The sequence below is a fragment of the Primulina huaijiensis genome, chromosome 18 (assembly GCF_012295235.1).
Source record: "Primulina huaijiensis isolate GDHJ02 chromosome 18, ASM1229523v2, whole genome shotgun sequence".
Classification (NCBI taxonomy): Eukaryota; Viridiplantae; Streptophyta; class Magnoliopsida; order Lamiales; family Gesneriaceae; genus Primulina; species Primulina huaijiensis.
Window position 1 is genome coordinate 15,848,428 of NC_133323.1, and position 125,167 is coordinate 15,973,594.

General features: G+C 38.3%; 2 protein-coding genes and 2 non-coding genes across 4 annotated transcripts; all 4 read right to left on the reverse strand.

Moving 5' to 3' along the window:
- Positions 1–798: 798 nt before the first annotated feature.
- Positions 799–873, reverse strand: TRNAW-CCA (transfer RNA tryptophan (anticodon CCA)). The gene has a single exon. It is a non-coding gene; the product is annotated as a tRNA-Trp (tRNA).
- A 143-nt stretch (positions 874–1,016) lies between these two features.
- Positions 1,017–1,090, reverse strand: TRNAP-UGG (transfer RNA proline (anticodon UGG)). Its single transcript has one exon. It is a non-coding gene; the product is annotated as a tRNA-Pro (tRNA).
- Positions 1,091–11,816: 10,726 nt separating this feature from the next.
- LOC140963961 (uncharacterized) lies at positions 11,817–12,683 on the reverse strand. Its single transcript, XM_073423442.1, has 2 exons — positions 12,244–12,683; positions 11,817–12,081 (listed from the first exon to the last, which is right to left on the reverse strand). The coding sequence occupies exons 1-2, from the start codon at positions 12,681–12,683 to the stop codon at positions 11,817–11,819; spliced, it is 705 nt and encodes a 234-aa protein (XP_073279543.1).
- An 18,714-nt stretch (positions 12,684–31,397) lies between these two features.
- On the reverse strand, positions 31,398–102,035 carry LOC140964120 (synaptotagmin-2-like). The gene is made up of 12 exons (XM_073423655.1): positions 101,730–102,035; positions 100,778–100,876; positions 100,652–100,702; positions 100,459–100,582; positions 33,914–34,032; positions 33,708–33,809; positions 33,481–33,555; positions 33,299–33,375; positions 32,955–33,201; positions 32,452–32,802; positions 32,134–32,265; positions 31,398–31,742 (listed from the first exon to the last, which is right to left on the reverse strand). Exons 1-12 carry the CDS (start codon positions 101,838–101,840, stop codon positions 31,611–31,613), a joined length of 1,620 nt encoding a protein of 539 aa, XP_073279756.1. The 5' UTR covers positions 101,841–102,035; the 3' UTR covers positions 31,398–31,610.
- Positions 102,036–125,167: the final 23,132 nt, after the last annotated feature.

Below are 125,167 nucleotides of genomic sequence, written 5' to 3' on the forward strand. Positions count from 1 at the left end.
AAAAAAAAAAGATCAGGAAAAAATATATAATAAGAACAACTAGATTTTGAATTAATAGATTTCCAATCTTTTGATTAGTTTGGCTCGTTTGTCTGTCTGCATTTTGTAAACCATTTCCCTGAGTATTTATCTGTATTCCAACTCCATGAGAGAAATCGTTCCCGTAAATTGAAAAATTTATTAACCCATAAGGATATGGAGTTGAGACTCTTACTAGGAATTTCTGAAGGCCATATACATTTAACTACCTGAAAATAAGCTTTGAATTGATCAGCTCAGATTATTTCATAAATTATAATTATGATAATCTTGATATAATTTTGACAGTTTTCAAATTTAATTTAAACAATTAGATAGTTTTTATTACATTTCTATTTAAATTAATCAATATGTTTTGTATTGCTATTAACGCTTAAATTGCTAGGGACTAGCAATAAGCTGGTTGGGAGGTGTGATAAACATAAAAATTGTACATTAATTAAATGTTTTATAATATAAATATATAGTTTTTGTTTTATTAAATGTTTAAATATTATATGTTTTATACTTTTCAAAAAATTGAGATGATTGAAGTTTTTCTATTTGGAATCGTGTTAGGTCTAATTCCTATTACTGTGGCTGGATTATTCGTAACTGCATATTTACAATACAGACGTGGTGATCAGTTGAACCTTTGATTTATTAACCTTTCTTTTTTTGATTGACCTCCTCCTTTCTTTAATTCAAAGGGGGTCAAATTCAAATTCTGTTTCGCAATTTCATAATCCAACTTTGAGCGACGGCCCTTCCACTCGGCACCGTCGCTCTGTAGGATTTGAACCTACGACATCGGGTTTTGGAGACCCACGTTCTACCGAACTGAACTAAGAGCGCGCTCTTTATCAGGATAGATAAGAGACTGTAAAGAAAAGGATTCTTTTTGTAACCCTTAAATATATAGTTTCATAAAAATGAATGATTCCGTCCAATTTGATCTCAATTGATTCCTCGTTACTACTCCTTTGAGTCGTAAAAGGTAGGGATGACAGGATTTGAACCCGTGACATTTTGTACCCAAAACAAACGCGCTACCAAGCTGCGCCACATCCCTTCAATTGTTCTATAGTGTCATTGTAGAGAATTCCTGTCTTGTTTTCCATATCCATAGTTCTTGCAGTGAGAAACACAAAATTTCTGCCCATTTCGTCTTTTTAGTTTCATTTAACATATAATATAATAATAAGAAAAGGAAAATCTTATGGATCATTGTACATTTCAATTTGAATTAGGGATTTCGTGTACAACTCTAAGTGGCCCTTAACTACATATGCATCTGATATATATGCATTATCTTTATTTTATGTATTACAATAAATAAAAAAGGAGGTTTTTCAATGCGANACCATTTAAATGTTTGTTTGGTTTTACCAGCCATTTAAAGTGGGAACCTTGATTTACTATATATAAATATATCATAATATTAATTTCTTGGTACCATTTAAATGTTAGTTTGGTTTTACCAACCATTTAAAGTGGGAACCTTGATTTAGTGTTTACAAATATATATAGCACAATAAATACTTGACCACATTTATAAGTTTTGGTATATATATTATATACTTATAAGATAATAATTTATAACATAATATAAATATGATTATTTAATATATTGGAACCATTTTATTAAGTGGATTCCAATATTGTTCGTTAATGTTAACTTTATTAAAATACTAAGAGTGGATCCTTTAATCTCAACTACTTAAATTAAAATTGGAACAATTAAAATTTACCCATTAAAGATTCAAATAATTAAAATTAAAAAGAAACAAAAACAAAAATAAAACAAAAAGACATTGTAGTGGACTTGTAATTACCTTAGCTTCCCTGTGGATACGATATCGGACTCACCGAATTATACTACTTGTGGACAACCTGCTCTTGGAAGTGCAACAATCAAAGTGACAACAGTCCTGCAGAAAGCTTTGACACAGTCAGTCTTGTTTTCATACTAAACTTGGTAAGACGTAATAAATAACTTTGTACAGCATTTAATGATGCAATAAATGTTAGTACTCGGTAAAGTGATGGTAACATTCAAAACTAGTTCTGTTTGCAAAAAAGACGTTAAGTTACTCTAGTTTAGACTGAGTTCTTCTTCTGGTTTTCTAGTCCGTTAAAGCTAAGTTCTGCTTCTGGTTTCGTTAGCTGAAGACTACTGCTTTTATATTGCCTACTGATTTTAACTAAAGATCTGCTAGTTTTAAATCCCATCGTCACAATTAGGTTAAGTCTAACAATTTTCTATTTTGTGGGGATGCCAAAACCTGGATGTTAGCAGAGATAAATAATGGCAATCTAAATCATAATTATTTTAAAATAATTTGAACAACGAAAGTTTTAATCATTAGTGCCAATGTCCCTGTAAATGGTTTCTTCATTATGAGCATCTTGATCTCTTCTGGCAGAAGATTCCGCCATGTCTCAAGTTCTTCTCTCTTCTGCTTGTCTTCTTTCTTCTGCTTTTCTTCTTTCTAATTCTGGTTCTGCTTCCCCTTTTTTGGCATCATCGGCTAGAACTCGAGCAATGAAATCATTCATGCGTCCAGAAAGATTTAGAATTCCATTGTTGAGCATTTCTAGATATGGTGCCTGATTGGAGACTCGATCATTGAGAGCAATGAGAGATTGAGATTGGGACTCAATCTTGGCATCCATAGATTCCATGGTGGTGGAGACTGAACGAATAAATTCATCATGATCGGTGAGTCGTTTGAGTATGTCAGTTTGACCGAGCACGATGGAACCTTGACTTCTGGAAACATCTTGACGAAAAACAATGGTCTCAGCATGCATTTTACTCACAGATTCTGTCGTGCGAGAGACTTCTTTAGATACACGGTCAAGGAAAAACTTGGATCCACTTACTTCTCCAGCATATTCACGAGATAGCTGCTTCACTATCTCAAAGAGATTGTTGAGATTCTTTTGCAAAATATCTATCTCAGATTCGATAACAAAATGTTCTGGTTCTGGAGATGGAGTTCTTGTGAGAATACGCTGCTTGATTTCAGTAGTACGAGCAGTACGAGAAGCTGAGTCAGAAATGGACACAACCAATGGAGTAGAAGTTTCAAGTTCTGATGGAGAAGTAGGAGGAATCACATCCATTTGACCAGTAGAAGGGCCAGGTTCAGCAGAGCTTACTTCTGGAGCAGTAGAGACGAGAGGCGCCGTATTAGTTTCCTCAGTAATAGATGGAGCAGTACAAGTACCTTCAAAAATATTAATTGGTTCAGGCGCTGTACTGTCGTCTAAGTGAGCAGCTTCAGTGGTCTCCGGTGGTTGCTCTGAAGGGATAAGTTCAGATGACTTATCCAATAGAGCTTTCATTTCTGCTTGATGTTCAGCAGAAAAGTTCTCAAGATTTGGCAATGGGTTATCATCTGATGCTTCCATGGGTTGAGGTTCGGTTGGAGCTTCGGAGAACACTACTTCATTAGCTTGAATTGATGTAGGTGCTGTAGCAGCAGTAAGAACAATGGACTGAATTACTTCATCCACTGAGGCCAATTCTCGAACAGAAATCAGAGACGAGGATTGAGTAGGCAGTTCTCGTGATGCAGTCAAAACTATCACTCTCCAGATACAATTTTATCTGAATCAGTCAAAACTATCACTCTCTTCCTCTTGATTTTCTTCTGAGGAGCTTGGCCCTCGGCTTGAGCATCCCCAATCTCCTTTTTTATTTTAGCAAATGCAGCCACTGTTGGCTTAGGACGTAGAGCAAGCACGTTATCAGCATCGGCCATAGTCACATAATAAGCATCATGTTCAGTAGTGAACGGAAAACCAGCATCCTTCAGCATTTGACTAATCTGAACAGTAAAACCAGTACTCTTTCGTGACATCATTTCCTTCATGACCTTGAACAGAAACCGACTCCAATCCACTTTAGTATCCGAGGTGATTGCCACCATCACTTGAACCTTCTCCTTGGTTAATCGGTCAAAAGTACCAGCTTTGACGAGGAGTGCCTTCGCCACAATGTCAGCGAGCACTTGGTACTCCATTTTCAGAAGCTTCCTGAAACAAGAAGGAGAGAGTTCCTCTCCAGAAGATGAGAAAGTAATAAGAGCAATAGACATATCTTCCTTCGTAATGTCTGATAGTTCAGAGGTACCTAAGAATGGGAGAAGGAAGGTTGATCCAAGTAGTGCAGCATCAATTGAAATAGATGAATCTCCCTGGGAATGAATTATCTGCCCTTCTTGAACAGTTGCTTTGGCGAAGAAATCCAACAGTGTTGTTTTATAAATAATAACAAGTGCTTCCAAAAACTTTCTAAGACCTGATTTCTCAACAGCTTTAAACATTTGAACAAGTCTTTCATCTTTGATGGTAAGCACTGATGCAAAGCTGACTTGATAGGCATTGAGAGTATAAGCTCCAGCCATTTCTTCTTCTGTAAAAAAGATAATTTCGAAGTAGATTATGTTGAACAAGAGAAAGAAATAGCTAGAGAGCAAGAGTCTGGAATCGTAAAGGTTAAAAGAAATAAGAGGCGGTTAATATTCAAATTGTACAGCCGTCCGTGTAAACACAAGGACACGTGTCAATATGTTTACGGTTGAGTATTTGAGAAGTTATGAAGAGTGTCAGAAAAGTTATTTTTTAAAATCAATGAAAAAGAGCGGGTTGTCCAATGGTTTACTAAAAATAACCAGAAGAGGATTTGTTGTTTTATGATAATATCTACTGGAAGTTATAAGGTATTGAAGTGTTTTCAGCATCTTGACAAAATCCAATAGACACCTTGTCTTATCGAAAAGACAAAATACTCTTCTGCTACTGACAAAGCACGAAAATATAAATCTGAAAAAGATATTCATGTTCCCCCTGAATCAATGCAATAAATATGAAGATACGAAATCTGAGGGAATAATTAATGATTCTTGGTATTCGTGTAGACAGAGAGCCGTCTCTTCTGCTTCTATAAATACCTGCAAGTTTACAAACTGAGTCATTCATAATTTTATAAAATCAAAACAAATGAGTAGTTCAAGCGACTTACTCCGGAGTCTAAATCAGCAGAGGAACTCCAAGGACAACTTCCAGCCTCTCGTAAGCAGAAGTTTGAAGACATTTTTTTTCAAGATATGAAGACTTGGAAGAAATTCCTTGACATATAATCTGAATCATCAGTTAGATTGTTCAAAATTATTAGGTCTAAACTGTGGAATCATCCCTTTCACAAATAATTACCATGCAAAGAGAGGGGATTCCAGCAGTCTTTATTTAGATTCATGTTGAAGTACTCAGTGCTACTGAAGTACCTCAAACTGCTGATATCAACAAATGTAGTAGATAAACGCAATGTAATGTATCTGATTTTATGAATAAAGAATCACATTTTGTCATATTTTGTTTATCTATTGCTTTTATTGAATGATATAGAACAAGGGATACGAAAAACTTAGTCTGGGTAAATCAGAAGAATCAAGAGACGTTTCGTTTGACTTGAGACTCTTCAACTTCTTCAACATTAAATGTCATTTGTCTATAAGTAAGACAACAAAACATGTTAGATAATAACAGTTCGATATGTCTAGTTCAATCAATTCTGATGCTTGTAGCAGTACGCATGTCATTGTTACAGACGAAATGTTTCCTCATCTGGAAAATCTGAAGAAGACTATTGAGGAATATATTTGGGTAAAGGTCATGTCTTCATGGTTCAAGATTCAAGATCTCCAGAATTCGTATCAAAATGGTTTGGCTTTAACTCGCTCACAAAGAGCAGTAGCAAGGAATTACAAACAACAATTTGATGTCAATCAAGTTACAGAGCTAGCCATTGGTCAAGTTCTGCTGCATGCGATGCTGTGGAAGGAATGGCATCAGCTAGAGAAGATCACTACTGCTGAATCCTTCACTAGTCTTCGAATCCATGAACTAAATAATTGGATAACTGAGTGACATGATTCTGTAAGTTCTGAATTGGCTGATGTAACATGACATCGATTATTTCCTCAATAAAATTTCAGTAGATGTAATTTGTCTCCTTATTCTTCTGTAAACAATCCACTGTTAAATTTCTGACAAGTAATTAATAAGAACTATCAATATAAAAATATCAAGTTAAATCAATTAAACCAAGTATATTTCGAAAGTAAGAAAACTTATTCTCGGGCAGAGGTTTTGTAAAGATGTCTGCTGCTTGTTGATCAGTAGGAATGTATTCCAAACGAATATCCTTCTTCTGCACATGATCTCTAATGAAATGATGTCTGATATCAATGTGCTTCGTTCTGTAATGAAGTATTGGATTTTGAGTGATTGCAATAGCACTTGTATTGTCACAGAGGATGGGTGATTCAGAAGCTTGAACTCCATAGTCTTTGAGTTGGTGTTGTATCCACAATATTTGAGAGCAGCAACTTCCAGCAGCAAGGTATTCTGCTTCTGCAGTAGATGTAGCTATGGAAGTCTGCTTTTTACTGAACCAGGAGATCAACCTGTCACCTAGAAATTGACTAAAACCACTGGTGCTTTTTCTATCCAGTTTGCAACCTGCATAATCAGCATATGAATATCCAATAAGATTGAAAGATGAATCCTTGGGATACCATAAGCCGACATTTTGAGTTTCCTTCAAGTATTTTAGAATATGCTTAGCAGTAATATAATGTGATTGCTTAGGGTTAGACTGAAATCTTGCACAAATACAAACAGCAAACATAATATCAGGTCTACTGGAAGTAAGGTATAATAGTGAGCCAATAAGACCCCGATACTGAGTTACCTCTACTGGAAGTCCACTTTCATCCTTATCAAGCTTGGTAGATGAGCTCATTGGAGTGGAAGCAGCAGAGCATGCTTCCATACCAAACTTTTTCAGAAGCTCCTTGATATACTTAGCTTGAGTATCCAGTTGTTTGATCTGTAGTCCTATGAAGAATGTTAATTCTCCCATCATGCTCATTTCAAATTGATCCTGCATCATCTTAGCAAAATTTTCACAAAATTTGGGGTTAGTTGACCCAAAGATAATGTCATCAACATAAATCTGTACCAACAAAATGTGCTTATCTTTAACAAATGTGAATAAAGTCTTATCTACCGTGCCAATGATGAAATCATGATTAACAAGGAATTGAGAGAGTGTGTCATACCAAGCTCTAGGTGTCTGTTTCAAACCATACAATGCTTTATGTAATTTAAAGACGTGATGACGTAAAAAATGATCAATAAAACCTGGAGGTTGTTCGACGTAAACTTCTTCTTGTAGTAGGCCGTTTAGGAAAGCATTATTTACATCCATCTAATAGACTTTAAAATTCTTGATGGCAGCAAAGGCTAAGAATATTCTGATAGCTTCAAGCCTTGCTACTGGTGCAAAGGTCTCATCATAGTCTATTCTTCTTCTTGTCTAAAACCTTCAGTCACTAGTCTTGTTTTATTTCTGACTACATTACCTTCTTCATTTAACTTGTTTATGAATACCCACCGAGTTCCAATGACTGCTTGATGAGTTGGTCTAGGTACAAGAAACCATACTTCATTTCTTTTAAATTGATTTAGCTCTTCTTGCATTGCTTCAATCCAACTAGGATCCAGAAGAGCTTCTTCAATTGTAATGACCATGGGCTATCCCAATCTTTGGCTCTGCTCGCTCAATTGGTACCAGGATTGTGCTAAGTACCTATATATCCATGTGGTCTTAGGTTCGATCCTGGGGAGGTACAAACTCCAGTGCATGGGCTGGAGTAGCTTATGAGTAATGCTGCATGGGAAAGCCCGTGAGGGGGAGAGCCCAGAGTCAGAGGGGCCAAGGCCCACAGAGTTCAGAGCAGAGCCCAAGATCGGGATAGCCCATGGTCATTACAATAAAAGGCACCTTTTATTGTAACGATCCAAGGCTATCCCGGTCTTGGGCTCTTATCTCTGGGCTCTATGGCTCTGGACTCTTTCCCTCACGGGGTTTCCATAGGCATTGTTACTCATAAGCTACTCCAGCCCATGCACTGGAGTTTGTACCTCCTCAGGATCGAACCTAAGACCACATGGATATATAGGTACTCAGCACAACCAGACTTGTGCTGAGTACCTATATATCTATGTGGTTTTAGGTTCGATCCTGGGAGGTACAAACTCCAGTGCATGGGCTGGAGTTGTAACGATCCAAGGCTATCCCGGTCTTGGGCTCTTATCTCTGGGCTCTATGGCTCTGGATTCTTTCCCTCACGGGCTTTCCATAGGCATCGTTACTCATAAGCCACCCCAGCCCATGCACTGGAGTTTGTACCTCCCAGGATCGTACCTAAAACCACATAGATATATAGGTACTCAGCACAAGTCTGGTTGTGCTGTGTACCTATATATCCATGTGGTCTTAGGTTCGATCCTGGGGAGGTACAAACTCCAGTACATGGGCTGGGGTAGCTTATGAGTAACGATGCCTATGGAAAGCCCATGAGGGAAAGAGTCCAGAGCCATAGAGCCCAGAGATAAGAGCCCAAGACCGGGATAGCCTTGGATAGTTACAATAAAAGGCGCTAGCTCAATTGGTACCAGGATTGTGCTAAGTACCTATATATCCATGTTGTCTTAGGTTCGATCCTGGGGAGGTACGAACTCCAGTGCATGGGCTGGAGTAGCTTATGAGTAACGATGCCTATGGAAAGCCCGTGAGGGAAAGAATCCAGAGCCATAGAGCCCAGAGATAAGAGCCCAAGACCGAGATAGCCTTGGATCGTTACAATAAAAGGCGCCTTTTATTGTAACGACCCATTACAGGCCTAGTGGACCGCCCATACGGCCCACTGCCCCAATCGACCCAAGGCTATCCCGATCTTGGGCTCTGCTCTATGGGCCTTGGCCCATCTATGGAACTCTTCCCTCACGGGCTTCCCATAAGCTAGCTCAATTGGTACCAGACTTGTGCTGAGTATCTATATATCCATGTGATCTCAGGTTCGAGTCTGGGAAGGCACAGACTCCAGTGCATGGGCTGGAGAGTTCTATGAGTAACCCATATGACGCCTATGGAAAGCCCGTGAGGGAAGAGTTTCATAGATGGGCCGAGGCCCATAGAGCAGGGCCCAAGATCGGGATAGCCTTGGGTCGATTGGGGCAGTGGGCCGTATGGGTGGTCCACTGGGCCTGTAATGGGTCGTTACATCAATCTTCTTTGGTTCATCCAGAGAAATAAAAGCAGCATGCATATATTCATTAAGCATTTGTCTTCTGGTTCTTAATGGTGCTGCTGGAATTCCAATAACCAGAGATGGAGGATGAGATTTTCTCCAAATAAAAGTGTTTAGAGGGATTTCTTCCTTGTTTGATGGATTAAGATCATGCTCAGGTGAAGCATCAGTAGATTCTGGAATGTCAGCTACTGGTTCTTGTACATCCTGTGTCTGTATTGCTGGCTCTTCTATAGGAATGTCTGGTTCTGGATTTTGAATATCTTTGATATTTAATTCTGCATCGTCTTCACTATCCAGTTCCAGATGAATCATGTCTAACCTGTTACTTAGATTTGAAACGTTAGTAATTTCAGGAGCATTGCTGTCTTCATCGAAGACAACATGAATGGATTCTTCAACATTAAGAGTTCTATTATTGAAGATTCTGAAAACTTTGCTTACTGCTGAATAACCAAGAAATAGTCCGGCATCTGATTTTAAATCAAATGCGGTCAAATAGTTTTTACCGTTATTGTGCACAAAAAATTTGCAACCAAATACATGAAAATAAGATACATTAGGCTTACTCTCTTTCCATATCTCATAAGGACTCTGATTATGTCTCTTGTTGACCATGGTTCTCTTTTGTGTGTAGCATGCGGCGTTGATTGCTTCTGCCCAGAAGCGCTGAGAGATGTTTGCATCTGCTAGCATTGTTCTAGCAGCTTCTTTAAGAGTTTTGTTTCTCCTCTCAGCTACTCCATTTTGTTGAGGTGTTCTGGCAGCTGAATACTCATGATGAATATCCTGTTCATCCAAATATAACTCAAGAACCTTGTTAGTAAACTCAGTACCGCGATCACTTCTGATTTTAATGATGGAAGCAGATTTTTCATTTTGAATATTTTTCAGAAGTTTGATCAGAAGGCCACTGGTTTGGTCTTTTCCAGCAAGAAATATTACCCAAGTAAATCTAGAAAAGTCATCAACAACAACAAGTGTATACTTCATTCCCCCTAAGCTCATGATAGAGATTGGACCAAACAAGTCCATATGTAATAATTCCAAACACTTTGAAGTTGATTTACTGCCTTTATTCTTGAAGCTAGGTCTCACTTGCTTGCCAAGTTGACATGCAGAACAAACATGATTTTTAACAAAGTTAATATCAGGCACACCATCAACTAAGTTCTGCTTCTTCAGATTTTTGATAGACTTGAAGTTCAGGTGATTCAATCTCTTGTGCCATATCCAATGTTTATCACTAATAGAAGCAACTAAACAGGTAGGAACATTAATATGATCAACATTCCAAGAAACTTTATACGTGTTGCCTTCTCTTTTTCCAGTTAGTACAGTAGACTCATCATCATTTTTAACTGTGCATGTGTGCCTCTGAAAAGCTACTGAATAACCATTATCACACAGTTGACTAATGCTAATTAAGTTGTAACAAAGATTTTCAACCAGGAGTACATCAATTATAGTAATTTACCATGGATAATCTTACCCTTACCCACGGTTTTATCTTTTGAGTTGTCCCCAAAGGCTATTCTTGGTCCAATACAACTTATTACTTCTGAAAGTAAGTCTCTTTGTCCAGTCATATGTCTGGAACATTCACTGTCCAGATACCATATAGAGCTGCTGATTTTGGCTTTCTTCTCATGTTCCTGCAGACACAGATTTTAGTAATTGGTACCCAATCTATTTGGGTCCAAGCCTTATCAGTCCCTTAGGAACCCACATTTGTACAATTCTTGGTTATTTTGTACTTCGGGTATCCACAGAGGTGTGTGCGACAAAAGGTTTTTTATTTCTAACAGTATACATTTTAGAATGTTGTTCTTCACTTCTGTTTGTGTTGTCTGGCCTGTATCTCTTCTGAACAGGTCTGGAATTATAGTACTGGTAGTTTTTAACCTTCATAGAGGATTGTCCTCCTGAGTTAAATCCTCTACTGGATTCAGAACTCTGGTGAACTCTCCCCTTAGGTTCAACATAACCCAAACCATAATGCTTCCTTCTGTTCGTCTGATCTACAGTCCTTTCAACTCTAACAGTTGGTACTTCAGGTTCATATACCATAGAGAATTTAACTAAGTGAATGAATTTCCCTTTGCCTTTATCCAGTTCTGGCTTAGTACTTATTTCAAAAGTGCTTTCATTATTGCTGAATCCGAGACCACTTCTGTCACCGGATTGCTTCTGCAATTCTCGCATCATCTCTAAAGAAATAGAAGACTTGTTCCATGCATTTACCAGAAATGATAGCTTCTGATTTTCAGATCTCATTGTCTGGTATTCTGCATTTACTCTTTCATTCTCAGTTTTCAATTTACTTATCTCAACTTTTAGATCACTACAGTTGTTTTCTTGCGAGCAAGTAAGCTTACTGATTTGATCCTTTAAGTTTTTATTTTCAGTCTTAACTTCCTCGAATGATTGAGAAAGTCTTGAGTGCTCTTCCACCATGTCATGCAGTGCGTTAACCAAATCAGTTCGTGTAAATTCATTTGAGTCAAAATCGAATACCTCTCCAGATGTTGAGGTTGATTCAGTGTCTGCCATAAGGCATTTGACTTCTTCCGCATCGCTGTTGCTAGAATGATCATCTGAGTCAGAAGACTCAGAGCTAGAATCTGACTACTAGGATTTGCTTTCCTTAGCAATCATGGCTTTGCTATATCTTCTAGACTTCTTGTCATTCCGTTTGTACTCCTTCTTCTTCTGATCATCCTTCTTGGGTTTTGGGCAATCAGCAATAAAGTGACCAATCCTTCCACAGTTAAAACATGCCATATCACCAGATGGTGAATCTTTCTTGAATTTCCGGTTTGGATTTTGGTAAGCTCGATGATTCTTCTTCATGAATCTGGAAAATTTCTTCACAAATAGAGACATAGCGTCATTGCTGATATTTTCATCAGTCATTTAGGAAGTGCTCTCAATAATGGTAGCAGGTATTGCTTGTGGAACAACTACAGTAGCAGCATGAGTAGTAATAGTTGTGGTAGTAGCAGCAAGAGCCTTAGTAAGTAGATTAGATGAGGACACTTCTCCGCTTCTCACTTACAGTTCGAACTCATAGGATTTTAAGTCAGCAAACAAGTCATGCAGTTCTAACTTGTTCAGATATTTTGATACTCTCATAGCCATGGTTTTTACATCCCATTCTCTGGGTAATGCTCTCATTACTTTGAGAGCTATCTCTCTGTTGCCATAATCTTTACCAAGAGCTGCTAGCTCATTGACCAAGCTGCTAAAACGTTCATCAAACTCATTTAGAGTTTCTTCGGCCTTCATTTTCTGATTTTCAAATTTCTGCATAGCCACAGATAACTTGTTCTCTTTAGTCTGCTCATTTCCTTCACAGATTTGAATGAGCTTCTCCCGTATCTCTTTTGCAGTTGAACACATCTTTATCTTACTGAAGGTGTTCTTATCAAGAGTTTTATAGAGTATGTCCTTCGCGACATTATCCAGATTGGTTTTTTTTTGTCTTCGCTGGTCCATTCACTCCTATGCTTTTCAATCGTCTGAGGAGCACCATCAGTAACAGCTACAGCTGTATTAGGCTTTAAAATCTTCATGGGACCATCTGTGATGACAAACCACATGTCATCATCTTGAGCTGCAAGATGAGCTTGCATCCTGATCTTCCAGTCGTCAAAATCTTCTTTTGTGAACATAGGAACTTTGCTGAAATGTGCCATATCTGTTATAAATTTTCAATACAAAAATAACCTACTCTGATACCACTTGTTGGAAATTGATGTCGAGTTTAGAGGGGGGGGTTAATAAAATCTTTTCTTTTTGAATAGTTTTGAAAAGGGTGCTAGAATCCTGTTAGAGATTTTAGATGTTCTTGTTCAAGCGTAAGTCCAGCAGATCACAATAATAAGTGCGGAAACAATCCTATGTAATAAGGTAAAAATTGGAATAACAGTATGCAGTAGAACAGTAGTTGTTTCTGGAAGTTCGAAGATAAAATCTTCTACGTCTCCCTTTCTTCTGTTTCCAGAAGGTATCAATAAAAGACTTTGGATTTTACAGTACAACACTTGTACACACCCACTTCAGCAGGACTTATCCTTTGCCTACTGAAACTGTTAGTAACTCAACACAATGGTTTAATACAACAAGGTTCTGGAAAAGACTCTTTTCCAGATTACAAACTCTTCTTTGAAAATTATCGTAAGGTGTATAGCTTTGAAGATGAGAAGAAACAGCAGTACAAAATGATCTCTAAGGATCAGATGTAAGATAGGGGCGTGTACTGCTTTTCTTGTAAGTTGAGCTTTTAGTAAAATAAGTCTTTTTAAGTGCTCAAATTGATGTCCGTAAAGAATGCAATCGGTGTTGTATGTTATCGACGTCGTTCTTGTATATTTATAGAAGTCTTGCACCCAACGTCTATATGCAAAACGGCTTCTTGGACTTCTGATAAAATCAGCTTTAATACTTGAAAAGGGTCATGCAGAAAGCTTTGACACAGTCAGTCTTGTTTTCATACTAAACTTGGTAAGACATAATAAATAACTTTGTACAGCATTTAATGATGCAATAAATGCTAGTACTCGGTAAAGTAACGGTAACATTCAAAACTAGTTCTGTTTGCACATAAGACGTTAAGTTACTCTAGTTTAGACTGAGTTCTGCTTCTGGTTTTCTAGTCCGTTAAAGCTAAGTTTTGGTTCTGGTTTCGTTAGCTGAAGGCTACTGCTTTTATATTGCCTACTGATTTTAACTAAAGACCTGCCGGTTTTAAATCTCATCGCCACAATTAGGTTAAGTCTAACAGAAAAAAAATTTCTAGTACTCTTTAAGCAAAAGAAAGGCAGACGTTTCACAGATATTGTCTGACAGACTGCATAGTTAGTGGTCAAGATCTGAGACAGAATAAAGACCGCCCAGAACCGACAGAAGAGTTATGCAAATCAGTGGCACATGGATCCAGACTTTGTAGTGGGCGATCATGTTTTCATGAAGGTTGTACCGATGAAGGGTGTGATGAGATTCGAAAAGAAGGACAAGCTCAGTCCTAGATTTATAGGACCATTCGAGATCCTTGAGAGAGTGAGGGCACTAGCTTATAGTGTTGCGTTACCGCCAAATCTGGTGGGAGTTCATAACGTGTTCCACATCTCGATGCTGCGAAATAACATGTCGAACCCTTAGCATGTGCTGAATTGTGAGCTACTGCAGCTGATGTCGAACCTATCTTTCGAGGAAAGACCCACTCAAATTTTGGATAGAGAGGAAAAGAGGATCCGGAACAAGGTGATCCAGATGGTCAAGGTCAAGTGGCTAAATCATTCTTAGGAGAAGGCTATTTGGGAGACAGAGACCGAGACCGAGATGAGGAGTCGCTACCCGAAGTTATTCGGTACGTCTTAAATTTCGAGGACGAAATTCTTTATAAGGGTGGAGGAATTGTAAGGTCTAGAAAATTCGAACTACGTAACCAAACTACATACAATCTAGGGTTTACAAAATATGTGTTTAATTATTTTATTGCATGATTATTGCATGAATATGTATTTTATTGCATGGTTTACTACTGTTTCATGCATAAAGGCTTTTAGTAGTTTTTCGCAATCGAAAGAGGAACGGAGACCGGGGATAATTAGGAAAAATATTTTTATTAAATAATTAATTTTTATTATTTAATATATAGTGTAATTAAATGAGATTTTCGAAAATGGGCCTTGGTGGGGGATTTTTACCCGTCGGACCATATTTTAAATCGGTACGCAAATTTTTGAGAGTTGGGGGACTTTATTAGGGTTCAGGCAATATTTTCAAAAAACGTACCTAAACGAAATACCTTTCGGGAGTGTTATTGGACTTGGTGAGTTTATTTTATTGCTTAATATTCCCAAAACCCTTTTAATCTCTTTATTTTTAATGAATTGCCCATTAGCATCTTATATTACGACTTAAACCCTACATTATCAAACTCTAATCTCCCAACCGTAGCTTTGCCGCCCCCCTTCACCACTCTCCAGAAACTTTCGAAATATTACCAGTATCCACCTTCGGATTTCTCTTAGGTTTTCAAGAAAAGCTCCTTTCCCGTCTCTCCGGTGCAAATTTTACGCGTTGGTATCGAAGTTTTCGAGCGTATATATGCAAAGCCACATATAATATCCATATAAAATTTTTAAGAGGATTTTGAAATCCATTTTAAATAGCAATTTAAAACACATTTTAAAATATCCGTTTTCAGATGTTCTTCTTAGAACAGCTAGCTCTGATACCAATTGAAGGATCATTTGCTGGGCACCTTGAGGTGCTTCAAACAAAATATTCTCCAAGAGCTGCAATAGCTCGTGTTCTAATAATGTTTACACCGATGAATTAAATCGAGTTTGGTGTACAAACCAAGCAGAAGACACTCGAAGCAATCATTCGTTAAGAAACACTGATATATTTTATATACCGTGCAACTGAATAACTGAGAATAAGGGAATCATTTGTAGCACATATCAGTTCAGTTATGGTGACAACTGAACTGACGGATGCTCTAACTGATTAAATCAGTTGAAAGCAAAAGTTAAACAGTTAAAGGACACATGATATGTTTATGGATGTTTGGAGACTTCAACTGCTTCTACGTCACCCCTTCTATCACCTCGGGTACGATACACTAGAAGACTTTGATTTATACAACACCTTGTACAAGCCCACTCATCTAAGGTTATACTCACTGCCTAACTGAACTCCTAGACTAGAATGAAGGCAGCACCTCCCAGCCAACACTTGTTTTATGTCTGTGTGTCAAAGACTATATACACAAGTTTAATGTCTTTGTGCAAGACTGTATATGAGTGGTGGTGGTGAGTGTGTTTTGTGAGAACTGAACAATGAATACACTGGAAAGGTGTTCTCACACACTGAGAGAAAAAAGCTTCTAAACTAAGTCAAGTTGCATTCTCTCTGGGCTTGATTGCTTCTTATAAGCTGATAAGCAGTAGACATGCCCTCTCTTTATTTTTCTCACTCCTACTTTGGTCTTCACTGATCTTTTATTTATAGGCGGGAAACTGATCGTACACTGAGATTCAATAAATGTATCCGTTGCAGCTTGAACGTGTTCCTTGAAATTTGTGTCTCGACTTTTCCGACAGTCTTCTGGAACATTTTGGCTTTATGTTTTTGCTGCAACGTCCATTATTGTACTATCAATAGTGCATATGCTTTGTATCTTTGTGCGTAGCTTGAATCCATTAGGATAAGCTTGACTAGATCTGCAACTGATTAATTTCTTACTGATGCTTCTAACTTGTCATCTTAACTGATCTTCAGTTGGGCTTGTGAAATCAGTTGACTGGTCAGTTGAACTGATTTAACTCTTTCAGTTGAACTTGTCAGCTGAGCTCTTCATCAGTTCAGCTCTTCATCATCTGGCCGGGCTTCTGAAGTTCTCCTGCTGAACCACCTATCTGCTGGACAATTAGTTGAACTGTAATTTGATATATCAGTTGAGCTGATTCAGTTTGGGCAATCTGATACCAACTGTAACTCCCCAGATTCGACGACTATCCTCACTGTACCAAGACGAGTTTTTCCAGCGTGCTTATGTCCTCACTCACACGCACCCTGGGAAACTTCCCAGGAGGTCACCTATCCCAAAATTGCCCCAAGTCAAGCACGCTTAACTTTGGAGTTCTTATGTGATGAGCTACCGAAAAGAAGATGCACCTTCGTGATATGATTAGTACAAATCAAATCTTTTAAGTCCTCTTCAACTGTACAGTCCATTACATTGAACAGTCTCGGAATCCCTCTCATTCCCGTGTGGGATCGGTTCATTCATGTTCCCTCCACCTAGAAGCCTGCCAGGAACCGCTCATTGTCCGTGTAACTGATGGCACCGGCGATCACCCCCCGCCCTCTTCGGCCCCGGGCCTAACATTTATTATGTATGGGTCACTTGCTTTGAAACATGCCTCTACGCGAAAATGATGAAGTTATGTATGTTCAAGTATGCAAGCATGTTTAAGAAAAGTTTTATGTTGATGGCACGTCTATGTATCTATGTACATATGTTCAAGCTTTTGATATGCAAGTTCAAGTTTCAAGTATGTAAGCTCTATTTTGAAGTTGCATGTGGTTTTATTACGTATTATTCGTTACTTCCAGTTTATACGTGTTGAGTCTTTAGACTCACTAGACTTGATCGATGCAGGCGAGGATGTTTATGAGGAGGCTGGAGGTGGGGACCAAGGAGCAGGCTTGGACTGAGCAGGAGGCTAAACCCGAGGACCGCCATGTTTTAAGTTTTATGAAAACATTTATTTCTTATGTCAAACTTTAAATTTCAAATCTTTTGTTGCAACAACTTGAGAAACGTACAGTTTTACTTCTTTTATCGAATTTTGAATGTTCACTTTTTATTTAAGAAAATTTTAAATTTTTCCGCAAATTTTAAGTAGTAAAAGTACGGTACGTTACAGTTGGTATCAGAGCGGTGTTCTTGTAAAAGGTTACGCCTACTGCCAGTCGCAAGAAGCTCACGAAGTCACACCTCAATTCTGTAAGTTTCAAGGTTTCAAATTTTATGGTATGTAGTAAGCATTAAGTTCTGATTTCAGCATATGCATATTTTAAAGTTGTAGTACGTGCATCTTATGTCATTGATATCATGTTCATGCATATTGGGTTTACGTGTTGGGTAAATCGTTGGAACAATATTCCTCCCAGACGTGTGATTAACCGGGAAGTTAGGGACGAGAACAGAGAGCATCGTGATGAGGAGAGGGTCACTCCTTCTCGTCCACCTCTAGATATGTAGGCGCGGATGCTTGCAGGTATGACGCAGTTTTTCGCGCAGTTTGCCGGGAACCAGACTTCGGTTAATGTAGAGGCGAGGCCCCGACCAGAGGCTATGTACGAAAGGTTTAGGAGGATGGATCCTAAGGAGTTCTCGGGGACTACTGACCCGATGATAGCTGAGGGATGGATTAAGTCCATCGAAGTAATCTTTGATTTCATGGAGCTGGCAGATGCAGACCGAATCAGGTATGCCATATTCCTTCAAGCAGGGGATGCCAGACGGTGGTGGGAGAGTGCATCAGTGTCAGTGAATTTGCGAACACTGACTTGGGATGGTTTTAAGGAGGTTTTCTACTCCAAGTACTTCACTGAGGACGTACGCTCTCGATTGACTAGGGAGTTCATGTCGCTGCGACAGGGAGACAGCAGCGTAGCAGACTTCGTCCGGAAGTTTGAGAGGGGGTGTTACTGTGTGCCCCTGATATCTAATGATGCCCGGGAGAAGTTGAGGTATTTTATGGAGGGATTGCGGCCGGGCTTGCGCCGTGACGTTCGAGTTGCTGGTCCTGCTACTTACTCAGTTGTCGTATCGAGAGCTTTGGCGGCAGACCAAGATCAGCGAGACATTGAGGCTGACAGGCAGGGCAAGAGGCCCTATCAGGCACCACCGCAGCACCAGCAGCACCAGCATCAGCGACCCCAGCATAAGAGGCCTTACCATGGGCCGCCAGGGAAAAAACCTTATCAGGGACCGCCTAAGGGCAAGGGTCCGATTCAGCAGCAGAGGGCGCCTCAGAAGCCCGTTTTTTTCCCAGTGTGTCCTAAGTGCAACCGCCAGCACCCGGGGCAATGTTTATATGGATCGAGCAAGTGTTTCAAATGTGGAGCCAGTGACCACACGCTGAAGGAGTGCCCACAGTGGAAGCAGCCAACTCAAGGAAGAGTGTTCGCCATGCATGCACAAGAAGCAAACCCAGACACGACTTTGCTGACCGGTAAACTTTTCTACCTAAGCTCAGTATTATTTTTGCCTTGCATGTTTTGAATTTTATTTGGGATTGTTAAGGTGCTAGTAATATTTTTGAGTGATTTGGGATGGTAATTTTCTACTATGCTTGAGGTTAATGTTAGAATTTTTGGGGATATAAGTTTGTGTTCTAACGTACCTCAGGAAATATTTTTATTAAGAGAATAGCCACTCAGGCCCTGATAGACTCAGGAGCCATCCATTCTTTCATATCAGAGACGTTCGCCAGTCACTTAGATATCAAGATGATTGGTCTCGATGTGAATTACTCAGTGACAGTCCCATCAGGGGAAGAACTGTTAGCTACCAGTGTGGTTAGAGATATTAATCTAGAACTGCAGGGCCACCTAGTGTATGTCGACTTGATCGTCTTGCCCATGCCGGAATTCGATATTATCTTGGATATGGACTGGTTGACAAAGAACAGAGTCTTGATCGATTTTCAAAAGAGATCATTTTTGGTTAGACCATTGGGCATGGAGCAGTTTCTGTTTGAACCAGCCAGATGGAGAAGTTTCCCTCGTATGATCTCCTGCATGCAGGCTAGGAGACTTATTTCTAAGGGATGTCAGGCTTTCTTGGCCAGCATCGTATCCACACCTGACATGACCACTTAGTCGTTATCAGACGTGCCAGTAGTCAGAGACTTCCCAGACGTCTTTCCCGATGACGTCACAGGTCTTCCACCATAGAGAGAGGTGGAGTTTGCTATCGATCTTATGCTAGGCACAGTGCCAATCTCTAAGGCACCGTACCGACTAGCTCAAGCTGAGATGCTAGAACTTAAACAGCAGATACAGGAGCTTCTAGACAAGGAATTTATTCGCCCTAGTTTCTCTCCATGGGGCGCACAAGTGCTGTTCGTAAAGAAGAAGGATGGGAGCATGAGGCTGTGTATCGATTACCAAGAGCTGAACAAGGTAACGATCAAGAACAAATACTCACTTCCAAGGATCGAGGACTTGTTCGATCAGTTGCAGGGAGCTTTAGTGTTCTCTAAGATAGATCTTCGATCGGGGTATCATCAGCTGAAGGTGAAAGATGCAAATGTACACAAGACAGCCTTTAGAACCAGATATGGGCATTACGAATTCTTAGTGATACCATTTGGACTGACGAATGCCCCAACAATTTTCATGGACCTCATGAACCGAGTATACCGACCTTATCTTGATAAATTCGTCATAGTGTTTATTGACAATATCCTTATTTACTCGAAGAGCCATGAGGAGCACAGTCAACATTTGAGTACGGTTTTACAGACCTTGCAGAGTCGCAAGTTATTTCCGAAGTTCAGTAAGTGTGAGTTTTTGTTAGAGAAGGTAGCGTTTTTGGGGCATATAGTGTCTAGCAGTGGTATTGAGGTAGATCCAGCTAAGGTAGCAGCCGTTAAGGAATGGGTCGAGCCGAAGAAGGCTTCAGAGATCCGCAGTTTTCTAGGCCTAGCAGGCTGTTACAGGAAATTTATTCAGGGATTTTCTTCGATAGCAGTGCCACTCACTTCTCTGACAAAGAAGAATGCAAAATTCGTGTGGAGTGATGAATGTCAGAAGAGCTTTGATACATTGAAGCAGGCTCTTATTTCAGCACCGGTATTAGCCATGACAGCAGGGCAAGGCGACTTTGTGTTGTACATCGATGCATCTAAGCTCGGTTTAGGCGCAGTATTGATGCAGCATGGTCGGGTTATAGCTTATGCTTCCATGCAGTTGAAAATGCACGAGAAGAACTACCCGACTCATGATCTTGAATTAGCCGCAGTAGTCTTTGCGTTAAAGATTTGGAGACACAACTTGTATGGCGAGAAATGCCAGATATTCACAGATCACAAGAGTCTCAAATACTTCTTCACACAGAAAGAACTAAATATGAGGCAGAGGCGATGGATGGAGTTAGTGAAAGACTACGACTGCGAAATTAGCTACCATCCGGGAAAGGCTAACGTTGTGGCAGACGCCCTGAGCAGAAAAGTCCCAGTCATAGCACAGTTGTCAGTGCAGAGACCTCTTCAGTCCGAGATTCAGAAATTTGGTCTAGAGATTTATCGTAAGGGCAGAGCTCCAAGACTATCTAATCTAACAGTCAAGTCTGATTTGCTAGACCGTATCCGTCAAGGACAGTCTTCAGATGAACAGTTACAGAAGAGGAGACTGAAAGATGAAGCCAAGGGCAGTGTGCTCTACTCAGTGTCAGACGGTATTGTGAGATACAGGGGAAGAATGTGGGTGCCTAACGTAGATTCGATCAGAGAAGATATCTTATCAGAGGCACATGCATCTCCGTATTCAATCCACCCAGGAGGTACCAAGATGTACAAAGAGCTGCAGATTTTGTATTGGTGACCAGGGATGAAGAGAGACATCCGCAGATTCGTGTATGAATGCCTCACTTGTCAGCAGGTGAAGGCAGAGCACCAGAGACTAGCAAGATTGGTTAAGCCACTCCCCATCCCAGAGTGGAAATGGGAGAATGTTACAATAGACTTTGTGGTTGGTTTGCCGAGGTCAGTTAGAGGATCGAATTCTATTTGGGTGATAGTGGATCGACTCACTAAGTCGGCACATTTCTTGTCAGTGAAGACGACTTTCTCCATGACGCAGTATGCGGAGCTTTATATCAGGGAGATCATTCGATTGTATGGAATCCCAGTTACTATTGTGTCCGACAGGGACCCGGGGTTTACTTCATCCTTTTGGTAGGGGTTGGATGCAGCCATGGGGACAAAGTTGCTATTCAGTACAGCTTTTCCCCCGCAGACAGATGGCCAGTCTGAGCGAGTGATTCAGATTTTGGAGGACTTATTACGAGCCTGTATGATCGATTTCCAAGGGACTTGGGAAGCTAAGCTACCTCTAGTGGAGTTTACATACAACAACAGTTACCAAGCATCTATAGGTATGGCTCCCTATGAGGCATTGTATGGACGGAAGTGTAGATCACCGATTTATTAGGATGAAGTCGGAGAGAGAGCAGAGCTTGGGCCAGAGATAGTTCAGCAGACTGCAGAAGTGGTGGTCAAGATTCGAGACAGAATGAAGACCGCCCAGAGTCGTCAGAAGAGTTATGCTGATAAAAGGAGGATAGATCTCGAGTTTGCCGTAGGTGACCACGTTTTTATAAAGATAGCACCCATGAAGGGTGTTATGAGATTTGGGAAAAGAGGCAAGCTGAGTCCGAGATTTATTGGACCTTTCGAGATTCTTGACAGAGTTGGGACACTAGCGTATCGTGTTGCCCTTCCGCCGAATTTGGCCGGGGTACATAATGTGTTCCACGTTTCGATGCTGAGGAAGTATCTAGCGAATCCTTCGCATGTTCTACGCTATGAGTCGTTGCAGTTGGCTCCAGACCTGTCTTACGAGGAAAGACCTGTCCAAATCCTAGACAGACAGGAGCGTAGACTTCGGAACAAGGTGACGAAACTAGTCAAAGTCCGGTGGCTGAACCAATCAGTGGAAGAGGCCACTTGAGAGTCTGAGGCAGATATGAGAATTCGCTACCCGGAGTTGTTCGGTAAGATTTAATTTCGAGGACGAAATTTATATAAGTGGGGGAGGAACTGTAGTGCCCAAAATCAGTACACGTAAATCTCATGCATTGTTTAAATTGTTAAATCATTTATTTAAATTTAAAAATGAGCTTTAGCCATGCATGACTTATTTAAAAGTATTATTTTAAATTATTTATGTTTATGTGATGCACGTTAAAATATTTTCTCGAGTTTCATGTTTCAGGCGATTATTCGAGGCGGGATCGAGGAAGAGACCGGCGACGATTTTTGGCAATTTTAAGCATGGTATTTTATTTTAAGTTAAGGATGGGGCATTTTAAATAATTTATTTAGTTTTAGCATTTTAAAAGCTTGATTAATTATTTAGTGATTTTAGAGTTTAAAACTTTTAAAGATTTATTTCATGTGCACTATATTTTTAATTAAATGTTTTGTTAAAGATAGAGGCGGATTAGTCTTTTAATTAGTTGTTAATTACTAATTAAGCAATTTATTTTCCTAATTAACATCCCTAATCCCCTCCCCACTACCCAACTCACGCCACACACACACACTACACGTTTTACACACATCTATATACGTTTCACACAACACACACATACACATTTCATCTCATATCTCTTTTTAGAAGAAAATTTTAGGGTTCTAAGCACCAAGTGCAGCCGCCCCTCTCCCCTATATTTTTGTAGCAAGAATTTCGTTGGTTTTCTTCAAAGAAAATCGAGCCAAGTCGTCCGGGATCGTCTCTCGCATCATCTCCGCTTCGGTATCGCCATATCGTGAGTTTATTATCAAAAAAGCACGTATATTCTGTTTCTTTCTACGTCGATCATGTCATAGTATGCGTTGCAATGTATTTTGTATGAAAATCATGTGAATGTTGTGTAGAAGTTTGAGCAATTATGTTTAGATCACTTTTGAAACCGTTTTTGGATCTAAAATCATATTTTTTATGTTTTTTTAAATACTGCGAATTTTCGGTCGAGCTTTTAAGAAAACTTTCAACACAAAAATCATAGAACTTTTTGATAACTTCGATTTGATATAAAATTCAAAAATTTGGATAAAAATTGAGTGAGTTATGGCTTTTTTTGTGGGACTGCTCAAACTGCATTTTTTAGAAAATTATGTATTGATGTGTTCTTAAAGTTTTATTGTTGCAGGCTTCGTTGGGGATCGACGGGTGATCGCTGCTGCGTATAGGTATATTGTTAATGATGTTGGGATGGTTATTGATGTTTTGTTTCGTGTCGTTAGGCACTTGGGAGAACGAGTAGTCGTGAAAACTATATTGGTGTCAAAGTTTGAGTTTATGGGTTTTATTGCGTTGCGTGTGGTGCGTCATTTCTTTGGGCATGTTTGGGACATTTTATGGAGTCGAGTCAGTTTCATAGTGTCCTAGCATGAGTCTCAATGGATTGGTTCATGAATCGTATTTTTGGTTAAGGGTATTAAGAGGTAAATCGCGAGTTTCAGTACACTCGGCGCCCGAGCGGTAATTTCTTACCGCCCGAGCACCACTCATTCTGTCTAAGAGTAGAGCTTCAGAAAGCTCGACTCCCGAGCGGTAATTTCTTAACGCCCGAGCGCCACTCCTTCTGTCCGAATACTTGGTTTCCCCTTCCTTTCAAGTTCAAATAGTGAGTTCATGTCTTTTGTTGTTGGGAAATGTTCACACAGCACTTTAAGTATTGTTCGGGGTTCGATGTCATGGTTAGTATGATTAAACGAGGTCAAGTCCCGAATGAACTAGAATGTCCTAAGCTACTTATTCACTTTGGGGGTGAGCTTGAGTACCTAAGTCTAAGTTATGCAAGTTAAGTATCTTAAAATCATGTTAGTCTGTGCAGCAGCGGCCCCAAAGCGAGCTCCAACGAATCCTTCGACGCCAAGTAAGTATGTTCGACGTGCAAAGAAAATATTTTCAAGTTTTTGAGATATGCTAAATGTCTTGTGACCAAATTATGTTTAGGATTGGAAAGCGTTAAACTATGAACGGGGACCAATCCGCCCGTTAAATTATGAACGGGTTTAGATCGAGATTGGAAAGCGTTAAATTATGAACGTGGACCAATCAGCCCGTTAAATTATGAACGGGGATCTCATGTATGTGGCAGTGGATACGTCCCTGTCATCCCAGTACTGATCAGGCATTTATTATGTATGGGTCACTTGCTTTGAAACATGCATCTACGCGAAAATGATGAAGTTATGTATGTTCAAGTATTCAAGCATGTTTAAGAAAAGTTTTATGTTGATGACACGTCTATGTATGTATGTACATATGTTCAAGCTTTTGATATGCAAGTTCAAGTTTCAAGTATGTAAGCTCTATTTTGAAGTTGCGTGTGGTTTTATTACGTATTATTCGTTACTTCCAGTTTATACGTGTTGAGTCTTTAGACTCAGTAGACTTGATCGATGCAGGCGAGGATGTTTATGAGGAGGCTGGAGGTGGGGACCAAGGAGCAAGCTTGGACTGAGCGGGACGCTAAACCCGAGGACCGCCATGTTTAGAGTTTTATGAAAACATTTATTTCTTATGTCAAACTTTAAATTTCAAATCTTTTGTTGCAACAACTTGAGAGACGTACAGTTTTACTTCTTTTATCGAATTTTGAATGTTCACTTTTTATTTAATAAAATTTTAAATTTTTCCGCAAATTTTAAGTAGTAAAAGTATGGTACGTTACATATATTATCTAATAATATACATATATGCATACTACTATATATATCACATATATATCATAACATGACAAAAACAATAAATAAATAAAGATGATCGATCATCAACACTATTAGATCCATGTGAGCCAAACATGGATCCAGGTCCAAAACCTAGGTGAATGCAGGGATGCAAATGCAACTTATTACAAAAACTTCCAATATTTTACATGTCTTCATCTTGTGCTCCGGGCCCACCATCTTCCAGTCTTGATCTCCCACTATTTCTAATGATTACATTTAAATAGACATGGCACATAAGGGATACGTCTCATAGGGTGGGAACGGGCCATAAACCAGGCCCACTTTAATAATATCATATATTAACAAAATGAATAAAACAGTAAAATATCCTAACATACACCTAACACATTGGTCAAGGCTTTCGATCATCCTTGAAACATTTAATATCACATATTAGCATCAATTAATTAAACAAATGTAATTAATTGATTAAATCATGCATCTAAAACCCTAAACCCTTAATAAATTAAATAAACACCTTTATTTAATTTCCAGTTAGTTCAATAATAATTGATTTCTTGTAAAACATATTTTTACCATAAATAATTAAAATCATATTCTAATTATTTACACTGCAAGAAAATTAAAAATTTAGCAAAATTTTATTTTAAGGAAAAATTGAACAATTTTCATAAAATATCAATTTTATCCAAAATTTTGTAAAATCAGAAAATCGCACTCTAGGCCCGAACAATTCAAGCCCACGACCCGAAACGGTGCCCGAGACATTCTTGGGCAGCCGTTTACGCTGCCCGACCGCTTCCCGATCGTATCGGGCAGTGGCGGGCACGCTTTACGCACCCAGTGCGCACAGCTTTGCGCCCGCGGCGCGGTCGCTCCATGAAGCTCCAGCGCGCGCGCAGCACGCACGTTGCGCGGACGCTCCGCGCAGCTCGTGTGCTCGTGCTGCACGCAAGGTCTGCCCGGAACGGTTCCGGGCAGATTCGATTTTTTTTTTCCGAAAATCTGATAAAAACAATTTTTATGGTGCATCAATTTTCTGAAATATTTTCTTGTATGGTTAGAAATATTATTCAACGTGATTTAATCCATACGATAAAGAGAACCTGACTCTGATATCACTGTTGGATCTCAGTTTTCTCGTGCCCAAACGCAGCGGAAGTTTTAAAATTTTTATTTTATTTTGACAATCAAAATATTTGTTTGAACATTCGTCTGGTTTTAATATGAATATAAACATTCATAGGATGTTAAAATTTATACCTTTAGTGAAATTTTCACTTGGCTCCAACTACACCGATAATAGCGGAAGTAGCTCTTGTTGTAAATCTCTACGAACTTTCTTCGATCTCTTAATCCGGTCCACGACTGGAATATTTTTTCTTCTTATAAATTGCACTAGAAATTGTAGAAGATATTTTTGCGTTTGAGATCAAGCAAAACAAATTTGGTTCAAAAACCTTTTGAGAGCAAAGGTGGCCGATGGAAGATTTTTGGAGACTTTTACAAAAGCTTCGGTCTTTTTTTTTTCTTCTTTTTTTGGGCTTCGGTGATCTCTTCCAATTAATAATCAAAGTAACACATATATTATTACTTTAATTAACTAATTGTCATTTCCTTAATTAATCATATCAATTAAGTTAATGAATTCAATTGCCATTCCTTATTTCCACCGAAATTGCATGCATTATAAAAATAAAAAAAAAACATTATTATATTTTCTAATCCATCCTTTACTTAATTAATTAGATTAATTAAGTTAACTATGAATTCTAATTGAATGCCATATATTATGGTTCTCGAATCAATACATATATTTTGAGAATATTATGCATCAATTTTATTTTGCTTTGTGTGCAAGTTTTTAAAATTATGATATCATGAATATTTCCATAAATCAATATCATATTTAATAAAAACTCAATGGGCTATATTTTAACTCAATTAAAATATAATTTAATTATTAAAGCACATTAACACTTTAATAAATTAGCATGATGGGCTTATACTCTTACAAACCCATGATCCATGCTCCCATATTATCATAATCACGATCGACGATCCAATATCATCGATGTGACAATTTCAACTTGTTTGTTATTAGGATGCACACTTTAGTTTCGAGATCACCAATGTCTAAATAAGGCAGGTGCACTTCCTTAGACTGTCTTTAGCAGTCATGCTCTCAAAATTTTTATAAGCTTTTATAAACTTTATTTATAAGCTTATAGATTGATCATATCAAACTTATTTCTTATAAATTCAACTCATTGAATTTATTATCTCAACGGGAACAAGTAAACCAGTGCTTGTGTGACCCTCAATGGTTCAGGGATACAGCTAGCCGTGGGTTCACAACTCTATGTGATTCAGGACATAATCCTTTATTCGGGCTTACCCTAATTTGCCCACATTCCATGTACCAACATTTGATCATGAGAATGTCAGAAACCATTTTCTGATTAAACCCATCGAATCATGGTAAGAGCGTCTAGTAGCATCGCCCCACGACTCCCTAGGTATCACTGATAGAGCCTGCAAGAACCAGTCGGTTATGATTAACGTACAATATGATCCCTTCATCTCATATATCTCGATCGAATCTGCAACCATTGGTTCGAGAGTTGCATAATAATTCGATAACTATGTGACACATATGAATAGTGACATCACATGTACTATTGGAGAACTTCTTCTCCAATGTACATCTCATACTCTGTCCAGAGATTTCACGTACTATTATTTCATCAGATCACATAGGATATCCACACCCGTAGGTGAGCGGTGAATCCCCGACTATAATGCACTAGCTCCTACACGTGTCGCAATTGTACCCAATCTCGTCACCTGATGACTCTCGTGGAGTCGGTAAACGAGTCAAAGCATAGACCTAGCATGTAGAGCCTCAGTGTTGTCCCGGGTCGTAAGGACTAATGGTGTACAATCATAACCACGGACTTATCCTCTCGATGAATGATAACCACTTGGAAAGTTTGAGGGAGGGTTGTTCGGTATAATCATCATATGACTACCCATCTGCATGTTTGGACATCTCTATACATTTACCAAGAAACGCAGTACACAACATCACAAATGCTAGTTGTAATGCCCGAGATTTAAATACTGTAATCAGACCTTAATCAATTGACTTATTGATGTGATTATAGAAGACATAGAAAAGAAGTGGAAATACATGAATTGGCATGTGAGGTCAGAACTTTGGGCGCATATGCGCGAAGAGATTGTGTGCAGGACAGAACTTCTCGCGCATATGCGCGAGATTGGGCGTGCATATGCGCGAGGAGGGCAGTAGCCAAACAGCGAGAACAAAACTTTGCGCGCACATGCGCGGGATGAAGTCGCGCATATGCGCGAAAGGCTTTGGACAAAATTCGAGATTGACACGTAGCAAGTTGCATCAGTATATATAAATCAAGTTCATTCCTTGGAGTCTTCAGAAAAAGGAAGAAACGGAATGTAGGGGAAAACTTTGATTCTTGATATTAGAATTCAAGTTACGAGGAATCCGTCCGTCAGAATTTGAATCCGACTTCAGTATTGTATTCTTATCGACGCAGGCTTCAACTGGACGTAAGTTTTGTTACGTTTTGATATGGTTTGAAATTATGATATTGTCAGAATTGGATGTGATTGATATATAATGTTCTTGGGATATTAGACATCGTATAACCGAGAACAGATTATTTATACATTTGTTATGATTTTTCAGAGATGGAATTGAGATTATTCAGATTTCTGAGATTATGGATTATATTGGATATTGGTTATGCTTTGTTGTTGATATCTATTGTTGTCTGAGTTGACGGGGATATCAAGACTATACCGTTATACTGTCGATATTGAATTAGATTAAGTATTAATCAGAACAGATCTGAGTTGAGTTGACTATTGATATTGTGCCTATTAGATATTGTCATTGTCAGATTGAGTATGGACAGATTTGAATTAGAGACTTCGACTTCGTCAGACCAAGAAGACAAAGGTATAAATTGATGTTGATGCCGGATTGCACAACTCGAGTTAGATTCGACTTGAGTTTCCCAAAATCTCATACTTCTTCTTATTGCATTGATATTTGCAATTGAATGAGATTGATATTTTTGTTTTATTGATTCATGCATTGAGTCATAGGCGGATGCGCCTAGTCGTAGACGATTGATCTCGTGACAGGGGTTCCTGATAGTGATGGAATCGTCACTGGGCCATTGCACATTGTCACAGAGCAATGATTGGCGGAAGTGCCAGGGCAGATATTCCTAGTTGGGCGGATGTGCCTAGTCGGCGACGGATAGGTCAAGACACCGGATGTTTGGTCATATCGAATTGGATAGAATTGGAGTTTCTTCTATTACTGATGTTCGATATGGAAAGGGCCAAAGTCCGTGAATAAGAACATACCACCACCCCGATCGGGAGTGTAGGTGGGTGTATGTTCTTATTCCGATCGGGATCCCTAGATTAGGACGAGTCGAGTCAGAGTCTATGAGTCACAGAGAGTGATTCAGAGTTTGCATTTGATTCATGTTTCTGATTTTGATACATGTTATGAATGTTTATTTCATGGTTTTATAACTGTTTATATGAAATGCATGTATACATGATTTATACTGGGAATGTAATTCTCACCGGAGTTATCCGGCTGTTGTCTTGTTTGTATCTGTGCTTGACAACAGGTGGGACAGGATCAGGATCAGGAAGAGGATGAGAGAGTATAGTTAGCGTGGAGATCCGGGCCCAGAAGCAGAGTAGGAGTCAGCCCTTGATGTATAGATGCTGAACCTAGTTGAGATAGATATCTGTAGTACATATGTTGTACTTTTATACTAATATGTATATTAACTAGATTACATTACGTTTCCACATTCATAATTTAAAAAGAAAATTTTTAGTCCCACTTTTCTTAATTGTTATTTGACGTTAATAATAATAAAGACATGGATTAGAGTCCGGATCCCCACACTAGTTTAGAGCTCAAGCGACCTTTATCCATGTTTTAGGTGGCTGAATCGACTAGGAACGAATTTAGAATATACAGTGTTTACAAATGAGTTTCAACATCGAATTACGATTAATTTGTATTAAAGCATAATTAAGGATTTTATCTATGCTGATCGCATGGATATACAGATAAACTAAAACGAAACCATTAAAAGTTAAATTATATTAAAATAAAGATTGTTTATTTCACGAGTCAATAAATTCCTTTAACCTACTGTAGGCTTGCAGGGCATCTGCTCTGACAGTATCAGAGTGACTGTATTGTTCCTTGGCTGGGTTCGAGGAATTCATGTCCAGTGTGTCGGTTTGAGCTGCCTACGGATGACCCCGAGTATGAAGCGGAGAGGAGGAAGAGAATGGTCATGGAGGGCTTGTCGGAAGCTCCCCCGAGTTCTTCTTCTGGTAGCAGTAGTAGCTGTAGTTTTTCCTGTGATTAATTGGACGCAATGAATTTGTATTCGTTATTGTTGTTCTCTTGGTTAAATTGTAGGTTTGTTTCGGTGGTGGGGTTAAGAGATATTTAATTTGGAACTTGGTTTTCATATTAGTACGGGGCCGTAAAATCATAATTTTTGGGTCCAAATACATTAAATTGCCCCTCCTTAGTCTCAATTAAATTCCTGGTCCGTTTCTGTGCGGGGAGCTGAATCTTTGTTATTTTGTTTCTCGTGTGTAAATAATAATCCGAATTCAAAACTTCAGAATAAGTATTATGTGATATAATTGCTATTATTCTGTTGTTACTTATCTTGTTGGGAAAAATGAATTTATTGCCTGTAATGTATTATCTTCAAATTGCCATCTGCTATACGAATATAAATTTACCGGTTGAAGTGCTAGGCACTAGCCTCAACTAGTGCATTTTGCATAGTGATTTCTTAACATTCCGGTGGAAGTTAATTTTTCGAATGCTTACGAAAAAAGACTTTTGTAGAGCTTCTAGAGGCATATTCAGGGGGTGTTTATTGAATCATGGATTTGCAGTTCTCATGGGATTTGAAAGACTGCAGAATATGAGGCAGCGAGATGATTGGGCCATACAGGATAGGTTCAAGCAGTTTTGAGATAGATGGTAGGAGGGCCAACTCTACAATGCTAGGAGTTTAAAATTTCGGAATTATTGGTCTAGGAGAATCTCAGCGGACTTGATAATTCACTAAATATTTATTGTTGTTTGATAAATTCGGAAGCTTTTGACAAAACGAAACTTGTTCGTGTTTTTAAGTTGAGATCACTATGTAGCATGTCAATACTGGCATCCTTGGACACAACATTTTCTACCCAATGAAAACTGCAATGGAAACAAATTACCATCCCTAGAGTTTCTTTGCTGCTCAATTCTTAGTTCTTAACACCACCAAATCATTATTCATAGAACCAATGTTGCAGATTATCAAGATGCAGATCTCCATTGCATCTCAATCTGAATCCTTCCATTCTTTGAGTCAATAAGATGGTATCTCTCATTGATTCGCTTGTTGTTGACAACATCTGATAGGTATATGTTCACGTAACCCAGAGTTTCCTAAGAAACAAAAATTCAATATTGGTTAGTTGTATCGGAGCATTCTGCTTTCTGACTTTAGTGATATAAGTATTATGATCTTAAATAGTCGGCTGGGATGAACATTTTTTTCATTCTACTCCGGACAAGTCTCGCAGAGGGGTGACTTCCCTGTCGCACGCTAAATTTTTTAAATTTGTGTGTAAATTTTCTAATATCTCAAGTTCTGCCCTCCTCAAATCAATTGAGTCATTCCACTTCCCCCTCCCCCAGATTCAGTCTCACTCTTCTTTTGAATTTCCATATCTGCTCCTATTTGTTGTCCATTTGAAAGTATGTTAATCTGCCTAAACAAAGGATGTAGATTTAATGCAGGAGATGTTTATTGGTCACGAGAGCTAATGTAATGTACCTTGGGGTGTAGTAGACCCATTCTTTTAGAAGTACTGATCACTTCAACATGAATCTTGTCATTGGTGGGTGGTTCATCTAGCGTAAACTGAAACTCTTCCTCCCATCTCGGATCTCTGCTTTTCTTTAGGGTCTGCCAAATTCACAGCATAAATAATGACTAAGAATAGACCACTATGATCCAAACATTCAAACACTAGCCTTTGCATATATAATCTTTCATCCTTTATCCTCACCTATTTTATGTGAGCCATTTTAATTGGTTATTCAGATTGTTGGGTGATCGTAGATGATATCCAATCCCATAGATGTAGTTTACCTTAGTTTTTCTCTCCTCTCCTCGAAAGAGCAGACGTGCTGATGGATTTGTATGGTTCTTCCCTTCCAAATCTTGAGCTTCGTGGAATATTATGACCAGCAAACCACCTTCATTCAGCGTTCCTTTTGGAGCCTTCTGCACTGAATTTGAATCTTCAACATTGGTGGGCACCTCGTTATCTTTGAAAGGTTTGTATTCAGCTTCAATTAGAATCTGTCCTCGTGATTTTTCATTCTGAGCATCATTTGGGTTCAGATTTTTAAGAAGATCAAGTGTCAAAACCTTTGGCTCCTCTGGAGTCAAATCTTTCAATGGTATTACATTCAAGCCCATCTTGTCATGAGATCCAACCTAAACATATGCAATCAACCTGGTAAACACATTTCTCTAAAATTAAGGCCCTCTATATGCTACAAGGGAGGCAGATGTACATCAAGCATATTTATCACCATCAAATCATATAAACTTGTTTAAGAATTATGGGGACTAATATGATCCAATACCTGTTCCCAGTCATAGACTGAAAGATGTAAAACTTGAGCTTCAGGGTCCTTAACGACAAAAGTGAATTCTTCATTCCATTCGGGGTTCAAGTTTTTATGTTTCACGGTTGTTATCTTGGACGGAAGCTTGTCGTCGACGAGTTTTAACTTCACATAAGGGTCAGATGCGCCTAAAAGGTCTTTCTTCTTGAGCTTGATTGCTCTGAGAACCTTTACATTAAGTATTCCGACTGGTTTCTTCATTGCTCTGTCAGTCAGCAAAAGCCGAATCTGATTAGAAATCATAGAACTTCAAAGAGTTGGAACACTTTTAGCTTCAAGTTATGAAAAAACGTCGTTCGTACTTTGCGGGATCCATGATCTGAACTTCCAGTCTTTTAGGCCATAGATACATATTTGCAACGTGATCTTTGATAAGTTCCTGAAGCAGCATACTCATATGACATATACATCACAATACCCCTTTACTTTGTCAGAAGAATGGCCAAAGATCTTGAAAAATTGTTTGAGAGAGAAATAACAAGACCTGGACAAATCTGTATAATCCAGGAATAGACATTACATCTACACCAATTAGCTTTACTCCAAAGTCCACATGAGGCTACAAATTCCGAATTTAAGGCAAAGACAAGTTATCATGAACTAGATTCATGTAATTGATAGTTCACTTGTTAGGCGTTAAATCTCGCCAACAATACTCGAATTTTTCAAGAGAATTAGCAGCAACAAGAGATGAAACCTATCATGACACACCTTCTCCATCAGGGAAACATGTATATTTGCAAAACAAGGAAAGCTTGGAACCAGCGGCTTTAACGTGATCCGGGGGTTAGCAAATACTTGCACGTCAATAACCTGAAATGCCCAGAAAGGAAAATAGGATCACTATAGCTGGAAGTCATGTAACATAGAACGAAACGAACAGAAAAATTTTTAGTAGTACGTAGAAGAGACAGTACCTGGACTGTAGCTTTCAACCCGAATGCTTTGGCAGCAACGATGATGTTAGGATTAGCTGCCCATTTGATGCCTAGCTCTATTATCAGTTCTTTCTCTTCTGTATTGTACACTTTCATTCCTGCAGTTTTCAATTTTATATTTGATGGTAATAAATCACATACTCGAACAAAGAACTAACTTATGGCGAAAACCAAAAAAAAATTCAACTAACATGAATCAGATTTGGTAATACAGAAAACATCACATTGTTGACAGTGTTAGAACCCTACATACTGTTTTCATGGATCATAAGCGGACATGGTTGCTCATCGCCTATGAATATGACGTTAGAGTAGATGTTTTGTAATCCAACGATTGATTAAAGAATTTGACTCAAGCATAATAAACAGTCTTTATTTTAATATAATTTACTTTTCATGGTTTCGTTTTAATTTATTTGTATACTCATGCAATAAACATAGATAAAGACCTTGATTATACATTAATATAAATGAATTGTACTTTGATCTTGAAATTCATCTGTAAACAATGTATATTCTAAATTCGTTTTTAGTCGATTCAGCCGCCTAAAAACAAGGATAAAAGCTGTTTGAATTTGAAACTAGTATATGTGATGTTGTGTATCATGTTTCATGGTAAGGACATAGAGATGTTCGATCATGCATATGTGTAATCATATGATGAATGTACCGAACAACCCTCCCTCGGACTTTCCAAATGGTTATCATTCATCGAAAAGAAAAGTTCGTGGTTATGATTGTACATCATTTGTCCTTACTACCCAGGACAATATTGGGGCTCTACATACTAGGATTGTGCTTTGACTCATTTACCAATTCCGTGAGGGTCACGACATGTGTAGGAGCCAGTGCATTGCAGTCGGGAATTCACTGCTCATCTACGGGTGTGAATATCCTATGTGATCTAACGAAATAGTAGTGCATCAAATCTCTGGACGAATAGTTGGAGATTCAATCGAGATATATGACATGAAGGGACCGTACTATACGTTAATCATAACTGATTTGTTCTTGCAGACACTATCAGTGATACCTAGGGAATCATGGGGAAATGCTACTAGACGCTCATACAATGATTCGATGAGTTTAATTAGAAAATTGTTCTGACATTCTCATGATAAAATGTTGGTACATAGAATGAGGCAAATAAAGGTAAGTCCGAATAAAGGAAAATGTCCTCAATCACAAAGAGTCGTGAACCAACGGCTAGCTGTATCCCTGATCCATTGAGAGTCACACAAGTACGAGATCATTTGTTCCCGTTGAGACAATAAATTCAAAGAGTTGAATTTATATAAAATATTGTGATAATAAATTCTAGTATATGAATTTATGATAATTAAATTTTGAAAGAAAAAATTCAAAGAGTTGAATTTATGAAAAGTTAAAAGTTTAAAATATTAAACTCAAATGTTGAGTTTATGAAAGATTAAATAAAATGTAATGAGAGTATGTATAATGGGCTTGTAGGAGTACAAATACAACATGCTAATTAATTAAAGTTCTTAATGGATTTTGAAGTATTAATTAATTAAACTAGTTGGACTAGTCAAATTAATTAACTAAGCTCATTATTAATGTTTAATTAAGAAAGTCTAAACTTATAATTAAGGAAACTAAGTTAAGGACTCAGGATTTAAAAAGGAGACACAAAACTCTAGCCTCCATTGGTTGCAATTTTCGAAAAAGTCTCCTTCAAAACCTCTCAAGTTTTCGGCCACCTAGAAGAAATTTAGGGTTTGAGTCGTCGTCTTGGGCTTCGATCTCAACTTTAAATTTATTTCAAATTTTCTTGTGCAATTTAGAGGATGAACAATTATTCTTGTTGTGAACTTGATTGGAGATAAAATAAATAATATTTCAAGAAGCTCGTTCGTAGGGAAGACTACAAGATCTATCTCCACCAATCTCGGAATAATTGATGCTTAGTGATTCACTCAAGGTATATTCATAAACGCCCTATGAATGTTTATTTTTTTTCAAATCAACGAGTTTTCAAAGACGATATTTGAATGTCAAATAAATTTTTTTTAAAAAACTTCCGCTACGCTTTGGACACGAGAAAACCGATTTTCAACAGTAGTCTTAGAGCCGGGTTCTCTATATTGTATGGTTTAAGTTTCATGTTGCGTATTTTATTTCTGTCTACACAAGAAAATTTTTCAGAAAATTGATGCACTACTGCCCAATCTGATCGGATAGCACGGGTGGGTGTCGGACAACATCTCAGGCACCGTGCTGTGTCATGGGCTTGAATTTTTCGAGCATAAAGTGTGTTTTTTTTTATTTTACAAAATTTTGGATAAAATTGATATTTTAAAAAAATTTCTTCAATTTTTCCTTGAAAATCAAATTTTTGTAAATTAGTAATTTTCTTGTAAAATAAATAATTAGAATATGATTTTAACTTTTTATGGTAAAAATAATTTTACAAGAAATCAATTATTTAATAAATTTCAAATTAAATAAAAGGTGTTTGTTTTATTTGTTAACTTCTTTAATAATTAGGTGGATAATAATAAAATTACTAGATGCATGATCTAATCAGTTAACTAAATTTATTTAATTATTTGATGTTATTATATGATATCAAATGTATGAAAGATGATTGAAAGCCTTGATCAATGTGATAGTTGTGTCTTAGGATATTTTTCTATTTAATTCATTTTGTTAATATATGATATTATTAAAGTTGGTCTGGTTTATGCCTTTTTTCCACCCCTGAGATGTATCCCTTATGTTCCATGACTATTTAAATGTAATTATTTGAAATAGTGGGAGATCAAGATCGGAACATGGTGAGCGCGATGCACAAGATTAGTATATGTAAAATATTAGAAGCTCTTGTAATAAGTTGTATTTGCATCCCTGTATTCACCTAGGTTATGGGTATTGATCCATGTTTAGCTCATACGCATCTAATACTGTTTGTGATCAATCATCCTTATTTATTTATATTATTGAATGTCATATTATGATATATATGCGATATATAGTAGTATGCTTGTATTTATATTATTAAATAATATGTTTTCATAAATCCTGCAAATATACAAATTCGTGGCATGCGATTTTATATTAAAATGATGAGATAAATTTAAAAATTAAAATCCTTTATTTTGAATAAGATTCAAAATTTATATCAGACCGAAAATGTAAAAAATAAAAGATTTTAATTTTTTTATTGCCTTCTATCAACCGTAGTTGCATGATGAATGCTACACGAGGTCAGTGTCTGGCTCATATTATTGGGGAGGCTTGGACGTCCGAAAGTTGTGAATTCCACCATACTTATGATTTGAATTGAGTGGAACTGTCATGACTTCGGCTCATATTCTTAAGGGAACTGTAACGTCCGGAAATCAGTCCACGCAGACCGCATGCGTATGAAAATTATTAAATTGCTAAAATATTTTAATTAAATGATTTTAGATGCATGAATGATATATTTTGATTGATTAAATGATTAATTGTGTAATTTTGTTTGATTCATGATTTAAAGATTTTCAGACGAATATCGGTGGTTGGCCGGAACGGAGACGATTAAGGTGTTAAAATTTTAAAAGCTAAAAGTTTATTTTTAGTTAAGAAAATAGTTATTTTAAATATTTTAAGAATTTTAGCATTTTAAGATCAAATTTAAATTAATTTGTAGGAACAAGGAATTTTATTTGATTTATAAGGGATTTTTTGATTTATATATTTTAAATCTTTTAATTTAAGCCTAATGATTTTATTAATTTTAATGGACCTAAATTATTAATTAAAAAAAAACTAGTGTTGATTAAGCCTATTAATTTAAGAGTTAAAAAGCCTTTTTGTTTTTTCTATTTATACCTAAACCCACACACACACACAACTAATCACCTGCACACACAAACACACCGAACACACACTAAAAGTTACTTAAATTGTAAAGTAAAGAAGGAATCGGCCGAGACTTCAGTTCTTGGGGCAAAGTAGTTTTGAATTTTTTTAATCCTTCGTTCTTCGCTTTCTTTTCTCGTTCTTTTTTCCAACAACGATCACCCGACTCTCGTGCATCCCAAGGTGGGTTTTTGGTGGAGTTTTTTCAAGAGAAAAGGGTAGAAAAAAATAGAAATCGTCCTCCGTTCGTCACCGACTTTCACCGCTACGGTATTCGTATTTCGAGCGTTTTAAACGCAAAGACATGCCATAAATCTCCTTTTTCTCATCTATCACACCATATTACATGTTATAATTATGTTTGCATATAAATAAGTTGGCCTTTTTCTTATTTTCGTTTTTATGTCATAGCATGTCAAAAACTCATGTTTTTAAGTTCTAAAACTTGTGATATTAATGCATAAAGGGGCTGCCATCATAGGGCTATGAGATGGGATGAATTTGAAGGGGTTTAAGGTCCTAGACATGTTGACACAAGGGCTGGACATGGGGTAGGAAGGGGCTGCTCGAAAATATAGTCCTTGTGTGCAAGGACTCTTCGACGAGGACTCTTCAAGGGCCAAGGGTACTAGCTGTTGTTAGGATGTGTTAAGGGGACAAAAATGGGGCTGTAGGATGGTTCGAAGGGGGCTGTGAAGGTCTGGACAGGAGGCTAAAGGTTTGGAGGCGAGGCAAGCCAAGAAACAAACCAAATATGGGATAGGGTTTGTGCAGAAATTTTCAGTAGGTAGCATAGGCTGTCCAGGGGCTTTAATTGGCTTATATTGGCTTGAAAATAGTTTATTTAGGTGTTATTAAGCTTTGGTTCAAATTGTGGAAAGTTTGGTTAAGTTTCGGGTTCATACGAGTCAAAACCGGTGTGTACGTCTAAGTTTAAAAAACGAATTAATTGAAACGCCTTGATTTAAGCTTTATAAAATTATGAAAATTATATTTAAGCTCAAATAATTATTATAAGTCTAAGTTTTTTATTTGGGAATTTTATATTAAGGTTTAGTTTAATTTGGGATTAAAACGTAGTAATACGTATTATTTAAAGATTAATTTAAAAATCCTCGATTTAAGCTAAATAAAAATATTGAAAAATTCATGTAGGCTTAAATAATTATTTGGGACATGTTAGAGTCAATGAATTTAAGAAAATGACAAAAACGTAAAAATTATACGTCCAGGGGTAAAACGGTCTTTTTACACCTCAAAATTAGTAAACGTCACGGCAGTGTCCTGAATGCTATTTTATATGCTAACATGATTGTTTTCAATAATTATGAATGTTTATGAATTTTTATATGTTAATATGTAAATTTTAAATGTTTATGAAATTTTTATGTTTATGGATTTTTATGTTAAAATGTTTATTTTAAACATTTATGATGTTAAAATGTTTATTTTTAAAGGTTTATGGCTTTTTATGATTTTTATATGTTAAAACATTTATTTTAAATGTTTATGGATTTTTATGATTTAAATTGGACGTTAAAAAAATATGTTGCATGCTTGGTTTCAAAAATAAAACGATATGTATATGCATGATCTTTATTAAGTGGTGATAACATGTTGAAGGATGTGAAGGGATTGTGACTACTACATGTTGGAGATATCGTGAGGGTTATGGTCCCAGTGGGAGTCCGACGATCTTGTTTCTTTGGATACGAAAACGAATACAGATACGAATATGTTAATACGTTGGCCAAGGCCAGTTGACCGGTGAGAGTGTCGCTGGTTTCCCCGCCGCCCAGTACTGTGGTTTTTATAGATGGATCCATCGCCCAATATGTTTAAGAATACAAGTCACAATCACGATCTGAATTCAACAAACATGAATATGCATACGAATACGAATTTGAATATGAATATAAATATGGATACGAATATGGATATGGATATGAATATTTTTATGTTGATATGAAAATGTTTATGAAAAAAAGTTTATGAAAATGTTATTGTTTTAAAGGTTATACATCTTCATGAAAACGATATTTTTAGTAAAAGTATTTTCACTGTTGCTTGTGATTTTATATGTATTACTAGTTATCAAGATTATGGTGTGTTGAGTTTTTAGACTCACTAGGTGTGATTGATGCAGGCGCTATTGATTATGAATATGTTAAAGGAGGTCTTGATGGTTGACTTTGCTGAACTGAAGGTGCACATAACCCGAGGACTGACGCTAGTTTTCCGCACTAGTTATGATTTATGATTTTAAGTAAAGTTAAGGATATTTTTACGACTTTTTATTTATGTTTTGAGAGGTTTTTGAGAGGTTACAGTATGGGCTATACTTTTCAAATGTTATTTTTAGGTTTAGTAAAATGTTGGACGATTTTATGCTATTTCTTTTGGTTTTCAAATTATAGTTGGTTGATTTATTTTAAAATGATGTCAAAATATTTTATGATTTGGCCGAATGCTAAGTGAGGTTTGAAAGAAAAAAAAAATTTCTAGTACTTTTTAAGCAAAACGAAATAGCAGACGTTTCAGGAACTCATGGCGACCGTCCACTACAATTTAATATTGATGGATCGGTTTGACATGTGAAAATAAACGACGTCATATTATTGGGTCCTTATTAAACGTGAGGCAAAACATGGAGAGGTTGCATAAGGATGCATTTGGATTCTACCTTTTAAAAATTATAATTGACGGAGATTATTTGGGATAATAATTGTCTAATTGTGCTCTACATGTCCACTAAAGAAATACGATTTTTCTTTTTCATCAGATGATGGTGGAAATATCAAAATAGTGAGAGGAAAGTTTATAAAAATAAAAATCTATATTTTATATCTTAAAATTATTTTAAAATAATCAGTAACCATTATCTGTTTTCATTTTCAGCATATTTACGATGACGTCTCATAACCCGCTTTCAATCATTTTTTATCAAAACAAGTTGACTGACCCTAACTATAATGAATGGTTTCGATATTTAAAGATTGTTTTTAGCTCGGAAAGGATGATGTATGTGCTTGATAAGAAGCCACCGAGGGAAGCAGCTTCGGACGTTCGTGAGACTAAGTTGGCTAAGCTTGATAAATGATGGGACCATGATCTTCAAACTAAAAGCTACATGTTAGCTTCTATGTAGAATGAACTGTAGAGGAGGTTCGAAGAGGCGATGAATGCTGCTGATATTTACCTTCATCTGAAAGAGCTTTATGGTGTAAAAACTCGCTCAGAAAGACATGTTACTATTAAATAATTCATGACTACTCGCCTGCGAGATGGAACTTCGGTCCATGAGCATGGTGTTAGGATGATTGAGCTAATTGAGAAGTTGGTGGCACTCGATGTGGTTATTCTTAGTAAGCTCTCGACTGATATTCTCTTTTGCTGTCACTGCCCCCCTCGTTCGATGGATTCGTAGTAAATTTTAATATGAACGAGCATGAGATTACCTTTGAAGAGTCGGCCAACATGCTTACTACCTATGAGGCCACAATCAAAATAAAAAAACATGTTCTTCTAGTTAGCTCACCGTCTGGTATGGAAAAGAGAGCTTAAAATAAAGAGAAGAAGCATTCTGCCCAACAAAGAAGAACAAGCCTAATAAGAAGCCACACAAGAAACCCACTCTAGGGCCCACAAAGCTCGAGAAGTCAGAACATATCTGTTTCCAATGCAACAAACTTGGACACTGGAGGTGTAGCTGCGCGGATTATCTTGACCAGAAACGTTCTGGCCATGGTATGTTTTACATTAAAGTAAATGTCTCAATTAATTCATCTTCTTGGGTATTGGATACCGGATGTGGTTCTCATCTATGCAATGTTTGCAGGTAATGGCAAGAAGCAGGAGACTTAGAGATGGCGAGACATTTATGAGATTATTGAATAGAGCAAGGGTTGCTACAACTGTTGTATCGTCCCGAAAATTTGAAGGTACACGTGAACCACATGCATACACGTTATTAAATTTTGTTGATATTTTATTAAATTGTTTTAAAGAATTAAATGCATGTTTATTTTATTAATAAGTGTTTTTAAGTCATTGTTTATTTAAAGCTTCATGCATTAGGATTTTAAGTTGCATTTCGCGCTTGAACGAGGAACGGAGACCGGAGATATTCAAGAAAAATATTTTTTTTGAAAGATTAACTTTAATTGATTAATATGAGGTGTTTTTAAGTATGATTTTTAAAAATGGGCCTTGGTTGGGTATTTTTACCCCCGGGTTATATTGTTAAGCGGTATGCAAATTTTAACGATTCGGATGACTTTTTTAGGGCTCGGACGATATTTTCTAAAACTTACCCAAAACTAATTATTTTTCCGGAGTGTTATTGGGCTTGATGAATTTATTTTAGTGCTTAATGGGCCCAAAACCTTTTTAACCATTTAAATTTTAATTAAAGGCTCATTAGTGTATTATTTCATGGCTTAAATTTAATTAACAAAACCCTAAACCTATTTTATATGAGTTGGCCGCCCACCCCTTTAGTCCACAAGCCATTTCCCCACGTCTTCAGCAGCTTTTCCCCCTCCCAGCAGCAGCACACTTCGGCCATGGTGTTTTCTTCAAGAAAAATTCTCCCTACCTCTCTAGTTCACGTCCCGCGGGTAGTTCTTCAAGCTTTTTATCATATAAATGCTAAGGCACGCATGTATCACCCTTTTCTCTTCATACACGCTGATAGTACGCTGAATTCTATACAAATGCATGAGATTATATTGATCTAACTCGGTGTCACGTTTTTATGCAAGAATTTGCCATGTAATGCATCCTTTTGTTAGCAACTCACGTTTTTTGAATGTTTGTGCAAGGGGCTGCCGGTTTTTGTGCTTCTAAGGGCTGTACACGATGTTGAGAGGGTGTCAATAGGATGGAGTCGATGGTTAGATGGGTAAAGTCGAGGGTCGATCGTTTTTTTTGTTGAAGTTTGTCACAAAACCTGTCACCCTCGGTTATTTTGAATTCTGTGACTTATAGGTTGGTTTTCTGGAAATGTGTTCAACATATGATTTGTAGCACTCTGTGTTATCTTTGATTTGATAGCCAATTGGTAATAGTCTGATAAGGAATGAGAGATACATGATTTTTATCGTAAAATCGCACCAGCTGTGAAAATTGTGTGCATACGCTGGATATTTTGCATGCATGCAAAATATTTAATTGACTATTTTCGAAAAGTTGAGCTTTAAAAAATAATAATTATATTTTCGCATTTTAAATTAGTAGATGTTACAACTGCAATTGGAGATGTTACTTTGTTTTTATACAATATTTTTAAGTTACTTTTGAGAGACTTTTTTTTTGGAATTTATAATTTTCAAAGTTTGACTAACCAGTAACCGATCAGAAAACCTGAACTAAACCAATAATAGTTATGAATAAACGTAACTGAATTGAAGGAGACTTATCAATTTAATGGACCAAATAGAACAGAAGTCGTCAGACTAAAGTTCACAAAGGATTTATTGAAGTCTCGAACTGATGAATCGAAGATTGTAGAAATGATACTAGATCTGAAGAACTGGATGTGTTATTCGCAGAACTGGTATAGCTTAACCGAAAACTGAACAGGAACGTTCAAACTGAAAAGACATCAGTTAGAACTGATGTAGTCCAGCTGAACTGATCAGTCGACCAGTTTGAATCCTGATCAGTAAGCCACGTCATCAGTTGCAATTTGAATCTCAGTAGACAAACTAATCGTCCATACCAAAGTAGAACAGTCTGATTCATCATACATCTATCAAAAAAAGTCATCTACATGGAATAAAAGACGATTCAGTGGATATTAATCATTAAATACATTCAATGTGACCGTTGGAATCGAAGACTATATATAGCTGATGAGTTCAGTTGGAGAAAGGTAAACGAACAATCCACGAACAGCTACAACGAGAACAAATCATTCAGTTACGATTCACTTTCGATTTTATTCAGTTTGAAAATTCTAGCTCACACCTCAGTGATTTATTTGTAGCATTCAGGCTACTTATTTGATCTTTTCAGTTATCAACTGATAAGTGAAAATAAAAACTAAGAGTTTCAGTCTGGCATTGTTTAAGTCCAACTGAAGTAGGCTATTACAGTTCATTGTAATCAATCAAAGTTTTTTTAGTAAATTCCTATCTCTTGGATAGAAGGTGTGATATAGGAGCAGTTGAAATGTCTAAACATCCATAAAAATCCTTGTGTTCATCATTTTATTCATTTAGTTATCACAATAATCTAGCCATAGTATTCAATCTATCTTTCAATTTGTTTCTGCACTACTATTATTTAATTGATCAATATTGACATACAATATTTCAGGATCAGTTTCTTAAAGAACTGATTCATATCCGAAAAGATGTCAAAAACCAAAGTGTTTATTCAACCTCGCTTTTCTAAACACATCATCAATATTAACCTATCCTAAAAATGGTATTATAAATGTTAAAATCTTGTATTGAATATTTCCAAACACTCATCTGATAATCATGTTTCATTCAATAAAATTCTTATGTTTTCTAGAGAGAAATTTGATGATTGAAAAATTATAATGCAGACTCTTCTAGTTGCACAAGATGACGATATGTGGTACGTCATAACTGACGGACCAATGATAATAATGAAGGTAAATACTGCATCGAAAAGCCAGACGATGAGTGGACAACTGAAGATAAAAGAAAGGCAAATTTAGATAATGTTCCCAAGTACATTCTTTATAAGACGCTGGATAAGAACATTCAACAAGATCAAAATGTGAAAATTTGTCAAAGAAATTAGGGAGAAGCTGATCCAGCTATGTGAAGACAACGAGCAAACCAATGAGAATAAACTTTCAATTTTCCGTGCGAAAATTCGATAATATCAAAAACAAGGCTGGAGAATCAATGAACGATTTTGATGAAAGAGTGAGAAACATCATAAATGAACTGAATGCACTTGAAAAAGTGCATTCAAACAAAGAAATTGCTCTAAAGGTGATGCTTGGCCTTCCCAAAGAATGGGATGTTAAAAATATGGTCATGCGGGAATCAAAAGACCTCAACAAGGTGGTGGAACTACATGATTTGTTTGCAGACCTAAAAGCTTATGAGTTTGAAATGCAAATAAGAGCACAACTGCCCTCAACGCTCTGATATTGGAGCCAACATTTTCAATTGAGAAGAGAGCTGAACAACTAATCAATAAAATGATGTCATTTTTCGTCAGAAAATTCGGAATATTCATGGACAAAATCAAGGATCATTCCATAGAAATTACCACATGAATGAATCAAAAGAAGAACCAAATGCGTGCTAAAAATGTGGCAAAATTGGTCACTTCATAGCTGACTATCCCAAACCAAAGAAGGACGATAAGAGATTAGTTGAAAAGGGAAATGAGCCATTTGCGCACATGAGAAGATCAAGGGGTGAAAAGAAATCATCTAGGAAGAAGCACGAAGCCCTAATAGCTAAAGAGAGAAAATCAAAATGGGCAGAAATTGACAGCGAAACATCAGAAAATGAGATCAAGCTACTCCAGTTATGAAGAAGAGGTGAAATGCTTCAACGCTGATGTTGCTGAACTGAAATCTAGTAGCGGGCAGGTATTTGATTCAGCTCTACTGATTTTGCATTGGTATGATTTATTGAATATTTAACCAAATGTTATGAATTTAAACTTTCTGCAGTCTAATACGAGATGTACGGCCAAGACGAGAGAACCAGGGATGATTTTGACGAGATGTCTATTTTTAGAAGTTTAGGAATTAGAAACTCGAGATTTAGCGATCCAAAATAGGAAAATGACGAATTTATAAATAGTAAGGGTTGAACTTAATGGTAACAAACCTTTGCTAGAAAATGAGAAGTTTCGCACTTGCGATACCATAAACGAGTGGCAACAAATATTTTTAAATATTTTTTGGACTTCTAGTGGATTAATTTTTGATTTAATTAACTCCTTAATTGGCCTAGATTAGTGGTGAATAATTAAATAATTATAAGGCATTTTATGTAAGCTAGAAGCCCACCTAGCAACTAAATAAAAACCCTAGCCTACCACCCATAATCACAAGCCTCTTACACCTCCGGCACACACCACACACACTCACTCAAACCCTAGGGTGGCCGAAAATTCATAGCTAAGGAAGGAAGGAGGTTTCGTGTCTCATTCGTATCTCGTCGCGCCATCGCTCGTATTTCGTAAGTAGAAACGATCAAGGCATGTTTTCAAACCTTTCTTAATGCACCATTCAATCCATAATATTGCATGTATTTGATTTTGTGTGAAATGTTCATAAGGGTGATGGTTTTAAAGTTTTATGCATGTGTGCCTCATGGTTTCATAAAAATTCTCGTGGTTTGTGGAAATTGTTGAAGGAGGGATGCAAACCAAGAGATTTAAGAGTCGATCTAAACATCTTAGAGTAAGTTTTGAAGGGAATATAGCCTAAGTAAACGCCTCAAGGGCAGCACCACCAGCACACAAATTGTGTACAGACCGAAAGGGGAAAAAGGGGTCGGGTTGGGGCTCCTCGGCCAAGGTGGCTGCATAGGGTCCTAATCGAGGTGTGGAGGGACGTTTTAGAGTACTAGGAAGGTCTAGGAACGGTTCGGTTAGGGCTTAGATGGGCTGGTATAGCGCTGCAACCGAAACTCCAAAATCTGCATGTATTGGGTTGTTTTGGTGTGTCACCATTATATGGGCTAGGGGATGGTGTAAAGGGATGGATCAGGGGCTTGGAACATGCCTTAGGATCCTAGTGAGGGTCTGGGATGAGCCAAGAGTCGAGCCAAAGGCTGCGACAGCCGCTGGAGCGCGAGGGGGCTGCTGCTGTGCAAGGGGTGCACGCGGTGCCTTGCTGTTGCACAAATTTTAGGGCCTAAGGAAGAGGTCTAGGGCCTGGTTCAGGGTCGTTTTGAGCCGTGCTCCGTTTGGAGTCGTAAATTGTCCGAACATGTCAAAATATAGGCGAAATGGACCTAGGTTAAATCCTTTCCTCAAGTTTTTATTTTGGTTTTGGTTTTGGAAGTTCCAGCAGCTTAAATTGGGTCTTAGGATGTTAATAAAGGTATGGTCTTGGGTTGGTTCTAGTCGGAAGGATATTTTGGTCATTTTTTTGAACGAAAACACAAAAACGTGGGCAAAAGAGTTGTTCGATAAGCGAATCTTGTCGTTTTTCGAATTTATGTCCAAAGATGAAATCTCCAGAAAGTTTCTGGACATTGTTAGTATTTTAAAATTGTGGAATCGGGTCATTACCCTTAAGTCAAAGTCCGGGGTCGTCATGGTAAGTACAGAGTTGAATTGTGTGCGGACGGTTCGTGGAAAGTCGAGGACGGTTTGCAACTTCCTAAAAAAATTCCATATAATTTTAAATGCTATTTTTAGAAGTTTTGAAGTATATGCATGATATATGCTATTTTCAGAAGTTTTAACGTATCTGCATTGTTATACTATTTTCAGCAGTATCGACGTATACGAATGATATAAGACATTTTTGGAAGTTTTAAAAAATAAAAAAATTTATGCATATTTTTTTGAAATGATAAAGTAAAGGAAAATATTTTTGAAGAATGTGAATTGATCGTGATGTAAAAAAAGTAAGTGATCAGTTGAAAACGGGAACGATGACCTTGCAATGAAAAGGGAGCGACCGTCAGGAATGGGGGCGGGAATCTGAATAATAATGGATCCGTTGAAGAATTGAATGTTGAAGTTATTTTATGATAGTCGGAGGGATCGTCGAAGAAGTGGACGTTGAACCCGGCGGCCTAGTACTATAGTTTATGGATTGATCAATCGACTGAATGTCGTCACTATCGAGGATCAGACTTTACTTAAAAACGATATTTTTATGGGAAAGTTTATATTTAAGTATTGTTTCAAAAGTTTCATATTTTTGAAGGTTTCGAGTTTGCATGACAAATCTATTTTTAGTCAACATAATTTTTACGCATGTGATTGTATACTTATGCATTTGCTATATCAAGGTTGAGCATGCTGAGCCATTAGAGTCTCCAAGTTTGAATGCTTGTAGATGATGATGATGTTGAATCGGGAGGTGCGGACTATCGAGTAATCCGGGAGGCGAGGGCATACCCGAGGACCTAGAAATTTCGCATATGTTAGAGATTTTAATGATTTTACGGATTGTGACTTTTATTTACAGACATATAGATTGCTAAAATTGATTGAGTTTAAATTTAGATTTTTATTGCTTATTTTACTTATTCCGCATGAATGATCATGGATATTATGGAAATCATTTATTTGACTATTTATGCTGGTTTATTTTTGATGAATTAATTATGCATGTTTTAGGAATTACGAATATTGTTTTGAAAAAAACTAGTGTAAATTAAATGAATTTAGAAGTAGGGTCGTTTCAGTTGGTATCAGAGCGATGGTTTTTGGAAAGGGTTATGCATGCTGCCGTTTCTGAGGAGCTCGAGAAGTCACGCCTCAAGTATGTAAGTTTTATTGCTTTAAAGTTCATAATTGTTTAGGTATATGTGATTATGTGACTATCAGAGATAAAAGTTATAGACGCTTTTTATTTTAAAACTGCATGTTGGTTACGTTTTGGGTTGGATGATTTGTACATACATGCCTCCTAGACGAGTTCTTCGCAAAGATAGAGATGATAGGATGGGAGGAGGAGTCAGGTAGGAGGAAATTCCACCGCCTCCACCTAATCAGGATTCTAGTGCTCGTGTGCAAGGTGGTATGGCTAGACTAATGGAGAAGTATGTTGGGAATCTTGCGAGGAGTGAATCTCACGACGTTGATGTGGGTTGGCTTCAAGCAGGTATTCTTTGAGAAGTATTTCACCGTCGATGTCCGATGGAGGTTGAAGAGAGCGTATATTATGCATGCATAGGAGGCTAAGCCAGAAACTACTCTCATCATAGGTATTTTAATAATCATTTCACTTTGCCGATTTATTTTGGATGTTAGGTGGCATGTTAGTATTGTGGTATAAGGCATGATTGTTGATTAACTTAGCAACTGTTAGAAATTTCTATACTATGAACACTAGGAATTATAAATTTTGGGCATTTAATTATTAAGAAGTTTGTGTCGGGTGTGCTGTCACTGTAATTTCAGAAACAATCCGTCTTGAGGGTGTAGCCACGAATGCTCTGTTAGATTTTGGAGCTACAAATTCCTTTATTTCCAAATCTTTTGCGAGCCGTCTGAAGGTCACACCCGAGCAGTTGCGTTTGGGATTTAGAGTTATGGTGCCATCGGGAGAGGAGATGCTATCGTCTAGTGTGGTTCTTGATGTAGTGCTCGAGATGCAAGGACATATTGTTCGAGCTGATCTTATTGTACTTATTATGACCGAGTTCGACATTATTTCGGGCATGAATTGGTTGGCAGCAAATGGAACTTCGATCAACTTCCGTCGGAGGACAATATATATTAATCCAGTTGGCAGGGAGTCTTTCTTATTTGAGGCAGCTCAGATCAGTCTTGTGCCGCACATTATCTCTTGCTTGTGCTCGAGGAAGTTGATGATTAAGGGATGTCAAGCTTTCTTGGCTAGTGTTATCTCGATTCCTGACATGGCCAGTCGGTCTATGGAGGAGGTGGAGATAGTTAGGGAATTCCCCGATGTTTTTCCCAGTGATGTGACCGGCGTTCCACCAGCGAGAGAGGTGGAGTTTTCTATCGAGCTGATTCCACGTACAATGCCAATCTCTAAGTCACCTTATAGTCTTGCACCTACAGAGATAAAAGAGCTAAAAGATCAGATTCAGGAGTTGTAAGACAAGGGGTTTATTCGTCCGAGTTCAACTCCATGGGGCGCACCAGTTCTCTTTGTGAAGAAGAAGGATGGTAGTATGAGACTCTGTATTGATTAACGGTAGCTGAACAGAGTGACCTTGAAGAATAAGTATTCGTTGCCGAGTATCGAAAACCTATTTGATCAGTTGCAAGGAGCTTCGGTGTTTTCGAAGATAGATCTTCGTTCTTGTTATCATCAGTTGAAATTCAAAGAAGCATATGTTCGTAAGACGGCCTTCAGAACTCGTTATGGGCACTACGAGTTTCTCGTCATGCCATTTGGGTTGACAAATGCCCCAGCGATCTTCACGGATCTCATGAGTCGCGTATTTCAGCTGTATTTAGATCAATTTATTATTTTGTTCGTTGGCAACATTCTGATCTATTCAACAAGTCATTAGGAGCACAATCAACATCTGAGGACAACACATCAGGTGCTTCGAGATCGGAAGCTATTTGCCAAATTCAGCAAGTTTGCGTTCTGGCAGGAAAAGGTGGCATTGTTAGGCCACATTATTTCGTGGGATGGAGTAGAAGTCGACCCGTCTAAGGTCGAAGCTATGAAGGAGGGGTATGTGCCTAGGAATATATCTGAGATTCTTAGTTTCTTACGACAGGCTTGTTATTATCGCAAGTTTATCAAGGGCTTTTCGTCTATTGCAGTGCCATTGACAGCACTGACGAAGAAAAATGTCAAGTTTGTATGGAGTGCGGAGTGTCATAGCAATTTTGAGAAGTTGAAGCAAGCACTTACTGTAGCACCAGTTCTAGTGATGCCTACTAGGCAAGGAGATTACGTGCTTTACACTGATGCTTCGAAGTTCGGCTTGGGTGATCGCCTATGCGCCAAGATAGCTGAAGATTCATGAGAAGAACTTTCCGACGCACGACCTTAAATTAGCTGCAATTGTTTTTGCATTGAAGATCTGGAGACTTTACTTGTACGGTGAGAAATGTAAGATTTTCACCGACCAGAAGAGCCTCAAGTATTTCTTTACTCAGAAAGAGCTGAACATGAGGCAAAGGTGATGGTTGGAGTTGGTTAAGGACTAAGATTGTGACATTAGCTTCCGTACTTGAAAAGTTAATGTGGTGGACGATGCATTGAGAAGAAAAATAGCAGTAATAGGCCATCTAGCAGTACATAAACCTCTCCAGACAGAGATTCAGATTTTTGATCTTCAGATTTTTGCTAGTGGCCATGCACCGAGATTATGTACTTTGACGGTGCAGTCCAATCTTAGAGACCACATTCGTACTGGACAGTCTACTGATAAGCATCTGCAGAAGCGGAAGACGAGGGACAAATCAAAAGGCAGTACATTGTATTCAGTGGAGGATGACATGATCAGATATAAAGGGCGTTTATGGTTGCCTAGTGGTGATTCGTTGAGAGTCGAGATTATGATGGAAGCACATGCTACGCCGTACTCTATTTACCCAGGGAATACAAAGATGTACAAAGAGCTACAATTACTATATCGGTGGCCGGGTATGAAGAGAGATATTCGAAAGTTTGTGTTGGAATGCCTCACTTGTTAGGAGGTGAAGGCAAAGCATCAGAGACCAGCGGGGTTTTTAGGCCGCTCCCGATTCTCGAGTGGAAGTGAAAGAATATTACGATGGACTTCGTGGTCGGTTTACCGAAAACAGTGAAGGACTACAATGCTATTTGGGTGATTGCGGATATTCTGACTAAATCAGCGCATTTCCTGCCAGTGAAGACGACATACTCTATGTCGCAATATGCCAAGCTGTATATTCGAGAGATAGTATAACTGCATGGGATTCCAGTGTCTATTGTATTCGACAGAGATCCGCATTTTACTTCATCATTCATGAAAAGTCTTCATTCCATCATGGGGACCAAGCTGTTGTTTAGTATAGCTTTTCATCCGCAGACTGACGGCCAATCATAAAGGGTGATCCAGATTTTGGAGAACTTTCTATGGGGTTGCGTGATCAACTCCCAGGACTGTTGGGAGCCGAAGCTACCGCTAGTGGAGTTTACCTATAATAATAGCTATCAATCGTCTGTAGGCATGGATTCCTACGAGGCTCTTTATGGAAGGAAGTGTAGGTCACCGATCCATTGGGATGAGGTCGGAGAGAGAGCCGAGATTGGACCAGATATTGTTCAGCAGACTGTGGATTTGGTAGTCAAGATTCGAGATAGGATGGAGATGAAGTAGAGTAGACATAAGAGTTATGTAGACAAGAGGAGGAGAGACCTCGAATTTTTCATTGGTGATCACGTCTCTGTCAAGATAGCACCCATGAAAGGATTTATGCAGTTTGGGAAGAAGGGTAAGCTCAGTCCAAGGTTTATTGGACCGTTTCAGATCTTGGAAAGGATGCGAGCATTGGCATACAAGGTGCCCTTACACTTAATCTAGCTAGAGTTCACAATGTCTTCCACATTTTGATGCTCCGCAAATACATGTAGAACCCATCACATTTACTGAACTATGAGCCATTGCAGCTTACTCCAAACTTGACCTACGAGGAGAAACCAACGCGGATATTAGGCAGGCAGGAGAGGAGACAGTGTAATAAGGTGATCAAGATGGTCAAGATCAAGTGGCTGGATCATTCAGATGCGGAAGCTAGTTGAGAGACTGAGACCGACACGAGGAGCCGCTACCCTGATCTTTTCGGTGAGTACTGATTTCGAGGAAGAAATTCTTTTAAATGGAGGAGGGAGAAATCGTAATGCCCGAAAACCCAAACACTAACCACATGCATGCATGAAAATTAATTAGAAATCTTTTTAAATAAGAGGTCTAGAGGTATGTTTATGCATTGATATGATTTATTGAATATTTAACCAAATGTTATGAATGTGAACTTTCTGCAGTCGAATACGCGATGTATGGACAAGGCGAAAGAACCGGGGACGATTTTAAAGTTTTATGCATGTGTACCTCATGTTTTCATAAATAATTCTTGTCATTTGTGTAAATTGTTGGAGGAGGGATGCAAACCAAGAGATTTAAGAGTCATTATAAATGTCTAAGAGTATGTTTTGAAGGTACTATAGCCGAAGGAGACGCATTTGCGGGCAGGCTGAAAGGGGAAAACGGGGTCGGTTGGGGCTCCTCGGCCATGGGGGCAGCATGGTGTCCAAACCAAGGTATGGAGGGAAGGTTTAGAGTCCTAGGAAGGTCTAGGAATGGTTTGATCAGTGCTTGGATGGGCTGGCATAGCGCTAGGACCGAAACCTCAAAATCTGCACGTGTTGGGCTACTTTTGTGTGTCACGGTTCTATGGGCTAGGAGATGGCGTAAAGGGCAGGACCAGGGGCCTGGGACATGCCTTAGGGTCTTTGTAAGGGGCTGGGATGATATAAGAGTCAAGCCAAAGGCTGCGATAGCCGCTGGAGCGTGAGGAGGCTACTGCTGCGCAAGGGGTGCGAGCGGTGCCTCGCTGTTGCACAAAATCTAGGGTGTAGGGTGCCTGGTCTGTGTCCGAAAGAGCCTGATCATGGTATTAGTTAGAGTCTATGAAAGAGTTTGCCTTGTTTTGGGTCGTTTCGTGCCGTGGTCCGTTCGGAGTCGTAAATTGTCCAAACGTGTCAAAATAGAGACGAAATGGACCTAGGTTAAATCCTTTCTTCAAGTTTCGGTTTTGGCTTTTTTTTTTTTGAAAGTTCCAGCAGCTTAAATTGGGTCTTAAGATGTTAATAAAGGTCTGGTATTGGGTTGGTTCAAGTCAGAAGGGTAGTTTTGTCATTTGTTTTCCAGAAAATGCAAAATCGGGGGTAAAAGAGTCGTTTCAGTAAGCGAATCAAGTCATTTTTGAAACGTTGTTCCTAAGATGAAATCTCCAGCAAGTTTTTGGAAATTTTTGGTATTTTTAAAATTGTGTAATTGAGTCGTTACCCTTAAGTCAAAATCCGGGGTTGTCCGGGTAAGTATAGAGTTGAATTGTGCGCGGACGGTTCGAGGAATGTCGAGAGAGATTTGCAACTTCCTAAAACAAATCCATGTCATGTTAAATGCTATTTTTAGAAGTTTTAAAGTATATGTATGATATATGCTATTTTCAAAAGTTTTAACGTATCAGCATGTTTATGCTATTTTTAGCAGTCTCGATGTGTATGAATGATATAATCCATTTTTGGAAGTTTTAAAGAATATGGAGAGTTATGCAAATTTTTATGAAATGATAAAGTAAAGAATTTTTTTAAGAAATGTGAATTGATCGTGACGTAAAAGTAGTAAGGGATCTGATGAAAACGGGAACGACTACCTGTAATTAAAAGGAAGCGAACAGTCGAAAACGAGGGTGGAAATCTCAATAATAATGGATTCGTTGAAGAAGTGAACGGTGAAATTAGTTTACGATAGTAGGAGGGATCATCGAAGAAGTGGACGTTGAACCCGGCGGCCTAGTACTATAGTTTATAGATTGATCAATCGATTGAATGTTGTCACTATCGAGGATCATACTTCACTTAAAAATGATATTTTTATGGGAAAGTTCATATTTAAGCATGGTTTCAACAATTTCATATTTTTTAAGGTTACGAGTTTGCGTGACAAATATATTTTTGTAAACGTAATTTTTACTGCATGTGATTGTATACTTATGTACTTGCTATATCAGGGTTGAGCATGCTGAGTCATTAGACTCACTAGATTTTAATGGTTGCAGGTGATGATGATGTTAAGTCGTGAGGTGCGGACTATCGACTATCGAGTAATCCGGGAAGAGCAGTGTAAGGTCTAGAAATTCGAGCAACATAACCTGACTGCATGCGAATCTAGGGTATTTATTTATTTTTAAAAACATTTAATGCATGGTTACGACATGATTTCATTATTTCTTGGCATGGTTACTTGATTGCATATCATAGGGCTTTTAGCTGTATTTTGCGATCGAACGAGGAACGGAGAGTGAGCAAAGTTAAGGAAAATATTTTATTAAATAATTATTTTAAATAATTTAATATATGGTGTATTTATTATGTAATTTTTGAAAATGAGCATTTTAAAGATATTTTTACATGTTGAACTATATTTTAAACAAGTAGGCAATTTTTAGCAAAATGAAAGACTTTTGAGGGCTCGGGTAATATTTTTGAAAACATATCAAAACGAAATATTTTATGTTCGCGGTTTTGGGCTTCATGGGCCTGTTTTAGTAGGATTTTTGGGCCTAGATCACTAACCTATTTTATATCAAAACTTGGCCCATTATTTTAATTTATTTTCATTATTTTCTTCACCCTAACCCTAGCCCCCTCACCCTCTCACGGTCAGCAGCTGCTCACGCCCGCACACGCATGGTTTGCAGCAGATTTTGATCGGTTTTTCAAGGTAAAGGTGTACGGAAAATCGTCACGTCTCTCCGGTGTTCGTTATACGTATCGTTCTTGATATTTTTCCAACGTTTAATAGCAAAGGCATGCCCGATTCCTCTCTTCTCTCGTCTTTCACACCATACTATGTACATTCGAATTATCTTGCGTTATAATTTTTAGATCGAAGAAATTGGATCGGTTTTTGCATTGTTTATACATGAATAATTGAGTTTGCTTGTATCATTACTCACATTTTTGTTGTTACAAAGGGGCTGTCAACTTAGGGACCATGTGAGCACAAATCCGAGAAGGTCTAGGAGTCCTAAGAGAGTTCGAACCAAGCTGGTACAGCAGCATGTGAAGGCCGAGCTTTTTTCTTTGCATTCTTGAGGTTGATAGGATGTTTGGGTTCAGTTTGAGTCTCGGAGGGTACAGGCAGGTTCTTCGTCATGGAGACTGTGTCTAGAAGGTATCTAAAGCATGTGTAATGGTACTAGGATGGGTCGGTTTGAGCCTAGTTTGGGCTGGTTGAGTTTGGTGTAGAGTTTGGCTTCGACGTTGTTTGGGGTTTCTTGTCACAGTGGGTGGTGCCGCAATGCTTGAGCTTCGACTCTTGTATCGCCCCAGTGCTGGTTCTTGGTGCCTAAGAGCTCACCAAACGCCGCAACGGTACACAGCCAGTGCCTAGGCGCTAGTCCTGTACTTGACGGTTGGAATTTTTAGTAGACATGGTCCGTATTGGGTATTAATATGTCAATATGTCAAACGTTATTGATCGTTTAATTGGGTCATTCAGGGTTTAGTTAGGAGTTGTTAAACTATGGTTTAAGTTTGTTAAGTTCGGGTTAGCGAGGATCCGGTCAAAGTTTAAGGTAGATTATAGAAGTTAAAGTTTGAGCTCGATTTTATGTCTAAGAAATGATTAAAAATATGTTTTTTTTAAGGCGTTTGGTAAGTTTTAACGAGATATGGTCATTTTGCATAGAGTTAGGTATTCAGTCCTGGCAGCGCCCCGACAATCGATATTGCAAATTTAAAAATGTATATATTAATTACGAATATAAATTTTTATTAAAATGCTAGATAATACGTTGCATGCTTGGTTTTAAGAAAATGCATATATATGCATGAATTTTTCAATTGAAGAATACGATGTCACGTTTTTGAAGGAGGCGAGTTTGTTGTGACTAACACAAACATGAACACGAACATGAATATGTAAGGCCAAAGCTCAGTGGATGGGTAAAACTGTCGCTGATGTCTTCGCCGTCGGGTACCACGGTTATACGTTGATGGATCCATCGACCTAGAACTAATATGAAAGTCACAACGAATGATTTGAATTCAATAAGGAAAAATGAACACGTATATGATAATACGATATGACATGATTTGATATGAAGATCATGAAACTTATTTTAATAACAGTACTTTTCACTGTTTCTTGATATGTTTATGTACTTGTTATTACGGTTCAGGTGCGTTGAGTCTTTAAACTTACTAAGTGTGATTGATACATGTGATCATGAGGATGTGGAGACTGGATGCGCTAAAGACTGAGTATGCGAAGCTGAGGGTGCACTTGATAACCCGAGGAACTTGCATTTCTTCGGCATATTATGATCATGAGCCATGCGTTTAAACATTATTTTTAAATGTTTTCGACAGTTATTATTATTCAGTGGTTGGATGAATTTTTGAAATGCATGGTGTGACTTTTATACACATGATTGTGTATGTGTATTTTCGGCCCTAAAAAGAAAAATATTGAGTATTAGACGTTTCACGCAGGGCATACCCGAGGACCAAGAAATTCCTTCTATGTTAGAGATTTTAATGATTTTATGAATTGTGCCTTTTATTTACAGACGGATAGGATGCTAGAATTGATTTAGTTTAAATTTAGATTTTTTTACTTATTTAACTTATTCTGCATGAATGATTATGGATATTACGGAATTCATTTATTTGATATTTATGCTAGTTTATTTCCGATGAATTAATTATTCATGGTTTAGGAATTAAGAATATTGTTTTGAAAAAAAAAACTAGTGTAAATTAAAAGAATTTAAAAGTAGGGTCGTTTCACTAAAGCTGAGCAAACTGATCCTACAAATGACAAAACTGAAAATTATTGTTCACAATTAGTTGAAAGGTCAAATATCAAAGAGGAGATTGCTAAACTAATAGCAGAAAATGATGAAAATCAATCCTTGATTCAGCAGTTGAAGTTCGAAAACTCTAGAATACTTGACCTCATTCAAGTTTGGAATAAGTCGTCAGTCACGTTGACTGAAATGCAAGGTTTACAGAAACCAGTTGGGGACAAAATTTCTTTAGCTTTAATAACCAAGATAAACCCTCAACAAGTGGTACAAAGCCAAAACTGAATATGTGCAAATAGAAATATATTCACTTTGTTAAATCATTTATGGTACATAAAAAACCTAAGCCTAGTAAGCTGGTTGAACAATGGATTGAGAACATGAAAAGGATAAAAGGCACGGGATTTGATATAGTCATAAGAGTATAATTGATTCAGGCAAATTGTCACCTAAGCGGTCCAGTTATAGCAAACAAAACTCTGTGAAAGGCTATTACAATCACTATTATAATTTCAAGCCTATTCAAAAACGATATCGGATAAACAACAAGGTTAACAAAGCTAAAACATATTTTGTTTCATCTGCACACAACACACCTATCACAAACAAACTAGGTAAAACTATTTCGAACACAACGATTAGAAATTCAGTTAAACAGATTCAAGTCTGGGTTCCTAAATGACTAATAAGTTTAGGACCAAATAGATTTGGGTACCAAATTTATTTATTATTTGCGATTGCAGGTTACATGAAGACTGACCAGAAACTCAGTTTGGTACTTGGACAGTGGATGTTCAAGGCATGCAGAATTAAAATCGCAACTTGTCAAATACTCAGGTCCCAAAATCAGTTTTGGAGACGCCTCTTAAGGTGAAACCGTGGGTAAGGGTAAGTTTATTAATGGTAATAATATTATTGATGATGCCTTATTTGTTGACAATTTGAAATATAATTTGATTAGCATCAGTTAATTATGTAATCATAATCATATAGTTGAATTCAGTAAACACACTTGTACTATAAAGAATACAACTGGTGACATCATTATGACTGGCAATAGATGTGGCAACACTTATAAAATGAGTTGGAGTAATCAACCCAATGAACAGTCTGCTTTGTAGTTTCAAATCAATATAAGAAATGGTCATGACACAAAAGGTTGAACCACCTAACTTTCAAAACCATCGCCCAACTGAGTAACCACGAATTATTAACTGGTTTGCCAAATATTAACTTTTCAAAAGATAAAATCGTGACTTATTGAGGCTTGTTAAGTTATAATTATTCAAATTTTAAATCTGATCCCATTTTGCTTAACTGCTTGATTTCAGTTTCTCAAATAAATGGAAATGGTAGAATGACCTGAATTTATGGTCAAACTACTCATGGACTGACACATGTTCGAAATTTTAAATGCCACGAAACATATTTAGAAACTACATTTCTGAAATTTCACTTTACAGTTTCTAAATTTCCTAACTCTAAAATCTCCAAAGCAAATCACTTTCACTTCCTTTCCTTCCTTGTAGATAAATAAAAATTCAAATGGCATCCCAAACTCTCGCATTTCTCTTGAATGTTGTTGCAATCTACTTCGAATCCAATTCGACTATCAAGGATGATGTAGTTATCAAGGTATTTCAGAACATTGAAGCATCTGGGCTTCGTTATTTCTTGGGGCTGGCTACTCAAGAAATATATTCATCAAAGCTCTTGTAAATCAACGAGTCCAGCTCAGTGTCTGATGATGGGAAGATTCAGATGAATGTCAACAATCACTGGATGATTGTTGATGAAGCATTCTTCAAGAATCTGTTCCAACTACCAGCTGAATGACTCTCAAGCTTTTCAGAATTAGCTGCTTCTGATATCGAAGAGATGCAAACCCTACTCCCAGCTAGTGGGAAATTGTTCAAAGTTTCAGAGGCTAAGAGAGAACTGAAGCCAGAATATCAAATGCTGGCGGATATTGCTGCGAAGGGCATCCTGGCCAAGGATGGTTCTTTTGTCGCCTTGACATTGGAGAAATTTCAAGTGATGACCGCTATAGTCAAATGAAATTAAAATGCACTGGTCATCAATTTGTTTCAACATCTTGAAAAACATGGTGCAATCGACGACGCAATCGAAGGGTTTTGCACCACAGCTGAGCAAACAGATTGAGGATTTTGGGATCCCTCTGGAATCAACCTCAACAGTTACAAAATTCAAGATCTACAATGCCGCAAATGTTCATGAAAAGAAAGCTGGAGACGACCAAGAAAACTGCTAATTCCAAAGCATTTGCTCCCCCCAATCAAAGTGAAAACTTGTTCTGAAAACCAGTGATTCTGAGAAGACTCCCTCTATGCAGCTAATCAAGAAGCAATGGTCTCAGAAGACCAAGCCAGCTACTGCTCCTGAAGCTCTACTTGAGCTAAGACTAATTCCATCTAGAGTTGAAACACCGATCTCTGCCATGCAAATCTAATCAGTCCAACCAGCTGCAGAGTTCCAAACCAAGAGCAAAGAAGTAGTGGACACAACTAGTTCAGGATTAGACCTTTCTCACACCCTAACTAATCCGAAGGGTAAGGGAAAACTGATCGAAGAACCAAGATCGCACGGTTCCATGGAGACTCAGATTGATCTTATTATGGTAAAAATCAATGCATATGTTGAGCTGAAAATGGAACACTTTGATGAATGGTGTAACGCTCGAAATCCACTGACATAAATCACATGAATAAATATTTAGAAGTTGCTAATTTAACTTAGTTAAATGATTTTAAAAGCATGAATGTGATGTTTATTATTATTAAATGTTTATAGGTGTTTTGATGCATGATTTCAGTTTTTAGGATTTTACAGGAGATTATTTGATGTTTGGTCGAAGAAAGGACACTGGGGACGATTGAAGGAAAAAAAATTTTTATATAAATATTTTTGTGCTCTTAAATGTGTTTTAATTAATGTCATTTTTATTAAATTGATAGGAACTGAATTATTTTTCTAATCTAACCTTATTTTATTTTAAAAATCAATTTTCATCAAAACAGAGACTTAGTCATAAATTATTTTGGAGCAAATTTTTAAAACAAATTTTTGATGTAGAATTAATTAGGCCTATTTGGACTTAATTTATTGGTATTAGTGGATTTTTAACAGACAAAATAATTAGCCAAAAAGGCCTAGTCTCCAATTCAACCCTAATTTCGAAAATATTAGACAAAAGCTAGGGTTTAAAAAAGCTGTTGCAGCCATGTTTTACAACAGTACTAGGAGGATATTTTCAAAGGATTTTTGAAGAAGAAATCATAGGAAAGTTGATCGTCTCTATCGTTCCTTCACACTAAATATTTAGTTTTGGGTATTTAAATCATAAAGGCACGTCTTTAACCTATCCTTTATGCACCATTCAGATTTTATTATGCGTGTTGATGTTTTTATGCATGAAAAATTACAGATCTTGATTTGAATATGGATGTTCTAATTTTATTTCTCAGATCAATGTTTTCTTGCATGTTTCGGCTTATATCAGCTGCTTGAATATTGCTGCTGGTAAAGGGCTGTCACGGGATGGATTATGTGATTTCTGAGAGTCCTTCGTACAGATGAATGGTCTGGTTCAGTGGCTGGTGCAAGGAGGCGGTCGATCGGGCCACCCTTGATCATAGATCTAGGGTTCGGCCGAAGGTTTTAGGGCGAGGGGTCGTGCATGGGTCGAGTCATTGCTGTTGGGTGGCACGTGGAGGTCCAGTAGGGTCCTAAAATGGTCTAGTAAGGTCCAGTTGAGGGATAATCAAGCTAGAGGTCATGGTTGCTCGGTTGTTAGCAAAGCCAAGAGTAGGATGTTGGTACAACAAGTTTCCAGCTGGTTTCTTGTGTCTGGATCGAGGCTAGGAAGGTCAAGTAAGGTTTAATCGAGTCAGGGCTCGAATGCCGGAAAGTTTCGATAAGTTTCGAATCAATTCGGGTTAAAACGAGACTTCGATTTAAGTTTTTAAGTCGAATCGTTAAGTTGGGATTAAGGCTCAAGTTGATGAATGGGAAATATTTTAGAGTCAATTTTAAGCGTATATGATAATTTGGGTTAGGCTCGAGTCAAAGTTTAAGATAAAAAGTCAAATGGAAAAGTTAGTTTCAGGGGTAATATGGTCATTTTACGTCTGAGGAGAGTTAGAAGTCTTGTCGTCATCCTGAGAAATTATTTCATTATAAAATTATTATTTTTAACGTTTTAGAAATTTTAATGTTAAATGATAAATTTACGATGCATGCTTGATAAAAGAAAAATGATGGAGAGTGCATGATATATTTTTGTAAGTGATTAAAAGGGAAAATATTTTTTAGGGTTGTGATTTGACTGTGACATAGAGGATACGTGGGAATACCGTGATGGAGAAGGCCACCGAGGGAGCCTGTTTAGGGGAGAAGGCCCAAAGGGAGCCCAAAATCAGATTTCCATTTTAGGCCACGGCCCGGCGATGAAATTTGCTGACGCCCCGCCGCCAAGTACCATTGTTTATAGATTGATCAGTCACACAGAGGATATAAGCTGATAGCTAGTCAAATTCAATGATCAAACTTCACCCAAAGGATTTTTATGATTTATATGATGAGGAAAAAGCTTTATGATGAGGATTTCCTTTATGCTCACGAAAATTTCATATGCGCATGATTTTTAAATGAATTGTATTTGAGTGAAATTATTTTTATAGACGATTGTGCATATATATGTATTACTTGTTATTAAGGTTTGGATGTGTTGAGACATTAGGCTCACTAGATTTGAATGGTTGCAGGTACTGAAAATGAGGATGATGGTGGCTTTGACTCTTGAGGTGGACTGGGCTCGGCAGTGCATCCCGAGGATCTTGCATTTTCCGTATATATGGGAAACATTATTTTTTTGGTATTTGGTTTATGAGGTGTTGTGAAGGAATGTTATATTTTAAATGATTGAGTATTTTGTTGGAATGGTTGAAAGCATGGGTTTCCGATTGGTTTAGCGATTTCTTCATTCCGAAATATTTGGATGTTTGAAGGTTTTTTAGTGCAATTGCATGTGAACTTTTAATTATAGTGTTATTAGTCGAAAATGATTTGTTTGTGTGTGGGTAGGTTTCGCATTTTTTTAAAAAATATCTTGCATATTTTAAAGTATAAAATGAGTTAGAGACGTTTCAAATGGGTACAGTTTAGAACTGTAACCCTTGCAAAAAAGCTGAAAAAGAAATCAGTTCTCAAGTGCTTCATTCATTGGAGTCTGCTGTGATGAAGGCAGTAAAGGCTACTTTAGTCGCCCAGGCTATGGAAAGAAGGACATAATTTTTTGATTTAATGAGAATCAAAGAGCTGACTGAAGTAACTGTTGAACTGGGAAAAAAACTATGATCCAGTTGGACCAACTGCGTATGCCGACAAGGCAGTATTTTTGCAACTGGATTGTGATCTCATTTCCCTCCAACTCAAGGTCATGAATTGGGAGATTGGATAGAAGCTGCACATTCAAGTTGACACCAGCAGTCCAACTAAGAAGTTTATCACAACGGTTGTTGAGTCTGCAACTGAATAAGCTGATGTGGAATCAGTTCGAGAATCATTTGTCAAAGAAACAACAGACATTGCTCTTCCATCAGTATCTGTATCAGCTCAACCTTCCCCCTCCACAACTTTAATCACTATACCAGTTTTTGAACTAGCAGCTCAACTAACCACATACACAGAAGAAGAGCTATCCTTAGCCAATTTGGATGAGCTGTTGTTATCAGTTGCTAAAGAAATTCAGCAAGAGCATAGGGAAGACCAAGCTGCTAATGAAGATATTATCGAACCAGTGGTTGAGGAAGTCAATGGATCGGTACCTGAAGCTGTGGTACCAGCTGGAGGAGTTCAGTTTGGAACTGAACATATTACTATTGTTGAAGCCAAGTCATAAGTCCAGTAACCATCAGTCTTATCAGAACTGATCTCCACTAGTTTCGTGGTTCCTGAGACTTTCTTTATTTCAGAAGCTTCACACAAACTGATCTCCACAAAGAAAACTTCTGAGGCACCAAGTGCTTCATCTGATCATCAGGATCAGTCTCAGAGTTTATCTGTACAAGAAGAGGCATTAAATGAATTATATGAAGACGTGGACCAAGATGATGGCACTTGAGCACTAGTAGTTATAAATATTAGAGGGTAAGGAAAAGGTAAAGCCCCAGCTTTTGCTTAGGAATTCTCCCATGGACAACCAATTGCGAAGTTTTAAAATGAATCGATTAAATTACGATTTTGGGCTCGAGTTTACGTCTAAGAATGCTTTTAAAAATATTTTGGGATAATTTAAAGAGTTTGGTAAGATTCGGGTCAATTTTAGAGGTCCAGGGTTGAAACGATAATTTTCGGGTTTCCAGGGGCAAAATGGTCATTTGCACCCGGGGTGAGATTTTAGTCCTTGCAGCGCCCTGAGCACAAATCATAATATTTTAAATGTTCATGCATCACGTTTACGATTTTTATGCCATTATAAGAATTATGGTGCATGCTTGGTTTAAAGGAATTAAGAGAGAAAAGTAAGAACGTGAAGGGCACTCCGTCTCCGCCGAGCCGCGTCGTTATTTCGTTTGTTTTCTGTCAAAACAAATCGAGGCATGTTTATATCTTCTTTCACTCTTCAATCAAGCCATAGAGGTATTTTTAAATATCGCAAGTACATGATTTTAATGCAAGAAGTTCGTAATTGTTCATATTTAATGATGTTATTTATTTATATTACGTGCAAAAATATTTATTTTGAGATTTATGTGATATTGCTTGTGGTCACTTTACTATCATGGGATTATTACTTCATCCGGTCGTCAGTTACCGGTCAGTTCAGTTGTTTCACCCAGTCTACTGTGGCAGGAGTCTGATCAGACATACATTATTAAACCCGGTCGCCAGTTACTGGTCCAGTCGTCAGTTACCGGTCAGCTCAGTTCAGGGACCACTTGCGTAGACCATAATCTCACCAGAAAATTATTAGAAGTTATTTCATTGCAGGGCTCCAAGGAGCATACATTTTCATTATGATATTTTCAGTTCAGTTATGCACGTACTATAATTACCATTGAAATGATATTTTTCGTTACACCTCATTACAGGAAATTTTCACTTGCATGCGACTTTATTATTTATTTACTTGTTATTTACGATATATGCATGCTGAGTCTTTAGACTCACTAGACTTGATTGTTGTAGGTACTGATGACGTCGGGACCGAGGGCGGGGATCAGTGAGCCAGCTCGAGTCGGCAGTAGTGGGACCCGAGGACCTCAATTTTCAACATTTATTATTGTTATCGCTCAAACATTTTTATCTACCGTTGGATAAATTTTTTTTACAGTTATTTTTACAACATTAACTTCTTCTGCTGTTATTTTTAAACATGATACATTATTTAACAGTTTATTTTATGAACTGGATATTTCATTTATTTTAAAAGAAAATTTTTAATTTTTCCGCAAATTTTCAAGTAAGGATTTCTAGGCCCTTACAAACATAATGCTTGACATCATACTGTCCAGCTTACATGATCTTGGATCTACAGTCTCACAAGTCAAGCCGACAAAACTACTGCATTCCTTAAGTCTTGAAACTCTTAAATACCCTACTATGAAAGACTTAAAGAAGCTGACAAAGTGCGTATCTGCTTCATTCTCAATAGTTATGAAAATAAAAGCAGATACGACACCTAAATTTATTATCTCCCAGGATCTACCTAGCAACGGGATTGATTTTGTGCTTACAAGCCTATCAAAGAAAATTGATTCTGTACAAAATCAGTTAGCTGAAATTTCCGCAGAAGTCAGTTCAGCATTCCTTCTCTTTTCCAGAGTGGTGGGTGTTGACAAAAACGTGGAAGAACAGAAGAAGACAGAAGAGACAAGTAAGAAGAGCAGTGAACCAGACAGTACAACTATCAAAGCACCAGTTGACAAGAAAGTCCAGAAATAATCAAGTGTCCGGCATCAGTTATATAGTCTAAGGAGCGTTTGTATATATGTTATAAATTTTTATTTTGAAATATTTGTACGAATATGTACTTACCTGTTTCAAAATTAATGAAAAATTCTTTCTTATTTTGTAATTTGTACATTTTTGAATATTTAATTTATCTACAATTAGTTTATGAAAATAAGTAAATATCATGAATATCAGATAACCTAGTGAAACAGTTCAGAAGTATAAGTTTTGTCAAACACTGATTTGGAATTTATAAATTTTAGAGTTTGAAAAACCGACAAGTAACTGATCAGAAAACCTGAACTAAACCAATAACTAATCTGAAAGAACGTAACTGAACTGAAGGAGGCTTATCAATTTAATGAACCAAATAGAACTAAAGTAATCAGAATAAACTAATCAAAAGATATATTAAAGTCTCAATCTGCTGAAGAAAGATTGACGAACTGATACAAGATCTCAAGAACTAAATGTGTTATTCGCATAACTGATAAAGCTTAATCGAAGACTGAACTTGTAACGCCCCAGATTCGACGACTGTCCTCACTGTACCAAGACGAGTCTTTCCAGCGTGCTTATGTCCTCACTCACACGCACCCTAAGAAGACTTCCCAGGAGGTCACCCATCCCAGAATTACANCGCACCCTAAGAAGACTTCCCAGGAGGTCACCCATCCCAGAATTACCCTAAGTCAAGCACGCTTAACTTTGGAGTTCTTATGTGATGAGCTACCGAAAAGAAGATGCACCTTCGTGGTATGAGTAGTACATATCAATTCTTTTAAGCCATCTTCAACTGTACAGTCCATTACATTGAACAGTCTCGGAATCCCTCTCCTTCCGGTGTAAGATCGGTTCATTCATGTTCCCTCCGCCTAGAAGCCTGCCAGAAGCCGCTCATTGTCCGTGCAACCTCATGGCACCGGCGATCACCCCCCGCCCTCTTCGGCCCCGGGCCTTACATGCCCACCAGCTTCCGCTTGGTTCGTCCCCGAACCACACCGTACTAGGAGAGGTCGGCTCTGATACCAACTGCAACGCCCCAGATTCGACGACTGTCCTCACTGTACCAAGACGAGTCTTTTCAGTGTGCTTATGTCCTCACTCACATGCACCCTAGGAAGAATTCCCATGAGGTCACCCATCCCAGAATTACCCCAAGTCAAGCACGCTTAACTTTGGAGTTCTTATGTGATGAGCTACCGAAAAGAAGATGCACCTTCGTGGTATGAGTAGTACATATCAATTCTTTTAAGCCATCTTCAACTGTACAGTCCATTACATTGAACAGTCTCGGAATCCCTCTCCTTCCGGTGTAAGCTCGGTTCATTCATGTTCCCTCCGCCTAGAAGCCTGCCAGGAGCCGCTCATTGTCCGTGCAACCTCATGGCACCGGCGATCACCCCCCGCCCTCTTCGGGCCCGGGCCTTACAGAACTGGAACGTTCAAACTGAAAAGATATTAGTTAGAACTGATGTAGTCCAGCTGAACTGATCAGTTGACCAGTTTGACTCCTGATCAGCTAACCACATCATCAGTTGCAATTTGAATCTCGGTAGATAAACTGACAAAGTGTTCCAAAGCAGAACAGATAAAACATAATTCAACGGATATTAATCATTAAATACATTCAATGTGATCGTTGAAAATTAAGACTATATATAACTGACGAGTTCAGTTACAGAAAAGGTTAACGAATAATCGACGAACAACTACAATGAGAACAAATCATTTAGTTGTGATTCACTTTCGATTTTATTCAGTTTGCAAATCGTAAATTCTAACTCACATCTCATTGATTTATTGGTAGCATTCAAACTACTTATTTGAGCTATTCAGTTATCAACTAATAAGCGAAAAGAAAAGCTAAGAGTTTTAGCTTGGCATTGTTTAAGTCCAACTACAGCTCATTGTAATCAATCGAAGTCTTTTAGTGAATTCATATATTTGAGATAGAAGGGGTGAGATAGGAGCAGTTGAAGTCTCTGAACATCCATAAAACTCTTTGTGTACATCATTTTATTCATTCAGTTATCAAAATACTCTATCCATAATATTCAATCTGCGTTTCAATTTGTTTCCACACTTCTATTAGTTAACAGATCGATATTGACATACAAGAATTCAGGATCAGTTCCTTAAAGAGTTGATTCTGTAACGTCCAAATGTCAACCCACGTAATTCGTATGCTTGCAAATTATTTAAATTGCTAAAATGATTTATGAAATTTATTTTTAATGCTTAAATAATACGTAGTATATGATTGAAGGTCTAAGTGCATGATTTCATGAAATTTAAAGATTTTATCCAAATATTCGATAATAGGCTGGGAAAAGAGACCGACGACGACCTAGATAAAAACATTTTTTGATAAATGTTTTTAAGGCTAGATAAAATGATTATGTAATGCCCAAGAAATGTAGGTTGATAAGATGAGATTATGAAGTTTTGCATGGAAAGGACACCGCCCCGCGCCCTATCTTCTACCGCACCCGCGGTTGTAACTCATGAAACGTGAAAAATTACAGTAGGGTCACCGCACCCGCGGTCCAAGACATACCGCACCCGCGGTCGTCGATTTTTAAATATCGAAGGATTGGCGTAGCTTGAGCGCACCCGCGGTGTAGAGGTAGCGCACCCGCGGTGCTTTGTGCGAGAAATCCACCTTTACTTCTCAAGTTGACACATGGCATGATATATATATAGACTTAGTGCTGATTCATTTCTTCCTCATTCAGCAGACCAGCAACGAGAGCTCCAAGCTTTTCCTCTTTTCTTCAACATTTGGTGGTGACAAATCCGTTTAACCAAATTTCGATCCGAGACTAGATTTGTGCTCCTCTCTTCAATAGCTTCGTAAGGATGTAAGTCTTGTTTATTTCCTACCTGAAGTGAAGTTTAGATGTTGGAGGAATTTGATATGATTGAGATTATGTGTTCTTATGATTATGGTGATAGTATATTTGAAACCGGATCGAAGTAATGATACTGTATGCAATTATTACAATTTTCCAGTATATATGTGTATGAAATTATGCAGATTTTCAGAGTTTGAAATGTTTATGATATTGATTATGATTTGTGATTTAGTATCGATTGTTGTTGAGTTGATCGGTATCGCAAGATTAAGCCGTTATGCCGTCGAATTGTATCGAGATTGGATATTGAACCGTACTAGTATTGGTTGGAGTTGGAGATTGATCTTGTGATATTTGACATTGCCATTTCAGATTTATATTGACAAGATTCGACTTCAAGATTTCGATCACGATAAAGACTGAACAACGGAAGGTATAATTCAATGTTGAGTCGGGAAGATACGACTCGAGCTAGATTCGACTTGAATTTCCCTAAATCACATACTAGATGATTCTTACTTTGTTATGCCTTATTTATTTATCTTAAAGCATTGAGATAGGAGAGTCCTTGGTAGATTAGCCAAGCCGGATGTTCGGTTGTGTCGATGGGCGTAGGAGAAGATTCACTCCTATTGTAGACATTCGATACAGAGGACCGAAGTCCGGGAATAAGACGTACCGCCACCACGATTGGGAGAGTAGGTAGGAGACTTGTTACGTCTTATTCACACCGGGATCCCTAGACTTAGATATGAGTCGAGTCAAAGAATAAGAGTCGAAGAATTTTATCTGTATTCACTAATGAGTCATAATTACTGAGTCATGTGTTATGATTTTGTATTTACTTGCATGACATGCATGTATACATGTTTTATACTGGGATTTGTTTTCACCGGACTTTCCGGCTGTTGTTGTGTCTGTATTGTGCATGACAACAGGTGGGACAGGATCGGGGTCACGCAGAGGATGAGAGATCAAAGTTAGAGTGGTGATTACGGGCATAGCAGAGGAACTAGTAGTGTTTAAATTTGAGAAAAAAAAAAGTGTAATAAACTCTAGTTGGTACGATTTGTATGGAACCAGACGTGTATATACTTTTGTTAAAATAAAATAAAGATGTTGTTTGTGTATGATTTATATACAATTGTTTTTTATTTTTAAAAAAAAATTTTGACCCACATTTTCTAGCAAAGATCCACTTAATCCCAAAGATAAGTGAGTTAGAGCCCGGGTCCCCACAACAGGTGGTATCAGAGCAATAGATCCTTTAGACTGAGATAGAATAGAATGAACGGGGTAGATTGAGTCGTCTTCCTTGCTTTTGTTGTACTAGCATGATTTATTTCTTTCCCTATTACATGTTGTGTTTTTATCTGAGTTGATTACAGCATGTAATTGCAAAGACTGAATCAGAACCGATTCTGAATCAGAGGTATATGATCAGAGGAGGGCTAAGACAGATTGTGTAGACTGTATACTAATCCGTTTGATAATCAGATTATGCCTCCTCGAGGAGTACCGCAACCAGTAGCAGGTCGGGCACTAGAACAGGGCAGTACTTCGAATGACCCTATGGATGTTACTGCAACCCCGATGGAGACTCTGCTGGAACGGTTTCAGTCGTTCCGACCGCCGACATTGAAGGGTACGGAAAATTCAGTTGAGTGTGAAAGCTGGTTAGATGACATTGAGATGTTATTTGAGTCCCTTGATTATACTGATGAGCGGCGAGTGAAGTTGATTGGGCACCAATTGCAAGAGGTTGCCAAGAACTGGTGGATTACCACGAAGAGAGCCTTGGAGCATCGTGGTACAGAGGTCACTTGGAAGGTGTTCAAGACAAAGTTCTATCAGCGATTCTTTCCCGTCCCCTACCGAAAAGACAAAGGTGCTGAATTTGCCAACCTGAGACAGGGACAGCTGATCATCGAAGCATATGTCGCTAAGTTCTCCACCTTGCTCCGATTTGCTCCCCACATTGCTGGGAATGACGAGGCCGTTGCGGATCAGTTTATCAATGGCCTGAATCCGGAGATATTCACCTTGGTGAACACGGGACGACCCAACACTTTTTCTGATGCCTTGAACAGGGCGAAGGGAGCAGAAGCCGGGTTGCTTAGGCAACGAAGCACTTCTTATACCACTCAGACTCCTAGACCACCCCAGCCCTCGGGTCAGTATTAGCAACCACCTCCTAGATTCGAGAGTGGTGGTAGCAGCAGCGGGAGGAAAGACAGTTTGAAAGTGAAGGGGAAGCAGTTCAAGAAATCAAGGAGCAGTTCGTCGAGTTCCAGTGGGCCGAGACAAACAGGGTCGGGCCAGAGATCAGAGTATACAGGGGTTTACTGTAGTTCCTGTGGAGGTAGACATGCCACCGAGCAGTGTCAGGACGTGATGGGTCGCTGCAACATTTGCAGACAGCAGGGCCACTTCGCCAAGGTCTGTCCACAGTGAGGTGCACAGCAGACTCAGAGTGTAGGAGCATCTGGCTCTGTAGCTCAGCCAGAGAGGCAGGCGTCATCTGTTCATTCATTCCAGCCAGCCCCTACATCGACACAGCCCAGAGCTAGGGGTAGCCAGACGGTGAGCCAGCCGTCGAGACTGCAGGCTCGAGTGTTTGCGTTGACAGAAGAGCAGGCTCAGGATGCCTCTGATGACGTTATAGCAGGTAACTGTTCTCTTTGCGGTTATCCGGCTTATGTACTGATAGACACAGGTGCATCACATACATTCTTATCTGAGCGTTTTGCATTGACATATGCATTGCCTATTGAGTCGTTGTCTACTGTAGTGTCTATCTCTTCTCCTTTGGGGACAGGGTTGATATCAGTGACATCAGTTAGATCGTGTTTACTACAATATGATGGGCATGAGATAGATTTAGACTGTATTGTACTTGGGTTATCTGATTTTGATTGCATTATTGGTATCGACATGCTAACCAAGTACAGAGCGACAGTAGACTGTTTCCACAAGATTGTTAGATTCAGACCAGAGATGGCTGAAGAGTGGAAGTTCTACGGCAAAGGGTCTAGAGCTAGGATTCCTTTGATTTCAGTATTGTCTATGACTCGATTACTACAGAAAGGAGCAGAAGGGTTCCTTGTCTATTCAGTTGATTTACTGAAATCGAGTCCTACCTTGGCAGATGTGCCAGTGGTTAGCGAGTTTGCAGATGTGTTCCCCGATGAGATTCCGGGATTGCCTCCAGTCAGAGAGGTAGATTTTAGCATCGACCTAGTACCAGGTACGGTTCCTATTTCTCGAGCTCCTTATAGAATGGCACCGATAGAGTTGAAAGAATTGAAAGAACAGCTTGAAGATTTGCTGGCCAAGGGATATATCAGACCGAGTGTATCTCCTTGGGGCGCACCAGTACTATTTGTGCGAAAGAAAGACGGTTCGATGAGATTGTGTATCGATTACCGGCAACTGAACAAGGCAACAGTAAAGAACAAGTACACATTGCCTCGCATCGACGAATTGTTTGATCAGTTGCAGGGATCCTCTGTCTATTCCAAGATCGACTTGCGATCTGGATATCATCAGCTGCGAGTCAAAGATTCAGATATACCGAAGACTGCATTCCGAACCAGGTATGGACATTTCGAGTTTATTGTCATGCCTTTTGGTTTAACGAATGCGCCAGTGGTGTTTATGAGTCTGATGAACCGTGTCTTTCAGAGGTATCTGGATGAGTTTGTGATTGTTTTTATAGATGATATTTTGGTTTACTCGAGAAATGAGACTGATCATGCTGAGCATTTGAGAATTGTTTTGCAGACGTTAAGAAATGAGCAACTGTATGCTAATCTGTCAAAGTGTGAGTTTTGGCTAAGACAGGTTGTCTTCTTGGGTCATATCATATCTGGAGACGGTATTTCTATTGATCCAAGTAAAGTCGAGGCAGTGATTAGTTGGCCTATACCAACTTCTGTGCCAGAGATACGTAGTTTCATGGGTCTAGCAGGGTACTATCGACGATTTATTAAAGATTTCTCCAGTATTGCGAAGCCAATCACTCAGTTGACTCAGAAGAATGCGCCTTTTATCTGGTCAGAAGCATGTGAGTCGAGCTTCGTAGAGTTGAAGAAGAAATTGACTACTACTCCAGTCCTGACGATACCTTCAGGTACGGGTGATTTCATTGTATATTGCGATGCATCGCACAGAGGGTTAGGATGTGTTCTTATGCAGCGACAGCATGTTATTGCCTATGCTTCGAGACAGTTGAAGTCACACGAGACTTGATACCCAATTCATGATCTTGAATTGGCGGCTATCATATTTGCACTGAAGATATGGCGACACTATCTCTATGGTGAGAAATTTGAGATCTACTCTGATCACAAAAGCCTGAAGTATCTTTTTTCTCAGTCAGAGTTGAATATGAGACAGCGACGATGGCTGGATCTGCTGAAAGACTTTGATTGCGAGATCAAGTATTATCCAGGGAAGTCGAATGCAGCAGCAGATGCCTTGAGTCGAAAGGTATGTTCCTTATCCTTGTCGACGATAGGTGTTTCGAATATGATAGAAGATTGTTTCTTTTCTGGATTAGCATTTGATACAGATAGTAGGCCGTTGCGACTTGCCACTATTCAGTGTTAACCAGATTTGATTGTCCGCATCAAAGAGGCACAAAGAACCGATCAGAGTGTTCAGAAGTCAATTGATATGGTCAGATAAAGACATATTTCTGAGTATCACGTACATGATCATGTTCTGTATGTGAATAACCGTCTTGTAGTGCCAAATGTTTCAGATTTAAAACAGCAGATAATGTCAGAAGCGCACTGTAGTCGGTTCAGTATTCATCCTGGTGGCAGGAAGATGTACAATGATCTGAAAACACAATTCTGGTGGAAACAGATGAAGACAGATATTGCAGAGTTTGTGTCTAAGTGCTTGAATTGCCAACAGTTGAAGGCCGAGAGAAAGAAGCCCGGAGGGTTACTTCAGAGTTTAGCTATTCCTGAATGGAAATGGGATCACATTTCCATGGATTTCGTCACGGAGTTACCACGATCATCCCAAGGCTGCGATGCGATTTGGGTTGTGATAGATAGATTGACCAAATCCGCATGCTTCATTCCGTACAAGATGACGTACAGATATGATCAGATGGCCGAGATATATGTCCGGGAAGTGGTCAGATTACATGGTGTGCCGAAGTCGATCGTATCAGATCGTGATCCACGATTCACTTCACACTTTTGGCATAGTCTACAGCAGGCTCTGGGTACGACTTTACACTTGAGTACTGCTTACCATCCCCAGACAGACGGACAGTCAGAGCGGACTATCCAAACTTTAGAAGATATGCTGAGAGCTGTAGTAATAGATATTGGTACTAGTTGGCAAGATTCACTAGCTCTTTGTGAATTTTCGTACAACAACAGCTACAAGACTAGCATCGAGATGGCACCGTTCGAAGCGTTATACGGAAAGAAGTGCAGATCTCCGTTGTACTGGGATGACATCTCAGAGGTACCAGAACTTGGGACTGATATGATTCGTGAAATGACTGAGAAAGTAAAGATAATTCAGAAGCGAATGAAGACGGCACAAGATAGACAGACGAAGTACGCGAACATCAGACGTAGACCGTTAGTGTTTGAGCAGGGAGACAGAGTATTCTTAAAGATTTCTCCTTTCAGAGGCGTAGTCAGATTTGGCAAGCGTGGGAAGTTGGCTCCTCGATACGTCGGTCCGTACGAGATTCTTGAAAAGATTGGCGATCGTGCGTATAGACTTGCTCTTCCTCCTTCTCTATCAGGGATACATGACGTCTTCCATGTATCGATGTTGCGTAGATATATGCCAGATAGTTCTCATGTCATTCAGCCTGAAGAAGCCGAGCTAGATCAAACTTTGAGTTACGTTGAGCAGCCGATTCAGATTCTTGATCGAAAAGAGAAACTGCTCAGAACAAAGAATATTCCATTAGTGAAAGTTCAGTGGAGTCGTCATGGTACTGAAAAGGCGACTTGGGAGACAGAATCAGAAATGAGACAGAGATGTCCCGAGTTATTTTCATGATGTGAGTTTATTCAGCTTTTGACTATATTGCTTCGTTTACATGCTTTGATTGATTGCTTGCGAGTTTGAGGACGAACTCATATCTAAGAGGGGGAGAAATGCAATGCCCAAGAATTGTAGGTTGATAAGATGAGATTATGAAGTTTTGCATGGAAAGGACACCGCCCCGCGCCGTATCTTCTACCGCACCCGCGGTTGTAACTCATGAAACGTGAACAATTACAGTAGGGTCACCGCACCCGCGGTCCAAGACATATAAATATCGAAGGATTGCCGTAGCTTGAGCGCACCCGCGGTGTAGAGGTAGCGCACCCGCGGTGCTCTGTGCGAGAAATCCACCTTTAATTCTCAAGTTGACACATGGCATGATATATATATAGACTTAGTGCTGATTCATTTCTTCCTCATTCAGCAGACCAGCAACGAGAGCTCCAAGCTTTTCCTCTTTTCTTCAACATTTGGTGGTGACCAATCCGTTTAACCAAATTTCGATCCGAGACTAGATTTGTGCTCCTCTCTTCAATAGCTTCGTAAGGATGTAAGTCTTGTTTATTTCCTACCTGAAGTGAAGTTTAGATGTTGGGGGAATTTGATAAGATTGAGATTATGTGTTCTTATGATTATGGTGATAGTATATTTGAAACCGGATCGAAGTAATGATACTGTATGCGATTATTACGATTTTCCAGTATATATGTGTGAAATTATGCAGATTTTCAGAGTCTGAAATGTTTATGATATTGATTATGATTTGTGATTTAGTATCGATTGTAGTTGAGTTGATCGGTATCGCAAGATTACGCCGTTATGCCGTCGAATTGTATCGAGATTGGATATTGAACCGTACTAGTATTGGTTGGAGTTGGAGATTGATCTTGTGATATTTGACATTGCCATTTCAGATTTATATTGACAAGATTCGACTTCAAGATTTCGATCACGATAAAGACTGAACAACGGAAGGTATAATTCAATGTTGAGTCGGGAAGATACAACTCGAGCTAGATTCGACTTGAGTTTCCCTAAATCACATACTAGATGATTCTTACTTTGTTATGCCTTATTTATTTATCTTAAAGCATTGAGATAGGAGAGTCCTTGGTAGATTAGCCAAGCCGGATGTTCGGTTGTGTCGATGGGCGTAGGAGAAGATTCACTCCTATTGTAGACATTCGATACAGAGGACCGAAGTCTGGGAATAAGACGTACCGCCACCACGATTGGGAGAGTAGGTGGGAGACTTGTTACGTCTTATTCACACCGGGATCCCTAGACTTAGATATGAGTCGAGTCAAAGAATAAGAGTCGAAGAATTTTATCTGTATTCACTAATGAGTCATAATTACTGAGTCATGTGTTATGATTTTGTATTTACTTGCATGACATGCATGTATACATGTTTTATACTGGGATTTGTTCTCACCGGAGTTTCCGGCTGTTGTTGTGTCTGTATGTGTGCATGACAACAGGTGGGACAGGATCGGGGTCACGCAGAGGATGAGAGATCGAGGTTAGAGTGGTGATTACGGGCATAGCAGAGGAACTAGTAGTGTTTAAATTTGAGAAAAAAAAAGTGTAATAAACTCTAGTTGGTACGATTTGAATGGAACCAGACGTGTATATACTTTTGTTAAAATAAAATAAAGATGTTGTTTGTGTATGATTTATATACAATTGTTTTTGATATTAAAAGAAAAATTTTGACCCACATTTTCTAGCAAAGATCCACTTAATCCCAAAGATAAGTGAGTTAGAGCCCGGGTCCCCACAGATTAAATATGATTAAGTTTTTCTTAAAATGCTGGAGTCCAAATTATTTACGGGACGAGCAGGATTTTATATGGGAAGCCGGTTTTAGCCAAATGAAAGAACTTTAAAGGCCCAAAAACTATTATGTTTGAAAACAAATTTTGTAAACTTTTAATCTTCAATTAAAAAGGTCTTAATAGGCCTAATTAACCTAAGATTAGTGGGCCTAATTACTCCTAAACCAAAAATCCCAAAACCCTACCCCATTAAACACCTAAATTTCGAAAATAATAAATAAAGAAATATAGGGCTCTTGAACTCATAAGCATCTGAAATACACACAAACTTCACACACAAATTTTCGAAAATTTGGAGAGCAAAATCAAGTAGTTTCGTCGCCCGTTCGTCCGCCTTCGCAACCCACGTAATTTTAAACGTAAAGGCATGCTCCTAATCTTTATTTATGCACCATTCAAACCATATCATGCATGATTGATGTTTGTTAGCATGAAAATTATTTGAGCATAATTCGCTTAATGTTTTGATGATTATTTTCAATGTTTTTATGCTTCTATACATGTATGATATGTATTATGAATCCTAAGGAGTATGCCACCAACACAAGACATTAAAAAGCTAGGAAAAGTTTCGTTTAAGGAACAAAATGAGGGTTGGACGAGCAGGGAAGGATCCGTGCATGGTGAAGGATAGAACCTAGGGTTTTATGGGTTTCGTTTGAGTCTTAGGGCTCGGCTAGGAGGGGTGCTCCTCAGGGCTCCATTAGGCTAGGTCACGGTACCACGTAGGCAGTGTCTAGGAGCTAGGAAGAGTCCTAGCATGGCTAGACTCTTGGGCACGTAAGGAATGGGCCGCGATCAAGGGAGTCATCTACACTAGGTTGCTGCGGACGCGGCTCGACTGGGGACTAGGGCTTGTGCGGTGGCCCATGTGGTCTAGGAGGGTTCGAACGTGGTATGAGTCAGGTCTGGTCCATAGTGGCTCGACGGTGGCTCGGGATTTTGGGGAATAACGTGGCTTGTTGGGAGATTAGGGCTCAGTTTGGGCTAAGGAAGGGAAAGAGGCTCGAACCATGGTTTACCGGGTGTGGTTCATAGCTAACGAGGGCATTTTAGGTATGGAAAGTACATGGTTAAAGTTTGGGAAGAAAATATTAAATTTGGATTTTAAACGCTTCACGGTTAGTAAATAGGGAAATAAATAGAAAGGCTCGGGTTTACGTCTAGAAAAAATACTAGAAGTTAAATTTAAGCTTATACAATGATTTGGGATACGCTCGATTCAATGAAAGTAAGAAAACGTCAAAATCGAGAATTTTAGGGGCCAAGGGTAAAATGGTCATTTTACGTCCCAGGTAATTCAAAAGGTCTGGCAGAGCCGCAAAGAATCATTTTACAAGCTAAATTATATTGTAACACATTTATGATGAAAATATTTAATTTTATGATATACGCTAAAGCTGTACGATTTTTCCTCGAAAGATGTTATTTTACGAATTCTGTAGGACACGATATTTTATGGAAAAAAGGAACGAAAATATTTTGAAGGATGTGAATTGACTGTGACAAATATGATATGATATGATTGGGAGTATCGTAAGGGAGAAGGCCCAGAGGGAGCCCGACGATAGTATTTCCACTTACGACGAGGCCTAGTGCCCTACCCCATGCGCAATGGTGAGCTGAGACTTCAATCGACCACATGATGATACGATTACAGCTAGTTACTTTCAAAAATCAAACTTCACCCAAAAATGATATACGATATTGGAAAGCTTTACGATTTAATAATTTACGATTTATTTATTTTTACAAATATATGCTAGCTATTTTAAATAAAATTATGATTTTTGTGCTTGTGCGTGTATATGTATTATTTTGTTACTCGTGGTTAGAATGTGCTGAGCCACTAAACTCACTAGGTTTGGATGGTTGTAGGTGAGGATGAGATTGAGGGAGACGCTGATGCTTGAGTGGATCGAATCTGGCAGTATACTCCCGAGGGATATTGATTTTTCACATTTACTTATTAGTATTTAAAGTTTTTATGAAAAGATTTTGAGCATTTTCTATTTAGGGTTTCATGCTCTATTTTGAAGTTAATTTTGGATATTTTTAAATGTTGACATATGATTTTGGTGGTTGACGTTTTATGGATTTTTATGCATTTAGGATTTTGGAAATGTTGGGTTATTTTAAATGGCATATTTCGAATTTTATACAAAAAAAAATGATAGTAGGATTTTAAAGTTAAAAAGTCGTGGACGTTTCAGATTCATATCCGAAAAGATCTCAAAAAAGAAGTGTTTGTTCAACCCCATTTTTCTTAACACATCTTCTATATTAACCAATCCTAATAGTTTTATATGTTCTTGAATTGGTTAAAAATATTATTTCTATTTCTATGCTTGATAGGTATGATAATTCTTGTGTTTTTGCTAAAGGCATTTGCAATATTTAAAAGAATGAATGTTTGATATGAACCGACGAATTAATGAACGATCTCCATAAGTTAAAATTAAAAGATATTCCATTGAACAATATCCAAGTACATATGAAATCAACAACAAACAAGAGAAAATTAGATGATCCAAATCCCGTGCAAATATGACACGCTTGACCCATATTTTCCAAAGAAGGATGCACAAACTAGTGGGAAAGGCATTTTTGACTTAATAAACATAAATTTTCTACCTACTTGTACATCCTGTCTAAAAGAAAAAACGACCAAGAGTTCTTTTAATGAAAATGTGTAACGTGCACATGGTCTACTGGATTTGATCCACACAGACGTTTGTGGCCCGTTAAGTGTTAGCACAAAATATGAGCAATCCTACTTTGTTACCTTTACTGATGATTATTCGAGGTATAGGTATGTCTATTTGATTAGACACAATTCTAATGCATTTGATAAGTTCAAAGATTTCATATCAGAAGTGGAAAAACAATTAGAAAGGAGTATTAAGACACTTCAATCTAATCGAGATGGAGAATACTTGAGTACGGAATTCTTGGATTATCTAAAAGAGATTTGGATTCTCTAACAGCAGACTCCACCAGCAACACCGCAATGAATGGTGTTTCTGAACGTCGTAATCGAACTTTGATGGAGACGGTTCAATATATGATGGGATTCACAGAATTTCGTACAAATTTTTGTGGCTTTGCGCTTGAAGCTGCGGCAATATTGTTGAATAATGTCCATACAAAAACAGTGGAGAAAACACCATATGAGATATGGATGGGAAGAAACTCCCAAATATTCTTACTTAAAAATATAGGGATGTCCTTCTTACGTAAAGCAGACAGTTGGAGACAAATTGGATAGTAGATCCATTTTGTGCTACTTTTTGGGATATTAAAAGAATTTTGTTGGAGATTATTTCTATCATCCCAAGGAAGCAAAAATGTTTGTTTCAAGAATGTCACCTTTCTAGAGAAGAAATTTCTATTAGATATAAAAAGTGAGATGATAGAACTTGAAAAATTCAAGATACTCCATCAACTGTAGAAGCTGAACCTAATCCCCAACAGCAATTAGTTGAAGTACATGCACTTGGAAGGTCTGATAGGATTATTAGACCACATGCTAGATATACGCTTCTCATGAACAAGACCATGATGAGCCTTGTGATGGATGTGATCCAATGGACTTCAAAGAAGCGATATCTGATAGTGATTTATCCAAATGGCTTGAAGCCATGCAGTTTGAAATGGACTTTATGTATTCAAACCAAGTCTGAACATTAGTGGATCCACTTAAGGAAATCATTTTCATAAGATGCAAATGGATCTACAAAAGAATGCTTGGAGCGAATGAGAAGGTATTGTCCCTCAAACCAAGACTGTTTACAAAAGATTATTCTCAAAGGCAAGGAATTGACTATAAATAAATTTTTTCATCATTTGCTATGTTTAAGTCCATTAGAATACTACAAGCCATAACAGCATGATATTACTATGAAGTATGGCTAATGGATGTAAAGACAACATTCCTCAATGGAGACATTAAGGAAGATATTTATATGTCACAACCCGAGGGATACACATTTGTAGGAAGTGAGCATAAAGTATGCAAAATTCAGATATCAATATATGGTCTCAAGCAGGCATCAGGAAGTTGGAACCTCCGATTTGACAACACTATCTAGGAATTGGGTTTTGCTAACAATCCTGAGGAACAATGTGTGTAAAAGAAAATTAGTGGGAGTGCAGTGAATTCCTAGTACTTTATGTTGATGATATCCTACTAATTGGGAATGATGTATAATTACTACAATCAACAACAGTATGGTTTGCAAGTAAATTATCCATGAAAGACATGTGTGAAGCATCCTATATATTGGGAATACAAATGTATAGAGATAGATCCAAGAGGATGTTGGGGCTCACCCAAGTCACTTATATCGATACGATTCTGAAAATATTTTCTATGGAAGCACTACACCAAAAACGGCAAACGACAACGGATAAAATCTATTGTCGTAGCCTTCTTAAAACTGTTGTAACTGAGGGTGTTGTGGAAAGTCCGTTCAACGACAACGGTTTTTATCCGTTGTGATAGGTCAAATTTACGACGGTTTAATTCAAAATTAGCGACAGTTCATTAAACCGTCGCTAGTTTAAATGAGCGATGGTTTACTTAACCGTCGCTAATTTGAAATTAGCGACAGTTGTCAATCAAGACCGTCGCTAACATTAGCGACGGTTATTAATCAAAATTTCTATCGCTAATTTGTTTCGAAAAATAAAAAAAATACTTTTAATAATTTAATAAATCTAAGAAAAACTTATAATCGAAACTAAAATCGTGTAAAAGAAAAAAATTTTAAGTGTTGTAAAGTAGTAAAATCGTGTAAGAGAGAAAAAGTTTACGTGTTGTGTGAAATTGTATAAGAGAGAGAAAATTTTGAAGTGTTATGAAGTGGTTAAAAAAATTTTAGGTGTTGTGTGAAATTGTGTAGAAGAAAAAAATTTTAAGTGTTGTGTGAAGAGATAAAATGGTGTAAGAGAGAAAAATTTTAAGTGATGTGTGAAGTGATAAAATGGTGTAAGAGAGAAAAATTTTAAGTGTCGTGCAGTGGTGAGAAAAATTTTAAGTATTGTGTGAAGTGATAAAATAGTGTAAAAGAGAAAAATTTTAAGTATTGTGAAGTGTTGTGGAGGAAAATGGACCGAAAATGTGATATTTATAGACAATTTACGACGGTTGTTGTTTAAACCGTCGCTATTGGCGACGGTAATGTTTAAACCGTCGCATGATTTAAATTTGAATTAGCGACGGTTTCAAAACACTGTCGCTAATTTTAGCGACAGGTTTTGTAAAACTGTCGCTAATTTTAAACATGCGACGGGTTTTTTTAAAATCGTCGCTAAAATTAGCGACGGTTATTTTAAAACCGTCGCTAAATTTAAAATTAGCGACGGTTTTTTAAACACCGTCGCTAAATATTGCAACGTTTTCCAAAACCGTTGTTGTTTGTCCGAAAACCACGCTAATCGACAACGGTTTCTTAAAACCGTTGTTGATTATCCAAAAAAATACGCTAATTGACCCTAAAAAAACGCTCAAAGACAACGGTTTTATAGAACCGTTGTAATTGACCCCAAAAACCGTTGTCTTTAACCCTAAAAAGACAACGGTTTTTAAAAACTGTTGTCTTTGACCCCCCAAAAGACAACGGTTTTTAAAAACCGTTGTCTTTGACACTCAAAAGACAACGGTTTTGGGTTTTGGATAAAACCGTTGTTAAAAACATACAACAACGGTTTTTCACAAAAACCGTTGTCGTATTTGCGTTGTTGTATGCAGAATTTCTTGTAGTGAAGGGTCTAAGAGAGGATACTTATCAATGTGTCATGGTGGTACTCTATCTGAAACAATGTGTCCCAAAACTGATGAAGAGATAGAGATGATGACACGTATTTCATATGCGTCAGCCATTGGTAGTATCATCTATGTTATGATATCAAAACACCCTGATGTTGCTTATGCTTTGAGTGTTACAAGCATATATCAGCCGAACCATGGTTTAAAGCATTGGAAGGCCGTGAATGATATTCTTAAGTACCTAATGAGGACTACAAACTTGTTCATGGTTTATGATGATGGAGATATAACTTTGGAATGATACAAATATTCTAGCTTCAAAGTAATGTAGATGATTCGAAATCGACCTCTGGTTTTGTATTCATGAGCAATGGTGCGGTTGTCTCTTGGAAGAGTTCCAAGCAAGACACCGTGGCGTTTTCCGCCACTGAAGCTGGATATGTTGCTGCATCTTCTGCATCCAAAGAGGCAGCTTGGATGAGGAATTTCATCCAAATGTTGGGAGTTATTCCTAATGGAATTGATCTAGTCCCGGTGTACTGCGACGACACTAGTGCCATGTTACAAGCAAAAGAACCAAGGTCTCATCAGCGATCCAAACATGTACCGAGTAAATTCCACATCGTCCGGGAGATTGTGAGAAGATGAGATATTTCAGTCAAGAGAGTCGCCTCTGCGGATAACGTTGCTCATCCCCTAACAAAGCCCTTGCCAAGACCATTGTTTGAGAAGCATCGTGAAACAATGGTGTTGTAAAATTTCATGTTTGCAATCTTGATTTTGATTTAACAAAACTTGTTATTGTATTTCTAACATATTTACTCACGTGCGAAGTTGCAAACACAAGAAGGAAACTGAAACTGAATTTAGCCAAACTTAATTTCTGGCGAGCTTCGGTTGTTTAATGATATATCTCAACTGGATGATTCAAATGAATATCCGCCAAAAATTCATATTTCACGTCAGTTGGGCAAAATCGGATGTTATCTAGGTCAAACCGATCTCTGAATGACCAAATTGATTGCACGAAAACATCAATCAGTTAGGTATGAGCAGTTGCAGTATTTTGACCATATCTCTCAATTGTGTTATGGGAATGAATCGATTCATTATGCGTTGGAATTATAAGACGATGATCTGCAAATCATCTTCAGAATTCAAAGTCTGAATCGAAGCATAAGATGTTGATAAATAATGATGAAACTACTGGTTTTGAACAAAATGAAATCAGCAGGTCTGGTTTCAACACACTTGCTGAAACTGAACCAGTTGATCAAACTTGTCCAGTTGACCAGCTTAGGCTTGGGAAAATGTCTTGCAAGGCCAATTTGACCATTTTAATTTCCGAAACATTACAGAAACTTTCCAAATGGTCATATTCTTGTATCTAATGTATATATTATTGTTGGGAACTATAAATACAACATCATGAAAAAATATGCTAGTTGAGAGTACAAGTCCTTGTGTGAGGATACATTTGAGATGTACACTGTAAAAGATTAATTTCTCACACATATACAAGAGGGTTGGACTTAAATGATTAGATGAGTGAGTCTTCACACAATGACGTAAAACAATGTGTTTGTAGTCTTTGCATATGAGATATTAAAAAATATGTTGATTGTGAGGTGTTGCCTACAATCTTGAGTGCTAGGAGTTCCGGTTGGGTGCTGCCCTTTTGGATTGGGTTTGTACAAGGTGTTGTATAAATCAAAGTCTTTTAGTGAATCCTTCCCAAGGGCAAGAAAAGATGACGTAGGGGCATTTAAAGTTTTCAAACATGCACAAACAAATTTGTGTCTATTGACTTATTACATCTACTTATCATCTCCATTGTTTTAAAGATGCATTGTTGAAGAATTTACACATAAATTCTTCAAATACCAAAAAATTGCATATCAAATGTTTGATAAAATACTTCAACCAAAATATTTTTACTCATTCAACTTGATTATTTTTTAAATGTTTTACAAAATAATTATTCGGTTTCTACGAAGGATTATTTTGAGTGTATTCCGCTTGGTTTGAAAATCAAACTCGATTTAATTCATCGAAGTTCAATATTTCAATAATCGAGCTATTGTAGCTCAACGATTTTCTCCCAAACCGATCCTATCAAATGGTATCAGAGCAGATTATTCTTGAAAGAACATTGAAACTGATTTTGATGTTTAAAATTCGAATTTCAGATTTTTTTAAACATATATATCCAAACTGAATTTTCGTGCAGCTTGCAGCAATCGTGGAAAAATGGCATATCTCCTTGCTGGAGTGTCCAAATGACAAACTTCATTTTGCGTTGAAAAATCGACTCGTAGAGGATTACAACAGTATAAAATTTACAGACTATTTATGCTCGAGAAAAAGCAATTTATTCGTTGAAAACAGAGCATATGTGCTATAGCATAAAATGAGCCATAGAGAAAATTGGTTAGTCACTCTTCTAATTTTTTAAATTTCGAAATTTTAAAAATATAAGGGGTGAACTCATTATAATTTAAATGGAGATATATTTATATATTGAAGGGGAGAAAATTTAGTGCTTAAAATATAATACGGCTTTTTCATTCACACAAAAAGAGGGAGAAATATGTTCGTTGAATCTATTGTTTATCCAAGTTTTGTGATCATCAAAAGGGAGAGATTGTTGGAACATTTCATATTCGCAATCTTGATTTTGATGTTAACAAAAATTGTTATTGTAGTTTCAACATATCTACTCAAGTGTGAAATTGCAAACACAAGAAGAAAACTGAAACTGAATTTAGCCAAAAAGAATTTCTGGCGAGCTTCGGTGTTTTAATGATATCTCTCAGCTTGATGATTCAAATGACAATCTGCCAACTTGATTGATTAAAAAATTTATTTTGAAACAAGTCGTATTTCAGTCAGTTGGGAAAAATCGCATGTTATCTAGGTCAAATTGATCTCTGAATGACCAAACAGATTTCACAAAAACAGCAATCAGTTGGGTATGAAAAAATGCAGTATTTTGACCATATCGCACAGCTTGGTTATTGGAATGAAGCAATAAAGTACGCGTTGGAAAGCTAAGACACTGATCTACAAATCATTTTCAGAAGTCAAAGTCTGAATCAAAGCATAAGATGCTGATAAAAGACGATGAATTTACTGGTTTTGCACTAGCTGAAACTGAACCGGTTGAGCAGCTGACCAGTTGAGCTGAACCAGTTAACCAGTTGATCAGCTAACCAGTTTAGCCTCAAGAAAATGTCCAGCAAGACGAATTTGATCGTTGCAATTTCAGAAACAGTTCAGAAACTTTCGAAACGGTCATATTCTTGTATCTAATGTATATATCATTGTTCAGGGCCTATAAATACAACATTTTGAAGATCAAACAATAGCTTTTAAAGGGTATTCAAAGCATGGACAATTAGCATGAAGAAATCTGCTAGTTGTGAGCCCAAACCCTTTTGTGAGGATACATTTGAGATGTACACTATAGGGGATTAATTCCTCACACACAATCACGTACACATATACAACAGAGATGGACTCCAAATATTAAATGAGAGAGTCTTCACACAAAGACGTAAAACAATGTGTTTGTAATCTTTGCATATGAGACATTAAACAAGATGATGAATGTGGGTGTTGTCTGCAATCTTGAGTGCTAGGAGTTCTAGTTTTGTGCTGCTCTTCTAGATTGGGTTTGTACAAGTTGTTGTATAAATCAAAGTCTTCAAGTGAATACTTCACAAGGGGAAGAAGGGATGACGTAGGGGCATTTGAAGTCTCCTAACTTCCACAAAAAAATTTGTATCTATTTATTTATTGCATTTACTTATAATCTCCATTGTTTTAAAGATGCATTGTTGAAATATTTATGTGTTCTTCAAATACCAAAATATTGCATTGTAAGGTATAGAAAATTCAAGCGACGTAACCTGACTGCATGCAAATCTAGGGTATTATTAAAAATGCTTAATTAAATGTTTTAAATGCATTTAATGTATGTTTATGATATGATTGTATTTGGCTTGGTTTAACTAGAATTGCATAATATAGGACTTTCGGCAGTATACGATGCTCAAACGATGAACGGAAACCGGGGACAATTTAATGAAAAATGTTTTTATCAAATAATTATTAATATATGATGTATTTAATAGGTGATTTTTGAAAATAAGGATTTTATGATATTTTTACACATCGAGCTATATTTTAAACTGGTAGTCGATTTTGAGCAAAGCGGAGGACTTTTTGAGGATTAGGTTAATATTTTTGAGAACGTACCAAAACGAAATATTTTACGTGCATGTTATTTGGGCTAATGGGCTTGTTTTAGTAGATTTTGGGCCAAGCCCCACTACACCTTACTATTTTAAAAACCTAGGCCCAAATACTCACTCATTTTATTATCAAATATTCAGTCAAACCCTAGCCTCCCTCCCCGCTTCTCTAGGCCGCACCTCACACACGCACACCGGCATCTTTTGGCTTCTTTTTCAAGGATATTTCAGTAGGAGTACCGCCCCATCCTTTAGATGTTCGTCCCTCGCTTCGTTGGTTTGATTTTTCGAGCGTTTAGACGCAAAAGCACGTCCCATACCCTCTTTTTTCTCATCTATCACGTCATGATATGTATTTTGAATGATCTTTCAAGTTGTATGATATTATTCACCTTTTGGATTTGATAAGCATGGAAAAATCTTTTTCTCTTCACTTGATTCTCACGAGTTTTGCATGGCTTGAAGGGCTGCCAGGTTCTCGTAGATAGAGGCTCGATTCACGGAAAGTTTTGGAGATGTTTAAGCACTAGATCAGATCTGGAATCTGTGTTGTGGGGAGGACTGATCGGATTTCGCATTTGAGAAGTTTTGTGTTTCGTTTGGGTAGGGTGAAGGGGCAACCGTGCATGGGCGCATTTCGGGCGTTGGCTCAGGTCTTGGTGGGTCGAAGTCGGACCCTGGGTGGTCCATGGGTTGCTGGTCGCAAGGGCTAGGGCCGTGGGTTAGAGGCTAAGTCACATGGGTCGAGGGTTGGGTCACGCGGGTGTCTTCTTGCGATCCTACGGGTTTTGTCCTAGGTTGGTTGGTTAGGGCCTGGTCTTGATGGCGGCTAGGGCCGACGGTTAGAGCCTAAGTGTCAAGTTAGGGTTTCCGGTTTTTGGTGCAAAAATTCCAGCAGCTTGCAATGGGTTTTCGAGGGCCTTGTATGGTCTGGACATGGTTGTTTCAGGCTTGGGTAGGTGTCATTAAGTCATAATTTAAATTTGGGAAAGTTTGGTTGCGTTTCGAGTTGATTCGGTTTAAAACCGAGACTCCGTTCCAAGTTTTACGTAAACCACATGGATGCAAAATTATTTTAATTGCTTAATTGTTTTATTTAATTAATTTTTAATGCTAGCGTGATGTTTATTATATGATTAAATATGCGAGGGCATGATTAAATGATAATATAACATGATTACATGAAATTAAGGATTTTACCCGAATATTCGATAATAGGCAGAGGAAAGGAGAACGGGGACGACCAAGACAAGAATATGTATTTTTATTTAAATAATGGCAAGGCTTCCTAATATGATTTAAAAATGATTTAATTTTTATAGAAATGTTGGAGTTCGAATTATTTTACGAGTCGAGCTCGATTTTTCCTGGTAAGCCAGTTTTGGGCAAAACGAGGAGTTTTAAAAGATAAAAAATATTATTTTATGGAAACTTATTTTATAAACTTTTACTATTTAATTAATTAAGTATTTTTGGGCTGAATTTAATTATTTGAAGAAGGTCCAATTACCCTTAAGCTTGCAAGCCCAAAAGCGAAGCCCATTAGCATGTTTTTAAAAATATAAATAAGTTACCTAGGACTTTTTTACCCCACAATTCAGCCTCCATCAGCCAAAAAATACCTTGCACACATGTTCAATAATTTCGAAAATATTGGGGAAGAAGAAAGCTTGTGTTCTTCGTCTTCCGGTCGTCCAACGCCGCACCCTCGTCAAAGATCGTATATTCGAGTATTAAAAACGCAAATGCACGTTTCCTAAACCCTTTTAAACATCATACAAATAATAATATGTGTGTTTAATTGATTATACATGAAAAATATTGGTGTTCGATTATTTTACGATACGTTACGTATTTTTCAAAGTTTCGATGATTTCAAGCTTGTTTTAGAAACGTTTTTGAAACAAGCGGACACGCTACAAAAACATGATAAAATATGATGGAATTATGGACAAAACATTATAAAATAATAAAGAAAGCATGCTGGAACCGAAGTGTAAAATTCAGAAAAAGAAACCGTAGGTTGATGGGTTGTGAAAAATTCAAGGGGTTTGGTTTGTATGCATGGGCACAGTTGGCTCGACCAGGTCTAGAGGTTGGGTCCTAAGGGTCATGGTTAGATCCTACGAAGAGTCCTAGGAGGGCTAGGGCTCCCGCTAGTGGGTGGAGAAGAGTCCTTGCGTGAAGGGACTCTTCACGCGTGGGATCAAGGGCGGCCGAGAGTTCCAAGGGCTGTGGCTCGATTTTGGGCTGGGATAGGTGGTCCATCAGGGTCCTAGGGTGATGGGCAGGGGTCAGGCCAGGGGATGGAGAGGCTGGGTGCATTGTGGCTCGAGCCAAACAAGAGAAACGCGAGGGAAGCTCCATGGTGCGTAGGCTATTGTGCAGATTTCTAGGGTTCGCAGCGTGGGTTCCAAGGCTTGGTCTATGTCTGAGCATGGTCCAAGGTTGGTTAGGGTCAGTTTGGGTCGATGGTTAATCAGCTTGAAGTGTCCTAGTTGGGTTAGGAGACCTAATGTGCATAGGAGTCTCACCCACACACACATGCAAAATTGGTCTCATTTCCAGGAGTGAATGGTCAAGCTAGGGTCTGGTTCTTTTGGCTAGGCTTGGTCAGGAGGGTGCCTAGGTGGGTTGGCTCAGGTTTTACTCGAGGTGGCTAGACCATGGCTCGAGTATTTCGGGAGATGGCTTGGTGTGTTCGTATATGTGTCAAAAACAAAAATAATAAGACTAAAATTGGAACCATGGGTCCACGAGTGTGCTTCATGACTCACAAGGATAGAATAAATAAATAAAAAATGTTATGTTTAAAATTTGAGATCAAAATAATGAGTCTTAGATTTATCCGGGATTTAATCGTCGCACGAAATGTTAATTAAAGAATTAATTTAAAAACCTAGTTTTATGCTTTATAAAATCATGAAATATTATATTTAAGTGCAAATAATTATTTAAGGTAAGCCCATGTCATTAAAAGTGAGAAAAAGATAAATTCGAGAATTTTTACGTCCAGAGACAAGACGATAATTTTACACTTATGAAAATACGTAAACGCATGGCAGCGTCCTGAAGCATCATAATGCTTGTTAAATGATATTTTATGATTTATTATGATGATTTTGATAATAATATGATATTTTACGATTTATAGTAAAGCTGTGCAATTTATACTGTTTAAATGCTATTTTTGGAAAGCTATGTTATTTAATGATTTTTAAAGAAAGGAAAATATTTTAAGGGTTGTGAATTGACTGTGACAAAAGATATGATATATGATATATGATTTTGTGGGGATTTCGTGAGGTGAAAAGACCCCAAAAGAAGTCCATTTACGGGAGAAGGGCCCAGAGAGAGCTCATTTATGGGAAAAGGCCCCAGAGGGAGCTCGTCTATGGGAGAAGGCTCCTGAGGGAGCCCCGACGATCGTATTTCAATGGTGGAGCCTAGTGCCCACCCCCATGGACCATGTAGAGCTAAGACTGCAGTCGACCAAAGGATAAAAGCTAGTCACTTTCAAGGATCAAACTTCACCCAAAATGATATATGATTGAACGCTTATGATTTTAAGATATATGAATAATGATGATGATTAAAACTATTTTTAAAATGATTTATTTATGCTGAAAGCTTATTTTAAATGATTTTAAATTATTTATTTATGCTCAAAGTTTTTTTAAATGATTTTACGATTTACGATTTTTTTATGTTTAAAAGCTATTTTTTTATAAAAGTATGATTTTATGCATGTGATTGTATATGTATTAATTGCTATCCATGATTAGAACGAGCTGAGTCTTTAGACTCACTAGGTCTGTATGATGGAGGATTTGATGTTTTTATAGGAGACGCTGACGATTGAGTGGATCGAGTGATGCAGTACACACCCGAGGTTCTTTATGTTTCCGCACTAGCTAGATAGATAAATGATTTAAATATTATGTTAATGATTTTTATTGAAGATATTTTTATGCTTTAATTTATGGTTAATTGATCTTTTTAAAGGTCGATTTAGTAGTTTTGGTTAGTTGATGATTTAGGATTTATTTTATGCACTCGAGATTTCATATGCTAAATTATTATGATTGTTGATTATGTTAAGTTATATTAATTAGATAGTATTTTCGAGTTCGTGATTTATGATTAGTGAAAAAAAAAGAGTAGAGGTTGTTTCACCTGGTAGTGCCTTGACATCTGGTAATGCATGTTTAAAATGTGTGCTTGACATGAATATAGAATTTTTATGAAGATGCTGAAATACGTTAAAAGCTTGTTTTCAAGAAAATTTATGTATGTGCATAGAATTTTATTAAGTGATGAATATGATGACATATTTGAAGGAGGTGACTTGGTTGTGACTAATACGAACACGAACACGAACACGAAACATGTAAGGCCAAGGATCAGTTGACGGGTGAGAGTGTCGCTGATGTCCATGTCGCCTAGTACCATGGTTATACGTAGATGGATCCATCGAACAACAGATGTATTGAGTCTTTAGATTCATTAGGTGTGATTGATGCAGATGAGCATTTTGTTAATGAGGAGACTGGAGGTGCTGATGACTGAGTGGACTGGGATGGTGGCGCACTAGAAGCCCGAGGACCTTGCGTTTCTTCCGCATATCATGATTTTTATAAGGGTTATGGTTAAAACAGTTTAATTTGAACGTTTATGATTTCTACACTTTGAGGATTAGTAGTTGTTTAATATTTCGTTGATGGTTTATGTTAAACATCAAACATTTCCGTTAGTCACATTTTCAAGTTTGAACTGCAGTCAATTTTATACAGGAGTGGGTTTATTTTAGTGCATGATTCGAGCAGTATATATATAGTTATGTGTATGTGTCTTCGGTCAAATGTAGTCTTTGCTTTAAAAAAAATAAAAATAAAAATTTAGCAGTATTTTAGTAGTATCTGTTATATGTATACCAAGTGTTTGATAAAATATTTCAACCAAAATATTTTGCTCATTCAACTTGAATATATTTTAAATGCTTTACGAATTATTTAATCTGGTTCTACGAAAGATTATTTCGAGTGTTTTCTGCTTGATTTGAAAAACAAATTCGATTTAATTAAAGAAGCGAGCTATTGTAGCTCAACATTTTTCTCCCAAACTGATCTTATCAAATCGGATTAAACTTTATGGGTATTTGGCTGTAGGGCAAGTGGGAGATTGTTAGAGTAGATGCGCTGTAAGCCAACAGTTGATTAATGAAATTATTGGCTCGGGTGTAATAAAAGTCTTTATTTTAATATAATTTACATTTCATGTTGTCATTTTAATTTATCTGTATACACATTCAATAAATATAGAAAAAGACCTTGATTGTACTTTAATACAAATGAATCGTACTTCGATCTTGAAACTCTTTTGTAAACACTCTATATTTTAAATTCGTTTCTAGTCGATTCAGCTACCTAAAAACAAGGATAAAGGCCGCCTGAGGGTCACAAGGTGGGGAGGATGGGTGAAATTTTGACATGTGTAGGAGCCAGTGCATTGTAGTCATGGATTCACTGCACAACTACGAGTGTGGATATCCTATGTGATCTAACAAAATAGTAGTGAATGAAATCTCTGGCTAGAGTATAATATGTACATTAGGGACAAGATTTCCCTAGTTTTGCATGCGATGACACTATGAATATTTCATGAATGTATCACATAGCTATCGAAACTAATATGCAACCCTCGAAGAGCCAGTGGTTGCAGATTCGATCGAGATATATGAGATGAAGGAACCTTACTATAAGTTAATCATAAACGAAATTTATTGCAGACAATATCAATGATACTCAGGGAATCATGGGACGATGCTACTATACGCTCTTACCATGATCCAATGGGTTTAATCAGAAATTTGTTTCTGACATTCTCATGATCAAATTTTGGTACATAGAATGAGGCAAATAAGAGTAAACTAGAATAAAAGACGATGTTTCGAATCACAAAGAGTTGTGAACTCACGGCTAGCTGTATCCTTGAACCATTGAGGATCACACAAGTACTGGATCATTTGTTCCCGTTGAGACAATAAATTCAAAAATTTAAATTTATATAAAATTATGAGATATTAAATTCGAGTATTTGAATTTATGATAATTAAATTTGGATAGGATAAATTCAATGAGTTAAATTTAAGGAAAATTGAAAGTTTAAAATATTAAACTCAAATATTGAGTTTACGAAATATTAAATTAAATGTAACGAAAGTATGTATAATGGGCTTGTAAGATAACAATTCCAATTGTAACGTCCGAAAAATCAGTCTACGTAAACCACATGCATGCAAAATTGTTTTAATTGCTCTAATGATTTTATTTAATTGCTTTTAAATGCTAGCATGATATTTTTATACGATTAAAGGTATGATTGCATGATTAAATGATTAATTGCACAATTTTACATGAATTCATGAAATTAAGGATTTTATATCCGGATATTCGAAGTCAGACCGGAAGACGGAGATCGGAGGCGATTAAGGTGCAAAAAAAAGTTGAATGTTATATTTATTTTAAGCCAAGAAAATTAGTAATTTAAATGATTTACGAATTTTAGTATTTTGAAGTCTAATTTAATTATTATGCAATTTATAAGATTTTAGGTGTTTTAAATATTAATTTTTTAAATTAAGGATTTAATTCTTGAAATTCTATTGAAATATTTATGATGATTTTTAGGCCTTAATCAATTTATTTAATTAGTATCTAAGTGAAATCTAAGAATTTTTTTATGGAAAATTTTGAAGATAGAAATATCAACTTTTTTAAATTTGAGTTTATCTTGATCTTAGTATTTAACTTTTAAATTAAACTTGGGGGTCAAATTAATTATCTAATTAATGTTTAAATTATTTATTAAAGTTTGTTTAAACCTAAATTATGTTTAAGTATTTATTAGTTGGCAACTCACACACCCATTCACCATCCACGTGATGGACACCTAAAACACACACTAATTACACACACAAGCAGCCGAGAGTATCTAGGCTATGATTTTGATTTTTTGACTTGATTCCTTCGATCCAACAATCACCGATCCATCGTCATGGGTAGAACTATCGATTCACGCCACTTTTACGCAAAAGAAACAATCGAAACGCCGCTCTGATCGCCACCGACTTCCCCGCAACGATTATCGAATATTCGAGCGTTTTTAACAAAAAGGCACGTTTTCTAAACTCTTTCAAACATTATACAAATCATATTATGTGTGTTTTAATTATTTATGCTTGAATAAAATAGGTATTCGATAATTTTTACAGTAAAACATTTAATTTCAAAAATACGTCGATTTTACGCTTGTTTGAAATCGTTTTGAATCCAACGGAGACGCTGCCAATTTATGTTAAAATATGAATGAATTAGGGACAAAACATGATAAATTAATCAAGAGAACAAGCAGGAAACCGTAGGAAATTGGAGAAGAAGAACCGTGAGTCCTATTGTGTGTGCAATATTCAAGTGGCTCGATCACTTTGGATGGGCACTTGGGGCTCGACCAGGTGCGGAGGCTGGGTCCCAGGGGTCATGGTTAGGTCCTAGGTAGAGTCCTAGAAGGGCTAGGACTCGCGCTAGGAGGCTGGAGAAGAGTCTTTGCGAGAAAGGACTCTTCCCACGCATGATGAAGAGAGGCCGAGAGATTTCAGAGGGTGGCTCAGTATGGGGCTGGGCTAGGTGGTCTAGTCGGTGCCTTAGGATGGTCCGGTGATGGTTAGGAGGACTTGGGCTCGGTGGTGGCTCGAGTAGGAACCCCCACGCAGGTAGGAGTCCATACGCTAAAGGAAGGGGTGTGCGCAGCTCATGTTTCTGTGCAGGGTGTAGCGCGGTTCAAGGGCTCGCTTCTGAGGCTAGGGGCGAGTCAGGAGTGTCCTATAGGGTCTAAGATGATGGACAAGGTCTGGGCCAGGGACTGGAGCGACTGGGCTGGTCGCTGGTTCAAGTTAGCGCAGGAGAGCTCAAAGGGGCGCAGGTTGTTGTTCTTGGTTCAGAGGTTCGGGGCTTGGGTTCCAGGCCTTGGGCTAGTCTGGGCTGGGTCTGGGCGTGGTCCAGGGAAGGTTAGGGTCAAGAGGGGTCGATGGTTAACCAGCTGGAAGTGTCCTAGTTGGGTTAGGAGTCCTAGAAGTGCAAGGAAGCTCACACACACACACATGCAGAATTGGGTCTACTGGTCAGGTGAGTTTGAGTGACTTAGGGGCTGGTTCTTTGGGCTAGGCTTGGTTCGTAGGGTTCCTAGATGGGTTGGCTCGGGTTTGGCTCAAGGTGGCTCGGGCGTGGCTCGAGTAAATTGGGAGATGGCTCTGGTGGTTCGTATATGTGTCAATTTCGAAAATTTAAGAACAAAAATTGAATCCATGGGTCCGCGGGTGTGGATCATGACTTGGAAGGGTAGAATAAATACTAAAAATGTTATGTTTAAAATTTGGGATCAAAATAATGAGTTTTGGAATTTTCCGGGATTTAATCGTCGCGCGAAGCGTTAATTAATGAATTAATTGAAAAGCCCACTTTTAAGCTTTATAAAATTATGAAAAATTAGGTTTAAGCTTAAATAATTATTAAAAGTCTAAGTTTTTAAATTGGGAATTTTATATTAAGGTTTGGTTTAATTCGGGATTAAAACACATTAATATGTTATATTTAAAGAATAATTTAAAAGTCATCGATTTAAGCCAAATAAAAATATGAGAAAATTGTTGTAAGCTTAAATAATTATTTAGAATAATCCCATGTCATTAAAAGTGAGAAAAAGATAAATTCGAGAATTTTTACGTCCAAGGGCAAAACGGTCTTTTTACACTTAGGAAAATACGAAAAACGCTTGGCAACGTCCCGAAGGATCACAACGCATGTTAAATGATATTTTATGATTTAAAATAATTATTTTGATGATAATATGTTTTTTTTTATGATTTTTGGTAAAGCTGTGCAATTTATACTGTTTAAAATGTTATTTTTGGAAAGCTATGTTATTTTATGATTTTAAAAGAAAAGGAAAAATATTTTGAGGGATGTGAATTGATTGTGACAAATGATATGATTTATGATATATGATTTTGTGGAGATGACGTGAGGGCCAAGGCCTCAGAGGGAACCCATATTCGGGCCAAGGCCCCAGAGGGACCCCGTTTACGGGTCAAGGCCCCAGAGGGACCCCGTCTATGGGAAAGGGCCCCCGAGGGATCCCGACGATCGTATTTCCATGGTGGAGCCTAGCCCCACCCCCATGGACCATGTGGAGCTAAGACTGCAGTCGACCAAAAGATAAAAGCTAGTCACTTTGAAGGATCAAACTTCACACAAAATGATATATGATTGAAAGATTATGATAAAAATGATTTTATGATATATGATTTACGATGAGGATTAAAACTATTTTTAAAATGATTTATTTATGCTTAAAGTTATTTTAAAATGATTTTTCTATTTATGATTTAATTATGCTTAAATGATTTTTAAAAGATTTTAAATTGGTTTATTTATTTTCAAAAGCTATTTTAAATAAAAATATGATTTTTAAATGCATGTGAGTGTATATGTATTATTTGCTATCCATTATTGGAACGTGCTGAGTCATTAGACTCACTAGGTTTGTATGATGCAGGATTTGATGATTTTGGAGGTGGTGACGATTGAGTGAATCGAGTGCAGTAGTACACACCCGAGGGCCATTTATGTTCCGCACTAGCTAGATAGATAAATGATTTAAAGATTATGTTAATGATTTATTTTATGCACTTGAGATTTAAATTGTTAAATTATTATGATCAATGATTGTGTTGAATTATTTTATTTAGGAATTTAGAACTTATGCTTTAAGATTAGGAAGAAAAAAAAAATCTAGGTCGTTTCAGTTGGTATCAGAGCCGACCTCTCCTAGTACGGTGTGGGTTCGGGGACGAACCAAGCGGAAGCTGGTGGGCATGTGAGGCCCGGGGCCGAAGAGGGCGGGGGGTGATCGCCGGTGCCATGAGGTTGCACGGACAATGAGCGGCTCCTGGCAGGCTTCTAGGCGGAGGGAACATGAATGAACCGATCCCACACGGGAATGAGAGGGATTCCGAGACTGTTCAATGTAATGGACTGTACAATTGAAGATGGCTTAAAAGATTTGATTTGTACTACTCATATCACGAAGGTGCAACTTTTTTTCGGTAGCTCATCACATAAGAACTCCAAAGTTAAGCGTGCTTGACTTGGGCAATTCTGGGATGGGTGACCTCCTGGGAAGTTTCCTAGGGTGCGTGTGAGTGAGGACATAAGCACGCTGGAAAGACTTGTCTTGGTACAGTGAGGACAGTCGTCGAATCTGGGCCGTTACACCAATATACTAATTAATTAATTTTTTAATGGATTTTTAAGTATTAATTAATTAAACTAGTTGGACTAGTCAAATTAATTAACTAAGCCCATTAATGTTCAATTAAAGAAGTCTAAACTTATAATTAAGAAAACTAGGTTAAGGACTCATGATTTTAAAAAGAGACACAAAACCCTAGTCTCCATTGGTTGAAATTTTCGAAAAACTCCTCCAAAATCTCTCCAGTTTTCGACAGCCTAGAAGAAATTTAGGGTGTGAGCCATCAACTTGTTCTTCAATCTAAACATTAAATTTATTTTAAATTTTCTAGTGCAATTTAAAGGAGAAGCAATTATTTCAGTCGTAGTTTTGATTGGAGATTGAAAAAAGATTCAAAAAGATCGTTCGTAGGGTATACTACAAGAGCTATATCCGTCAATCTTGGAGTAGTTGGCGTCAATTGATTTATTTACTCAAGGTATATTAATAAATGCCCTATGAATTTTTATTTTGTTGAAACCATACGAGTATCCAAAGACGATATTTGAATGTGATATAAATTTAAAAAAAAACTTTCGCTGCGTTTTGGATACGAGAAAATCGATTTCCAACATATGAACATGCATAATCGAAAGTTTGAGGCTGAGGGACGTGATTAAGGGTGATAAAAGTTTTAGGCGATATCAAGAAATCAATGCACCAATATGAGAGACTCTGCAATATAATTTGTGTCTAGACTTTCGACATCCTTAAGCCATATTGGGACCAGATTAATCTAAAGTCGAGTCGAGTCGGACTCATTATAGAGATAAGTTCTTCCAACATCTCTATTCTCCGTTCGCAAGAATCAAACATGATGATATTATTAGAGTAGGTGTCCGGCAAGCCAACTTGTGGCTCCGGCTTTATTGACTCTAATGTAAAACCATGTTAGGATCGGGAAAGAGTTTAGAGGGGGGTTGAATGAACTCTTTCAAATTTTCTCATGTACGAGTGTGATTTCAACCGTTTTTAGGCGGTTAAAAACGTCTTCTCAAACGGTTGATAATGTGAACCACTATTAAGTGCGAAAAACGGTTCACAATCTTCAATGCAACTTAAAACACAACATCAGGCTAAAACAATGAATAGAGACTAGACAGATAAATGTTTGCGGAAAGTAAAGTGACACAGGTTTGTTATGGATGTTCTGAGAATGAATACTCATACGTCACCCCTTCTTCCTCCTTAAGAAGGATTCCACTAAAAGACTTTGACTTTACAAACTTCTTGCAACAGCCCGCTCCAATCAGGACTTATCACACTGCCTGTTTTGGAACTCTTAGTTATTATTTTACATTTCTGGATATTTAAGAACACTTAGTTCACCAGATATCAAAGTTGAATCAAATAACCAAAGGGTTAATGATATGAATAAATAGTCTTGATTTAGTAGCACGTAAATGATCCTTAGATGATCAGATAAATTTCTCTTTCTGTGCGTGTTGATTGAGCGATGGAGTATATGAACTTTTAAGAGCGCTCTCAGATCTTTTTGAATATGCAAGCGAGTTGTAATATTGCAGCTGAGAATCGAGAGAGTTTCTGCCCGCGTACTCTTCCGTTAATATACACGATTTCCTTAACGGTCGGATAGGACATAACAACGTTAACCTGATTCTCTGTACAGACGTGTTGCTGTCGATATGTTGCGCATTAAATGATCTTTGATAAACGCATTTAATGTTCCTTTTGCACAACATCATTCTAAGTCGCTTTTCTTGAGGAGTTCCTTTTAAGGAAATTGTTTTGGGCAACAGAGCTTTAAGTCTATGCTTGGTCTTCCTCTTTTTGGAAAAAATAATTGAATGTATATCAATCTTGGAACTGATGTAAGTATGCGTTGACTTCAAGGCGGTGTAATACTTTGAATGTATTAGGCCTGTCAGAGAATGTCTTTGAGCAATAAATAGTTCTATTTAATGATCCGGTTCTTATATACATTAAGTTTCAAGTTGAATCTGCTATCGGTCTTGAAGTAAGCGGTTGAAACTTCTTTGAGCTTTGAAGCGGTCGAACTGATGCATATCTTATAAACGAACCACAGCTGATTTCGAGCTGGTTAGTTTTTGTCATACACCAAAATTCTTGGGAATAATAATTTTTCAACAAACCATCTTTATTTTAATAATATTTTACGATTTTATACGATTATGGCATTGTACTTTATCTGTATACCCATGCAAGCTGCATAGATAAATTCTTTTAATATAAAATAGGTACCATGAGGTCTGCGTCGCAACGTAAGATCATGAAACTCATTAAGAAGTGTCTCGTATATTCTAAACAAGTTCCTAGTCGAATCAGCCGCCTAAAACAAGGATAAAGGTCGCTCGAGCTTGAGACTAGCATCTGTGGTGTAAACACCATGTTTCATTGGCAAGGGCATGGAGATTTCCATTCACACGGATGTGTGATCATATGATGATGCACTGAACAACCCCCCCTCGAACTATCCAAGTGGTTCTCACTTATCGAGTGGAATAGTCCGCAGCATTAGTCGTTTGACCCAGAACAATGTAGGGGCTATACGTACTAGCATGCACTTTGATCCGTTTACCGACTACATCGAGGGTCATCAGGTGGCGAGGTTGGGTGTAGTTTTGAAATACGTAGGAGCAAATGCATTGTAGTCGGGGATTCACTGTTCGCCTACGGGTAAAGATATCCTATGTGATCTGATGAGTTAATAATGCAAGGAGTCTCTGGCCAGAGCAAGAAATGTGCTTTAGGGAAATGTGTTTTTCTAGTTGCACATACCATGACACTATTAGTACTCAAAGATAAATTGCATTATTATCGAATTTATATGAAACTCTCGATATACCAATGGTTGAATATTCGATCGGGATATGTGTGTTGAAGGGACCGTACTGTACGCTAACCATGACTAAAGGTTCTTGCAGGCTACTAGACGATCTTACCATGATCTGATGGGTGCAATCATTGAGGGTCACACAAGTATCGGATTCTGTGTTCCCGTTGAGATAGTCAAATTTCAAATAGTTGGAATTTGGCGACTATAGTTTGATGGAGACCAAACAAGAAGCTTATAAATGAGTTTAAGAGCTGATTTCATAGGATGAAAGAAATGGAAGTTAGCATGATTGCTAAATAAGTAAGGAGAGTGGAACTGCCTGTTTTGTGAAGGAGTTTACTGAAACTGGCAGCTACCAAATTTGGTAAATGAAAATTTTTATATTCGAAATTTTCGATTTTCATTATATGTACAAGACTTGTATTCTTGATACATTGGCGCTCTCGGATCGTCGATCGAGGTTATAATGAGTTCGGAATCAATTATTTAGTGAATATGGAATTTACTAATTAAATGGTGGTGCTAGTAGTAGTGACTACTAACATGTACAAATTCTCATAAATATTCTAGATGAGAATAAAATTAAATTAACCAAGGATTTAAGTTATAAATTAAATAATGTTCATTTAATATAATATACATATAAATGTATATATTTTATATGGTGATATAAAATATGTGTATATGATATTATTATATCATATATTATTAAAGGTTAATAAATACATTATATATTAATAATATGAGAATTTAATTATAATGAAAATATTGAGTCTTTGTGAAACTCACTCTATAAATATACCATAAGAGAGTATAATTCATAAGAGATTTTTTTTCATAAAAAAAATACACAAAATTCCTTCCCAATTGAAAGACAACTCACGGCCACCAAAAATAGTTGGAAGAAATTTTTGCAAGAATGAGATTTGCATAAATATGGATTAAGAATCCATAATTATTGATTAAGAATCAATTAAGATTCTAACTTGAAAATGTTCTCTCCATCATTCTTGCAATTCTCGGCCAACACAAGGTTTTGGGGAAAAATAATTTTGGCCTCCCTTTCTTCTTCCACCGCTGCGCCGCTTCGTCTCCGGATTTTGGAAATTCGGATGCTACAGTCTTAACGCACAAATCGCTTGAGATTTCTAGTGCAATCCAAGTGAGGAAGATAGTTTTCGATCGTGGACCTAATTAGGCGATCAAATTTGAAGAGTCATTCGTAGGGATTCAGAAGAAAGGCTATCTCCGCGTAAAAACCGGAATAGTTTGGAGTTTAGCGTTAAGAATGCAAAGATATAATTCTAAACATCCTATGTATGGTTTCTAAACACACGACGCTCAAAAACAAAATTTTTTAAACTTCCACTACGTCTTGGATGCGAAAATACGATGTCCCAACAGATATATTTTTTAAGGAGAACTAAACTTTTTGCCACTCAAACTAACGTACGTTAGGCGATAGTCTCGCCTATTGGTCGAAATAATTTTGTATAAAACCGATTCGATATTGCTTAATAATTATAACTAAACTATGTGCTTTTAAAAAGAGATGTGGATCTGAGAGTAGCGAAGCTGAACCTTGAAATGTCGGCGGAAGGGAGCCCAAAGTCAATGCTTCAAAATCTACTGAATCGATCTTGTATTTTGGAATTTGCTCTGCTATGATTGGTTCTGCTATTTTCTTTGCCATCTTACATATTGCCTGAGGAACTTAGAATCTCAATATAAATGGTAAACAACGTTGAATTAAGCACATGATACTAGAAGGTACCTTATCTAAATAAGGCCACATATATTCTATGAACTTGTTCAGCCAATCAATCTGCTAAGAGATGTATTGAATTAGAAACTATGCAAACTGGACATAAGCAAAATGAATGTATAGTTAGAAGTGTACCCGGTCATAGTCTGGATTTTTTATCCAAAGAGGTATCTCTGGGAGCAGTTGTTGGACGGTTTTAGAATCTAGCTCGGTTAGAGGACGAATCTCGGGATCCTGCAGAGCGTTCATTTCGAACCAAAGTTCGTCAATAACAGAAAGAATATGTTACCAGGCTAAAAACTGGCAAATGTAGACAAATTCTAGCAGCTATTAGCTAGACATAGTTATCAGGCACGTATAGGTGTGCTTGGGTATGATAAAGCCTAAGCACGCGCATGGCACAAGATGGGGCATACTTCTTATCCAAGTGAAGCATCCTGAAGAACAACGTGGCATAATTTATGTCGAAAAAACTTTGCCTTGCAGAACTTTATCTTGCATTTCACCTTGTTTTTATGATCTCTGTATTTACAAAGTTACTTGACCATGCAAAGCACGTCGAAATTGGTGCTTTATTGTGGACTTCATTGAAGGACTGTCTTAAATTGTTTTGAGGCGTAGATGTTGAGCCTCAAGGAGCATCACGTCTAGATCGGCGCTTAACAACTATTCTATACATATGATTAATGGGCTTAAGATCTATCATGAATAAGATAATGAAGTATAGTTTAAATTTCAAAATTTTCTCCACGCCTGAAGTATTTTAGGATATAAACCCAAAATTTCAATTATTGGTCTACTAGTGGGAGAAATCCTCAAAGTTACATGTCACTTGGCGGATGCACTTTGAACGATTTTCGCTCGTTGACTATCAATATCCGATGGTACACCTTAACAGAACCTATTACGTGAACGTGAACAATATCGCCAATACTGAGATGATAGTAGCTCTTCTCTGGCTTCTCTATTAGTGTTTTGATTTAAATCATATGTCTCCACAAATTAATGGTCGTCACCTTTCCTTGTGCAAAACTGTTAATATAAATACACGATTCATGTATATGAAATTGTTTGAAAGAAAAGTGACCTTCACATCATTTGATTGAGGGAGAATGAATAGATAGTATCCGATCACAAGCCCGACCGTCAGCCCGATTCCGAACCCGAAAGCACCCAATATCGTACTTATAATGCCCATCGCCAACTTTCTTTCACAGAGAATAGACAGTGAAATTCAAGAATGGCATCAGTTTATGGCCATTTTTCGAGAACAAAATATTGATTCAAAGGTGAAATTTTTGGTCCAAGAATGTGCAAACGCTGGAAGAAAACGCACACAAGATCGAAAAAGATTGAATTTCTAGTTGTTGATGGGACGAAAAATGAGGTTGATTATGAGAAAAAGGAATCAATAAAAGGTGTAAATGAATGCATATTCAACGACCCCATGCCTTATGGATCAAAACATAACGGCTTTGTTACTATTCAAGAGCGCATCCCATGCTTTGGCCTTTTACCCTTAAAAAAAAGATTAAGTGCGTGTTTTCCTAATTCAAGAGCCACATATTGATTTGTCATTCATTATCATTTCCGACATCCCATCAAAATATGGTGTTTGGACTAGTACACAATTTTAAAAATTTGAAATACTACTACAACGGTTTATACTTTTTGATAAAATGACGAGAGTCATTGATGTTATGTGCCCGATTCATGACAATTGTTACTGATTAATAAGTGCCCTGCCGGGTGTTGAAAAGTTATATTTGATTATTTTATGACTTATTATAAAAAATTAACTTTTGATAAAGTGATCATAAATATTGGATCATCATATAATTATATATTAGAGTAATCAGTTTTTTCCTTCTTTCTTTGCTTTGCAAACTTGAATACCACTTGCTTTCCTCTAGCAATTGGATAGCAAATCTCACACGGAGTAAAAATTGTGTTCTTTCATGGGGCTGTTTTGCACACTAAAATTCACATTTATATTATCAAATAATTTATGAACTGTATTTTTTAGGATTTATTTATCATATTTTATAATATGTGATGTGAACTCGCTGAAATGGATGAGCCGGGTAGGGAACTCCAACGGTTCAAATCAGTAATTTATAACGTTTGGGAATTTGAGTGAAGATAATGGCTTCAATATCACCTGCAAACAAGGAAATGAACTCGTAAATGGGCGCCGGAGGTGTGTCCGGCGTGACCACTCCGATGCTTAAGTCAGCAGACTTTTAGATGAACACAATCAATATGTAAATTCTTGAGTATTCAAAGGTTTCAGAATCTTTAAATGAGAAATATACCTGCTATTTATAGTAGAAAATGGGTGGTTACCTCGATTCCAACGTCACCAACTGAGTATGGCAAGTCGACTGCCCATATTCTAGCTTCTGATGACTTATAGGACACTCCAAATACAAGTTGCTCTGACAGATTAGACTGCCTGTACCAATCATACTCGAGTGTGGTTCAATTCTCGAGGTGGCCTGGGTAGTCGGTTACCCGAGTGCTTGTATGAGAGCCCGGGATATGATAACTACCCGGGAAACAGTGAACGTGCCCGGGAAGCTGGCTTCTGATCTGGGCTTCCCAATTAATATGTCGGGTCAATGATGACCCAGGCCTTTACATGGGTATCACCACCCATCCCTAAAATAGTCGGGCTAGAGCTTGACTCGTTGTCCCGATCAGTCATATCTGTACTTTTGTTGGGACATAATTTTGAGTGTAAAAGCATCGAGGGCTTCAAATATCCCACAGATGAAATGGGATACCAGGGTCTAATTCAACCCGGGTTTAAGGATGGGATGCCGGGGCCTCACCTCTCCCGGGCTTTAGGTACTGGGTCGCTTAGTATTCTCGGAAAGTCCATAGAGTATTATTTATGACGCATGCGTTTAGCATTAACTTCTTGCCGAAAAAATCGTTTTGTATTCCGAGAATCAGATAAGTCTGACACATCGATATGCGTACACGTCCCTTCACATACCCGTTACAATTTCCGAAGCGCATCCTAATCGTCCACGTGTGTTTAAATCAACGGCTGAGATCTATTCTCACCGCCTATATATATTAGGCCTCCTGTTTTTGAGAAAACACTTGCAAAATTAAAAACTCGGCGAAGCCCTTGCAAATTTCTCTCTTGAAGCTCCTCCGCGCAAGCTTCTCGACCTCCGACGATCCTCGGCCGTTGCAATCACCAACTTTTCCTTTAAAATCGTAAGTTCTCTCTCCCAACTATGTCTAATTCTACTTCATCTACCTCTGGGCTAATGCGCGGGGCTCTCCTAGCGATGAGTCCGCCGCACTGCGCTCTGACTCCCCTTCATCTCCCCCTCGCCGTTCTATCACCCAACCTTCTAAAAAACCAAAAACCCTTCCAACCAAACCTTCCTCTCCAAAACCCTCCTCCTCGGGCACTTCCCGAGCTCCTGGAAAGGACAAGGGTAAGGGAAAAGCTCGGGCTTCTGACCGCCCTTCTTCTGAGGTCCTGGGAGTTCCTTGGTTCTCCTCAATGAGCAGCACTCTGCGCTCAGGGGCGGATGAGGAACTCCGAACTCTGGGGGCTATTCCTTCTTCATATTCTATTATTATACCCGACCCCTCTGATCGGGCAGACAGCCCTCCTACAGGGTATACTACTTTCTTTCGAGACCAAGTCAAAAATGGTCTTTGTTTTCCCATTCCCTCTTTCTACATCGAGGTTACCAAATTCTTTGGTGTACCTATTAATCAATTTCACCCCAATTCTTTCCGGATCATGGCCTCGGCCTATGTCCTCCTCCGCATGCATAACCTTGTCATCAACCCCCTCATTCTTCACTATTACTTTGTTTGTAGGTTAGGTGACAATGCCTTTTCTCTTTCTGCCAAGCTTAAAGCCCGGTTCCTTGATGATTTCTCCTCTTTAGGAAGATACTTCTTTATCCAACTCCCGGCCCCCTCTCTTGTCTAACAGGGTTTCTCCCCTCTATTCCTTCTCAACCTGCCCTTCCTCGAGCTTATAAATTCGAGGAATTCTACACCCGAAGCCAAGACTTGGTGGAGGGTCAAAAATACTCTTCCTCCTCCCTTATTTCCCAGGAGAACTTTGTTGTATATGGGTTGAGCGTTCAGGCTGAAGAACCAATACACCGGGTGATTGATGAGGTTGCTGGCTCGGACTCTCAACCCGGTAACTTTCTTTATTCCTTCCTCTACTCTTTATCCTTTATTCATGTTTTGCAATCTTTACTAACCCTTTACTTTGCAGATAACTCCAAGATGCAAGAGGCTTTCGCGCAGAAATGGGCGGCTGAAAAGACGGCCAAAAAGAAAAAGTTGGTAGCCCGGAAAGCTGCCCTTGAGAAGAAACTGGCTGAGGAGAAAGCAGCCAGGCAAGCTGAGCTGGGTCGGCTGGAGGCCCAGCAAGAAGAGGTGACCCGGGATTTATCCCAGGAAGACCCTGAAGACCACATTCCCCTCATCCAGAGGAAGCGAAAGGCTGTCACAAGCCCGGAGCAAAATTTGGGCGAATCTGACCAAGAAGGGGGCCAGAGTTCGTCCCAAGTGACTCGGTCAACCACCCCTCTCCGGCGACAATCTACAGAGAAGCCTCTCCAAGAGCCTCCTCTGACCGATCAACCCACCTGGCCCAACATTTTCCTGGAGAGGGCCACTTCAACAGGAATCCGGCGCCTAAAGCATATGCTTACTTCTGAAGAGGAGGCCTTTCTAAAGAATCTGGGGCCTGGCGCCCGGTTTCTCGAGGGATCCAACCGATTATTATCTGTAAGTCCTTTCTTCTTTTGTCCTTTATTTCCCCCCCCCCTCCTTTTTTTTTATTAACTTGCTTTGTACAGGCTGCACAAATGATGATCTCGGCTTTCGAGGAAGTGGCGTCGGTGGCTACCAAGAAAGGCCAACAATTCCTGGCTGCCCAAGAGATCCAAGATCAATTGCACGGAGAGCTTGCCAAGGCTAAAAGCCTTCATGAAGAGGAAGTCGTCGTACTAAAAGCTTCCTTAGAGTCGGCTCACACGGCACTGGACAAATTTCGGGAAGACCTCAACGAAGCTGCTATTCGAGAGGAGAATCTGCGAGGTGCCTTGTCTGTCTCGGAATCTAGAAACCATTCTCAATCCGAGCAGATAGAAGAGCAGCAGTCCCGGGCAGAGAAGGCCGAGAGTGCTTTGTCCTTGGCGGAGTATAATAATAATAAATGGCAAGCTTCCCTCCTTCAATCTCCTGAGTTCAAGAAGGCCGTGGTAGATAAGGCCTACCCTCTTTTCAAGACCGGTTAAGACAAGTGTCGGGAACAATTTGAGGGAGCTGGACTCTTACCCCAGGATAAGGAAAATTTTCCTGATTTTGGCCTGGCTATTGCATCCCTTCCCAAGGATGGTGAGGAGGAGAAGGAAGAAAACCAAGGGGACCAGTCGGGGTCCGATCATATTGATATAGACTAGGGTTGTATTTTTTTTTTTCTTTGTAATTTTTAGCCTCCGGGCTTTAACTAATGAAATTTTCTTTATCAATTGTTTTATCAATAATATCTTGACAAATATTTAACACCCGCTCTCTAACATAACCGAGATATTTCTAACTTAATGAGCCACAAAAATTTCTAAGTGTTGAAAACTAACCGGGCATTTTAATAAGTAACCCGGATAAGGAACCATTAACCTGGGCAACAATCCATGTGCTCTTAATAAATGCAAGAATCATAAATCTTTTAAGTTAAGACACAGGCTTTGAAATAACAAGGAAATAGGAACCTTGGGCCAGGGAACGTATCCCAGGACTTGAGAATGGTCGAGGTGTGGTTCCCCGAGACAGGGTGTAGTGCCCTGGGCCTTTTTTAGAACCAAGGTACGGAGTCTTGGGCCGGGGATCATGTCCCAGGACTTGGGAATGGTTGAGGTGTGGTTCCCCGAGCCAGGGTGTAGATCCTTGGGCTTTTTTAGAACCGAGGTACGGAGCCTTGGGTCGGGGATCATGTCCCGGGACTTGGGAATGGTTGAGGTGTGGTTCTCCGAGCCAGGGTGTAGATCCCTGGCTTTTTTAGAACCAAGGTACGGAGCCTTGGGCCGAGGATCATGTCCCGGGACTTGGGAATGGTCAAGGTGTGGTTCTCCGAGCCAGGGTGTAGTGCCCCAGGCCTTTTTTAGAACCAAGATAAGGAGCCTTGGGCCGAGGACCATGTCCAGGGACTTGGGAATGGTCAAGGTGTGGTTCCCCGAGCCAGGGTGTACATCTCTAGGCTTTTTTAAAACCAAGGTACGGAGCCTTGGGCCGGGGATCATGTCCCAAGACTTGGGAATGGTCGAGGTGTGGTTCCCCGAGCCACGGTGTAGATCCCTGGGCTTTTTTAGAACCAAGGTACGGAGCCTTGGGCCGGGGATAATGTCCCGGGACTTGGGAATGGGCGAGGTGTGGTTCCCCGAGCCAGGGTGTAGTGCCTTGGGCTTTTTATTGGTCGAGGGGTGGCTCCCCGATATATAATAACTAGATGCACAATATTTCTCTGGGAAAATAGATCTTTCATTATATCTTCCAATAAAAAGTTACATTTGTTATGTATAATACTTCTTTAAATGAAATATATTCCAAGGCCTTTTGAGAGAGTGTCATTGGGCATCTTCTAGATAAAAAGATCCTGAGCTAACCTTCCGGGTTATTTTATAAGGACCTTACCACCGAGCTTCTAGTTTCCCAACATCTCCGGCAGGATTGACTTTTTTCATGACCAGATCCCCTATTTGGAAGTTCCTGATCCGGACCTTCTTATTATATGATTTCACAATCCTGCCCCGATATGCTTCCATCTGAATAGATGCCCGATCTATTTTTTCTTCTACCAAATCCAACTCCATGGACCGGATTTGATCATTATTATCAGGGTAAGATTCTACCAGGGAAGAAGTTTGTCCGATCTCAACTGGTAAGACTGCTTCGGCACCATATACCAAGTTGAAAGGAGTTTCTTGAGTAGGGGCCCGGGGAGTGGTTCTATATGCCCAGAGAACACTGGGTAGCTCTTCAACCCAGTCCTTTCCTTTGTCTTGTAACCTAGTTTTTAATGCTTGTACAATAATTCTATTGACAACTTTTGTTTGACCATTAGCTTGATGGTAGGCAACGGAAGTAAAAGACTGAGTGATTTTCATTTCCTGGCACCAAGATGTAATCTCCCTTCCCTGGAATTGTCTTCCATTATCTGAGATTAGTCTTCATTATCTGAGATTAGTCTTCCATTAGCTTGATGGTAGGCTACTCCGAACCGGCATACTATGTTTCTCCATGAAAACTTTAAAACCTCTTGTTCAGTGATTTTGGCCAATGGCTCAGCTTCTACCCATTTAGAAAAATAATCTACAGCCACCCATAAGAACTTCTTCTGAGCCCGGGCAATTGGGAAAGGGCCCACGATGTCCATACCCCATTGATTAAAGGGGCAAGCTGCCCAAAGAGGCTTCATAGGAGTAGCCGGGCTGTGTTGAAAGTTTGAGTGATATTGACAGTTTTCACAAGACCGGACTATTCGAGTAGAATCTTGGCTAAGAGTTGGCCACCAGAACCCGGCGAGCATCATCTTCCGGGTCAAAGCTGTTCCTTCTAGATGCTCAGCACAACACCCTTCATGAATTTCTCGGAGGACATAATCCACTTCTCACTCAGATAAGCATTTTAATAAAGGTCCCTGGAATGATCTTCTGTACAAGACATTATTCAAGAGAACAAACCTAGGAGCTTGTCTCTTGGTTTTCTGAGCCTGGATTTTGTCTTCAGGTAGTTCACCTGCTGTAATGAATTTGTTCAAGGATGTCATCCAAGAGTCCTCCGGTGCTGGTAATGCTTCTTCATCTGTAGAGAGAATTAAACGAGAAACATGTAACACTTCACGGGTGTTGACCTCTGATAAAGAAGCAGTCATTTTTGCTAGAGCATACGCCTCTCCATTCTCTCCTGGGGTATTTGTTCAATACCCCAATCCACAAAGGTCTTTGCCTGGATATTTATGAGCTGTAAGTATTTTAGCATCCTGTCATCCTTGGCCTCATAAACACCCTTTATCTGTTGAGTGATCAGTTGCGAATCGGAATAGAGAATAAACCGGGAAACTCCGATCTCCTGTGCTGCTCGGATACCAGCGAGGACAGCTTCATACTCGACCTCGTTATTAGTTACCCGGGAATCAATCCTTACTGCTAATTTAATCCTCTCTCCTGTGGGGGATACTATCACGAACCCTACTCCACACTGCGCAAGACTAGATGCCTCATCCACAAACGCTCTCCATACTTCTTCTTCATCGGGCTGGGCCATCTCGGATAAAAAATCTGACAAAGCTTGTGCTTTGATGGCCACCCGGCGTTTGTACTCAATATCATACTCTCCTAACTCCACCGCCCACTTAATCATCCGCCCGGCTACCTCTGAGTGAGTCATAATTCTCCCCAAAGGGCTATTAGTGAGTACTATGATTTGATGAGACAAGAAGTATGGTCGTAGCTTCCTGGAGGTCACAACCAAGGCCAGGGCAATCTTTTCTACTTCGCTGTAACGAAGCTCGCGGCCTCTCAGAGCATGATTGACATAATACACAGGCTTTTGGTCAGAGCCTTCTTCTTTTATCAATACTGAACTGACAGCATACTCTGTAGTAGAGAGATAAACAAACAACTTTTCCCCGGAATCAGGCTTTACCAACACCAGGAATTCAGCAAGATGAATTTTCAAATCTTGGAAGGCCTGTTCACATTTTTCATCCCACCCAAATTGTTGGGCCTTCCTCAGGACCTGAAAGAAAGGATAACTCCGGTGTGCTGACCGGGATATAAATCGAGAAAGGGAATCAATTTTCTCCCAGTCAGCTTCTGTACTTCTTTGACAGATCGGGGGGATGCCATGCACAGCACAGACTTGACTTTCTCATGATTTACCTCGATCCCCCGATCTGTCACTATGAATCCCAAGAATTTGCCACTCTTTACGCAAAAAATACACTTGGTCGGGTTAAGCTTGATTCCGTAATGCATGAGAGTGGCAAAAGTTTCTTCTAGATCAATAATAAAGCTTGCAACCTCCCGGGATTTACCCAGAATATCGTCCAAATAGACTTCCACATTTCGTCCCAACTGCTTCTCAAAAACATTGTTCATCAGACGCTTGTAGGTAGCCCCTGCATTCTTCAACCCGAAAGGCATTACAATGTAACAAAATGTACCTCCCGAGGTGATGAAGCTGGCTTTATCTTGATCACTCTTGGCCAGGGGGATTGATGATACCCCTGGTAAGCGTCCATGAAACTCAACAATTCGTAGCCTGAGATGGAATCCACCAATTGATCAATTCGGGGGAGAGGATAATGATCATTGGGACAAGCTTTGTTAAGATCGCGGAAGTCCACACACATGCGCCACTTCTCGGTAGATTTGGGCACCAGTACAACATTCGAGAGCCATGTAGGGAATTGAATTTCTTGAATGTGGTCGGCCCTCAGAAGTTCTTTCACTTGCTCATCAATAAATTTGTCCTTTTCAGGACCAAAGTGTCTCTTCTTTTGCTTCACCAGGTGAGATCCCGGGAGAATATTCAGTTGGTGTTCCGATACCATGGAAGAAATCCCTGTCAACTCCTGTTGGGACTAGGCAAACACATGAATATTAGATTTCAAACAGTTAATTAAACTAACCCGGGTGGATATGCTAAGGTCCCGAGCCACCCGGATTTGCTGGCCTGGTCCCACTTCTACCATCTCCTGCTCCTCTTCTGCTACAAAATACACTTCCCCTTTCTCCCCCATTCTTCCTTCTACTTCATCCACCCTGTCTTTCTTCCCTTCCCTCTTGGATTTGCTCTGATCAGCCCAAACTGCCTCCACATAACATTTCCGAGAAGATGGCTGATCTCCCCTGACCTCTCCTACCCGGGCTCCCACAGGAAACTTTATCTTTTGGTGGTAGGTAGACGCCACAGCCTTCAGTTCATTCAAAGCCGGTCTCCCCAGAATGATATTATACGATGATGCGAAGTCTACCACCGTGAAAGAAGTCATCACCGTCTTCTTGCAATCTTGGGAGCCCAAGGTAAGTGGTAAGATAATCTCCCCTTCCGGGTAGACCACATGGCCTGCAAAGCCGAAGAGGGCAGTTTCCACAGCTTCCAAGTGATAGCCCTGCAAATCCATTTGCACAAAGGCATCTTTAAAAATTACATTTACAGAGCTGCCCGAGTCAACACAGACTCTAAGAATGTCATAATTCACCCCCCGGGCTTGGATAACCAGGGCATCATTGTGGGGTAGATTCACCCCCTTTTGTAATGCCCGAGATTTAAATACTGTAATCAGTAGTGTTTTAGGAGCTTGAGTGGGGTAGCCGGGCGTCGGTGCAATACAAGCCAAGAAGTTGGACAGAACTTGTGGCGCCCGAGCGGTAGAAAAGGACCGCCCGAGCGCCACTGCACCACCAGCTTTGCCTTTTGACAGAACGTTTGGCGCCCGAGCGGTAGGTTTTGACCGCCCGAGCGCCAGTGGATAACAAGCAAAGTTTTCGGACAGAACGTCTGGTGCTCGAGCGGTAGAATAAGACCGCCCGAGCGCCAGTAGGCAGAAGGTTCCGCGCCCGAGCGGTAGATTGTGACCGCCTGAGCGCCGCCTGATATGCCTGAAAGACAAGTGTCCTAGCCACGTATGATTTATAACTTTCAAATTCCTTCATCATTTCGCAAATGGAAACGGGAGAAGGCCGAGGAAAGCTTCAGAGAACTTGCAAGAAATCCTTACGCATTTTATTTTAGGAATTTGAAGTTTGTACAAGATCCACCCGTTAGAATTTCAATCCGACTGCGGTACCGTGTTTCTATCGACAAGAGCTTCAACTGGATGTAAGTTTTATTGAGCTTTGACATGATTTGAAATTATGGTATTGTCAGAATCGGATATGATTCATATATGAGGTTCTTGACATATTAGACATCGTAGAACCGAGAACATATTGAAGAACATATTGTTTATACATTTGTTATGATTTTTCAGAGTTGGAATTGAGATTATTCAGATTTTTGAGATTATGGATTATATTGGATATTGGTTATGATTTGTAATTGATATCTGTTGTTGTCTGAGTTGACGTGGATATCAATATTGTACCGTTATGCCGTCGATATTGAATTAGATTGAATATTGATCAGAACATATTTGATTTGAGTGGTGTATTGATATTATACTTCTCGTTATTGTCATTGCCAGATTGAGTATTGACAGCTTTGAATTTGAGACTGCGACAGAGCCAGAAATCGACGAAAGGAAGGTATAAATCAATGTTAACCGGGAGATTGACTTAAGTCAGATTGGACTTGAGTTTCCCTAAATCACATACTTTTATGTTATTGGTTTCATACCTTTATATTGTTTGAATGAATATGCTTAGTCTATTGATTTATAGAAAATCAGAGAATAGCAGATAGCTATTGAGTGAGAGTCGCTGACAGAGGTGCCAGATTATGACAGAGTGATCATTGGCCCATTGCACAATGTCAGAGTAGGCATTGGCGGATATACTAAGTCTATGGCGGATATGCCAAAACAATGGATATTTGATTTATATCGATGTTGCTTAGGAATGGATCGATTCCTATTGCGGAGATTCGGTATATTATAATATCCAGGAACCGGGATCCCTAGATTAGAAATAAGTCGAGTCTGAGATGACGAGTCAAAGAGTTTTATCTGTATTCACTAATATGTCATAACTTAGGATTTATGTTTGGTAATACATGGTTTATGCTTTTGTATATGATTTTATGCATTGCATGTATATATTGTTTATACTGGGATTATATTCTCACCGGAGTTATCCGGCTGTTGTCTTGTTTGTATGTGTGAATGACAACAGGTGGGACAGGATCAGGGTCAAGAAGAGGATGAGAGAAAGGATAAGTTAGCGTGGTGATCCGGATCAGAAGTAGTTAGGTTTCAGCATTTGATATATAGTAGTTGAACCCTAGTTTCGTTTGTTGTATGCTGTACAACACTTGTACTTTTATACTTATGTGTATACTAGATTGATTCCATTACGTTCCGCATTTTAAAAAAAAAATTTAGACCCTGTTTATCTTAATGGGATTGAATTATTCCCAAAGAATAATTAAGAAATGAATTAGTGTCCGGGTCCCCACAGCAGGTGGTATCAGAGCAGTAGATTTCTGAGATTGAACTAGAACAGAGCAGTAGGTCTAGAATTGTAGGTTCTGTACACTGAAATAGAAGCTAGTGAGCGGGGTAGATTGCGTTTTCTTTCCTGCTTTTGTATGCTAGCATGATTAATGCCTTTCTTATTACATGTTTACCTGATTATCTGATTTGATTGGTAAACTGTATTAATTGAGAATGAATCAGAACCGATTCTTGATCAGCAGTAAGATGATCGGAGAGGGGACTGAACTGAAACAAATTTGTTGTATTGGGTTACTAATCCTTTTGATAATCAGATATGCCTCCCCAAAGAGTACCGGAACAGGGCAGTACTTCGGCTAATCCGATGGATGTTACAGCAACTCCGATGGAAACGCTACTGAAGAGATTTCAGTCTTTCAAACCACCAACCCTAAAAGGAACAGAGACTTCTGTTGACTGTGAGTGATGGTTAGATGACATAGAGATGCTGTTTGATTCGTTGGATTACACAGATGAACGCCGAGTTAAACTGATTGGGCACCAGTTGCATGACGTTGCCAAGAACTGGTGGATCACGACAAAGAGAGCGTTGGAGCATCGAGGTACGAATATCACTTGGAATGTTTTTAAGACTGAATTCTATCAGAGATTTTTCCCAGTGTCGTACAGGAAAGACAAGGGGGCAGAGTTTGCAAATCTGAGACAGGGTCAGCTGAACATGGAAGAGTATGTGGCCAAATTCTCTACATTACTCCGATTGGCTCCGCACGTTGCTGAGAATGATGAAGCTGTTACTAATCAGTTCATCAATGGCCTGAATCTCGAGATTTTTACATTGGTGACCACAGGGCGACCGAATAACTTTGTTGATGCCCTGAACAGAGCAAAAGGAGCAGAAGCTGGTCTGTTAAGACAGAAAGGAGCTTCGTATGTTCCTTCATCACCTAGACCACAGCAACCACCTCCCAGATTTGAGAGTGGCAGTAGCAGTGGTGGGAAAAAGGAATATCTGAAAGCCAGAGGAAAACAATTTAAAAAGTCTGGCAGCAGTTCTTCTAGCTTCAGTGGTTCTCGACAGAGCCAGAATTATACCGGAGTTTACTGCAGAACTTGTGGAGGGAGACATCCAACTGAACAATGCCAAGGAGTGATTGGTAGTTGCCGTATCTGCAGACAGCAGGGACACTTTACCAGAGTTTGTCCACAGAGAGGTTCCAAAGGATCCCAGGGAGCAGAATCAATTGGATCAGTGGCTCAGACTGATAGACGGTCATCAGCTGTACATTCTTTCTGGCCACCACCATCCACCCAGTCACAGCAGAGGCCAGGAGGAAGCCAGACAGTTAGCCAGCCTCCTAGACAACAGGCCAGAGTATTTGCCTTGACTGAGGAACAGGCTCAGGAAGCACCAGACGATGTTGTTGCAGGTAACTGTTCTTTATGTAGTTATCCTGCTTACGTATTGATAAATACTGGTGCATCACATACATTCATATCTGAACGATTTGCATTGATGCATTCTTTGCCTATTGAGTCATTATCTGCTGTAGTGTCTGTCTCTTCTCCGTTGGGGACAGGTTTGATATCAGTGAAATCTGTGAAACATTGTACACTGCAGTATGAAGGGCATGAGATTGAGTTAGATTGTATTGTGCTTGGGTTGTCTGATTTTTACTGTCTTATCGGTATTGATATGTTGACCAAGTACAGAGCTACCGCTGATTGTTTCCACAAGATTGTGAGATTCAGACCTGACATGGCTGACGAGTGTAAATTTTACGGTAAGGGTTCTAGATCTAGAATTCCTTTGATATCTGTTATGTCTATGACTCGATTGTTACAGAAAGGAGCAGAGGGGTTCCTTGTCTATTCAGTTGATTTACTGAAATCGAGTCCATCATTGGCGGACCTGCCAGTGGTGTGTGAATTTGCTGATGTCTTCCCAGATGAGATTTCGGGATTGCCTCCGATTCGAGAGATAGATTTCAGCATTGAATTGGTACCAGGTACAGTTCCGATTTCCAAAGCTCCGTACAGAATGGCACCTATTGAATTGAAAGAGTTGAAGGAGCAGTTAGAAGATTTACTGGCCAAGGGATAGATTAGACCGAGTGTTTCTCCTTGGGGTGCTCCAGTGTTGTTTGTGAGGAAGAAGGATGGGTCAATGAGACTTTGCATTGACTATCGGCAACTGAACAAGGCTACGGTAAAGAATAAATATCCTTTGCCTCGTATTGATGATTTATTTGATCAGTTGCAGGGTTCTTCTGTTTATTACAAGATCGATCTGCGATCTGGATACCATCAGTTGAGAGTCAGAGATTCTGACATCTCGAAGACAGCGTTCAGAACCAGGTATGGACATTATGAGTTTATTGTCATGCCGTTTGGTTTGACGAATGCTCCAGCTGTTTTTATGGGTCTGATGATTTATAGAAAAGCAGAGAATAGCAGATAGCTATTGAGTGAGATTCGCTGACAGAGGTGCCAGATTATGACAGAGTGATCATTGGCCCATGGCACAATGTCAGAGTAGGCATTGGCGGATATACCAAGTCTATGGCGGATATGCCAAAACAATGGATATTTGATTTATATCGATTTTGCTTAGGAATGGATCGATTCCTATTGCGGAGATTCGGTATATTATAATATCTAGGAACCGGGATCCCTAGATTAGAAATAAGTCGAGTCTGAGATGACGAGTCAAAGAGTTTTATCTGTATTCACTAATGTGTCATAACTTAGGATTTATGTTTGGTAATACATGGTTTATGCTTTTGTATATGATTTTATGCATTGCATGTATATATTGTTTATACTGGGATTATATTCTTACCGGAGTTATCCGGCTGTTGTCTTGTTTGTATGTGTGCATGACAACAGGTGGGACAGGATCAGGGTCAAAAAGAGGATGAGAGAAAGGACAAGTTAGCGTGGTGATCCGGATCAGAAGTAGTTAGGTTTCAGCACTTGATATATAGTAGTTGAACCCTAGTTTCGTTTGTTGTATGCTGTACAACACTTGTACTTTTATACTGATGTGTATACTAGATTGATTCCATTACGTTCCGCATTTTTAAAAAAAAAAATTTGAAACCCTGTTTATCTTAATGGGATTGAATTATTCCCAAAGAATGAACACAATCAATATGTAAATGCTTGAGTATTCAAAGGTTTCAGAATCTTTAAATGAGAAATTTACCTGCTATTTATAGTAGAAAATGGGTAGTTACCTCGATTCCACCGTCACCTACTGAGTATGGCAAGTCGACTGCCCATATTCTAGCTTCCGATGACTTATAGGACACTCCAAATACAAGTTGCTCTGACAGATTAGACTGCCTGTACCAATCATACTCGAGTGTGGTTCAATTCTCGAGGTGGCCCGGGTAGTCGGTTACCCGAGTGCTTGTATGAGAGCCCGGGATATGATAACTGCCCGGGAAGAAGTGAAGTGCCCGGGAAGCTGGCTTCTGATATGGGCTTCCCAATTAATATCTCGAGTCAATGATGACCCAGGCCTTTACATGGGTATCAATATGCATTCCAAATAATAAATATATACTATATTATAACCAATATCCTTTGTAGATCATCCAATCTTCGACACCGTACATTAATGCATGCCGTCGAACACTTCGATTTCCATTCAGAAGCAGTACTGCACCCATGAAGAGGCGATCAATGTGTCTAGAGTGTAAATGAACGAGCCACTTTACGAGTTTTTCGAGTTGGCTCAAAAAATATTTGATTCGCATTCGAGTTTATCGATTTCGAGCCAAATCCGAACATACTCGAACTTTTTCGAGGCATATCCGAGCCAAAATTATTTTGTTCGATAGTTCGCGAGCTGCACCCGAATCTTAATATTTTATTAATATAATATAATTATATATTAAATAAATAAATTTCTAGTACTTATTTTCGAGCAATAGTTCAAAGAGTTTGGAAACATGTTCGAATATTTCGAGCTGAACTCGAACATAAAATTTTTGAAGTACTATAAATCATAATAGGGCGGAAAAACTAGCAACAGTCCTCGGGTTATATGCATCATCAGTCCAGCCAGTTCAACCATCAAGTCCTCCAATATCATCATAAACATCCTCACCTGCATCATCCCACCTAGTGAGTCTGATGACTCCGCAAACCTTAACCGTGATAACAAGTAGTACGTATACATCCACATGCAACAGTAAAAATACTTTTAATAAGATAGCTTTATCATGAACATGCATAAACTTTAAAACATTTTCTTTCATCATATACATTTCTTTTCATCTTATACATATATGTTTCTCTTTTATTTAATTCAGATATATAATTTTGACTTTCGTATCAGTTATTGGCCGATTGATCAATCTTATGTATTATGTAAGGTCAAAAAATAAGATGACGTAATCCAACTGCATGCAAATCTAGGGAAAATATAAAATAGATAATTAAATGATTTTAATTGCGTAAATTAATTATGTTAGATATGTTTATATGGTTAGGATGTAGTTTTGTACTTGGATGCATGAAACTATATTTTTAAAGGTTATTCGAGATGCAATCGAGAAATGGAGACCGATGGCTGAAAAAAAAGAAAATATTTTTATTAAATAATAGTTTTTAATTATTTAAAATAAGGTTTATGCTATATGATATTTTTGAGAATAAGGAGTTTTGAGGTGATTTTATACGTCGAGTCGTAATTTTTAACGATATTTAATTTTTGACTAAAATATGAATTTTTTGAGAATTCGGCTAATATTTTCAGAAACTTTCCTAAGCAAAATATTGTAAATATTAGCAAATGGGCTTAATGGGCCTATTATACCATGCTATTGGGCCTAGGCTTATACTAGGAGTTTTAAAACAAATAAATAAGCATAAAACCCTCCCCATGAATCCCAAACCACACGCCCCCTTCCCCTCAAAATTTGCAAGGACTCTCCCCTCCTCCTCAACACAAGCACACACGAAATTATTCAGGGGAAAGCATCGGTTTTCAAAGGATTTTCATCCTAGGAGCTCTACGTCGCCGTTCTTCACATCATCAAATTGTTTTCGAGCGTAACATACGCAAAGACACGCCTTAACTTTCTTTCAAACATCTTTCACACCATATTATATATATTTGTTTAACTTTGCATGAAAAATATGTTGCACAAGTTGTATGTTCGTTTTATTTATTATTCATGCACGTAACTTGTGTTTTGGTGATATAAAACTCTTCCTATTGATGCATAAAGGGGCTGAAATGGTAGGGTAACACTACAAAATCCGTTGTCGTAGATAATTTACAACTGTTGTAATTGATGGTGTTGTTGAAAGTGCATTCAATTCGTTGTCGTTGCTACTATTTGCGATGGTTTTTAAAGCACACTGTCGCTAAAATTAGCTACAGTTTTTAATAAAGTCCGTCGCTAAAATTAGGGACGGTTTTCCATGATGTCCATCGCTAAATTTTTCAATAAAATTAAAAAATTATTTTTCATAATTTAATAAATCATAAAACAAAACGTAAAATTGGACTATGCTAACAATATTCAAGATCTTAACTAACACTTAAAAATTTATCAAAAATTTAAACGAAAAATTTTACCCTAAATCGAAAGGAAAAGCATATAAGAGAGAAAAATTTTAAGTGTTGTGAAGTGGTGCTGAAGAAAATGGACCGAAAGTGGGGATATTTATAGACAATTTGCGACGATTTAAGGGATCAAAAATATACCATCGGTATTAGCGACCGTTTTGTATTAATCCCTTGCAATTAGCGTCGGTTAAGCAAAAACTGTCGCTAATCCCTTGCAATTAGCGTCGGTTAAGCAAAAACTGTCGCGATTAGCGACAGTTAAGCGGAAACCATCACTAATTTTAAAATTTGAAAATCACGGATTTGAAACCGTTGCTAAATTTAGTGACGGTTTTAAGCAAAACCATCGCAAATTTCTAATTAGCGAAGATTTTATGAAAACCTTAGCAAAATCATCGCTAAATATAGCAACAGTTTAAAAAAAACCGTAGTTGTATGTCTAAAAAACACGTTAATCGACTATGATTTTTTAAAACCGTTGTCGATTGTCCAAAAAAACATGCTAATAGACAACGGTTCATAGAACCGTTGTTTTGACCCTAAAAACAAGCTCAAAGACAACGGTTTTATGTGTAACGTCCCGAAAATTTAAAGGTCAACTCAAACCACATGCATGCAATCATTAAATTCTCTTGTATTTTAATTACTTTTTTTAATTGTATAAATTAATTATGATGTGCATATTTACATGCTTAAATTATATTTTCTACATGGTTGCATTAAAATGTATTTTTAAAGGTTATTCGAGTTGCGATCAAGGAACGGAGACCGATGGCTGAAAAATAGAAAATGTTTTTATTTAACAATTATTTTTAATTATTTAAAATATGGATGATTCTTTTTTAGTATTTTTGAAAATAAGGGATTTTGAGGTGATTTTATACTTCGGAACGTAAATTTTATCGGTGTTGGTTTTTCAACAAAAACTTGAACGTATTAGCAACCCGGCTAATAAATTCACAAACTTTCCTAATCCAAATTATTTTTAAAATTCTAATTAAGCACTAATGAGAACTAGGATCCACCAAAAAAATACGATCGTCGGGCTCTCTCAAAGGCCTTCTCCCATAGACGGGCCCCCTTTGGGGTCTTTTCCCATAAATGGGCTCCCTCTGGGCCTTCTCCCGTAAATAGGCTCCCTCTGAGCCATTTCCCTCACGACATCTACAGAAAATTGTAAGTTCACCGTTATTTCTTAAAACGGATCACCCACATATCATATATCATTTGTCAAAGTCAATTCACATCCCTTAAAATATTTTTCCATTTTCTTTTAAAACGTAAAATATCATTACTTTCTAAAAATAGCATTTTAACAGTAAAAATTGCATAGCTTTACCGTAAATCATAAAATAACATATTTTCATAAAAATCATCATTTTAAATCATTTAACAAGCATTATCATCCTTCGGGACGCTGCCAAGATTTTACGTTATTCCAATGTAAAAATGACAGTTTTACCCCTAGACGTAAAATTTCCCAATTTTAAATTTTTCTTACTTTTAATTACATGGACTTATCCCAAATAATTATTTAAACTTAAATCTAATTTTTCATAATTTTATTCAGCCTAATTCGAGATTTTTCAATTAATTCTTTAATTAAAAATTCGTGAGGCGTTTAAAACTCGAATAAATTCAAAACTCAATATTTTGATCTCAAATTTTAAAAAGAGACTTTTTATTACCTAAACTACCCTTGTGAGCCATTAACCACCTCCGTGGACCCATGGTTCCATTTTTGTTCATTAAATTCGAAATATTGACCCATGCAAGAACTCACCGAGCCATCTCCTAATTCCTTCGAGCCACGGTCTAGCCACCTCAAGCCAAACCCAATCCAACCCATCTAGGTACCCTCCTGACCAACCATGACCCTTAGAACCTGACCCTAGCTGACGCAAACTCTCCTGAACAGAAGATGCAAAGCTGCGCATGTACCCCTTCCTCACTCCTAGGACTCCTTAGCCAACTAGGACTCTTCTACTCTAGCATCCACCAAGCCCACCTAACCCTGGACCACGCCCAGACCCAACGAAGCCCAGCCCAAGCCCCTGAACCATGCACGAAGGCGCTGCAAGCCCTGCCATCAGAAAAAGAGCCGCGCGCCTCTCCTTGTCTTGGCCCTTATTTCGTCGAGCCACCACGAACCCTAGCTGCACCAGACCATGTTCCAAAAACTACCCCTCTACCTTGGACCCTACTTGACCAGTTTTGCCAGCCCCTAGCCACGCTGCACTCCCTCCCAAAACACACCAGCAACGACCATGCATGGGGAGAGTCCTTGTGCGTGTGGACTCTTCCCTAGCCACTCCCCTTGAGCCTTAGCCATGCTAGGACTCTACCTAGCCCTAGTACACGACCCTAGCCAAGGCCCTACAAGCCCTGGCCCCCGAGGGAGCCCGAAGATCGTATTTCCATGGCGGATCCTAGTTCCCGTCCCTAATGTTTATGCATCATGAAATGATTACGAAAATGGTTATGTTTAAAGTTTATGCATCTTCATGAAAATCATATTTTAAGTACAAGTATTTTCACTTTTGTATGTGACTTGTATATGTATTACTTGTTATCAAGATTATGGTGTGTTGAGTCTTTAGACTCACTAGGTGTGATTGATGCAGGTGATTATGATAATAATGTTATTGGAGGTCTTGATGGTTGACTTTGCTGAACTGAAGGTGCACATAACCCGAGTACCGACACTAGTGTTCCGCACTAGTTATGATTTATGATTTTAAGTGATGCTAAAGATATTTTTACGACGATTTATTTATGAGTGGTTTTTGGGAGAGGGTATAGTATGGGCTATACTTTTCAAATAATGTTTTTAGGTTTGGTAAAATGTTTGACGATTTTTACGATTTGAACTATTTTCCTTTGGTTTGCAAATGTTAGTTGATTGTTTATTTGTCAAGGTATTTAAAATATATATATGTATATTTTGAATTATGGAGATTAAAGAGAAGAAAAAAATTCTAGCACGTTTTAAGAGAACGAGTAGTGGACGTTTCACCTCGGGTAGGTTCCACTAGAAGACTTTAGATGTATACAAACGCTTGTACAAATCCTTCACAGCTTAGGACTTACCCACTGTCTAAATGAACTCCTAGTCTAGACTTGAAGGCAGCACCTTCCAGCTAACACTTGTTTAACGTATGTGTGTCAAAGACTACATACACATATTTTACGTCTATGTGCAAGAAAGAATTTGAGTGGTGGTGTGTGAGTGTGTGAAAATTTATCTCTGAAAACTACCCAAAATTGTTCTCAGACACTGAGGGAAATATGCTTCTAATCTAAGCTGATAACACGTTGAAGTGTTCCCTCTTGGCTGATTGCTTCTTCAAAGCTGATAAGCTTTAAGCGTGCCCTTTCTTTTCTCAACTCTCCTCTTCACTCATCTTTTTACACACTTTTCTTCACTGAGCTTCAGCTTCTATTTATAGGCTTTTGGCTGAACGTTCAGTGAGACTCAGTGAATGAATCCGTTGTAGTTTGAATTTGTTCCCCCAAATAGATATCTGGAATATTTGGCTTTAAGCGCTGCTGCAACGTCTCTTATTGTACCTTGATCGTACAATAGCTTTTGTACCTTCGTTCACAGCTGGATTAAGCTTGTCGTATCTGCAAACTGGTTCGCTCCTAACTGATGTTCTGAGTCAGTTGAACTGGCCTTGAACTGCTGAGGTGAAATCAGTCGACTCTGATTTCACTGATTCAGTTGAACTGGTAAGTTAGGCTCTTCATCAGTTGAAAACTTCATCAGCTGGCCCAGCTTCTGAAGGTCTTCTGCTGAACCAACTAACAACTGGACAATCAGTTGAACTGCTCTTGATGCTTCAGTTGTACTGGTTTGGTTCGATCAATCAGTTGGCACTTTCAGTTAGCGTCTCGATAGCTTCAGTTTAAACTTGGTAACTGATCAGTTCGAAGCCTGATCAATTTCAGTTTCTGTGCACTTAGGCAAACTCATTAGAAACAAAATAACAAGTTTTGTTAACATCAAAATCAAGATTGCGAACATGAAATGTTCCAACAATCTCCTCTTTTTGATGATCACAAAATTTAAGCAATTAAAGCGATTTTAAAACTTTAAAATTTTAAAATTTAACTGATTCTCCCTCTTTGTGAGAATCAAAAACATTTAAAACAATTAAAAAGTGTAACGTCCGAAAAACCAACATACGTAAACCACATTCATGCAAATTATTTTAATTGCTTAATTGTTTTACTTAATTGATTCTAAAGGCTAGCATGATATTTATTAAATGATTAAAGGTATTATTGCATGATTAAATGATTATATGAAATGTTTTCATGAAATTGAAGGATTTTACCCGAATATTCGATAATAGGCAGGGAAAAGGAGACCGGGGACGACAAGACAAGAATAGTTATTTTTCATTAAATAATTGCAAGGCTTCCTAATATGATTAAAAGTTATTTATTTTTCTAAAAATAGTAGAGTTCAAATTATTTTACGAGTCGAGCTCGATTTTTCTCGTGAAGCCAGTTTTGGGCAAACGATGAGTTTTTAAAAGATCAAAAATATTATTTTTGGAAACTAAATTTTATAAACTTTTATGTTTCAATTAAATAAGAGTTATTCAACCCAATTTAACTAAATTGAGTAGGTCCAATTGCTCCTATCCTTGGAGGCCCAAAACCAAAGCCCATTAGCATGCAATTTAAAATCTATAAATATGTTACACAGGCTTTTGGGAGCTTCATATCAGCCAAAAAATACACACTAGCACACACCAAAATTTCGAGATTTGGAGAAGGAAGAAAAGCTAGGATTCTTCGTTACGAGCAGCTTTCTCTCATACGTCATGATATTCGAGCGCTAAGGGGAAGGTCGGGCGCAATATTCGAGCGTTTTAAACGCAAAGACACGTTTTCTAAACTCTTTTACGCGTCATTCAAATCATAATATGTATGTTTCAATTGTTTTTGCATGAAAAATATTTGTGTACGATGGTTTAAACGATATGATGATTATACTCAGAGTTTTCAAACGTTTTTACGTATATATGATCGTATTATGATTTACAACGAGTACGCTGCCAATGTAGGATGAAATATGAATGGAATATGATTAAATTCAAAAGAAAACAAGGCTGGAAGCGTAGGTGACTAAAGGGATAACTTGCATAGGGTTTCTTGTTGAATTATTGAATCGGCTAGGGTGCATGGGGTGTTGGGGCTGGGACAAGGCTGGTGGGGGCTTGGATAGGGTCGTGTACTAGGGCTAGGTAGAGTCCTATCATGGCTATGGCTCAAGGGGAGTAGCTAGGGAGAGACCCCACACACAAGGACTCTCCCCATGCATGCTCGCTACTGGTGTGTTTCGGGAGGAAGCGCAGCGTGGCTAGGGGGTGGCCAAACTGGTCAAGTAGTGTCCAGGGTAGAGGGGTAGTTTTTGGAACATGTTCTGGTGCAGCCAGGGTTCGTAGTGGCTCGACGGAATAAGGGCCAAGACATGGAGAGGCGCGCGGCTCTTGTTCTGATGGCAGGGCTTGCAGCGCCTTCTTGCGTGGTTCAGGGGCTTGGGCTGGGCTTCGTTGGGTCTGGGCATGGTCTAGGGTTGGTAAGGGTCAGGTGGGCTCAGTGGATGCTAGAGTAGAAGAGTCCTAGTTGGCTAAGGAGTCCTAGGCGTGAGGAAGGGGTACACGCGCGGCTTTGCATCTTCTGTCCCGGAGAGTTTGCGTCAGCTAGGGTCAGGGTTGGTCAGGAGGGTACCTAGATGGGTTGGCTAGGGTCTGGCTTGAGGTGGCTAGACCGTGGCTGATGAAACTTAAAATTAATAATTTATTATATGTTAAAACTTATATTTTAAAATTTAAATTTCATTAAAATTATAAAATTATGTTATTTTAGTATTGTGTGTTTATATTTAAATGTCTTACTAAATATGTTTTATTTTCAGGTTTTCTACGTGTTGGTAAAATAATGATAACTCAAGCTAAAAAATTCCAATGGAGGTGATTCAAATATTTTTGGAATCTTTGAGAAATTATCTACAACTTTACAGAAGACATGATTGCCTAAAAAGTTGGTTAAGATAATCAAATTGTGAAAATATCAAAACGAGGACAAATTTACTTTCACCATGACCAGCATATAGTAAAAAATCATAACTATTTCAATATTTAACCAAATGAGGTGAACCAAGTGGCAAAAATCATCCACAGACAATTCCCCACATGTTTGCTGTTTTGAGCAGAGTCAAATTCGGTGATTAAAGTCATGGAACAAAGCATTGAAAGAAGGGACATGGAATTGAAGTTGGAGGAGACAAAGACTACTATTACAACTACATTGCATTAATAGAATTTTTGACCTTTTATCTCATTTGGCCTATAAATAGAGGCCTTGTGCTAGCTTGAAAATCATTCTATCTCATTGTAAAATATAGTGTGAGTGAGTATAAAAGTTCTAAGTTCCAATATATTTTTCTTTTTCCAAATTATGAGTGATGTTTTTAGTGTTGATCAAAAGTAAGTTCATGGAAAGCTAAATCTATTATGTCAAGGTGAAGAGGATGAATTCTTGGTGAAGTAAGATTGTTTATATTTTGTATATTCTTTCTTTATTTCTTTTCATTTTGCTAATTTCTTTTTGTTGTAGGTATAAAAATGAATTATTTGTTGTTATCAATTTACATCAAATGCTTGATACCATTGAAGTGGTTATCTTGATTTGTTGTTTAATTTTGATACAATAAATATTTCAACAATTATTATTGTTATATTATACATACATA

What these genes read in the sequence shown, in the direction of transcription:
- LOC140963961 (XM_073423442.1), bottom strand. Translation starts at nt 12,683, where the DNA reads ATGGACCAGCGAAGACAAAAAAAAACCAATCTGGATAATGTCGCGAAG. An exon ending in AAATCCTATGAGTTCGAACT is followed by an intron (nt 12,082 to 12,243) that starts GTAAGTGAGAAG and finishes TGAAAATATCAG; the next exon opens with CAATGACGCTATGTCTCTAT.
- LOC140964120 (XM_073423655.1), bottom strand. Translation starts at nt 101,840, where the DNA reads ATGGGCATTATAAGTACGATATTGGGTGCTTTCGGGTTCGGAATCGGG. An exon ending in TGTGGCCTTATTTAGATAAG is followed by an intron (nt 100,583 to 100,651) that starts GTACCTTCTAGT and finishes TAAGTTCCTCAG; the next exon opens with GCAATATGTAAGATGGCAAA. An exon ending in GATTATACAGATTTGTCCAG is followed by an intron (nt 33,376 to 33,480) that starts GTCTTGTTATTT and finishes ATGCTGCTTCAG; the next exon opens with GAACTTATCAAAGATCACGT.